Source organism: Saccostrea cucullata, unplaced genomic scaffold (genome assembly GCF_032062105.1).
Source record: "Saccostrea cucullata isolate Sc308-1 unplaced genomic scaffold, CSIRO_AGI_Scuc_v1 ctg219, whole genome shotgun sequence".
NCBI classification, from domain to species: domain Eukaryota; kingdom Metazoa; phylum Mollusca; class Bivalvia; order Ostreida; family Ostreidae; genus Saccostrea; species Saccostrea cuccullata.
Genome location: NW_026936054.1, coordinates 363,384 through 502,500, shown reverse-complemented (window position 1 = coordinate 502,500; position 139,117 = coordinate 363,384). Strand labels below are relative to the sequence as shown.

The window sequence follows — 139,117 nt, the reverse complement described above, 5'->3', positions numbered from 1 at the left end:
GTTGGCCCCAATGCCGACAGCTTCTACAGCCCAGATTCTGGGGAACAATGAATCTATAGAGGCCTACACCAGCAACATTTACTCCAGGAGGGTTCTGTCAGGGGAATTCCAGGTAATTAGAGGCCAGAAATAGTAACATCAGTACAAGAAGGGTACTCTTAGGGGATTCCAGATCAATTGGAGGCCAAAAATACCGTATAAGTGGAAATTTTAGCGAGACGCAAATTTAGCAATTTCTCCTGAAAAACTGGTGTTTCATTTTTAGCGAGATGTGATTTTAGAGATTTAAAAATTCACATTAAAGAAGCTATTACAAATTAAACGCTATTAATTTTTAGCGATATCAAATTTTAGCGATCACGGCACCCTCGCTAATAATGCCAGAATTAAACCCTCGCTAAAAATTCTGCTTATATGGTAGTAACATCAGTACAACAGGGTACTCTTACGGGAATTCAGGGGTAAAGCAATTAGAGGCCTAAATAAGTAACATTTACACAAAGGTGCTGTATGGGGAATTCCAGGTAAATCAAATTTAATTGAAACTTGCACAATCTGGTTGGGGAATCCTCTGTAAAATTAAGAAGAAGCTTAAAATAGGGACATTATTCAAAGGGAATATCCGGTAACTTGTCTTTGAATAGAAAAAAAAATAATATAGACAGTAACACAAATAATTTAAAAAAAGAAAAGAATTTTAAGATGAATAGATTAATAGTTTATTATATAATTAATGTATGTTGGTTTTAAGGTTGTGAACCAGCATCTGATGAAGGATTTAACGGAGCGAGGTTTGTGGGACGATGACATGAAGAACAAAATCATTGCCTACTCTGGGTCTATACAGGTAGGAGTCTTAATTCTGTGTCGGCTGAAAGGTTGAAAAATTTGTCATAGAAATATAAAATACGTGGTTACTGTCTTGAAATATAAGCGATATTTGGGCAAGGGTAAGAAAACGTGATAGAGGGCGAGGCTTGCCGAGCACTCTTACGTTTTCAACCCGAGCCCAAATATCGCTTATATTTCAAGACAGTTGTCATGTATTTTGTTTATCCTGCAACAAAATTTTACATTTGGGCATCCAAAACAAGCTAATTCCAACAGATTCAGGCACATCTCTGCAGTTGAAACTATGACGCCATGGTGTAAACATTGCAGTATACATAATGTCACAATGCTTTTGAAACGTCGGAATACATGCACGAGGCTTTATTAGGACAGTGACCGGATAAAGCTTTGGTTTATTAGGTTACCTTTATTAGGTCAATGCAAGGGGTAGTTGCAGGATAAAGGAAATTTCTTAGTTTTAAATCTTTTCTTGGTAATTTGTTTACATGGGGTAAAGTCTCCAATATATAAAGGAAAGATCAAACAAGATGTTAAAAAAAGCTCTAGCAAGAGAAAAAGGGGTTTTAATGAATCCTGGATCTGTCAACCTCTGTGTATTAAAGCTTTGATGTCTAGCTGTTGTTTGGTGAGTTTAGAAATCAAAATATTATCTATTGTAGAATATCGAGGTGATTCCAGAGGAAATCCGAAAATTGTACAAGACAGTGTGGGAGATTTCCCAGAAGACTGTGCTCAAGATGGCAGCAGACAGGGGAGCCTTTATAGATCAGAGTCAGTCCCTCAATATCCACATCGCGGAGCCAAACTACGGCAAACTGACTAGCATGCACTTCTACGCCTGGAAATTAGTAAGTTGTCATCTTAGTTAACAAGGCAAACTGACTAGCATGCACTTCTACGCCTGGAAATTAGTAAGTAGTCATCTTAGTTAACAAGGCAAACTGACTAGCATGCACTTCTACGCCTGGAAATTAGAAAGTAGTCATCTTAGTTAACAAGACAAACTGACTAGCATGCACTTCTACGCCTGGAAATTAGTAAGTTGTCATCTTAGTTGACATGGACTATAAAAAATTTATCCTTCAAATATTCTCTATCTTGATAAATTCTATCTGCAGAACTGTAGCTTTATGGTTTATATATTAGTCTTTGACCTTAAAGCTATATAAATGGAAAAACTGTGCAAACACAAGATTTTAAGCGCACTTTTGAGGAGAATTTCTCCATTTCAAACATTGGTCAACCAACTATCTTTCCCTGCCTAATTCTAGACACATTCTTTAACCAATCTATATTTTTTATCCCCCTCCTAACCCTTTTTAGTCGTCTCTACAGCTAGCTTGAAGAAAATTTTCAGCAATCCAACAGCCAATTCTAATCAGCCGAATTTATCATTGCAGAGACGACTGTAAAGGTTTGGGTGGTGGATAAAAATAGAGATTGGTTACAGAATATGTCTAGAAATAGGGATCGAAAAATAGTTGGTTTACCAATGCTGAAAGTGTAGAAATTTTCCTCAATTGTGCGCCAAAAATTTTGTTTTGTTAATTGCATCTTTTTTGCATTACACGATCTGTAATGTTATGGTCAAAGACTAATACCGTATAACGGGTATTTTTTACGTACTACTAATTTTTACGAGTTTAAAAAATCCGTAAAACTTAAACGCGTAAAATTTCAAATGATTTATAAAACGGCTTATGTAAATTTTCAGCATTGTATGTGTAAAAGTAATGCTAATTGCCATTAAGCTCACTCCCTGGAGGCCTTCTAATTATACCGTGTTTTCAATCATTGACACTTTCTTCTGTTTCATTTGCTTTGAATAAAACTTCGACTTCTTAATAAACTGTACATGTAAACTTTCACTTGAATTATGCTAGTTTGATTTGTCTCTCTTTGTTTTCGGTAAATACCAGACGAGCAGTGGTGTGCCTAGCTATGTGTTTTATAAAACTTAAATAAATGAAGGGTACATTGTTTATGTATATAAAGGTAAATGATAAAAATTTTAGTTGAAAGGCAATATTGTTATAATTTAATAAATATCTCTCTCTCTCTCTCTCTACACCTGGAAACATTATTGGTATGTCAACACATTGACAAGGCAAACTGACCAGCATGCACTTCTACGCCTGGAAATTAGTAAGTAGTCATTTTAGTGGCCAAGGACTACAAAAAAAATTCTCATCCTTTAACGAAGACTACAACAATGTTCATCCTTCAAATATTTTTATCTTGAAATATTCCTTCTAATTTCTGTGATTTTGTTCTTTTGCAAAGAAAAACAAGACATGCAACTTTTTACAATGATTTAAACTTTCAGGATGTTTGAATAGTTTTGCAATAGCTTAATGTTTTATGACTTGTATAAATAAAATTCAGGCATTGTATCACTTATGTAACAACCAAGGAAAGAAACATGCATGATGGGAAATTGTTAATTTTAGGGATTGAAGACAGGAATGTACTACTTAAGAACGAGACCTGCAGCTTCTGCCATACAGTTCACTGTAGACAAAACGAAGCTAAAACAGCCGACAGGAAAATCAGCCGCAGAGGATAAAGTAGAGGAAACAACGAAAAACATGGAGGCCATGGTGTGCTCTCTGAAGAACAAAGACGACTGTCTGATGTGTGGCTCTTAGGAGTCCACTGTCTGTAAACATTTATATAGGATGTGAAGAACTGTACTGCCAAAAACCATCTGTACTTAACTATACTGCTAACAATCTCTACTATTGGCATATATATAGAATATGAAGTACTGCCAAACACAATTTGTACTTACTATACTGCCAAAAGCATTCTGTACTATTGACGTCTTATATAGAATCATGGAAAGATACATACTGCCAAGCACAATTTGTAGTATCAACACTCATGAGCTAATTTTTATGAAGAAATTATGAAATATATGAACAATATATTTAGAGCTGTAAATGAACATGTATGTACATGTAATGTTAATTGATTTTGTCAACTGTTTTTGACATCTGATATTGCTATTTATTTATTAAAACCACATGAATTGTAAGTTGAATTTGTGGTCATTTATGGGGGAAATCTTGAACATGTGTTTATTTTCTCTTTTTTGAAGAAAAAATATTTCCTGCGGATTGAAAGAAATTTGAGTTAGGCTAGTTTTAGCTAGGCATTCAAATAATTCTTTAAAAGGTAGCCTGATTTTGCATCTTGAAAACGATGTGTTATTATAGCTTACCTGAGCCATAGGCTCAAATTAGCTTTGCTGATCAAAATGTCTATTGTTGCCAATGTTGTCATCATTAACTTTTTCACATTTTTATCTTCTCCAGAACCACTAAGCCAAATTTGATCAATTTTACCACAAAGTTTTCTTTGATGAAGGGGAATCAAGTTTTTTCACATGAAGGGCCACACTCCCTTGTAAGGGAGAAAATGAAGATTTTTTTGAAGGTAAATGTCATCTCAAAAAAATGATGCAACATTATCAGGGGCATGGATACAGTTTAAGCTAAAATTTCAAAATTAATTTTTCCATTCTTTCAAATATTTAACTAAGGTCTTTCTGATGGTCATCAAAAATTTGAATGCCAGTTGCCCATGATACAAGACAGATTTAGAGCTTCAAACTGTTACGTAAACAAGGCTAGTGTCGTGTTTTGGTTTACAGAGGTTAATGTACTAATATATGTTCATTCAAAATAGATAATTTCAAATAAAAGTTAATTTTAATAAGCTAATTCAGAGAATTTTTGTCCCCCAGTTAAAAAATAAACCGTTCGGGGGGATTCATTTGTAGAATTATTAAATGTATACATGTATACTAAATATATTATGGATATTCTATATGTAAACAAAATTTTTCATTTCACATGCTGACTACTATCATTTAGTAAAAAAAAAGTATTTCGGAAAAAAAGAAAGAGGATCGTCTGGGAATTGAACCCGGGACCTCTCACATTTGCAGCGAGAGACATACCACTAGACCACAGGACCACTCTATATCTACAAAAATTCTATGCAAAGATGAAGTCTCATACATGTATATATTCACGTTCGATATTGTCAAAATTTTACACAATGCATGGTGTCAAATTTAACCATTATTAAACAGTTCTAATAAAATAAGAATATAAAGTCCGCCGAGAACCTGTTTTATACGTAATAACTCTCCTCATGCCCCTGTGCTAAAAATAGCGACATGTAATACAATAAATACTAATAAAACAAACGGGATGAGACACTTTGAAAGGGGTGAGAGAGGTCCTAGGGAGTTTTGGTGTAAAATTACATTGCAAAAGCTTTTTAATATCACTTAACTGTTACACACAGACAGAATGTATAAATTTACGACCTTGAACTTTGACCTTTTGACCTCAAAATCAATAGGGATCTTCTTTAGTCCAGAGGGAGTTGCTATGCAAAATGTCATTGCAAAAGCTACAACAGTAGCTATCGTGTGGAAACGAAAGCGTTAATATTTATCTTTTCAATACGGGGGACAAATACAAATTCACAAAAGTTACTATTGATTTGCTGAACTTAATTTTGTTATAAATATGATATTTTCTATACGTAAACAAAAACAAGGCACGAGCCTTGTTTACATTTATGAAGAACTTAAAAGTTATGTATCTTGTTTGGTAATCAAAAAATGATGTTCAAATTTTTGCTAATCAATAGATGATGCCTTAAGTAGGAATTGTAAACATTAAAATTGGTGTTAAAAAATCAGTTGAAACTGTGTCCAGGCCCCTTACTGTGGATAAATTTACATAACTTTGTGGATTCATTGATACTTTTATGAGCATTCTTGATCACTTAACTGCTAATTTTATAAATCTAGTTATATAATACTTAATGTTAAAGCTACAACAGTATTTTATTTCTTTTAATACATGGGGCTAGCCAAATTCACAAAAATGAGCTAAACATAGTTTCATACATAAAAAAACTAGGTTTATGTAAACTATAGTTACATGTTACAATGTTAATCTATATTTTACATCTGTATTAAAACTATAGTTATATAATAACAATGTCAATCTATATTTTACATCTGTAAACTATAGTTATATAACAATGTCAGTCTATATTTTACATCTGTAAACTATAGTTATATAACAATGTTTATATATATACTCACCGTCAATGGAAACGCAACACCCTAATTTTTTGATGAAAATTATAAACAGGTTATAACTATGTATCAAAAAAGTTAGGACATCTTTATTTGCCAAATAGTAATTTAACGGTTGAATGAATTTATTTCCATACCAAGTTGCTTTTTAGCCCTCTTAACAGAATTCAAAATTTTCCATTTTTAATAAAATTTTAACAATATTTTGGGTTTCCAAGGTTTTGATTATATAAATATTGTACAAAAGGCCGTTCCCTCTTTCTTTACCGGATGTGCTGCCTATATTTCCTCAAAATAACTGATAGCAAGAAGGGGGGATGTTTTATGAGTTATGTGTTACCTTCAAAAGTTTAATGATAACATTAAAAATGAATATATTTAGGTAAAAAAGTAATTTACAAAAAAAATAATGCTACATTTAAACATTTAATGTTATTTTTAGACCTTAGAAAGAAATAAATACCCGTTAAATCTTAAAACATCCCCCTTTACATTTAATGAAAACGTATAGTCCGCCATATATAGCCCGATTTCTACCATGCATTAAGTTTATTAATGTCTTAATCTAAGCGAAATTAATATTCTTGGGCATTTTTAAATACACGATTTTCAGATATTGCGGTCTAATTTTCTCTTACCTGGCGTAGTGTAGCAACTTTTTGACTTCCGGTCAAGAAACTGCCATTTATGCTATTGAAACACATGAACCTGATGGGTCGTTATATAGTGTATATTTGCATCTGCAGCTCTTTTTTTCTTTATTTTGAGAATTTATAGCATTAGCAATGAAAGTCAGTCATCTTGAGGAAATATAGGCATCACATCCGGTAAAGAAAGAGGGATTTTTCCCCGGCCTTTTAGTACAATACTTATGACTAACAGTTTCAAAACATTGGAACCCAAAATATTGTTAAAATTTTATTAAAAATGGAAAATTTTGAATTCTGTTAAGAGGGCTAAAAAGCAACTTCCGGTAATGGAAAGAAATTCATTCAACCGTTAAATTACTGATTTGGCAAAGTAAAAGATGTCCTAACTTTTTTGGTACATAGTTATAACCTGTATATAATTTTCATCCTAAAATTAGGGTGTTGCGTTTTCATTGACGGTGAGTATATTTCACATCTGTAAACTATAGTTAACGTGATTATCTATGTTGCAGAACCGTAAACTAAACAATCATTTGCGATTGCATACCTGATAAATACAGTTTCACGTTTTGTAAGAAGGATATGGAGATAACGAACAGTATTCAATATGAAAGTCCATAAAACAATACAAAATAGGAGCAGAGCAAACACGGACCTCCGAAACATCAGAGGTGGGATCAGGTGCCATGGGGGAATGAACATCCCCTGTCGAACAGTCACACCTAGGGTGTGCTCCTTGTCATTATCGGGAAATAACGGAAAAATCCGTCGTCAATTCAGTGTATAAATTATGGACTTACAATTAGTATGAAAAACGTCAGTCAGCATTTGACTCATTGATAAATTGTATTTGCTGACAAGGTCATTGTATAGACCATAGAACTTACGATATGATGGCTTTAAACGACAATGCTGACATTCTTGTTTCATCGACTTGTTTTTCAATAATTTACCTCGTTTTAGAAATTGTTCATACGTAGAGCATGTTCTTGCATATCGAATCAACTGAGATATATATACTCCGTATGCAGGTGATGAAGGTATATTGCTGCTTAAGTAAGGGAAGTTGACGATAGAAAAGTTAAAGTCATCACGTCTATCATATAGCTTGGTTGTTAGATTACCATTAACGTCTTTTTCAAGTAAAATATCCAAGTATGAAAAAGATGTGTCAGACTCTGTGGTATCTTTTTCCTCAAGCTCTCCAGGATATACCGTATCGACGTAGGAATGGAAATTACCATTGTTAATTGACAATGCGTCGTCGATATATATAAATGTCGAGTTAAAGGCCACAGCAAGTGTTTTCATCTTTTCACGCAGAAGTTCTGCTTCATATGAATATAAAATAGGTCTTCTAATAACGGAGCGCAATTGGTACCCATAGGAATTCGAATAGATTGTTGGAATAACTGGTCTCCAAAAATCATATAGATGTTGTCAATCAGAAACGCAAACTATGGTTTACAACTCTTAACTATAGTTAACGATCTGATAAATATAGTTTCACGATTTGTGAAACTATGATTAACAACTCCTAACTATTGTTCATGATTGTAAATTATAGTTTACAGACGTAAATTTATGTTTATCAACAAAATCTAATATGAACATTTTATTACAGACAGATGATTTTTGTGAATTTGAAGAATCCATTAATTATTGGTGGGGTTGATCAAACTCAACTTTGTTAAGTGGAATGTTTGAAGTATTTAACACTAAAATATGTTCTTAATTGCATTCTTAGAGCTGCACGGTGAATGTAAATAGGACTTCCAGACATAGAATTAAATTAACTTTCTTAAATACAGTTAAAATAATAAGCCTTAAAAACAAAGACATTGTTGTTACAAGCCTTGTCTACTGGATCTATTACATATTGTAAGTATTTTTTCTACTTCTTTTAGCATCTCCGATTAATTATTTGTAGATTTTTTTGTCAGATAAAATTTCGCTTTTCTACTATTATATACGCTTCAATATAAAACGTATAGTAGAGGAGCGAAATTGTAAGCCAATGAGGAAAAATATAGTCTTTTTCGAAAAAGTTTATTTTAAGTACCGATATAATAGATCTGCAACATAAGGATTTAACTCCTTACTCCGCGACTTAAGAGTAGACTCTCTAACCACTGCGCCGAGCAGGCGACGTCTGCATTTGTAAACATCGTCTAAATTACAGCTATCACCTGTCGTATTCCTCATTTCCACGACGTCTTGTGATTTCTACAGTCGGATACAGTCCTATAATTAAAACATAGTCATGGCACTATCCTCTATACAATCGTATTCTCTTAGCGTATCTAATTCAGGATCAATAAGAAATTTATAAATGCCTCAAATGCAGTTCACGCAAATTCAGTCAATTTTCACATTACATAAAAAATGTCAATGACAATGAATCTGACGTTTACTTCATTCCAATTTTCCTTTGCCTGCCATTTAAGATATTTTACTCTCAAAATACTGATAAGGAGCAAATACTAAAGTACTAATTTATACTTAGTTCGCACATTAAAAGAGAAAAAAATCATTTCTATGAAACATAACAATTTCGTTTTGAAGTTTGAAATTCCCTTGGTTGTGAAACTTAAATTACTGAAAATGAGGAATACAAATTTGGGTTATTTTTTTTATAATTCAAATTCAATTTAGTTATCTATTATTTGTTTTATTAAACCCAGAATAATTGCCAAAAATAACCATAAATTCCTGAATTATCAGATTCCAAATAAATGCAGAAATTGATCAGGCTACAGATATTTCTGGCTCAAAAAGTTTTGTCCTACCTTGCACTACTTTCCTTCCGCGTTTGACATCTTACAGTACTTCTCTGATCCTGGGCATGGCACCAAATTGACTTCAAATATGTAAGCCAATAAGGAAAAAAATAGTCTTTTTCAAAGAGTTTATTTTAAGTACTGCAAGTGAAAGAAAGTACATGTGCTGATCGTCTAGTCTCCTGAAGAGCGCCGTGGATTTTATTTTATAGTTTACAATACATAATACTCATTTACATATAATATAAACAAGTTTTAAAAATAAATTTGGTCTAAATGCTGGAATTTTATTAAATAGATTGTAATTTAAACATAAACTTTAGTAAGTTGCCGTTCAATGTCCTTTTATTAAGGAAAGGTTTGTATATCGTTAACATAATTTTTTGCAATGTTCAGCTATTGTTCCTGCATTGCCGTCCCGAAATAGATAAACAACCTGGTAGCTTACACTATTCTTAATCCGATTAACAGATATATTTATTCTGACGGAAAAGTCTTACACTTCCGTATCATGCTTGAATAAGGGATCAATGCACTCTATCATAAGTACATTGTAAATACTTTATTAAGGTCTTCCGTCTTCAGCGGACGACCTTTTTGTTATTCTTAGTTTTCTTTTTCAATTTTCTTCTTAGATATTCTTTTTTTGTGCACGCGATTTCTCGAAAACGGCTTGATGGATTTCAATTAAATTTTCAGGACTTATGTAACATTACTTGAACCTTATGCATTTTTTCTGTTTTGATGACGTCACTTCCGGTCCGGAAATATTCTCGATTTTATGATTTTTGAAGGGTCATGTAGTCTCCAGACTTTCTAAAAATTGGCTCTAGATAGAAACATAAGACTTATGGTATGAAAGGCCCATGATAAGTCTATAGATATCGGACTTGCCGCACGTCGGCGCTCGCTATGGTCCGAAAAAAGGCGTATTGAAAATTATAAATTGTCAAACGCTTTTTCTACAATATCTCTTTACCTGTAAATAATTTGCTAAGACATGTAGGATAACAATTGTGCAAAATTACAACGTCTTTCATCCGATATACAGTAATAAAATAGGGTCTGGCCCCTAACATAAGAGATTTAGAGGGGGTCAAGTGTGTTTTTAATACTTCTATAACTGTTAAAAATTTATTCTACATTAATGAAGCAGCAAAGTTGTTCACAATATCAAGTAGCAGCTAGTGGGATCATTAAGTGTCGTCTAATAACGTCACTTCTGGCCAAACCGGAAGTGGTAACAAAATGCATATTTTTGCCGTTTTTGGCACGTTTTGGAAGATTTTGTCATCGGAAGCTTAACTTTAAATTTTGTCTATCAACGTCACTCCCGGTCAAACCGGAAGTAGCCAGAAAAAATTTACTTTTGCAAAAATCGACATGGATTTGGAAGATTTAAGTAATTGGAGACGCCATTGCTCATTCTTTTAAAAAATAAGATACTTCCGGTCAAGCAGGACGGAAGACCTACTCCTTGCTTTGCAACGAGCTTTGCTCTAGTTTTGTTTATTTTTCTGATAAAGATAATTGTCTCACACCCAATAGGTTTACTGTCTACTTTTAACTATATTGCCCTTAAATTGTTCCATCTTTCAACACAAATCAAAATTCTGATGTTTTAATGTAAATTCAAGTTGTTTGCCATAAAAGTTAGAGCCAAGATAAACAATGCCATTCTAAAACAATATAAATTTTTAGTGCCTTTTAAATGTATTCATTTCATTAAAACGCATTTCGTAGTGCGTCAGAATAGGAATAGAACAGGATATTCCACGTGACATATCAAAAGATCCAAGTGTTCTTTGTTATATTTGTGTTTTACTTATTAGAAGAATTTGTAGATCAATATTATAATTCTTATAATTGTAGCAGTCTGCATCTGACGTAATGGAAATTGTCTGAGTGAGTTTTTGAAAGCGTAAAAAGCAGACTTGGAGTTCCCTGCCATGTAGTGACAAATTCCTACGATCTGCCATGTAATGTCTCCATATATATGACTTTCGACCAAGTTAATTTGAATCCTATTCCAAAGGTCATTCAAAGCTGTTTGTACTCTCGTTGAATCAACATGAATGTAGCACAAAACTTCTAGCATGTGTAGCAACACAAAAGGTGGGATGTTTAATTCAAGCCATCTTTTATTTTCAGACTGTTCTATCAGTAATTCATTAATATAACAGATATCGTTGTAAAGCGTGATTCGCCATGCTATGCCATCTCTCATCTTTTTAGACCAAGATTTTCCTCCTACAATCTGGGTATACTTCTCACTGTCTTGTTTATATGTTATATAAATTACATGTGGTTGTAATAACTTGACTTTTGTCATCTCTATAATAGATAAAGCCTCTGTGTACCTGCATGTCCTGTAATAATACATTGCTAAATACAACGCATCAGAAATACAACCAAATTTGGCCACTAATTTTAGCATCTTACAGGAAATCTTGTCAGTAATGTACCTCTGCTTGTTGACATCTCTGTCAGTGTACTTGTGTAAAATAAAAGCATTGGTTAAAAGAAGACTGCACATATGCTTCTGCACTGTAGCAACATGGTATTGCGACAACGGTAACTTAATGAACCTTTCCATGGCGCGTAAGTTTGGATCTATTAGAAAGTGAGCGTTGTAATTAATCTCTTTAAATAGTGATTGATCAAATATATCCTCAGAGATCAAAATGTTTTCATCTATACTGACGGTCAGCCGAGGATTATAAAGTACATTTAACACATGCGTCCTGATTGAAAAACAGTGCAAAAGACATGACACACCGCCTTTCTCATACAGTGTATACAGTCTAAGAAATAATATCGTTTGTGAATCTCCATGGACTTTAGACAGAAACATGTTGTTTTCTGGAATGAAAAAGTTCGGACACACTCCTTCATACACCCATTTGAGAATAAGTTTAAAGCAAACCCAGAAACACTGCAGGAGATTTTGGGGGCTCCAGTGAGATATTGTGTTTTGTTGAATCGCCCAGAAAACGGCTGTCTTCATTTGATAGGAACACAAAACTTTATCTTCACTGTTTACACCATTATTAATTACCTCCTTAATGAACAGTTTCAGTAAACCATAAATTAAAAACTGACAATGGTTCATTGAATATATAAGCTGCTGTTCTGCCAGAGAAAACGATATCCTCCATTCTTTATCTCCATGATTTCCAAAACTGTGTCCTATTGCAACAAAGTGGCATCCTTTTTTGACAATGTCGCGAACCACATGAGGTTTGGGCCATGTCCGACATCTGTTCACCCATGAAGAGGCTGAAGGAGGCCAGGATCTGCTCCGATAGGTGTGGGCCTCATCAACTTCATGAACTCCATTTATCAATCCAGTTTTGCATGGACCATGAATGGCAGTATTTCCGAACATATATGGAGGCATGATCTGTTTATATTTTGAGCTAGATATATAAAGTTTATTTTTCATCATTACACATGAAGACAGAATACGTTCATCTATACTTTGATTTCCCGGAAGCCATAACAAAGTGAATCCTGGGGGGCTATCAGAATTGTCTGAAATAATCACTGTTTGATTTTTTTTCCTTGTAATACTTAAACAGAGATACATCCCAAATTACTTGGTGATCAGCTGGCCAAAGCATATAGTCTCTGTCAGATCCTAATAGTCTGAATCCTTCTCTGTAGCTTCCACTTAACATAATGACAACGTTCGTTTTATTTACATCATTCCTTATCCTCTCATACATATCTGCAACATCTCTCCTCATGGTCACTAGTTCCTGTGTTCCCACTATTTTACAGAGTCCGACAAATACAGACTCTGACAAACGTTGCAAAAAATTCTCACTAAAGCAAAAATAGATTTATAAAATTTTATACCTAAGATTGAAATCATTTTCTTTTTGAAAAATATATTTTTTGTCAAACATATGTATATGCTAAAGTGCAAAGAATTGATTGAATAATTATTAGAAAAAATCGATGATGCATTCCGAATTCTTACATTGTATTGCTTTCTGAGTACGAAGAAGAGAAGAAAGCCATGTGCGTTTGCTATTTTGATGTGATCCTCTGAGCACGGAAATTTAATTTTCACCAAATGAAGCTCATGTTTCAACTCGTAGCACTTAAATATACATATGGATTTGGTATATAAATACTTATAAAACATTTTGGCTAATTTTAATCAAGCAATTTTCCTTTTTCAGATTTTGTTCGTGTCTAAAAAATTTTAACGGTTTTTTGGTTTTATAGCGGAAATTATTCTTATAGGAATTTACTTTATGAATTTTGTTAACAAATGAGGGAGAAAAATGCAATAGAGAAAAGAAGGATTCTAAAATGGTCTCAATGGATCACAATTCAGTTACTTTATCAACTGAGTTATCTGGTCATCGGGATCAATCATGTCAGACCGCCACTTTCCTCCCTATCTAAAGGTCTTCACTTACGAAGACACCAACTCAAATTCCCTGGCAGGTTCTACATCTGTCCCTTCCATGACATGGACATGAGACCAAATTATGTTAGAGGAAAGACAAAAATATATGGTTTGATGAGGATTCAAACCTGGGACCCCTGCATCACTTGTCAGGTGCTCAAACCACTGAACTACCCAGGCCAATATCTATGGTCTAAACCATCATAGTTTAAGTTGTCATCAATATGAATATAGATTACACATGTATTATCAGAATCTTGCAGTCCGCTGAAAGATTTCCAACAAATGTCACGATATTTACAAAATTATAGTTTGAACCAATATATTCAAGAAGTGGTGTGAATCAGATGTGGATACTCAAAAATTTCAAAAAACTTTTGGACAGTTTGAAATCACAAGATTTTACCAAAATCAACAGCTTAAAAACTCACGACTTTTCAACTTTATACACAACCATTCCCCACGATAAATTAAAGTTCAGGCTTTTTAATATCACCGACAGCTGCTTTTTCAATAAAAAATGGAACTCGTTAATTTACGTACCTTGTCATTGGTCATTTGAAAAATTATTTTGTTAAAACACATTCTGATTGCACACACAAGTACTCTGAAGTTGACATCAAAGAGATGCTTGAGTTTCTGATTGACAATATCTATGTGGTTTTTGCAGACCAGGTATTCCAACAATCTATTGGAATTTCCATGGGTACCAATTGCGCTCCGTTATTAGCAGACCTATTTTTATATTTGTATGAAGCAGAATTTGTGCAAAATCTTATGTGTGAAAAGATGAAAACACTTGCTGTAGATTAACAATGGTAATTTACATTTCTACGTCAATACGATATATCCTGGTGAGCTTGAGATAAAAGGTACCACAGAGTCTGACACATCTGTTTCATACTAGGATATTTTACTTGAAAAAGACGTTAATGGTAATCTAACGACCAAGCTCTATGTTAAACGTGATGACTGTAACTTTTCTATCGTCAACTTCCCTTACTTATGCAGCAATGTACAATGTACCTTCATCACCTGCATACGGAGTATATATATCTCAGTTGATTCGATACGCAGGAGGGTGCTCTACGTATGAACAATTTCTAAGATTAGGTAAATTATTGACAAACAAGATGATGAAACAAGAATATCAGCAGTCTCGTTTAAAACATAATTTCATAGTTTTATGGTCGATACAATGACCTTGTCGACAAATACAATATGTCATTGATTCAAATGCTCACAGACGTTTTTCATACTAATTATTAGTCCTTATTTATACATTAAATTGATGACGGATTTTTTCGTTATTTCCCGATCATGACAAGGAGCACACGGCGAGTGTGACCGGTTGGCAGGGGATGCTCACTCCTCTATAGCACCTGATCCCACTTCTGATGTTTCGGAGGTCCGTGTTTGATCTGCTTCTATTCTGTATTGTTCTATGGACTTTGACATTCAATGCTGTTTGTTATCTCCATATTCTTCACCCTCTCCCCTTCCTGGGACTAACCCAATGAGTCCGTATATCTAAACTGGCACCTAAGAAAAAATTGCATTGACGACTTAAATTCATTGATTAGGAGTCTGCTGGTGCCTAAATTTTAGAGGACACTTAAAGGCCTGCCAATGCACCACAAATGTTGATTTCGATATACGTGACGTATCAATTAAATTTAGTTTAATACATACCGTGTGGGATACCTGATAATTACTCTTGATTAAGACAATCAAAGCCAGGTTGTGTTACAATAGAATTAGTCAAGGTCATTTGGTTTACAATGAATAAGCTGATCATCACTTAGAGATATACTGCTTCTATTCAGTGGATAATCTTTATGGGGACCCGAGCGTGTTGTTGATCGGTACATCTCTGATCGGTTGACAATCCGCTCCAATGACACCTGATACATAACAGGTAAGAGAATAATTTTTAATCATAGTATACAATATTTAATTTTTATTTTATTAAAGCAGTGAATTTGGATTTTTGTTTACATTTACTTAAAGAAAGATGACCTGCAAATTTGATGTCGGAATATTTTGTTGCAAAATTGTAAATAACTATTTCAAGGACAGAAAAAAATAACATTAATAATAAATTTCTGTTGTTCATATTTGCGATGGAAGAACTATCTATAAGGTTCGATTGAATAAATATTACATCATTGTCGTCCAGCTGTACAATAATGATTTCTTATATAAAACTTCATATTGGATTGTATATTAAAGTCTTTTTTCTGTCTTATTTTAGTTTAATTGATAATAAAGAAGTTACCTACAAATTTATCATATTAAGTTATTGAAACATTTTAACAACTTTATAAACTTTCCATGTAGGAAGAGGGCAAAATAAGTTTTGAGAACTTGTGCCCAATCCCATTGTATATATATATTACAATAAAATATGTTCAATTCAATTCAACAACAAAATTTAAAAAAATGCAGCTCCTATTGCTTTAATTAAGATTTGAAATATACTATGCATATTTTAATTTTTGTCCAGTATTGGAAACATTAATATCGTGCCCCTTCGGCATCGAATTATTTTTTTTAATCTAATGATCAAATAATTTTTTCATTTAAAAATATTTATAATCATTGGATGAATGTAACTACTCTTGAAACGTCATTTTCATTTTTTATATATAGTGCCACGTGTTCGAGCCGTAATTTTAATAATTTTGTTTTGCTTCAAAAATTTGTTGTTACAATTATTCTGAAAGTATATTCATATGATTAATGAGAATAAAACTTAACATTCTGTATTATTGAAAAAATGGATTCTTTTTTTTCCTCAAGAAGATCTAACTTTCAGACAAAAATACAAATATCAAAAGTTAAAAAAACCCATAACCTTTTCTATCATTGATATAATAAAACAAAACTATATAAAAATACCTAGCACAAAAACTGCATATAATCTAGATATTTTCTGTTTGATCTCTGTTAATAAGAAGAATTTGTGGGAAATGTATTTAAATTATCTTTATTATTCCATTACGGTATAGGTGTCCTTCCGATTAATTATAAGATATTTTGACTGGAGTCAATGATATATATAAAATGGTATCTTATAACTGCGTCCAATATGGGTTTATCATTTCAAACAAGGTACATTATTGCAAAACAAGTTGATGAAAGAATAATATCAGCGGTTATATCTAAATCCATCATTTCTCTAGTTCTATAGTCAACCCAAATGACCTTTTCAGCAACAACAATTTACCATTAAGTCTAAATGCTGATTGACATTTTTCATGAAACATGTAGAGGTAACGAACAGTATTCAAAATCAAAAATCCATAAAACAATACAAAATATGATCAAAGCAAACGTAGACCTTAAAACCATCAGTGGGGGAGTGAGCATTCCCTCCTGACAGATCACACCCGCCGTGCGCTCCTTGTCATGATCGGGAAATAACGAAAAAATCCGTCGTCAATTTAATATATAAATAATGGACTAACAATTAGTATGAAAAATTTTCAATAGGCATTTGACTCAATGATAAATTGTATTTGCTGACAAGGTCATTGTATCGACCATAGAACTTACGAAATGATGACTTTAAACGAGACTGCTGATATTCTTGTTTCATCAACTTGTTTGTCAATAATTTACCTCGTTTTAGAAATTGTTTATACGTGGAGCATGTTCTTGCGTATCAAATCAACTGAGATATATAAACTCCGTATGCAGGTGAAGAAGGGTATATTGCTGCATAAGTAAGGGAATTTGACGACAGAAAAGTTGAAGTCACCACGTTTATCATAAAGCTTGGTTGTTAGATTTCCATTAACATTTTTTTTCAAGTTAAAAAAGTTAAATATCTAAATTTGAAACAGATGTAATATTAATTGTTTAGCCATTATATAAACACTTAATTGTCGACGGGTGTTCCGTTCTTTGTAATTCATCACAACGAGTAGACGGCGATGTGACTGGTCTACAGGGGATGCATACCCCTCCATACCACCTGATCCAAACTCTCAGTGATGTTTTGGAGGTCTGTGTTTGCTCTGTTTTATTTTGTATTGTTTAGTAGACTTGAGCTTGAAATTTTTTTTGTTATCTCCATATATTTCATTCAATAGTGGTCTTATTGAGGTGAGGGTGTTCAAATGCATTTTAAGCAACGATCGACATTTTTCCAATGATGGTTACAAAGTGATTACTAGTATATGGTAATGTTGGATTTGAAATGCTTTATCAGCTACTGTTAAAATAATTATTTGAGAATGGTTGTTGTTTCAATGGTGGTCGGTATTTTAATAGTGACTGCTAAATAGTGGAATTTGATCTGCATTCTCATTCATCATTTAAATAATTAGATAAATAGTGGTTGATATTTCAATATTGGTTTCAGGAACGGGAAATTTTTGAATTTTCACAATTTGAATTTTCTTTCAAGGTACAAAAGCATCTTCTACTAATAGAAATGAACTACATGTCATTCTATTACTTACAGGTTTCTGTACTTTTACATGACATTAATTGTCAACTTTATATTTCATTTAATATGTACTTTATACAACAAGAAATGCATTGTAACATTTTTTTCAAAATGCTCTCTCAAATGAAACGAACTTTGCTCATACAGTACCAAAGTTAGATACATATTGATTTATTATTAAAAATTTTGATAAAACCTATCAAAATATTTCCAAATTAGATTAGGAAGCATTATATAATTTTAAATAAAATCTTGGCAGCGATTTATTTATAAGCTGGTGGTAGAATTGGTGTTATGAATATTGGTTTCAGGGGGTAGTTTGAGACAAAGAGAAACGATGTATATCTTACGATAATCAATGCACGAGCTTGTGCGCTTTTTAACACAGTTCATGCCTCATTGGGTCTGTAACAAATAAGTGTGAATTGTTAGTTTATTATCTGCCTTTAGGTAACTTATTTTATTAATTTTATAGTTATTTGATGGCTACTACGGGTCCTAAATCGCCAAAGAAAGGTAAAGGATTTCATATTTTAACTAATCTATTTTTACGGTACCTTAAAAAGGCATCAAAGGTTAAATATTTTAAAGTGATTTAAATCATTTCCATAAAATACATTTTGAGGAAGATTGCATATCACGTCAAGAGATGAAATAATTGTTCGTCAAGTTCGATGAGATTCATGAAAAATAAAATTTTTAAGAAAGTAAAATTTTTCATGTGTGTTTGTCTGTTTACGTTTTTAAATGTATGTTGTCTATAATTCTTTAGCCTCCAAAGTGCGCCGACAGGTGTCAGAGCCTGTCGTCCCTGTTAAAGAAGTCCCGGGACCCCCTGTCGTGGTCCCCCCGACTTCCTCGACGCCAGACTTACGTCATGAGTGAGTTTATCCCTGCAGTCTGAAATTTTATACTTTATTTCATTATAATTTTTTTCCAATTGCATAATCATTTTTACGAATAAGATTTGGAACTTTCCATGCCTTTCCTATTGGTAATTTGAAGATGTTTCTAATATACAAGTTTTAACTATGTAAAGAAATTATAGGTAGGTAGCAATATGATTAACATACAGAACTATACATAGCGCAAAGCACAAAGCTATGCCTATGTAGAGATCTGTATTTTAATCAGATTGGGTAGGAAGGTATGTTTTTCGACAAATATGCCTGAGGGAACTTATTCTGCCTCGCGAGTGAGTTAGTGATGTGGTGAAGTCTCCCTCTGGCATTTAAAGCTGCAGCGAGTCTGGAATGCCCTTGGCCGGGTGACCGTCCAATCCATATAAATATAATATAATGCTCACGCTGTTTCCTTCTGTTTTCAGTATCTTTAAGAACCTGGCAACAGACACTGCTCGTCGTATTGTGAAGGACCTCGATCTGGACTACAAATTGAGACACTATTCTAAATTTGGCGCGAAAGGCAAAAAAGACAATGTTGATGCTGACTTTGTAAAGTCATGAAAGAGCGTTCAAGTATAGGTGTAAAATTGCTGGTATAAATGTTTTGGACAATTGTTCTGGAGTTTCCAGATTACGGAATGGTGCTACTTAGTAGTGTTCGACTGTAAAAGACAAGACTACAGTAGACCTTAACTAACAAATGGTGTCCTACTGTCTTCAACTTGTATTTAACTTGTCAGTCCTGCATTGCATTTTATCATGGACGTAGCCATTCTTAAAGGTGATTGTATTAGTGCTTTTAGTGCATTTCATGCTATACAATTTTATAAGCTTTATATGGAAAGAACTATATGCGGTATATTGCATATATTTGCCCCCCACAAAAGTCAAATTTTGAAAACTTCCTGAAATGTGCTGAATTCAATAAATTATATGAGAAATATAAATTAACAGAACATATTATTGTTTCAAGATAGTTTATTCACAATTTTTGTTTTTATGACGTCACAAACTAGTCCGATTTTATATCCTTTTTCAGAAAGAGGACAAAATGGACAAAATTTCAACAATTTTAGCTTTAAAATTTATAGAGCGCAAGTTTGTTTAGGAACAATGTTTACATATTTCATTGATATTATCATTCTACACATTATATCAAAATATTGAGCCTGAACACACATGCGCTCGGTGACTTTTACTCAAAATATCGACAAAATATGTACATTTTTCTGTAGAATTCATAAAAAACTGAAATTTACGTCATGTTTGTGACGTCATTTTGTACATATGACGTCATTACTTATGAAAATATTCAATGCTTTGAATTCAGCATACACCTCCCTATTTAAGAACATAATTAAATATTTCTCCATCAAAGTTTGGTTTGGGGGGCAAATATCGGTTATTACCGAATAAAGTTCTTTATTCATTTTAAGAATTGTTCAAAGCAACTTTTTGTGTTTTTGGGGGGTATTCTTTCTCTCATGATTGAACACGGAAAAAATGTGTTTACTTTACTCATAACCTTTGATCAATTAAAGCTATAATTTTTTTTTATTTCAAATTTATAGTTCCTGTGTTTAGACCTTTTATGGGGTACCAACACATTTTACCTTTGGTTTTGAGTTTGGGCAATTTTACCAAAAGTTTCACAAACATAAAACCTTGGCCATAACATTTTAGTGGATAAAGCATGCTCTACGTACGGTCAATTGTTGAAAGGAGGCAAACTATTAACCAACAAATTTATGAAACAAAGATACCAACGACAATCTACTTTAAAATTATCCTTTTGCAAATTCTATCGTTGATACAATTATATTGTCAGCACAGCAAATGCAATCTATTATTCAGTCAAAAGCTGACTGACTTTTTGATATGTGGATTACTTAGTAGTAGTTATTTGGCCCTTATTTACACACTGAGATATCTACGGATGTTCCCGTTTTCCCGAATTATGACAAGGAGCACACGGCGAGGGTGATCGGTCGACAGGGGATGTTTCCTTCATCACGGCACCTGATCCAGTTTCTCATATTCTGGAATTCCTTGTTGCTCTGCATCAGATTTGTTTTATTCAAATGGACTTTTGAGCTTGAATACTGTTCTTTATATCCATATTTCATGTCGCTAGTGTTTTTTAAATTTTATTCAAACAAGTATTCTTTATGCCAAGACCTTTACCAATATTTTTTTTTTTTTGCTTTCTAATGTTTTCCCTCTTTTGAATCTAATTTAATTGTTTATCTGTGACCCGAGAGAGTTTTGCAGTTTGGAAACTTTAACCCTGGCCATGAGCTTGGGGCAGTTGAGTTTCACGAACACATTGTGCATGTAACTGTTTTCTTTCGTTATTATTTTTTATCTGTGAATGTAATTTACTGCTCTCTTGATTATGTTTTAAGATTTTTAGAATAAATAGGCGAGCTTATCTTACGACATTTCTTTTTACTTTAATCGAGGTTTGTAAAATCCCTATAACATTAACGGATAGGTTATCCATCAGTAGCCTGCCTCAGTTTAAAATCTGATCCAACTCCGTGCATACTCTTAAAGCTGAACACGATTCATAATAGGAATTTTCCCGCTTTATCTGAGAGCCCTTATATAAGCCGCTCGCTTAGTCACTGTCCAGTGTAATCATTTTCCACCTGTGTAGACAGAAGGATGTTTGATACATAACTCTCGGTAGTGACAAAAAATAGCCATACTTCTTCCTCGGCAAGAGAGAAAGATACCAAAGTTTCAAAGTAATAAAAATGGATTTAACAAAGTAACATGTTGGTGACCAATCACAAGATAAGAAAATTTTCGACTTCCGTTTCATTTATTTCGTAAAAACTCATGTGATGAAAATGTTTCAACCTAACAAAAATGAAATTAACAAAAACTCATCATTTAAATTTCTACTTTGTTATGCACAAAAAGGAAGCATAAAAGGTTTTCAAGTTTTTTCATGGAATTTATTTACCAGAATAATCAGTTACAGAGACAAGTTTTTCTGTGAATTCTTCAATTCACAGATTTGTGCCAATATGGCAATATTTTGAAAACATGTATTTAGAAATTAGTATGACTTAATCCAAATCAATTAATAAACATCTTATAGGAAATTCTGTGATAAATCATGTAACAAATTTTAAACACAAATACTTCTACAAATTTTCTTTACCCTCAAAAGTCGCATTGAACCTAACCACTACATTGCACATTATTTGCAAAGCCCAAATTTAGAAATATATTTAGAAATCCTTTGTATTCTATATTTTCATGTGTTTAAGAAGGAAAAAAATCCACTCTTCTGGATATTTTTCTCAAAGATTTCGGTTGGCAAGAAATATAGCTATACAAGGAAACAGCTATATTGTAAGATGTGGTGTCAACTGTGTCAAGGGCAGTAACTCTTACTAATGACCAAAAGAATTCATAAAATGTTTTAAAGATAACAAAATCATTACTTCAAAGAATGATACTGATTGATGGAAAGATTTGATTGTACTTGTGTTTATAGGTATATACACAATGTATTACTTGCAATACCCCCCCCAAAAAAAAAAACTAGAACTGTCCAATAGGCTTTGACAGTGAATTTCATATACCATTTCGCTGGGTTTTTCAGAGAAGGTGCCAATTCAAAAATACTTTATGGATCTAGAGATGTTCACAATTTACTTAAAAAAATTTGCAGTGAAATAAAATTGCTCATCATGTTTCTTTATGAATGAAACGGAGGTGCAACCAAATGAAACATCAATACTAATACATTGTAATTCCATTGTAACATTTTTTTTTATTTTTATCATTTAATTTTTCTTCATTACTGCGTTAAAAAAATATATTGCAATTATGTGTTATGTCACTCTGCAAACTGATTGTTGAAAAAAGAAACCATTATAAAAAATCAAATTAATCTTGATATATCAATTTGAAATGCATTTTGAAAATAAAGAACTGGTCATCCAGTAATGAAGTGTTTTGACAGACAATAAATTACAATTAAGAGAATAAGAGAAGAGAGATCTTTAATTCTTGTGCCTTATTCCCTGAAGATTTGATAACACACACACACTTGATAAGAGATATGCCTAAACAACTTCCAACACCAAACTCATTAATTTATCTTTAACTGGATGCATGTCCAGTCATTATTCCCAAGAGACAAATGAAATTACATTATCTTCTGTGCAATGTAAAAACTGTTTTTAACACTTGATGTTTCTTTTTTTTTCTTGCTCATTATAACTAAGTTTTTATGAGTAGTTTTAAGCTGTAGTTCATGTTTTTGTACAGATATTCTAGATTCTATGTCTCAAACCTTATACATGAGCCCAAAATGAACAAGTCAATTAAAATTTTAAAAAACCTGTAAAATGCAGAAAAATGAACAAAAAGAGTTGAAAATTCCAGGTGCACAACTTCATATGATGAATAATAATTGTACAAATTTTCAGATTAATCCTTGCAATAGTTTCTAGAAACGGTTAAACAAAACCCCAAAATAAAAATGAAAAAACACCTGTAAAATTCAAAATAATAATCCAATCAAGATGAAAAATATCAGGTGCACAACTTCATATGGTGAATAATATGTGTACAAATTTTCAGACAAATCCTTCCAATAGTTTCTGTGTAATGGTCACTATATAAGTCTCGTCCCCACCCAACGGACAGACGGACATGGTGATAAAATTCACAATTTTGGTAGAGGCACTCCTAAACTTCGTTTGCGGGGGGTATAAAAAACACACAACTAAAATCAAAAGTTATGCAAGCTTTGCTACAGTGAATTTCATATACAAATGCATTTCATTAAACTGGGATTTGTGTTTAGGTTAATAACTATAAAATCGTTGACACATCAAGTTTTTAAGAAATGCTTTGTTACCAAAACACATAATGGAATGTACCGGGTATTATATTTACAAATGATTCTGGCATCGTACATAAATTGTCTCCGTTAGGAGACCAAGCAGATAAAATGTGGCACATTTAAGAGAAAAATTAAACATACATAGGACATGACACTGGCACAGCCTAATAGTCCTTATACTATACTGCAAACAATAGTCACAATATAAAACAGTCACAGGGCATTGTTTGATGTGAACAAATCACATGTATGATTGATACCACACATAGCTACCTCTCAATAAAAAAGTTTCATACAGTACTGCATCATTCACACACAAACAGATGTTCTATATTACATAAATACAGACATTTATAAACAGAAAAATCTGATGAACCGAGGTCTAACATACACACAATAAATATCAACAGCATAATACAAAGTTCAAATACTTTCTTCAAGTGAACTGACCATGAGAAAAATCTCACTATTCAAATGTCTTTTAAAATACATCTCTTACATATATGAGTATCTAAAATATGTACGAATCTTACCAATAAAATTTTAACATGATTCTGTTAGATCTGTAGGAAGTCAAATAATTTTAAATCTAAAATTTTGAATTATTTTAAAATTTAAAATTTAATTGAAATAAAATTTAGACATCATCTGAAATTAAAAAAAAAACAAACAAACCAAATAACCCAGAAAATCTGAACAAATTATAACCTAACTATTGCATTGTGTTTACATTTGAAAATCCCAGCTAAACTTTTGACATTTGGGATATTACATGGTGTTATAAATTGAGATACAATTTGCCACTAGCCAGAGTATACTGAGGAGATAGAACACATGCACTGCAGTGGCAGAGGGTATACATCAGCAGATATAATCTGGAAATCCCCCACTGCTGACTGGTCAGTAGTTTTTATACTCAGTAATATCAGCACTGCTGACTGGCCAGTAGTTTTTATAAGTTAGTAATATCTGTGTTGATTGTTTCCACTGCTGTTGGTGAGTATGAAGTGTCAGATGGTTTATATAGAAGACTAGGCTCTCATCATAAGTCATGTACCGGCACAAAGAACGCGGACAATGCGAACACGAGAAAGACTACTCCTCCTATTAATGTTACTGAAAAATAAAAAAGATTTATAAGAATAATCATGCAAATAATTAAAATTCACATCATAATGACATTGCATATACAATATTTCAAATACTTTTCTGAATTAAATGTAAAATTTAACTGCTAATAATATTTATTCAAAAGGATTTCATATTCTATATTTAGGATAAGAATGCATAAATCTTCAACAATTAAACATGCAATAAACATTTAATTAATTTTGTTAATAATGTTGAATTTATGAATGATTTGACAACTACACTCACCTGTTCTAACAGAAATTTTTTGAGCTACGATCCTCCCTCCTAACACCGCTATACCGGTACAGATAGCGTGACCCAGAGTACCCCCGATAATGACCCCCATAACATCCTGTTAAAAAATACACATGTATTTAAAACACTGAACATTCATTAGTCTACTTTCATTTTCAAATTCAGCAGTTCAATTGTTTATCAATGCACTTACAGATCAGTACAAACAAGTGTGTCAGCTTATATTTAAATCCAGCTTATTGTCACGAAAACAAACATAGACTAGAAAGAGACTATACATACATTAATAACAAGACATTTAAAAGACTCTTAAAGACCTTTTTATACTTCCTTAAACTGCACAAACAGTGACAACTGATCTTTTCTAATGTTAAATTATTCTTAAGACTTTCAAAAGTGGATGGGCGGACATTGTGCATATAACATTTAAAAAAATTAATCAATATATATCATAATAAAGATTATTAGAAATGCGTTTTAAATATTAAAATGAAAGATAATTAAATGTTTAAAATGTTTATTTTCATTGGTATATAATGTGAAATATCATGAATGGAAGTGGATTTTAGGACTTTGGGGTTTTTTCTATTATTCAAAGGGTTTTTTTATCATTTAAAAGTAAATAAAGAAAAGAAAAAAATCATGCAAACTGCATTTTAAGTGCAGCTTGCCTTGTAAACATTGAAATGCTAAAAATGAAAACTTTTCAAATGGAAAACCTTATAGACTATTCTCAATAACTTTAAGAAGATAATGGGAGCAACTTAAGTTACATGTAAATCTAAAGCGAATAGCATGGTGCAGCACTGTACCCCTTTTTCTCGGCGCCATGCCCTTTTTTCCAGCGCCATTCCCTTTTTTTCTAACCAAAAATTAATAAATTTGCCCTATTATAGAGTAAATTAAACAAAAATTAAGGAATATTAGAATTTCTCATCTAAATTTAAAAGGTGACAAAATCCAAACTTTTCTCACCTCTCTAGCTGCTAAAACAATGGTTGTAATTTGAGATCTATCCCCCCATTCTGCTAAAAACGTCAGCGTAAATGCTTGTAGGAATATGGTTCCCAGAATTCCCTGGAACCAGCGGCGCCCTGGTGTACGTATTATTCCTGTTTCTATGTCCTCCACAGGAGTATTCTGCTTCTCTAACTGTAACACAAAAAACGATAAAGACACAGGTCAGATTGACAGGTAAATAATATAAGATTAAGAAACCTTATACATTCAACAATGAAAAGAGTCCAAAAACATTGATGATAAGTCTTTTTTGTGATATGAGAGCAAACGTGATTTAGAAAAGTTTTTGGCATTTGAAAAAATATTATTGATGAAGGAAGACACTTCATAACTAAATAAAAAAAAAATGATTATATTTGGGGAAAAACATCCGAATCTGCCATGATTTTATTAGGGTTTATATTATTAATGTTTTTAAAAAGCTGTCATGAGTTCATTAGGTCTGTTGTTATTAATGTTTCTGTGGTAGTGTATCTCTGACCTCTTCCTCTCTCTTCTTCAGGTCAGCTTGTACTTCTTCATACTCTTCTTGTCCTTCATCAGGGGACATCTCATAACCTGAAAAAGAAAACGTCTTCTAAATGTCACTACAACATACATGTACCACAATCTTCAACATTAATATATGACACACCAGAATTAGGTCAAGGCCTAATAAGGCTAATATTCATGTTGCAAAGAAATTTTAAAGAAGGCCACATTCTTCTTAACATTTATAGACTTCAATATTGTGAATGTACCATTTAAAAGGGCAAACCTTTTACAAAAAGATTGAGACAGAATTCCTGAATGTCAAACTTCTGCATGATTAATGAAGGATAACAAAGTTTTAATTTCTTACAAGGTTAACATTTATCTTCACCTGCATAATGAATTGATTGATGTAGAGCTACACACATCATTGGGTGACCCACAAATAGTACACGATAATGGACACTTATAACATGTATAATCTATCTCTACAATATTGCAGTGGATATATCTTTATTATAGTTCTTACCCTCTTTTATCATCTTTATTCCAAACACCGCAAACAGGATTGTTGAAGCGTAGTAAGTCACTTTCTTTGGTATGATGGTGGTAGCATATCCAAGAAGTGCTGGAAAAAGGAAATAAATCATGCATAAAAAGTCCACACAATTCTCCATTGTTTATGTAGGTAACTTAAAGACTATGCATGATCTAAAAGTAGGAATTTTACTCTGAAATCTTATTTTTAAGGACCTTCTTTACACTACAGAAAAATGTTTTTATGACTAAAAAAATTATAAAAAATAAACATATTACATGATATACTGATAAAGGTATTAATTAACAATGAGTTTTCTATTTGAAGTATTTCATTTTCAGGATATTTGGCATTTAATCTCAGGATATTATTTCAAGAAAATGAAATACTGATGAACAGAAAACACTGTTGTTTATTCAAACTGGGAACATAATGTGTTCAACTGCTTGTCTTGGATTATTCAAATATTACCAATGCTTGCAATAATTACAATTTGAGTAATAGTATCATAAATTTTACTTTATTAGATATAAGGGCAGATTACTTTAACTTGTAAAAAGTCCAATAAAATTATATCTCTTTAGTGTGCTGTTATGAAGGGTTCTACATGTTCTAAGATTTTCAAACATAGTACTTACTGGTAAACAAAACAATATTGACAATTAAAACTAGTCTTACCAGACAGAACTGTCATTAACCCTAGAGCACCCAGAGCTCCGGAGAACACCGTCAGACGTGAATGTCTCATTGCCATGATGGCGGCGATGAAAAACGTCTTGTCGCCGAGCTCCGACACGATGATGACGGACAGGGAGGCGATAAACGCATGGAGGAATCCTAGGTTCCCCTTCCTCTTCCTCAGCATGTGGATAATAGATCCCTCATCTGAACTCTCCTCATTCTGTCGTAGGGAAAGTACAAATATAGTACTAACAATTTAATACAATAGAATTAACACATATACACACAGTAGAATGATTAAAATCCACACTTGAAAATAAAGAGGGGAAAAAAGACATGACATATTTTAACAATTTATGAGATCATTCACAAAATTTAATACATTCGTCTGACAATCAATCTAAAAAAACAAAACTTGGCCTATTACAGGATCAGATCAATAGTAAAGTGACTTGAACAAATCAAATATGTTTCTACATGTTCTAGGCGAACCGACCTTGATGTCAAAATATACGTCTTATTTACATGTAAAGCTAAGTAAAATATGACAGTTGTCAACTACCTACATAAAATGTGTGCTCTGGCACCGTCACATTTCTTACCACTTCGCAAGTGAAAAGTACAAATGTACACAAGCTATGAAAGTATATCAATGTAATACCGTTACCTTTTTAGCATCGTGCTCTTTAGAACTCTCCGACACATCGCTGATCGGTTCTGAGATACTCTCTATCACCAAACAGCTTGAGACTATGAATACGACAGTCAAAATAAACGTAACTTTTCCATTCATTTTAGATAACCCAGAATTTATTTTTTACAATTGGTGAATAAACCAAATAGAGGAATTTCCGAAAAAATCGATATGCGGCGAATAAAAAGTAAAAGGAGTTGTCATTCATGCATTACAATCACATCCTTGGCATGACACTGGCCTGTACGTGAAAGTTTGACGTCACAGTGCGACACCTGTTCACTTCCGGGTCATTTATTTTTCGACTTTTGATCCCGATCATAAATATTACGACAGGTGAAAAGAAAAACTCCGCTGCTCCGTGAGAAAAGGCTACTCTTTTCGACGCTGACTATTGATTACAATATTCATAAACACATAAGCGTTATATATCTCCTTATAAACATACTTGGACATTGAAGTCAAAAGAGCAATGACATAATTTAGGAAAGTGAAGACAGACAGAAGCTTCTAAGCAGGAGAGACAACTCGATCATGTCTACTTCAGAGTGGCCCGAAGTGGTGGGACTAGTAAGTATATCATAATCTAGTAGAAAATAACGTATTTTTTAATTGAAATTGAAAATGTTTAAGTTAACTGTTTATTTTTAAAATTAACATAAATGATGGATATTAACTTCAAATTACTTAAAACCCTTGCTACATTTATCAGTAATTTTTGACGTAAAACATTATACAGTGGCGGATCCAGAAATTTTGAAGGGGGTTGAGGTCAGGGTAGGGGTCCACAGCCACAGCAAAAAATAAAAAAAAACAAAAAAAAAAAAAAAAAACAACATTGATTTGTTAAATATTGTACATAACGGGGGAGGGACCCTCTTCATCCGCCAGTTTATATGATCTTCACATAACTTTAAAGAAGTTGGTCAAAAAATGAAATTAATTATTGTATGTTTGGAATTGCCTTCCGCCTCATTTTTTATTACTCCACCTGACAAAATATTTTTTTTACATTTATCAGGGAGTCCGGACATATATACTAATACATAAAAAGGAATAAATGATATTAATCAGAAAACACCCCTATATTTACTGGGAATAAACATAGTTTGAAAAACTTGAAGTGTTGTGCTTGATGTTTTGGGTAAATAAACATGGCGGTGAAGGAGTTGCGTATCCCATTATAATATAGGTCCCTGCATTTATTATTTTTTGTCCTGTATTCACATGGGTCACCCAAAGGCTAAATTTTTAACTGTGGTTGAATGCTAGGTTGTTGGGAGACACTTTTTAACAAAAAAATGTTTTCACAATTTATTGCTCATGGGATTTATCAAAAGCTTAACTTCTATTAGAAAAAAAACCCTAAGGTCTTTTTTTTGGAATTTGTAATCACATGATTATTGCGTGGACCCTGAGGTCCACGCAGTAAATATATAAGCGAGGTTAAACCGGATGCCCTGGGCAAACGTCAGGATACCTTTTTTTTGGAATTCGTAATCACATGATTATAAAGAATATAAAATTTTGCTTTTAAATTTGCATATATTTTATATTTATTGGCGCATCTTAATATACAAACTAGGGATGTCCACAACCGGGTCTCGATCGGTTACTCGGATGTATATTTTTTAAGATTTCAAAGCTTATTTATTAATGCATTAAACAATCTGTTTTAAAACGTAAAATACTCATTGTACTTGTACATACAGTAATTAGGGTTTCCTACTCCTCTAAATGACCGTTATCGCCCGTGGCAGTGTTTATACAGTAATTACCGTGACCAAGCACCTGTTACCTGGCTTTTCTCACCTTCGGCTGTCTTCTACCCTTATTTAATGATTTGCTTTATTTGTTTCCACTGAACATCGTTTAAGGTCTGTTATGATTAAATAAACTAAATATTACAGTAACATGTTGTACAAATGGTTGAAACATGTAACGTATAAGATCCGAGTATCCAAATATTACAGTAAGTTAAACATGTAACGTATAAGATCCGAGTATCCAAATATTAAAGTAAGTTAAACATGTAACGTATAAGATCCGAGTATCCAAATATTACAGTAAGTTAAACATTTTTAAAAACTTGTATTACATTAGATAATTCACATTCAACGACAAGTTCCTTTTAAAATCGGCATTAGTTTTATGCATCAAATGACAAGGCTTGCAAAAAAAACACAGCAATTCAAATACAGAGGTGTGTGTGTGTGTGTGTGTGTGTGGGGGGGGGGGGTTAAAAAAATATTTTTTTTTCTACACACACAAAAGATTTTTTTAATCGGAATTGAAATTTCATAATTTTGCTATGAATCAGTCAAAGGCAGGTCATTGTGGAAATTTACATATAAATCTATTTTCTCTAGAATTTCCATGGTCGCATATCCTTTTTTTAAAGGACAGCAACTTGTAAAGAATATAAAATATGATATCTTTTTTCTTCACTCCACAGTCTTGGAAAGAAGCCGAAAACCGTATAAGATCCGAAAATATTACAGTTTTTTAAAAATCTATAGCTATAGCCTTTGGAAGTTTTTTTAATCTGAATCCTTTTGACTTTTTTAAAAACGCCGACTCCCTGTATCAAAGTACCTTTTCCCTTCTCCAAAAATATATTAACTTTTTTTTAACTTCACAGATTCAGGTTTTAGCGGAAGGAAGTTGTGTGACGATGGACTATTGTACAGAACGGGTCAGGCTATTTACAGATGGGGACGGGAAAGTAGTTCAGGTTCCCAGGATTGGATAAAAATACCGTGGGCTCTGGCGTACTCTCACTGAAATCATTTTATAGTTAACCACCTTAGATAAGTTCATTAAAGACACAGACAATTTGTTGTGTTGAAATTTGAAAAAAAGTTCAATTATTGACTATATAAATTGAAACTGGATCAGATTTCGACTTTAACTTCAAAGTTAGTGACATCAAATGGTTGTTTGAATGAATTAGATTTTGATTAAATAAAAGTTTATAAAGCTACAGTGTGTTTAAAAGAAAACATTTAAAACTTATCCTATGCGCACCTTAACAACAAGTTTTGTACCACAGCGAACTATATACACTGTATCAGTGAGTGACGATACTTCTAAGACGTGTCATGGAAAAATAATCTATGGAAATGAAATGTGTGGGGATAACGAACAGTATTCGAGCACAAAAGTTCATTAAATATGACAAAATAGGAGCGGAGCAAACACGGACCTCCAAATTGTTAGTCCATTATTTACACACTGAATTTTCCAAGGATCCCCCCGTAATTTCTCGATCATGACATGAAGTACTTGGCGGATGTGATCGGTCGGCAAGGAATGCTCACTCCTCCATGGCATCTGATCCCATCTCTGATATTTTATGAACAACGCCAGTCAGCATTTGATAAATTTTATTTGCTGACAAGATCATTGTATCGACCATAGAACTTACGAAATGATGACTTTAAACAAGACTGCTGATATTCTTCCTTCATCATCTTTTTTGTCAGTAAATTACCTCGTTCTAGAAATTGTTCATAATTATGTAGAACACGCTCTTCTGAACCGAATCAATTTAGAGATCATATGTGCTCAGTATACAGTTGACAATTTAAAGGTATATTGCTGCATAAGTTAGGGAAGGTGGGGAATGAAAAGTTGGTGTCATCATATTTGTCACAAAGCTTTGTTGCTAAATAACCACTCACGTCTTTTTCTAGTAAAAGATCCAAATATGAAACAGCTGTGTCAGACTCTATGGTATATTTTATTTCAAGCTCACTGGGATATATCGTATTTTTTCAAGAATGGAAATAATTGTTAATTCACAATATGTCATCTATATATCTAAATATCGAGTTGAAGGCGACAGCAAGTGTTTTCTTCTCACATAAAAAAGATTCTGAAGAAAATTTGCTTGTTATGAATACAAAAATAGGTGTGCTAATAACGGGACGCAAGTGGTACCCATGAGAATTCCAAAAGATTGTTGGAAGACCTGGTCTCCGAAAACTACATAGATATTGTCAATCAAAAACTCGAGCTTCTTTTTAATATCAACTTCAGAGAACTTCTGTGTACAATTAGAATGATTTTAACAAATTAATTTTGCAAATGACGAATGACAAGGGGTAAGTAAATTAACGAGTTCCTTTTTTATTGAAAAAGCAGCTATCAATGATGTCAGAAAGCCTGGACTTTTATTTATCGCGGGGAATGGTTGTGTAGTTAGTGTGTAAAGTTGAAAATTCGCAAGTTTTTAAGCTGTTGAGTTAGGTAAAATCTTGTGATTTAGAAACTTTAAAATCATTAATTAAAAAAAAGTCTACATCACAGACCATACATTCTCTACACTTTGTGCTATAATTCCTCACGATATATAGTCTTTTTGGAACTCGAAAACTTCTCAAGTCCTGTAATTTTTCAGAAGCAAATTTACTTCGTTAAAACAAGCACAAGATTATACCCACTCTGAAGTTGACTGTAATTTTTATCGCGCGCTATAAAACCTTAATCTGACCCAAACCAGGTTATGCTCAAAGAATTAGAGACATTCCTTTAAAATTATAGCGTAGGGATAAATCTTTTTTTATAACAACATTACTTTGTCATATAACTAGGTAACATTTGTTTGGTATCAAAATAAATTTAATTGTTATAATACCCATTAACACGTTTATTTTGTATAAAAACCCACACAATTTTTAAACAAGATAAATATCAAATGATAGATACAAATCAAATTTGAATATACTAAATAGATAAAATAAAAAAAAAGAAAACTGAATGTTTTCAACTACAGGCTTTATGGTAAATTGTCAAAACACAACTAGCTGTTAGAACTATAAACAGAAAACAATAGGATCCTATAATTTGATACACAGCAAATCTATACACAGTTCTATCGCACCAATTACTGGGCTCATGAAGCGGTTGAGAATATGGCGGCTCCCAAACTTCGAATACCCAGTGACTTCCGGTAACCAGCCAGCCAATCAGAAACAAGGTTAGCGTCACGTCCATGAATCTGTAAGTTTGAGAGACGTATAAACCCTCGTGTACGTATGAGTCGTAATAGGAGTCGAGCTGTCGCCTGTACTGCATGTTTCGCCACATTGTAGCCAGGATTCTTAGAATTCCGCAGCACCCGCCCACCAGCAGGTAGATAGGTACACTGCGCTTAACAGGACAGTCATTAATGTACTTCACACCTGAAAAAAAAAAGTTCACTGAATCAGTTAAAGATTAAAATTAAGACATTTACGTAACATTTCTTTCACGTCCGAACTAGTAGTATATTTGCAAGATTGTTTTTATATTTAATCCGAGAATTCTTATCACTGAGACCAGTTTTCTTCATATTGTCTGGCGTGTATTTATAGCATTTCTGTGAATATTTCCCAAATTGCAAAAACAGCCTGCCAAAAAGTTCTGTCATTTTCTGTTTTGTGTGCCAGGTGTACACGTGTGTCTTTTTCTTTCCCTTTTTTTTGTATTTATTTTTTTTCTCTTTCTGTTATTTTCTTTTTTATGTCTCTGTGATGTACTGCTTGCGTGTCAGTAAAGGTGTGACTTATACATGTTATATAATGTATCTCTATCTGTAACATTCCTTATGCATCTGTGCTGTATTGTTTGTGTGTCTGTACATGTATGTACAAATATTTATTTGTTATTCATCTTTAACTGATATGTCTTCTTCATGAGACTGTATGCTGTACTGTTAAAAGTAATTTCTATGTTTATATAGTGCTGCATGTTTTCATTGTTTTACTGTTATGTACATGTTAACAATGTCAGTCAAAAGCTCATAAGAGCTTGTGTTAATTTTTAAGTACCATACTGACTTTAAATAAAGATTATCTTATCTTATCTTATGATAGTAGTGAATGAATGACACTGCTTTGTTTATATTTTCTTATTGGTTTTTATTTATTTTGAAGAAAAATATTTTTATATCACTTGGTGGGATTTTTTACTATCGCAAATTTGCTAAAAATTTATCTACAGCAAAAATTTCCAGATTTACGGGGGGGGGGGGGGGTTTTCATGTCAACTCTTCCACCACTCTCCCATGAGACTGTGTGCTGTATTGTTAAAAAGTAATTTCTATGTTTATATAGTGCTGCAATCAAACAATTTCATTGTTTTAGTTGTGTACATGTATATCCCACAATGTGACAATGACAAATTTCTCATCATAATATATAGAAAATTTACCAACTATAGCATTGCATTGTGTTAATTTTTAATATTTGTGGGACCATACTGAACTTTAAATAAAGCTTATCTTATGACATTTTTTCTCCCATGGGAGAAACGTATTGTTGATGGGACTAAATGATATTTGTTTTTAAATATATTTTGGATATCATAATTAGACTGAATCATATAAAAATATAAAGGAAGAAAAAAAAATACCATTTTACTAACCATGATAATTTCAAGAATTAAACTTCATTGTCTTTTACTGTTTTGTCGTTACCCAAAAGTATTACCTTTATATTTGATTTAGCTTGATTTTTATTTTACATGTGTATTTTGTTTAAAAGTTAGAGTCTTACCTAAGAAAATCATGGCAACTGGTAACGTCAACGAAACACCCACTAGGACTGTTATGAATACTGTAAAAAGAAATAAAAAAATGAATATAACATAAAAACTAAGAAAATTACAAGTACATTCCAGTGAAGATTTCATTGTGAAGATTTGTTTTGTTTCAATGTACGGATAAGGAATTCCGTGATGGAGTTTTATGATATATTTTGTCTGCCTCTGACGGCTGAATGTGAGTTCAGTGGGTGATGCTCTGATTAATACAATGTACATTTTATGTGTTCATTTCCGGTCCGTCGCGGAGAATCGGCTTTTATGAGCAATAGCATTTTCTTTTCTGCCTTCCTGATTAAACGAATACGTTTGGGAGTATACATGACTTCATTTCATAGCATCTATACAAATTAGAAAATAACGGATAAATTGTTGCAACTACAAATTTGAATCCTTAATACTGTACGTAGATCTAATTAAAATGTATATTACTGTCGATCTTCAATCACTTATTTTTACACAACACTTGTTTAATAATTGAAAATTCTTCTTATTAGTTCTCTTGATGAAATATATAGTAATATGGAGATGAAAAATATTGCGATATTGATCAGTATTCAGGCCTAAACGTCCATTTAATAATACAAATTTTGAAGCAAAGCAAACACGGACTTAAAAAACATAAGAGGTGGAATCAGGTGCCATGGAGGAGCGAGCATCCCCTGCAGACCGGTCACACCCGCCGTGTGCTCCATGTCATGATCTAGAAATAACGGAAAAACCTGTCGGCAAATCAGTGTGAAAATTTGTATGAAAAGTGTCAGCGTTTGATTTACTGATAGATTGTAGTATAACGAACAAATAGTATTCAGGCTCCAAAGCCAAAATACTAAGCAGTAGGAGACCTATACGGAAGTCTAAAACATCAGCAATGTGATCTGGTGCCTTGATGGAATAAACATCCTCTGCCGACTCGCCACACCTACCTTGTGCTTCTAGATCGGGAAATAATAAAGAAAATCTGTGAACAGTTCAGTGTCTAAATAATGGCCTAGAATTAGTAAGGAAAACATCTGTCAGCATTTCACTAAATGATAAATTGAATTTGCTGACATGGTCATTGTATCGATCATAGTACTTACAAATTGATTACCTAAGACGAATCTGTTGACATTCTTCTATCATCAACCTTTTTTTGCCAATAATTTAGCTCGTTTTAGAAATTGTTCATACGTAGAGCATCCTCTTGTGTATCGAGTTAGCTGAAAAAACCCTGTATACATGTGATAAGACTATATTGCTGTATAAGTAAGGAGATCGACGATTGAAAAGTTAGAGTCATCACGTTGGTGAAATGCTAGTTGTTTCCATTAACACCCTTTTTCTAGTAAAATATCCATATATGAAACAGATGTGCCAGAATATGTCGTATCCTTTATTTTAAACACCATGAGGTATCGTGTCGACATTTGAATGGAAATATCTATTGTTTAATGATAATCCTTTCTGTATATATACATGTATTCAAATGTCAAGTTGAAGGCCACAGCAATAAGTGTTTTCTTCTCATATTCAAGACCTTAAATAAATTCTGATTTATATGAATGCCAAATTAAGTTTGATTATATTTAGAAGACACAGTTTCCAAAAACCACAAAGATATTGTCAAGCGAAATTCGAGCATCTCTTTATTACCAACATTAGCGTACGCATGTACACGATCAAGAAATAAAAAAACCCAAAGCATTGTCTGTAGATTGTATTTTTACTCATATTTATGATGTTTCATTAGATATTAATATTAATGTATATGTATTCCGAATTGATATTGCATTATGATGATTTTTCCAGTGTTATTGATGGTATATATATCACATTTCTGAATATTTTACGGTGTGTTACAAATATTTATGACGTTTGTTTATTAAAGCCGCTTAATCCGAAACAGGCACATATCATCTTACACAATAAAAGTACGTCATTACATAAATAATATATAAAGATAGATTTAATTTATAAGATTGATTTAATAGCTTATTACAACAATCCTTACAAGGAAAACATAGATCAAAAACCTTATTGGCAAACAGAAGTTCCTGACGGGAAGTTAAGATCAGTTGTGAAGTCACCTTGGAAAAAACATATATATATCGGTTATATCTAAAGTATGAAAATAATTCAAACCCGAGTATTTTTTCCATTAGTAGAAGCCTAAGTCATGATACATCTTTAAAAAAAATTAAGAGATTAATTGAATATAATTCATAGTAATTTTTATATGATTATGCATATCTAAAGAATAAAGGAAAATCAGATATTATAGGAAGTTTACTAACGAAGGCTAAAATATTGGTGTACAGGTTGCAGGTATAAGTACTTTGTTGTGAAAAAAAAAATGCTCGGGTTTGTTCTTCATGAGATACGTAGAAGCGATAAATTTAATTTTTCGAAGGTGATTTCACGCGATATCAACATTAGGATTATTTTTTGTGTGACCTAACAAAATTATTTTTTTAACTTTTGAATTTCGGTATCATTTAAAAGAAAAAGACTTTGGGGATATAATTTGACAAAAGTTGAAACAATTTATTGACAATTTTTTTTCAAGATGAAAAACCAATATTTTTTGCGATTAGAATCGGACTAAGCGGCTTTAAGAAATCACGGTCTAGTAAGTATAGTATGCCAGGGCATCAACGATAGTGGAAAACATGGAATAATTTGCATAACGGGGGAAGCCCATTATGCATAAATTATCCCATGTTTCCCACTATCGTTGATGTCCCTGGCATACTATACTAACTAGACAGTGATTCCCTATATTTCCATTTCACTGTGAAATAAAATCGTAGACTTTAAAAATGTAGACATAGATTTAAATTACACGAGGACTCCCATGCCAATTTTGATAGTCCTCGCCCACTGACGCCAAACACAAAGGCAGGCGCACGAGATTTACATGCATATTTGACCTCCTTAGCGTCAGACACAGAGACAGATGCGCACGAGATTTGAATGCATATTAGGCCTCCTTAGCTCCTGACCTCGACCTGCCTAATTTACATTCCGGTAGAATTATCAAGAAATCAACTCCACTAACTTTCAAAGAGTTCTCACAGAGAAAAAAAAAATCAGAAATGGAAATATTTGGAAACTAAGATAGTTTCTGTCTATTTACACTGATCAGATATCAGTTTTAGATAAATGTTTTTCTTTTTCTCTATACATTTAAACATACAAAGAACAAGGTTCACTTTTGCCTTATTTGGCCCTGTGAATTACTGCAAAACTGAAACTGCATAGTTTTACTTAACAATGCATTAAATATCACTTAGATCTTTGGTGACTGCGTATTTATAAAAAAATGACGTCATTATTTTGGCTAGTCAATGCATTATGACGTCACTAAATGCGTCAATTTCCTCATATTCTGAAAAAAGTCTACAAAACAGCCAATTTTAAAGCTATTTTTTTATATTTAATACAGAGCGCAACCTCTGATCTAAATATGCAACTAGTAAATGATAGAATTGTTTCTGAGGATTAATGGACTTATTTTATTTTTTAGATCAGAGAGTGCGCTCATATAATTTTTTTTTCACTGAAAGTACTCAATTATACCTGTTTATCTACAAATTCAAGAACATTGCAATTTCATAAAGCCAGTTCTCCCAGATCTGGACTTTTAGGAGAATTTTTTTTAATAGGAAATGAAAGCACCAAATCTCTATTTTATTTTAATGCTTCAAATAGAAAATCAAGTGTTGATCAATTAATTGGTATATCTACAGGGCCATTTTATGCATAAAGTGAACCGACTTCTTTATCATTCAATTTATGAAGAAATGTCAATGGTATATTTGCCTGTACCATTATTCTTAACATCAGACAATACTTTTTTCTCTATTATTAAATGTTCCTTGAAAAGTTCAATTGCATACAAAATGTCTTTTATACATGTATATACATATTTTTTCCCCTTGAAACAGATTCATGATTTGGAATTCAAATACCTTATTTTAATAGCTTGAGAGGGTACAATTGGTCCCTGGAATATTTCCTGGCTATTTCTAGTCATTGTATGTCTTCGATTCCTTCTTATATTTACTCTTCATGATTTGTAAAAATAATTTTGCCAAAACCTTACACATAGAAAATTTAAAAAAAATCTTTTCAGCTATATGCCTGCCTGTGTATGACCATCAATAATATTATAATCAAACTTTTACTCTTGAAGTGTCATTTATGTTGAAATTATGTTGAGGCCCTCAATGACAGAAATACTTGATAAACAGCTATCATTTTAGATCCCTATAAGACCCCTATACTGTTCGTTATCTCCATATCCCTATCATTAAATATTGGATGAAATTCACCTGATGTATCCCCCAGCTAAAAATTCATCATTATCCTAGACACGGCAGATAAATTATGGCCTTTCTAATACCTATCGCTACAAACTTAAAATCAAATGTAATTAATGTATTCCTCTATTGGAAAGCAGAAGATAAAATCAATATATGGACAATTCTTGGAATTACATCTTCTTTATATTTACGGGCTTCATTTCATACATCTTAAATTAAGGCTCATTAATACGAGCATTTTGTTTTTAGAAATGAATCTCTTCTATAAGTCATAGAGCATCGAATAGTGAAAGCTGGTCGATTCCATCAGGAGAGGCGCTACGGTTCGTGCTTTGTAATCTAGACAATGTTCCTCTAAGGCAAAACAATACTCATTTACGGAACTACATCCTGCTAAGGCCACACAAAAACAGAGGGATTTCATTAAGTCTTGGTGAAGAATCTACAATCTATTGCGAGAACTATACTTAAGAATGAACGATCACTTTCTTTGTTCGCTTGCAAGGCTTCAGCGTAAAGTGATTCAATGCCGTATAGAGCGTGTATTACAAATTATTGAACATCTATAGTCATTTAAAACTATTCAAAACAACAAAGAGTGTTTGAAGTATTCTCTTGAACATGCAATGGAACTTTTATTTGTTGCTAATGAAAAGGGAGATTCATTCAAAGAAAGTACCAATCCATTTCAAACACACACAGCAATACAATTAAGTCAAAACACTGCCATTTTTATGAAAAATCCTGGTAGCAACCTTTCGATATTATCACTCCAGTAATTTTGTATTTTGCTCAAATATTTAAAAAAAAAAATATGAAAGAAGTCGGTTCACTTTGTGCATTGAATGGCCCTGTACATGTAGATGTACCAATCAAATGATCAACACTTTATTTTCTATTGGAAGCAGCATAATAAAATAGAGACTTGCTGCTTTCATATTCTATTTAAATTTTTCTCCTAAATGTCCAGGTCTTGAAGAACTGGCTTTATAAAATTGCAATGTTCTTGAATTTTTAGGTAAACAGGTAAAATTGAGTACTTTCAGTGAAGAAAAATTATATGAGCGCACTCTCTGATCTAAAATATAAAATATGTCCATTAATCCTCAGAAACAATTCTTTCATTTACTAGTTGCATTTTTTAGATCAGAGGTTGCGCTCTATATTAAATATAAAAAAAATAGCTTTAAAAATTGGCCAGTTTTGCAGACTTTTTCAGAATATGAGGAAATTGACGCATTTCGTGACGTCATAATGCATTGACTAGCCAAAAAATGACGTCATTTTTTATAGATATATAGTCACCAAAGATCAAAGTGATATTTAATGCATTGTTTAGGAAAACTATGCAGTTTTTCAGAAATTCACGGGGCCAAATAAGGCATAAGTGAACCTTGTTCTTATAAGAGAATATGAACTTTAATGTAGTTTAAAACTAGCCTATATATTTTTTATGTAGTTTAACATAAGCTTAAGTATATGAAAAGAGCTTCTAAACTTCTTGCATTTATATATATTTTTTAAATTTTTTTGTTAGTGTTTGCTATACGTTTATTGTATTATTTTATTTATTGACTTTATTATCTGTCCTTTGTATAGGTAAGTGATTTTATTCAATATCAATGTGCTTATCAAAACTAAATATATAAAGATAACGAACAGTATTCAAGCTCAAGTCCATTAAACAATATAAAATAGGAGCAGAGATAACACAGACCTACAAAACATCAGATAATTATGGGATAAGGTGCCATGTAGGAGTACTTAACCCCTGCTGACCGGTCACACCCGCCGTGTGCTCCTTGTCATGATCAGAAAACAACGGAAAATTCCGTCTTCAATTCAGTGGGTAAATACTGGATTAACAACTAGTATGAAAAACGGCAGACAGCATTTGAATCAATGATATATTGTATTTGCTGACAAGGTACCAGTAATTGTAATTGTATCGACCAACGAACTTACGAAATGAGATAGGACTGCTGATATTCTTGTTTCATTAAGCTGTTTGTCAATAATTTACCTCTTTTTTGAAATTGTTCATATGTAGAACATGCTCTTGCTTATCGAATCAACTGAGAGATATAAATTCCGAATGCAGGTGATGAAGGTATGTTGCTGCATAAGTAAGGAAAGTTGACGATTTTAAATTAAAGTCATAACGATTATCAAAGTGCTTGGTTGTTAGATTACCATTAACGTCTTTTTCAAGTAAAATATCAAAAAATGAAACAAATGTGTCAGACTCTGTGGTATCAAGCTCACTGGGATTTATCGTATAGACATAAGAATGGAAATTACCATCTATTCAAGGTGAAATTTTGTTCGTGCCTCTCCTCACAACCGAGGAAAGATAGAGTTATGAAACTGTAAGGTATATATAAAAAAGAACTATATGCGGTATATTGCATATTTTTCCCCTCATAAAAGTCAAATTTTGAAAAATTCTTGATATGTGCTGAATTTTATAAATTGTATGAGAAATATAAATTAACAGATCATATAATAGTTTCAAAGTAGTTTATTGACAATTTTTGTTTTTATGACGTCACAAACTAGTTCGATTTTTTGTCTTTTTTTAGAAAATGGACAAAATGGACAAAATTTCAACAATTTTGGCTTTAAAATTTATAGAGCGCAAGTTTGCTCAGGAACAATATTTACATATTTCATTGAAATTATCATTCTACACATAGTATGAAAATATTGAGCCTGATCAAATCTGCTCTCGGTGATTTTTACTCAAAATATCGACGTAAAATATACATTTTTCTGTACAAATCATGGAAATTTTAAATTTACGTCATTTTCGTGACGTCATTTCAAATATATGACGTCATTGTTAATGAAAATATTCAGTGTTTTGAAGTCAGCATATATTCCCCTGTTTAAGAACATAATTAAATATTTCTCCATCAAAGTTTGATTTTAAGGGGCAAATATTGGTTATTACCGAATAAAGTTCTTTGCTCTGTAAATGTGGATCCGATTTTCTGTTTGTTTTCGACATCACTCCCGTTTTCCACAGGAAGTAAAAAAAAATGCTTTTTAATTTTTTTTCAATTCATATCCACTAGAAGTTTTTTCTTTTAAACTAAAGATTTTCAAAAAATGCGTACTTTTTACCGAAACATTAAAGAAAAATTTGTACACACTCCTTGTGGAGTAATTTTGAATAATTCAAGTTCTTATTTCATTCAATTTTTACTTGTTCCTCCTTCTCTTTAAATGAAACTCTCACAGTCAAGATCGTAATTATAAATCAGACTGTGAGCCTAGTGGTTTCTTTACAACGATCTTTGCTCTAGTTGTTCTTATTTGTAACATCTTAAATCTCCTGTTATATAGCAGTTATTTATTGACTGAACAAGACAGAACTTAAAGGAAGAATGTAAGTTTTACAGAGTACACTCCTTGAAAGTTTTTAACATAAAGCAGATTTTTTTACCTGTGTGACAGATGATATTTTTGCTACGTGACAGAAATTGGCATGTGTTGTTAGAATCATGACTTGCTTCTTTTAGCTGCAGGAGAATAGAACTATAACCTGCGTCTGACCCTTGACCCCTGCTTGTCCGCCAATCAACAGATGTGTTCCAAAGGCGTCTTTCATCATCAAATGACTGTAAAGTGAAAAAAAAATTTGAAAATCAATGATTAAAAGTTCTGTTAATATGAGTAAGGCATAAACATTAAACCGTTAGAAATAAGTGGTTAAGCAAACACATTATAAGAAACACATATTCTCTCCAAAGAACTCAATTTTCTGGATGTGCCGAAAAATATTCTGCGTCATATTTTGACGACATGTACAGGAACTGTTTTACATCCAACGACATCTTTATATTAATATTTTCTAAATCTCTCTACATAGGCATTAACCCGTTACATGTATTCATTCATCTTTATATTTCTAAAATTAGCGCCATAAGTACTTAAGCTGAAGATAACGAACATTATGGCCAGCAGAAATAACGGCCATTTTGATGCGGAATTTTAAATGAGCAAATAGAAATTGCAAATATAAATGTACAATTACATTTTTTACAACGACTTGACTGGGTAATTCAGCAAAAATATTGTAATTTTTTTGATTATTTAAGGAATGAAGCTTATTTTAATCTATGTTATACGATATAACTTAACTCGGGGCAATTTACGCTTTTTAAACCGCGAAGCTTTCCCCTATAACTTAATTTCAGTGTAGACAGTTAGACAATAAGACAATTTTTCCTCCAAAAATGGCGTCAAACGGAGCATATTTTAAAAATAACGCCAAGCGGAGTAATAAGTTTTTGACATAACTAATTGTGACGTAGACAACTTATATTAAATGATGTAGATAAAATCTTTATCCAATCAATTGACGTGTTTCATATATAATTTAATTATTATCAGATGGTTAAATAAATGCTGTTAATCTGAAAACATTTATAATACCTATATTTGTATGAAAAAAATTTTTTCTTGAACAAAAGGAGAAATATGGAGAAAACGAACAGTCATTCACGTTAGTATATCAATCTAAACAATACAAAATAGGAGCTAAGCTAACACGGACCTCAAAAACATCAGAGTTGGGATCAGGTGCCATGGAGGGAAAGGCATTGCCTGCCGACCGGTCACATCCAACAAGTGCTTCTTGTCATGATCGAGAGAAATGTTTATATCGGATTCCGTAGAGAATTCAGTGTCTAAATAATAGTCTAACAATGACTGTTAAAACATTAAGCACGATTTGACTGAATGTTTGAATGTATTTGCTGACACGGTCATTGTATCAAACTTAAAAATGATGATTGTAAGAATGAGACTATTGATATTCTTGTTTCATAAACTTGTTTTTCAATAGCTTGCTTCGTTAGAAATCGTTCTTAAGTTGAGCATTCTCTTGCATATTAAATCATTTGAGAGACATAAAGCTAAACTTTCAAAAATGGCCAATTGCCTGGAGGTAATCTTTTGGAGAATTCTTAATATTTAAAAAGTGAGGACGGCAGGTGATTAAATCAAGAATCCTTAAATTTTATTCCTTCAAAATGATAGATTTAAGGTCCTTTTTTTAAAACTTAACTTACTTCCCGGTAATGACGTGTCCAGCAGAGTTTTAGCGTGAAGGAGAATATGCACACGTTGGAGATTTTGTTTCAGATGGTCGTCATCAATTTCCCGCAGAGTTTCTTGTACTTTTTAAAGTTTGCAACGGTTGATGTATATATGTAATACAAGGTTAGGTTTTGTCGTATGAAGAAACCCAGGAATGGACTCTTACACATGACTTTCATATTTACAGAGACTGGATTTTTGATAGTTGTAAAATTGATTTCTATGGGAAAAACATTTTTAGAGTTTAATGAGCAAATCTTGCATTAATCCTAGTGTGGAAGTCCCTTAATTGTGGCTGGAAAATGAACAATTTCAATGGAGTAGAGTAATTTACGATATTTTTTATATCAAAGCATCCTCGTGCAAATATATTGAATTTTTGATGACAAAATCCTCACACTTTGGAAATAATTGTCGTTAGAATTTTCAGAAATGGTAGTTGTTAGCAGTAAAATGTGACAGAAGAGAGATATAATTATACATCATAATGCAAGATTCATGGGCAGTGGAAACCTCTGTTTCCACTACACCCTTTTGTTATCATTGAGATTCCGTTAATGAGGCCGTCTTTCTAGATTTTTTTGCATTAATATCTTGTTTGTCACGCTGTCCTGTCCAACTTCCGCTGAGAGGTTCGGCAGGACTCTTCTTATTTCCATTTATTATAATCTGTTCCTGACAGAATTTTTCAGAGTCTTTTCCCAGTAAAATTAACAAATAATTACAAAACACCTAAAATATGCGTGTGAATTTTTTCCTTTGAATTTAAACAAAATATTTTTTTCTTTTAGTATAATATCAATTGTATTTATACTTTACATACAATACCAATAAAAAAATTCTACGATGATGTCTAAAATTAATACAACATCCAAATATGAACTGGTCTGCAACAGTCTCCGAGGTATTTTTTTTTTCAATTCGAGTTCAATGGAATTCCATTTGTCAGCATTAAGATATGAAAAAAAAATTTAAAAGAAATTTAAAAAGCGACAAATAAGAAAGTTGATTAAATCTCCTTCATGAAAATACAAAATAAGAAGGATTAATAAAGGGGTATATATTTTTTTCATTAGAATTATAAAAGATTGTTGAATGACCTAGACCGTAGCTGTAGCTTTCGGTTCAGTTTAGAAATGTACGTAAAGTAAACTTTGTGCATCTAATAAATTCAGTAAAAAAAATCGAACAAACAAAATTGTGTTAGTAATAATGGTATATTTCTGGAAGTTGATGAATGGAAATTTGAGGCCATCATGCTTATCATAAAGTTTTGTTGTAATATTTGCAATAACGTCTCTTTACAATAAGATATCTAAATACGAAACGGATGTGCCAGACTTTTGGTTTTTTTTTTTTTACATAGAATTTTACGTAAAATATTGTATCAATATAGGAATTAATATAAATAATGTTAATCTAAGACACGTTTTCGATTTACCTATTTGTTTTTTGATGACCATGGCAGGAGATACTGTGAAAAAATTAATTTTCGTGGGGGTTTAATTTTCGTGGTTTTCGTGGTATGAGGAGACCACGGATTTATGTCCTCCATGAAATGTATTTTTTCACAGATGTTACTACTCAATGATTCTTCTTCCACGAAATTAAATCTCCAAAAACCCATATTTTTTCTCAAACCACGAAAATTTGTCCCCTCGAAAATATGTGATTTTACAGTATTCTTTTTATTTAGATTATCTTCTGTTCATTAAATTAAAAAAAAAAACATGTCTTGCGAAAAAAGGGGCGCATTCAATATACATGAGATAGAATTAAAAGATTATTTGATCACTTGATCTTCAAAAATAACATATATAGTGCTAATGAGAGTACTTGTTTTTATTTTTTCTGAAGGTTAAGAAAGTAATGTTTTAGTGCTTTACAAATTTTGAAATTTCTATTTTTCTTTCAGTTGACTGCAGTTTTTAAGAAACTACACTTTATTCTATGTAAATACTTCGCTTACTACTGCAACAAAACACCCTAATCACCAGTATATGGGGTTTATATCTCTCAGTTGATTCGATATGCAAGAGCATGCTGTAAGTACGAACAATTTCTAAATCGAGTTTAGTGATTGACGAAAAAGTTGCTGAAATAAGAATATCAATAACAACAGAAGTGGGATCAGATGCCATGGATGAGTGAGCATCCCCTGTCGACCGGTCACACCGGCCGTGTGCTCCTTGTCACGATCAGAAGATGGGAAAATCCATCAGCAATTCAGTGTGTTAATAATGGTCTAACATTAAGTTTGAAAACCGTCAGTAAGCATTTGACTTAATGATAGTTTGTATTAGCAGAAAAGGACAATGTATCGATCAAAGAACATACGAAATGATGACTTGAAAGGAGACTGCTGATATTCTTGTTTCCATTTACTTGTTCCCTCGTTTTAGAAATGAGAGCATGTTCTTGAGATCTCATTGTTTATTTGTGTATATGTGCCTTTCTTCGGGAATTGGAAGAAAAACCATCTTGCCTAGTTTGAGTTATATATTCTTAATAATTGTTAATGTTTTTGCTTAAATTCTTTGAAGCTGATTCTGTTTTCTGGAGTGATTTGTGTAAAAAAAGCATAAATTTACAAATTTATTTAGTTATCTTCAGTCTGTTTAAAATATATAATGAGACCGCGAGTGTTGGTAAAGGGGTGGGGATGGGGGATTCGAACTGAAGCCTAGTAGTAATATAATCTGAATTAACGTAAAGATGAATATGCTAGAATTGTATCATTACTTTTGTTAAAGATTTTTTAAACCCTCTGTAATACTGATTAATGGGAATGACTAAGATCTCTCTCAGATATTTCTCATGTCAAAACCCTGCAGCGTCACTGAAGTCTTAGACAAATAAAGCAAGATAAAGATTAACAGATTTGAGACATGAGTCTGTATCATTCATCACGGGTTCTTGTTGATATTTGGAAAAATTCTACTAGGTGTTTACTTCAATAACAGAATGTAGTCAACAGTGAGTCCTGACAATAGAAAAGAGTTTCTCAAAATACTGTTAACCAACTTTTATTCGCAACGACTTTATTTAACGATTTACAGCGGGTAAACTAATTCGCGACGAAAATTTTTCGCGATCAAGTCTTTTTAATTCTGTTCTAAATAGACGCATAGCCTCTAAGGACCGGTTCGCGACGAGAAATATTCGTCTACAAATATTGCCATTTGCAGTTTGCACCCAAATCTATATACACAGGTTTAGAATACCCCCCCCCCATAAGAAGTTGACAGAGTTTTTTACCGTCTGTCTACCCTTGTGCAATTTACACTATCAGTAATATACTGTAGCACAATACACTGTATGTATGAATTCGAGGTTTCTTACCCTAACCCTGAAGTTTCTTATTTACAGTTGTTAAAATCTGAGTTAGGACTGTAAAGATAGGAATTTAGTTGAACATTTACAGGAAATGTGTTTACAGAGTATTGTTTAAACGGATTTAAAGAAGCTGAACAATCCAGATAGATCAAGTTAACTCGGCGGACTTGAATGAAAAAATTATTAATGCAGATACTAGTATATTGAATTAGCGTATTTTTCAGATTGTCCGATCAGGACAAACAGCTCACGGCAGTTGTGATCCGTAGACAGGGGATGCTTATCTCTCAATAGCACCTGGTTATTTCTCTGGTTGGTTTTAGGTCTGCGTTTGCCCTGCTTCCATTCCGTTTTTTTTTTTTTTTTTTTTTTTTTTTTAGAAAAATAGACATCAGTCGCCCGAGACTTCATTTAATTTCAATTATTATCATTATGAAAAATCATGACAGTACTTGTTGTTATGGTTCCTCTGATAAATTAATCTGGAATTCATTTTAACAGCATGTTTTAATAGCCCTGTTATGCATGTAGCCATTAAGATTTCCGCATAGTAAAAAAAACTTTTGACTTATTGTTTATTGTTGCATTAAATTGAATTTTGTAATATCGACTTTATAGCCGATTTTCATTCCAAATTTATTGCCAAATCATGCAGTGATGCAGTTTTGGTGTTAAATGCAAAATGTTGTGACACTGACAGCCCACACGATAGAAATTTCCCTCTATGCTCTCAGATTATTGTATAATAGTATATTAAAGTTAATAAGGTCATTGCACCAGCGTTAATCAGACAATACATGCTTTCTTTGTAAGAGCAGTAACGTTCGGCTGTTTAGAAAATGTACATAACTCGCGTTATTATGTGACTTTTTAATCTACGATAGTTTAAATTATTAATATCTTAATAAAGAAATAATTTTCCACCTCTGATGTTTTGGAGGTCCGTGTTTGCTCGGCTCCTATTTTGTATTGTTTTATGGACTGGTGATCTTGAATACTGTTCATTATCTCCATAATTAAATAATTGTTGATGGCAATACTTATTTAAAATATATGTTAGTATGTTAATTATAATATTATCAATATCATACTCATAATATCTATGACATACGTTGGTCTCTAGCGGGGTTTGAACCAAGACACTAGCGATCATGTAGAGAGCACTCCACCGTCTGAGTTACATTAAAAGAATTCTAATTCCTTATCTTAAAGAGAAATAAATTGTAGATGATGGTTACAGTTATTAAAAAAAAATGGTATTGATTTAAAAATCATTATATTTATAATTCGTTCATGTTTTTCGTATTCAAAGAAATTTATATTACTAAACTTTATCATATTCCAAGATATAAACAATATTTTTAATACCCTACTAAATAATTCCATTATTTCTATGTACCTGAGTGCAAAGTGTGACTAGTTTTGCTCTGAAATATCTGATCAATAAAAATTATTATTTCTACTGAATGTCAAATGATTGAATATATGAATAATCATTCCACGGGGACACGACATTTCAGAAAACAATCTGATTTCAATCATATTTTAAGGCAGCTATTTTCCCAGAGATAATGACAAAAAAGTGGACATAAAAGGTATGAGATTGATATTTCTTTAAGTGATTTGCAGCTAGCTGATGATGTCATTTTCTGTCTAAAAATATAGAATCTCAAATATGATATGCCATCGTTTTAAATTTTGAAAATTCATTAAGAAATACTCATTTAAATTTACCGGAATATTTTCGTAAACATTTATGTATTTATCATAAGATAAAAGTACTCACTTGTGACATTGATTAAAAATCAATGTTACATGCGAGTACTTTTATCTTGGTGTCATGCTGAACTTACTAGACTTTGCTGTTGAATACTTTTCTATTGTGTTTATTCAATCGATAATTTACTTTCAAATTATCTTGATAATATAGCTCTTTATTGATGATAAAAATTATAACTGATAAGAATGAAAATCAGGGCAAGTAATAAAAATTTTTCGAATATAATGATGCTTTAGTTGAAAAACAGATGATTAGTGAAAATGACTTAATGGTCTATAAATGTCGTTTTAAGGACATTGTTTATCAAACATGAAAAAGACTGTCATTAAGAGAGGGGTTACAGGAATATAATCACCCACGACTTCTATTTAGTGTGTATTTCCTGCCCACTCAAATGTTGTGACCTTAAGTCAACCATAAATTTCAGTTACGGCGATATGTTTGTTCTTCTTTCGATTTATGTTGTCGCCCGGGTGGCAAAATGGTTAGAGCGTCTGCTCTAGCGACTTGGAGTAAATAGTTGATTCTTATGTTCGTATTTGAATCAAGCTTTGGGATGTGGAGACATGTCATCAGGCTTCAGGGCCATAAAACTGAGACAAGGTCACTTTTAATCTCGGTCTCATTTTATCAAAAGGAAGTAATAATGGAAAATTGAGACTTAGATCAAAAGTGATCTCATCTCAGTTTTTCGGCCCGAACCCTGACGAGGATCGTAAATTGTGGTTTCGTACCACAGTAGTTGTGTTGGCGCGAAAGAAGATCCCCCACTGCTAAGTGTACTAAGAAAATGAAAGAAAAAAAGTCTCAATTTGTCATTAATCATTAACAAAGTAACAAATTAAGTGAAATATTATTTTTAAAATGATAAGCAATAATAAATCGTTCAAACCGATAATTAAGGTAATTTTTCACATTCTGTAATCAAACCGAAACTATCAACGGCTCAAGAATTCTCGTAAGCAATTGACTTTATTAATTTTTTTTACACAGAACTAGATTGTTTGAAAGGAGTTTGGAGAAGGTTTTCTCTCTCTTTTAGATGAATCAAATTTATAACAGATTCCTTGTTGGTGTAGTGATATACTTTAAGTTTTCTATTGAATAATTAGTATTTGAAAAAATGAAAAAAAGTTCACCTCTATACCGTTTAAGAGTATGAATGTTTTAAGCATAAATAGTAAATACGTAATATATGAAATAAAGGAAGATTACGAAATCTACTCAAACTCAAAAGTCCATTAAACAATACAAACTGGTTTGGGACAAAACAGACCTCTAAATCAGGTGCCATGGAGAAATTAGCCTTGTGCTCCTTGTCATGATCGGTAAATGAAGGGAAAATCCGTCGTCAATTCAGTCTACGTATAAATAATGGACTAACAATAAGTATGAAATACGTCAGTCATGATCAGCATAAAATAGAAAAGAAATGAGTTTTCTGTTTGCTTTTTTGGGTGGTTTTTTGTTCAAGAATAAATTCCAATTATACTTTGTTACATATCTTAAAAATAGATAATCTATTATTATGTCAAATTCTGACATACGTCTTTTTTTTTTTTCAAACAAGTTGTTAGTCAATTTCTTTTACACAATGAGTTGTCGATGGATGTCAATGGTTTTTTGTTATTTCCCGATCATGACATAGCACAAAGCGAGTGTAAACGGTCGGCAGGGGATGCTCATTCCTCCATGACACCTGATTTTACCTTTTGATGCTCTAGAGGTCTGTGTTTTCTCTCCTTCCATTTTGTATTGTTTAATGGACTTTTGGTTTGAGTAGATTTCGTTATCTACGTATATTTCATATACTATTTAAGATTGGTCGTAAGTGCAATTACAGATTAAAAATACAACTGTAAAATTCAAAAGAAAGCTAGAATATAGCTGAATATAATCTTTCTGTAGAAATCACTCAATCCTAGGTGAACTCGTAAGGAACCTGCCACTATACACCATACCTCATATAAATAACCGCATGTAAGATCATTTTTGTCCTCTATTTTTGTTGCCCGCTTGGTCCTTTTAGACCTCTGAGGCGAATTTATTTTGTTAAAAAAACTGTACCTGAACCAATTCCATGCGGGGAAATTAATCTATAGTGCCGTATAAATGTTCGGCATAAGCATCACGAGGCGAAAATATACCTTAAGAAATAGTTTAGCATTGCCAAATCCATTTCATGCGATGAGTAGTCCTAATAAAAAGTTTTTATTATATTGTTTTGTGCCTAGGGTTATGTATCTATTGATATATTCAAATATATTCATTGTAGATGAAGAAAACTTGAATGATTTCAACGAGGAAAGTAATCTAAAGCAAGATACAAAAGCACCGGTTTGTAATAGTGCATACAGGCAAAAAGGAATTTTTCTTCGATTCGGACTCTTGTCCTTTTCAACGGCTTCTGTAAAGTCTTTTTATTCAAAATATCTGCCCTGATCTTTATTACTATTCGTTATCTACTTACGTCTCTTTTGTTATGTGCCTTTTATTATGATTCTATATAATATTCGCGTTTTCTGATTAATTAATGAGGCAAAATAGTCTAACAAGTTCAAAGTACCACATTTTACGCATTTTCATACTTTTTCTAGCTAGCTTGCACGGTAAATGTATCTCTTTAGAACCCAAAATAGTGTACACTTTAATTTGAAGATGCTAAGATCTATTTGGACATTGCATTATTTTTTCAAAAAAGAAAATTAATTGTTACTGAACTACATGTAAGAAAAAAAATTGAATAAGATTAAGAAAACAAAATTTTCGGTAAAAGTACTCACCACGACAGTACTGGCGACACTCCTGGCAGGGGATGCCTGGGGGTGCTCCTTCTGTATCCCTGTTATGACCGGCTGGGTCTTCACAGAAGGAGCAGACGACTCTCTTTTTATGGAGGGAGGCTTCTTCCGGATAGATCTCTTGATCGAGTTCCGGTTCTTCCGGACCATCGTTCCTTGTCTTGACAAAAGCGACATTTCTTTTTCAATTTCACTTTGTATCAGTGTTTCTCAGTATTTAAATAAACATTTCAAATAAAGCATTCAAAGTTTATCATGCTGCCATAGCGATAAACTTAAAAATAACATTATTCCCTTTTTAATCTGAAAATTGAACGCAAAGTCGAAATAGGCGATTGTATTGGCAAATTGATATTCTTAATGAACGAACGCGGTAGAATCTTCCTCTCTCTATGGCTGTAAGAAACATGACAATTTGAAAAGCAACGTTCATATTGGTGACAGGAAAGCTCGACAATTCCCAGAAATCAATATATCCAGGTGGGGATCAGCTGAGGATACAAACTGACCATTTGGCTTTCTCTTTAGCTATCGAGGACAATATTTGTCTCATCATGTCTAGAGCTGGTATTATGCAGAAGTTTATTCTAGGCGTTCTCTAAGGAACTGATGTTGTAGTCAAAGAATGTTATAAATTAATTTAATTATGTAAAGAAGCAAGGTCGGCTTATGGCCACATTACGGAGATTTGTAAAGTAAATCTGGTAAAAAGACCTTATAGCTAGTTGCAGCGATAATTACATAAAAGCTCTAAGGGAAAATTCTTTGAGTAAGAAAAAAAATTAAATATGTGATGAAAAACCCAGAGTTTGACCCGGAAATAGATATCAACACCAGTCTTTGTAGAGATTACTAAATTAACAGAACAAAAAAATAATTCCAATTCAATGGTTCATTATAAGACATATACGTAAGACCTCAATATTATACAAGAAGATTATTTTCGTAGTTTTCATTGGCTGAAGGGACGTCACGTGATATTTCTCCTTTTGCGATATCGACGTGAAAACGCTTCCGCAGAAAATGATATCACACGACACACCGTTCGGTTGCACTGAAGTTACGTAGAACGTGACGTCATAATATAAGAAGCGTGTATTTAACCATTGTGACGTAAGGACAGCCAAGTCCGTTTAGTTAGGAGTGTGTCAGTGCATTCACTTTGATTGATTATATAATATAACTATTATGGACTTTAGTGAACGGTCAATATGCGGTTATCAGGACTCATGGCAATTGAAATTGACCTCAGACACAGAAAATGATAGTGACCTCGCAGGCTTGGTCGCTATCACTTTCTCTGTCTTCGGTCAATATCAATTGCCATGAGTCCACATATCGACCTACACCGAAGTCCATAATTGTATATTATCTGTAATTGTTGTGAATAAACTCATATTTTAAATTGATTTTAAGATTAAATATAACATTACATGTTCAAGCTCACAAATAATAAAGACAAAAATCATATTACGTACATGTTCCTCCTCAGTGTATTTTAGATTGCATGGCATAAATCACACGTCAACTTACTACTACATCAAATGATTCCAACAAATACAAATATATGGAGATAGGCCTATCCAACAGTATTCAACCTCTCAAAAGTCCATAAAACGATACAAATTGGAGCAAACACGGACCTCCAAACCAACAGAGGTGGGATCAGATGCCATGGAGGAGTGAGAATCTCCTGGTGATCGGTCACAGCCCCCGTGTTTCCTTATCATTATCGGAAAATCCGTCGGAAATTTCGTGTGTAAGTAATGATCGAACAATTATTATGAAAAAACGTCAGTCAGCATTTGACTTAAAGAGAGATTTTTTTCGGACAATGTAATTGTATCGACCATAAAACTGAAATAATAACAAAACTGCTGATATTTTTGTTTCATTTACTTGTTTGTCAGTAACTTAAAATGTTTTAAAAATTGTCGAATCAACTGAGAAATATAAACCCCGTTTGCAGGTAATAAAGCTTTATTGCAGCATAACTAAGGGAGGCTGACGATTGAAAAGTTAAAGTCATCCCGTTTATCATAAAGCTTTTCGTTAGACTACCATCAATGCCTTTTTTCTAGTTCAGTATCCAAATAATAAACAGATGTATCAGACTCTGTGGTACCGTTTATTTCAAGCTCACCGGGATATATCGTATCGGCATAAGAATAAAAATAATCATTGTTAGTTGACAATACGTCGTCGTCATCTTTGAATTTCGAGTTTAAGGCTACAACAAGTGTTTTATCCTTTTCACATATAAGATTATGGACAATTCTGCTTCATATGAATATAGAAATAGGTTTGCTAATAAATAGCACAATTGGTACCCATGGGAATTCCAATTGATTGTTGAAAGACCTGGTCTCAAAAAACAATATACTAGTAGATATTGTCAAAAGAAACTCAAGCATCTTTTTGATGGCAACTTCGGAGTACTTGTGTGCTTAATTAGAATGTGTTTTAACAAAATAACTTTGCAAATGACCAGTGACAAGGTAAGTGAATTTACGAGTTCCATTTTATTGAAAAAGCAGCCGTCAATAATATCAAAAAGCATGGACTTTAATTTATAGAAAGGAATTTATGTGTATAAGGTTAAAAAAAAGTTAAAAAGATTTAAGCTGTTGATTTAGGTAAAATCTTGTGATTTAAAATTGTCCAAATGTTCCTTGGAATTTTTAAATATCCACATCTGATTTACGCCATATTCTCGAATATATTGTTGCATAGTATTCTGAAGTTTGTCCTTTATTACTGTTAATATGTTAGTGAGGAGTAAAGAAAGAGGCTTGGTTGAACATTTTTGAGTGGAAAGCTAAGGAAAATTGTGTTAATCACTAAAATGTGTGTACAGACACAGTAACATTATGTCAAAGCATCTGCTCCTGCATAAGGTGACGTGATTTGCAAATGACGCCATAAAAGCCTTACTGACGCATGGCCTCAGAAGTAGAATTTTAAGGGGAGACAGGACACATGTCACATGACTAAAAAGACATATTACGTCATAATCGGTGATGATATATATGGTAAACGTTGTTAAAAGCAACAGTTCTTGTGTAATTTTATTCTAAATTCTAAAATTGTTTTTTAAACATTTAATTTTAGAAATTATTATTATTAAAATTTTCAAAGATCTTGCCATCATTTAGATAATATTTACATTCAGTGTAATTTTCTTTATGAAATCCATTAGAAATCCACGACGTTCAAATCTCTATAACACACGCGAAACCTTGTCACCGCGCGTTAGAATACACAGAAGGGACTATATGCATTTTCAATACTTTATAAACACCAACATGTACATTGTTTGACACAATTTAATAAAGAAAAATTAACTCTATTGAATTAACGTAAAAATACAACAAATGTGCATTTAAAATTAATTTCTCACTTTTTTCCTCGCAATGTTCGTTTGCGTTATTTAACTTTACGACGTCACAAACGGCTCTTACGTCTATAAAGCACACCAGTTTTGAAGGGCGCTTAATTCACATTAAAGTTTTCCGAAATAAACAATTATGAAGAGGAAAAATTAAAGAATGTAAATATAAATATGGAATTCATATTTTGGGATGTCTTCGGTCCTATAACACACCTGGCCGTGCCGACAAATTATCATACCGCGCTACCGCGCGGTATTCAATTTGGCGGCACGGCCAGGTGTGTTGTAGGACCGAAGACATCCCAAAATATGAATTCAATACTTGATTGTGAAATTGCCCAATCCACACATTTGTTTCTCTTTACCCTGCAGTCTGACGTCAGTGACGTCATACACGTAGTGTTTGAATTCTCAGTGAAGCGAGATCAAGTACACACACCCGTCATGATCAGTTTTATTTCATAATAAACAGGTCACAGTCAATGTATCGTGATAAATTTCTGAAGCAGATTTTTTTAAATTAATATTTTTTCGTGTTTAGTAGCAGATATTCTCTCTATTTAGATAATTTTGAATTTTTATGTTTTCGTGTGACGTCACAATTGATTTCCCGCACTCGGAAAATACGAACGTGATGCGTTTTTATCATGCTTACGTCTAATTCAACGAAGTCCTGTGCGATATTGAGGTAAGCTTCACCCTGTGATATTTATGCAGTAAATAATTACGATGATTAAAACAATTGCTTTTAGATAATTTAAACACTATGAATATTCTGAAATATTTGATTATATAGTGTTATCTATCATATTTATCGTTTGTGCGTAAAAATTCGCATTATGGACTCCGTTATGGGCCCGTAAACATGAAGTATCTAAACTCCATACAAACTCTAAACAGGGCGGTAATTTTGGGGCGATATCTTTTAAATAAGTCAAGAAATCCCATGACAGGACCGTTTTAAAATGTTAAGTACATATTAAATTAGTAATATAAAAAATACGAAAAAAATTCACTGACAGGAATTTTTTCAGCGAAAGGTCCTGTTACTCCTTAATTCGCATTAGTTTACTTCGCATTAGCTGTTGTGTGAACGCAATTTAAGTCGCATTAGTTTGATTCGCATTTATTAACTTCGCATTAATTTACTGCGAATTAAACTCTCCGTGTAAACGGGGCATATAAACCGAGGTCCCGCGTTGCAGTAGGTTTTCGTTCAAAAATGATTGCAGCCCTCCACATGCAAGTGTTGGTGTCTCTATATGTATGAAAAATTCTGGAGATCAACGTTAAACAGCTAGAAATAAGTTTTTTTTAATTTGTTTTGACTGCTTTTATTTTTAAAATTAACATATTGCTGACTTTTTAAAGAAATAAATTGTAAATGATAGTACATATACCTTTTATTTATTTAAAGGAAACTGTCTTTGATCAAGCTTTGATCAAGCTTTATGATAAACGTGATGACTTTAACGTTTCTATCGTCAACTCCCTTTACTTATGCAGCTTTATACCTTCATCACCTGTATACGGAGTTTATATATCTCAGTTGATTCGATACGCAAGAGCATGCTTTACGTTTGAAAAATTTCTAAAACGAGGTAAATTATTGACAATTTGATGAAAAAAGAATATCTTCATTTGGTAAGTTCTATGGTCGATACAATGACCTTGCCAGCAAATACAATTTATCATTGAGTCAGATGCTGACTGAAATTTTTCATACTAATTGTTAGTCCATTATTTATACACTGAATTGACGACGGATTTTTCCGTTACTTCCCGATCATGCATTACAAGGAGTACATGGCGGGTGCGACCGGTCGGCAGGAGATACTCACTCCACCATGGTACCTGATCCCTCCTCTAATGTTTTGGAGGTCCGTGTTTGCTCTACTCCTATTTTATATTGTTTTAAGGACTTTGATATTGAATACTGTTCGTTATCTCCAAATACTTCATGAAAAGAATAAAGTATTTGAAGTATTTCACTTCTGCGTAAAGCCGAATTGATAATTTGATAAATTTTTTACACGAAAAAAAAAAATGTATTTGTGCAATCTAAACAAAGGATTTCTCATTCAGGTAGGGTTTATATATTTTGCACAAAGACAGTTCCAATTTAATGGAAAATGTAAAGATAATTAAAGCAGATCGTTAACAACACAAAAGTAAAGACAACTGAAAATGCTGAAAAGTGAAGAAGAGATATTACCAGAATGAATAATTTATCTGAGTAATCATCAGGTTAATCAAAGAAAGATTTATTTGCATCAGGTGACATATAAAAGTAGTTTACATTGAAAATGTAATACATTGACACCATAAAGCTGAAACTGTGCATCTATAATGTAGATTATAACCTTGTTTTAGGATTCCAGAATAGAGCATTTACATTAACAATTTATAACAGAGCCTGTGTATTGATAACATAGAACAAAACCCGTTTGATAAAGAGGAGACACTTTTACATCTTTTCTACCAAAATGTGCAAATCGAATAAACAGAATACAGTAAAATATTTCTTTCAATATGGTCTTGATAAACCAATAATCCTCGCATCTTATTTTTAATGTGGTTTTCCCGTATCTTGTGATCAATTTATGATAAGTGTTATGTCAGTGTGGATTTTGAATTTTAAGTAACATGATGAATTCTGATAGGTGGAAGTACGTCCTATAACATGTTTCTTAATTTACAATAATCACTCTGACATTTCAACATCCAACCGTTTTTTGCATCGATTTAACAAAGCTCTAGTTCTATTTCCTCAGTACTACACTCTATATATTTTGTTATTTTTCAAAGACAAGAATTCATTTTAGTGAGATTGGCCTTCGGGAATAATTATCCATAGTGTAACATGTATATTGTTTGAAGATAGATTTGGAAGAATGAAACACATGGAGATAAGTAAGCTCAAAAGTCCATTAAACAATACAAATTGGAGGAGAACAAACACGGGTCTCAAAATATCAGACGGATCAGGTGCAATGCAGGAAAAACCATCCCATGCCGACCGGATACACCCAACCTGTGCTTTTTTGCTTGTCATGATTGTGATATAACAGAAAATATATCGACAGCTCAATGGCCTAAGAATTAGTATGAAAAACATCAGTCAGCATTTGACGTGATGGTAGATTCCATTTGTTGACAAGGAAATCGTATCGACCATAGAACTTACGATATGATGACTTAAATGAGACTGCTGATATTCTTGTTGCAGCAACTTGTTTGTCAATAATTTATATCGCGTTAGAAATTGTTCATACATAGAGCATGTTTTTGCATACCGAATCAAGTAAGAGATGATCGTTATTTTCAAGTTTTTCTATTTTGATCTATTGTAGTATAATAATATGATTAGTTCATTGATCATGCCACAGGAATATTATATAATATACCATTTTCGATACTAATGATTATATCTAAAAAAAACTAAACCAAAAAACTCCGGTTAAAAAATTACAAAGCTTTTATCGCAAAATGTAAATATTATCACTGGTGGTTTTTCATTGATAAAATAAAATAAATAAAAAGACATTAGTACTTTTTTAAATGTATATAGTGTCAGTTGAATCTTCTTCCTTAAATAGCGTTATAATTTTAAAATCAATGAAAAAAATCGAGAAATCGAAGCTTGCAGAGTGCAAAGTCTTTCTTATATAAAAATATTTTATTCCATAAACTGATCTCTCACTTTGTTCCACGACAATTCTTTTTAAAAATATAGCTAAAAAAATGTTAATTTAGTGTCCAAAAAGACCTTATTCCAAAGGACACTTTAAAAAAAGAAAAAAAACTCATTAAGGAATTATGTTATGCCGCCATCCTAAGCGATAATTTGTTAAAAGCCCTTTTTGTAGAATAAGCCATTTTCAGATTCTTAGGTAGACAGCACCATTATGGAGAAAAAATACAGAGCATAAACAGAGAACGTCTATCAGATGCCGTGTGTTTATAATACGACAAAGTTTGATAAACAGAAAGTGACACTGCAAAATTCCAACCATTACCATAGTAAAAAACCCTTTTAGCATCTCAGTTAAAGCTTATTTTGTTGGATTAACTCATCTGATATAACACCCACTGGAAGTTGAAATTTCATGACTAATTTTGAGATTCATAAACTCCATATGCTGGTGATAAAGGTATATTGATGCATAAGTAAGGGAAGTTGACGATAGAAAAGTTAAAGTCACCACCTTTATTAAAGAGCTTGGTTGTTAGATTACCATGCCTTTTTTAAGAAGGATATGGAGATAACGAAAATATCCAAATATAAAACAGATGTGCCAGACTCTGTGGTATATTTTCTATCAAGCTCAACAGGATAAATCGTTTCGACAAAAGAATGGAATTTACAATTGTTGATTGACAATACGTCATCGATATATCTAAATGTCAAGTTAAAGGCCACAGCAAGTGTTTTCTCTTTTTTACTCATAAGATTCTTCACAAGCTAAGTCCAGTTATTCTGTTTGCAAGAAGTATTTTATGTAAATGAAGTCTTTAGATATCTTAAATTTCATTCTACAAAAGAACTCAATCATGACTTTTAAGGAAAAAATATATTCTATCATCGCACTATCCCGAAATTTAGTTTGTGCCCGTTCATTTTAGTCTTAGGAGTCATGCATCAAGTCTATAGCTCGAAAATCGGTCGTTAGGGGATGACTGACTCCTCCTCCAAGGCACCAATTCTCTTCTATCATATTTTTAAAAATGCCACTGCCATACAAATAGAGAACAGAAAATGAGCAAGTAACTCAAAAAAGTTTTTGTATAGAATCAGATACCATGAGGGGTCCCATGTCGACCGGTCACTCCTGTCGTGTTCTTTTTGTCATGAACAAATCCAAAATTCCAAACACAAAATATGATTCTGTCCACATTTTATGATTTTAATTTTTGTAAGTTAAAGCCTCTATCTAATATTATTATTCTATGTCCTCAGTAAGTCACCTTTTACAAAAGTATGCTTTTCAAAAATGAGTGAAAAAAACTTTAAAATCAAAAACTTATTATAGTAAGTATGAATGAAGTACATCATAAAACAAAAACAAAAACAAAAAACAAAAAACCAGAAAAAAAAAAACAAAAAAAAAAACAAAACAAAACAAAACAAAACAAAAAAAAAAAAAAAAAAAAAAAAAAAAAAAAAAAACAAAAAAAAAAAAAAAAAAAAAAAAACAGAAAACGAGAAAATGTTGGGTAATATAATTATGCTAAAGGAATATGTATTATTTATTTATAAAAAGCTAATAAAGACCTACAGTTAGTACTAACCCGAAGTCCAAATCCAACTGTTGGATGGTGAGGCCGGTCCTTTAAAAAAGACCCTCTAAACCGAGGTCTCGTGTTGCAGTAGATGCTGGCACAAAAAATATCCTTCATTGCTCAATGGTCCTGAGTGCCGAGTATAGCACAAATTTGCAGCACTCCACTGCAAGTGATAGCATCTTCATATGAGTGAAAAATTCTCGAGAGGGAAGTTAAACACCGAACAAAAAAGATTCCTGATCAGTGCATAGATCTTATATACAATTAGTGCGACCGGAAAAGGGATTCTTTTTCCTTCTTGTCACTTGATCCCGCCACTGGTATGTCCAGTAGTCCGTATTTTATGACTATTAAAGTTAAGAATTAATATAAAATGATCAAAAAAGATCAATCTTTGAACTACTTTAAATCGTCACCTTTTCCATAATAATTATAATAATAATTATAACATTAAAATTTTCTTTAAGACTATGTCAAGTTTGCAACAGTTGGATTACCGGGTATTTGGATTATAGGAAACAATCTTAAAATCTAGAAGAAAAAAACCTATGGTCTATGACATGAATCATGACACATTTGTAATAGTTTTTTTTCAGATTTTCTACACGGATTTTTTGAGATTGAGGAAAATAAAGACGATTTTTTAAAGAACTTCCCTGTTAATGGAGTATCTTAGTACCATTGCTTTAGATTGATTTTGTGATGAATGGCAAAGAATGATAACTCTAACTTTTAGATTTTTTTCCTGTATCAAATTAATATACGAATATATTACGATGTACAATTTTCATTGTATATTCTGCGGTCGTTACATTTAGATTGAATCAGGAAGGATGAAATTTAGTTTCTTGCATTACTTCTAAATTTTAGATTTGGTGAAGAATGACTGTTGACAGGATAAAGTGTAAAGTAAAATCAAAACATACCTAAAAGTATTAAAAACGTTAAAAAATACCTTTAAGGTATCCGATCCATGAAAGGTAATAATTTTCTAACCTTAAATATCAATCCTTTATTAAATACTCTGAAACTAATTCAAAGTAGTTTAGAGTAGAAAAGGATTTACCAGGAGAATTTTTCAAAAATATAAATAATAACCGAAGCAGTAATTAATTAATCAAGAAACAAATGTTTAAAATAGAAATTTAAGTACTAAGAATTTCAAGAAATGCTATGATTATTAAGAATAGAAAAGGAAAACGATTAAAGAATAATTTTTCACTAGAGATTTTTAAAAAATGAATTTTATTGATCAAAAGCAAAGGGGGTTAACTCTTCAAGGACGGGTCAAGGTAAAAATTTAGGACACGTTCCATTCTTACATATTGAGACTAAAACATAAAGATTATGTCTACATATTCTTAGTATTCAGCCAATAAATACCTGTTATGTATTCAAATCCACTGAATCTGAGGCTATTTTGGATCGGATACCTTAATCCACTAAGTTATTATCCCTTACAAAGTAAAGAAATGTACTTATTCAAGATTATTTTAAAAATAAATACAATTTAAAAAATAGCGAAAACTTAGTATTTCAATCAGAAAAAAAGATTCTTATGGATTATTTACCATTGATATATATATTTTCATTATTACATTGACATGCATTTACGGTGCTTACATGTAAAAATTGGGAATTTCGAAAACTATTCATTCCAAAAATTGTAGGAAAAAAATCCAAAAAAATTTGTAATCATTTCTGATATTGCTTTTCATATACCTTTGGTCCTTTTAAGTGAAACGTGAAATATTTGTTCATTACAGTTAGGGAAAAATTCTTCTACTTCAGTTAGACACATTCTACACTTATACCAAGATAAAGTTGATTTATCTCCATATTTATCTCTACATATTTCATTTTTTTCTTAGAGTCTTTTTCTTCTTTTTTAAAATCATGACAGAGAATAACAAAATATTGAAAAAAGGGAAGAATTGTTGGAACGAACACTGATCCATCTCAAACAAAACAAAACAAAGAAATATTCATGATTAATTTAATATTGTGGTTTGCTTTCTTCATATGGTACAGAATGACACAATGAAGACAGATGGCTGATCACTCCATGAAGGGAGGCCTGCTATCATAAGCTAGAGTTCAGGAATCATCATCCATCGCCCTCTCCCCAACACAACCTCTATCATTAGCTAGAGTTGAGGAATCATCGTCCATCGCCCTCTTTTCAACACAACCTCTATCATCAGCAATAATTGAGGAATCTTCGTCCATCATACTCCTCCCAACACAACCTGTTACATCAGCTAGAGATCAGGAGTCATTATCCATGGGCCTCTTCCCAACACAACCTCTATCATCAGCTAGAGTTGGGGAATCATCATCCATCGCTCTCTTCCCAACACAACATCTATCATCAGCCATAGCTGAGGAATCTTCCACGTCCATCAATCTCTTCCCAACACAAACTTTATCATCAGCTAGTTTTCAGGAATCGTCGTCCATCGCTCTCTTCACAGCACAGTCTCTATCATCAGCTAGAGAGAAATCATTATCCATCGATCTCTTCTCAACACAATCTTTATCATCAGCTATAGTTGAGGAATCAAAACCCACCGCTCTCTTCCTAACCCAACCTCTATCAAAATGCACAAAATCCTCAGATAAGTCATTTTAGTGTCAAATAGATATTTCTTAGAAAGTTATCGTCAAAACATGACCAAGTTACGCTCCTTCCATTTTGTCCTTAATTATTTTACACATATGAAAAGAAAACTGTGAAATATTTCTGAATATGTATATGAACGCGTATTATGATTTTTTAAATAAGTGCATACTGATTCTGGTATGTATACTAGTGTGCAATTATGGGTTTGAAGAGAAAAATTCCTTATTTGCTTTTAACGAAGTACCTGCTCTTCTTTGACTTCAGTGATATCTACTTGTTTCGTGGTGAACACATTTATATAGGAAATTAATTAGAAAGTTGTAAAAGGGAATACTTTCAGAAGTTTGTTGGAGTAAACTCTGTCTATTTAAATAAAACCTTTGTGATTCATATATTATTTTATATTTTCTGGATAGGATTTAATTCAATAAATGGATACTTTACAATTATTTTGATCTTTTATTGAGAAATACAAAGACGGTTTTAAAAATTGTGTTTCGTTAAATGTTTATGAAAAAGATTCCATTTTTTGTAAATTTAATCTACATGTAGGTAAGGATTTAAAGAAAAAAGCAAAATGTCAATCATATGCTTTCAAAATTTTACAGTAGAAAAACCTTTTCTTTTTGTAGTAGTCAATCTATTGTGAGGTCAGATTTTTTAATTTGCAGTTGATCAAAAATACAAACAACGTACACAGAAAACTATTAAATATAACTTTTTTGTCAACACAGACAATGGAATGCTAATCACGGAACATTGAAAAAATATACTTACAAGCATTTGATGCCATGAACAAACACCCATGCAGCACGAAAATCAGTTGTTGAAGTTTTACCAATGTGATTGAACCATATCTGACCAATTTATTTTTCTTTAACACCAAAATGTTTAAGAAAAAGTGCTTGTAAATTTGATTGATTGATTGATTGATTGTTTATTATCTAACTTCCCTCTCGAGAATTTTTCACTCGAATAGAGATGCCATTGTAACTTTTGAAAACAAGTTGATGATACACGAATATCAGCAGAGTTCTACAATTTGCCGATGGAGTGTTGCAAATATAAACCTATATCCTTTCAGCTGTGAAGAAACTTTTAATTTTTTGTCTTGTGTTGCCTCAATTAATACAGTCTCAACTTAAAGACGGGCTTCCACCTCCCGCACTTGAACTCATATTCGTGTCTTAAGACCCTCTCCAAACTCTGCAACCAGGCAGCAAAGGCTTTTACCAGCGTGAACCGCTTTAACCATTGTGTAAAACACGGACGTAAGTCAATGAATATGATCATTTGCTTCAACCTTTCTTCAACGATATTTATCAGGAACTTTATTTTAAAATGTATATTTTTTCTACAAGAATTAAAAAAAAAAAGAAATATTTCTTTACAAGAATTATGATATAGAAAAAAACAAATGACAAATAAGTGGAGGTAACAAACAGTGATCTATGTCAAACGGTGAAAAAGCAACAATAATTTAGTAACTTTTTAATATGCTGGTTTGCTTTACTCAAATTTTACAGGATGACACAAATAAGGGAGATTACTCCGTGAGGGGATGCTTCCTATCATCAGCTAGATTTGGGGAATCATCACCCACCGCTCTTTTCCCTTCACAACCTCCGGCACAATCTTGTTGACATTGGCATGCATCCTGATTGTGAACTTCTAAACAGAGTGTACAGTGAAACTGCTCATTAAACCCTACAAAAAATTAATTTTCAAATAATTCTCTTCTATCATTTATTTTTTAAACGTTTCACGTCGGGATATGCAGAAGCAAAATTTAATTTTTATTCCTATTTTTTTTAAGGTAGAATGCCACACCAACTTTTTATTTTATAGATCTTTGAGTCATCCTTTTTAAACAAGGGTTTCACCATTGAAAGGTCGTTATTAGCTCTGAATTATTTAATATAATTTTTTTTGGTATTTTTTCAATGAAAATGAAAATAGTTAATTATATCCAACTAAGATGTTTTCGAGTTAAAAGTTTGCTGTAAATAGATGTATCATATTAATATCTAATAAAATATGTAAAGAAAGACTGGTTAGACTTTTAAATTTTTTTTTATAAAAATTTTTTTATGAAAATAAAACACATTGTTTGTGAAATTTTTTAAACCTTTGGTTAAAAACACCATAGAACTAGTCACAACTGAGGAGAACATGTTTGTCAATCATACTTTAAAAAGAAATTGAAATGAAATTGAGAAATTTTAGAGAAATTATTTTTTTTTAATTTTTGGTCCTACCCCGATCAAAATTAAACTGATCCCGATCAAAATTAACACAAAATGAATAAACTACTAATTTACTGCCTCTTCATGTATTTACAATGAAGAAATCTATTTTATTGTCAAGTTCAATAATGTTTTAACCCATATTACGAGTGTTGTCCCGTAAAATCGTGGACAAGTTGTGTAGTGTAAAAAATAAACATCACTGCGTCCTGAAATTTTCACTATTATTTAGTACATTTTTTAGTTATATACATCGCAAATTTCAGATAAATATATGCATAAATAAACAAATTATGTGATTTTATGCCATGTATTGTATCACCTAACGGCGCATGGATTATAACGTCAAAGTGTCTAAAACAGCGTCACGTTTTATCTTTGCTGAAAATGAAGTTGGATGAGTCCGACTTAAATTTAGGAATTTCATTGATACACATTCTTTAGTCTCCATAAACAGTCGAAGTACCAATTGGCACTCTCATGCAATCTTCTGAAGATGTATCAGTAAGTTACGGACAATATACAATATTCTCACCATCATTCAACTAATAGAAAATTTCACATAGGCGGTCTACTGTGACAGCGTCTTTTGTTATTACATTTAGGTGTTTGTCCGTATGTTTCGTACTCTCCAGGGACTCAATAAAAAAAAAAACTTCGCTAAGAAAACTTCTATTTCATTTGCGTACTTAGATATGGTGATATTTTTATAATCTTTTTTCTTCTATGGTCATTTCAAGTCTCTAAATGTGTCCTTACAACATCGAATTAAAACGGAACTGCTCTCCGGTGCGCCGTAACGTCATAAAACGTCGCCATTTTTCGTGTGTTTTGTTTACCACTTTCCCATTTCGAATGCTCGAGAAACTGCCAAAAATTAACCAAATGCCTTAAAATTTTTACAAAGACTACAAAATTGATTGTGGAATTGAATTAGGTTAATTTTAATCCAAATCTTATGTATTTAAAACTTCTATTTTGAATTAAAACTTGTGTATTCTTTAATAAAACATTGGTTTTTTGTCCATGCGCCGTAGGACAATACCCCGTGCACATTCAAGCATAATAAAATCATTATTTTTGCCTAAATTTTATCAAAAAAATTATCATGCACTTAAATATGATAAATAAACATTTACTGAAATTTTCAGCTTAGTGCGCCCATTACTTTTCGAGAAAAACGCTTTGTCCACGATTTTACGGGACAACCCTTGTACACCTAATCAGACCAGTGTTCTTGGGGAAATGTTATTTATTTCCAATACTTGTACAATTATGGTTGGGATCGGTTTAATTTTGATCGGGATTGGCCAAAATTAAAAAAAAATAATTTCTCTAAAATTTCGCTATTTTATTTCAATAAATATGATTAACGAACATGTTTTCCCCAGTTGTGACTGGTTTTAAGAAGATTTTAACCACAAATTTAAGAAATATTCACAAATTATTTTTTTTTATTTTCATTTATTTGAAATTTTTAAATATCTATACGGCTTTTCTTCACATATTTTATTAAATATTAATGTGATGCATTCATTTACAGCAAAATTTTTACAAGAAAGCGTCTTATTTTGATGTAAATTTTTTTTTCATTTTCTTTGAAAAAAAATACAAAAAATTCATATATTCATATAAATTCATATTTCATATAAAATGAGAGCTAATGTCGGCCTTTCAATGCGGAAACCATTTGTTTAAAAAGGTTGACTTAGAGATCTATCAAATAAAAATTCGGTGTGGTATTCCTCCTTAAACATTAAAAGAATATTTCTGATTACTGGTACATGTATATCATGATTGTTATATTTAAGTTTTTAATTTTTGTTAAGAGAAACAATTATTGAATGCCTCTCACACTTTAGAAAAAAATAAACGAAAGAAAATATTAACTTACAAGCATTCGTGGTCAGGAACATGCACACATGCAGGACGAAAACCAGTTGAAATATCATCTTCGGTGAGGAAGTTTTACACAATTTACTTTAACTATATCTGACCAAATTTATACTTCTTATACACCAACACATTTAAGAAAAAGTACTTGTAACTTTCAGAAAAAAAAATCGCTGATTTACTTAAATGTGCCTATATTTCAAATAAACACTTTAATCCTGGATGTTATCACCAGATTATATAATCTTTAGGAATTATGGGATGACTTCATTTGTTGATGTTTTGAAGTTACTCTGTACTTTTAGTTCCCCTCTTTAGCAGATAAAATGATTCAATTCATAATGTATTATATTTGAAACTAGTAGTTATGATGCAGTTCCTCATGTAAAAAAAGCAATTCGTCTCCATAATCTTTGACCAAAGGATGTACTCAAATAAAGCTCAAAACTTCTATAGAACACAAGTATTTAAATTTTAGTTTAAAAATCTTTACAGAGTATTAAAAATATTTCTATGTTTTTTTTTTCATTTTCAAGAAACTGAAGCTTTCAATGGTTCTTAAAAGGTCTATTTTATCCTTATTCTTCATGTATTACTTGGTGCTGTAAGAAATGGAAATAAGTTGTATCTTTCAATAGTAATATCTTTTAAATTAAAAAGGAGTTTCCATAAGTATTCGAATAAATGGTCTTTCAATGAATCTTTCAATTCATATTTAATGTGTTTTTCTGACTGAAGGCGACAGGCACTAACTAATAACTGAACTGAAATGACGATGACAAAACTGGTCATCTGGTCATTGTTTGTCATGCAATTTAGTTATAAAGGGATGTTTGTCGTCTTTAGTCAGTAAAACACCCAAACATTAATTTAGGAATAACTCGATATAATTCTTGGTCAAATAATTCGAAAGCGGATTATGAAATACTAGTAGTGTAAACTAACCCAAACCAGGTTACACTTGAATAATTTGTTCAGGAATTAAGAGTCATTATTTATAATTTGATTTGTAATTCATTAAACAATTGTTGGTATAATATTGCGTTGCTTATTATTAGTTCAAATTTGCCGCTCAATAATACAATCGTACTAACGGAAGTGATGGAAAGCGAGGGGAGGTATTAACTGATACATAGATCTAGCAGCCCTGATGTTTGTTTACATGAGGTGAAATCGAGTTTCTGTTTGAAGTTATAGGTACATTTATTAAGTCTGGAATGTTCATTGAATCCCTAGTACTGGATTGAGAGGATTGCATGGATACAGATAATTCAGCAGGTTGTCAGAGGGAGGGGAGGGGGTGTCCCAATGCCAAAGCAGGTTATGCAGAAATAAGTGTGTTCCTTTTTTGGATAATAGCCAATCAGATGCTAGAATACAACTAAAATCAAATTATGAAAAGATGACGAAATGCTCCTATATATTTATGCAAGCATTTGTCATCCATTTAAGGCATAAATTGAATAGCAATCCAAGTTATTCTGTATAACCTGGGTTGGGGAAGTTTACGCTTTTTAAACCGCAAAGCTATTTAATTCATTCCCCATAATTTAATTTTCAATCGTTAAGTATAGAAAACAAGACAATTTCTCCCTTAAAACGCCTTCAAATTGTTCATATTTTGAATGTAACGTCAAGCGGATTGATACGTTTTTGACAATAGGTCATTGTCATTGTGTGACGTAGGCAAACCATATTATACAATTTAGATTAATTTTTAAATCAATCATTTGACACGTTACAGCCAAAATTATTTAGGAATATAATGAATGAATGAGATCAGCTATCTGCATTTATTACATGAAAAAAAAAACCATTATCGCTTCTTAAAGACAATTACTAAAACAAAGGATAAACTGCAAATGGGGTTATAAAGAAACATAGCTGTATCTCAGCATTATTTCAGAAGTGAAGATATTTTAATACACTTTAAAACCTTGTAAAAATGATATTGAAAAGATTCTCTAGAAAATCTAGCTTTAGTTGGGTACACTCTCAACTACGTCTTTGTCACTGATTGATCAAATAAACTGAGAATTCCTTCTTCGATACCCTTTCTCTGAGCAAATAAACCCTTCGTCGTAAAATAAAACCTTCCAAAATGATTTCAGACTCGTTCAAGATTTTTTTCACTTGATAAGGTACTAAATACATTATTTTTTTTCAAATCTAATTCATGATGAATTATGTCATTTCATCTGCTAAAAAGATTTACGTAAAAGTAGAGATTTCTATCAACGCTTATGTCAATGTAATAATTCTATAACGATTATATAATTTGTGATTACATCCAGGATTTAAGTGTTTATTTGAAAGAAAAGAAAATACAATAATCAGCGATTTTTATCGCAATCGCAAAGTTCCAAGTACTTTTTCTTAATCGTGTTGATGTAAAAGAAGAATAAATTTATTAATTTATCAATTAATGATACCCCCGCCTCCCATATATTTACAATGGTAAAGTCCCTAGTTTTGCGGTGGGTGACCCGAATTTAGTGTTGGATGAAAAAGTAAAAATAGGAGGTGCACAATGACAAAATTTAATAAAAGAATCTGCGAAGTATCATTAAATTTTATTCAATAGTAAAGGATGAGTTGTGGATAAAATATTGGGCACACTTCAATATTACTAGTATAGAAAAAATGGCAGTGTCAATGTTTTGCTCAGGAAAACCTGTAATATGTTTCGGAAAAAGTAAAATACGAGGTGCACAAATGCACTATGTAAGAATGATAGATATGGAGATAACGAAAAGTATTCAGTATCAAAGTCCATAAAACAATACAAAATAGGAGCAGGGCAAACACGGACCTCCAAAAAATCAGAGGCCATGGAAGAGTGAGCATCCCCTGCCGGCCAGTGCTCCTTGTCATGATCGCGAAATAACGGAAACATCCGTCTTCAAATCAATGAATAAATAATGGAATAACTATTAGTATGAAAAAAAAAGTCAGTCAGCATTTGACTCAGTGATAAATTGTATTTCCTGACAAGGTCATTGTATCGACCAAAGAACTTTCGGAATGATGACCGCTGATATTCTTGTTTTATCAACTTGTTTGTCAATAATTAACCTCGTTGTATACATTGTTCATACGTAGAGCTTGCTCTTATGTATCTATGAGGGCTGTTCAATAAATAATGTCCTGACCTGTATGACATACAATACAGATATCATATGACATTAAACTTGACTTTCTCTCATTATTGAATCTTTACTGAATTTATAACAGTTTATGTGACCACTTTTCATCACATAGTTTCATCGTGAGAAGCTTGGAAACAAGGGCTATTCGAGACACTGTAATGGATGAAAATGAAAATGAAATGAATGTAATGAATTTTAAAGAATCAGTAAACTAGAGTGAAAATAAAGGCTACATTAAAGCTGCTTTAAAACTTGCTAAAAATCCCAAAGAAATATTCACTGAAATATGTGTCATTTACAGCATCCAATGCCTGATTTATAGACAAATGAGCAGGTGGATTTCAATGATAAAAAATTATATAATGGGCATCAAAAATGGGTACCCTCCTTCCCAACAAAAATTATAACGACTTATACAGTTTGCCAAATTTCAACAAATAATTTTTGATGATGTATGATTGACTTCGAGACACATAGCAAATTTGATAGACATCAGATCGGGAGTAATTTACACTGTTTTTAAGAAAGTTTGACAGTAAAAAAACCTTGGAACTCAAAGGTCACCCTATATTTTGAAAAATGAGTGAAAACGACAGTGTGTACGAAAGTCTAAACAATTATTTCAAAATATCAGTAATTGTAGTTATCCACGTTTGTTTTGTATTCAAACAGATATTGGAACATTAATCTATTGCTTAAAATCATCAAAACAAAATTTACCATAAGATATACTTGATAAAAACGGCGAAGGTCTGACAAAAGCAAAGGTATGCAAGAGAACAAAGACAGATTTATATGCAATTTTCTTATATATTAGTGGTATTGTTGTTCAAATTCGTATTTGGGGAGATAGTTTAATATCTGGAGGAGTCTAGAAAGCAATTTTTTGCAAAAAGATCAAAAGGTTTATAAGAGGAAGGACCCAGAATCAGGAATCCACTACATTGAATTTCTTCATGACAGCGTCCAGATCCGCATGCCTTGAAGAGTAAAGGGGTTTTCGGGATAAACAGAAAGTTAATGTTTTTTCACATTATCAATATTTGCCAGATCTTTGACCTTTTGACTTGTTTCTATTTGCAAACTTGACAAATACACCTTTCAGAAGGACAAAAAAAAAAAAAAAAAAAAAAAACAAAAACAAAAAAAAAACAAGTCCGGGAAATCATTGGATCTGCCATTTTCCAGTATACTAAGGGTCATACCCAAAAATGAGTTCTAAAAACAATCAGAAATTCGATAAAAAATGTTACGGACATGTGTTTGAATTAAAGGAGATTAATAAGTAAAATCATGAAGACTAAATCATTGAAAAGTGTCGTTTGCTTCTTTCTGAGCATCGAGGACATTATTTATTGAACACCCCTCGTAATCAACTGAGATATGTAAACTTCGTATGCATGTGATGAAGGTACGTATATTGCTGCATAAAAGATTTATTTTAATTTTTTTAAGGCCGATGCCAATGACTATGTTTACGTCTCTGTATATGGTTCCATCACAATAACATTACTACATTGTGGAATGGAGAGATTAAACTTTATCATTATTATCATTGCAGTAATAGGGAATGGACATGTCTTGTATGAAAACAAGTCAACCAAAATACACAAGTGATATGTTATATTTGCTTAAAAAGTCGTTATAATAACTATAGGACTTACGGAATCCTGTCTTTAAACGATTTTATGGAAATTCCTTTAACAAATATTTGTGAGTAGCTTATTAGGATTAAAAATTGGTCGTACTCATGCTCAGATCATGCTCTTGAATATCGAATAAGTTTGGAGAAATAACAATTAATGCAGATGATATTGGAATATTACTACATAAATAAAGAAGGTTAATGATGGAAAAGCTGAAGTCATCTCGTTTGTCATGCAGTTTAAATGTTAGATCTTTTAAAAATACTGTTCGTTATCTCCATATGTTTCATTACATGCTGTTTGTCATCCATAGTCAGTAAAACATCCAAATATGAATTCAATTGTTCGAAAAGTTATGCAAATGCTTTCCCTTGTCATTTATTAAAAGAATATTACAAATGAATGATAATCTTATCTGCATTTCTCACAACATTAAATAATTGACTATGTCTTCTTCAAGTACATCTATATAGCTATCGTCAATGCCAATTTGAGAAAGCTCTAAACACTAAGAAAAGAGTGCTTTTTGAACTTAAAGAAAAGTATATCATATAAAGTGTGTATATTGGAACTATTTAACTCATTTTCAACATAGAATACCTTTCTTAATTCTGTAGGGAAAATGTTAAAAGATAATGGAGTATTTTTGAACAGAAACACTGTTGTTTACCTACATTGGGGAAATTAATGAAAATAATGAATTTAATGACTTATTTTTGGTCTTATATATTGCTGAGCATATTTTAGTCTATTACAAATTGTGTAACTCAGTGTTATAACCTTTTTTCTATCTCACTTCTAAGGGCAGATCACTCAAACAGCATAAAAATACCCTAACTGCAATTCTTTATTGTGACGTGTTTAGAGCTTCCTTAAAGACGAAACTATAAAATACTTCTTAAAGAAGCTTTACAATATCCTTACTGATTCAAAAATGGACATATTTTTTTTTAAAATATGATAAAAAAAACTCTTTGTACATATTGTGCTTTATTTGAGTACATCTTTTACTCTTCCGGCTGGTATACCGAGTAAAAAGAGATTTTGTTGTTTACAATTGTACATCCCTTTTTTTGGAACAAATACATTCTCTCTTCGTTAGAAAACCTTAAATGATTGGAGACTTTCTCAAGATTATGGAGTTGCATGGTATTTTTTTCTAGAAGAGTGCATTATACCTTTTTGTTCCAACTTTATATCATGATGAATCGAATAATTCAATCTAATAATATTTGTTTACATGTGATAATAATAAAATTATCATTCCTGAGAGGTAAGTAAAAGTCCAGATTAACATCATAGCAACTGTAAATGACATTGTCTTATAAACCTTAACAATTACATAATTTGTGATATGATAGACGATTTCAGAATTTATATGAAAGAACGTTGAAAAATTAAATAATAAGCGGATTTTTTCTCATAGTTATAATACCTTTTTTAACTTGTTGGTGTTAAAGAAGTATGAAAAGTAAGATGAAACATATGGAGATAACAAATAGTATTCAACATCAAGAGTCTATATAAAACAATACAAACTAGTGCTAATTGTAACGGGAACCGTTACAGATGTTCCCCAAACGCTCCCAACTCCCTTTTGGTGCCATATTCCCTGTAACAGCTTCATTAAATAGGACAAAATATATGCATTTGAGACTTTAACAACGCCAAGTTCATTCAAATTTTAGCATTGCAAGCGTGCGCATGTGAATACATGTGCGTAATGACCATATCATCTTGTCTACACAATCTATATATATTTTATATACTAAATATTAAAGTATTTAATCCAAAAGTATTAAAAAATACGCTCATTCAAGTGTATTTTTGATTTGTCTCATTTCATGTGTACGCACGTGCATACATGAGCATGGTGACCATATCTTCTTGTTGAAGTCCCTTACATCTATCTATGTTCTAAATCCCAACCCGTTTGGTTGAAAACCAAGGGAAATATAGCTGTTTAAAGTTTCAGCCAATCAGATTACAGCGAACGTACACGCACGTGTATGCATGTGCATTGTGACCATACCTTCTTGTAGAAGTTCATTATATCTATCTATGTTCCAAATTCCATCCTGTTTAGTTGAAAACCAAAGGAGTTATAGCTATTTAAAATTTAAGCCAATCAGATTGCAGCACACGTGCATGCACGTGTTTTCATGATAATTGCTATATATCATATTGTAGGATATCTTAATGCATGGCTATGTTCAAAATTTCATAGGATTTCGTCGAAAAACAAGAAAGATATAGAGACTTTAGTTTCAGCCAATCAGAGCGAAGCGCACGTGCATGCGCGTGAGATCTTGCTTTTTTGATCATGTCAACTTGTTTACGCTACTAATATATACTTACATTATAAATTTCAAAAGATTTCATCAAAAAATAGAAAAGTTACGGCTATATCCATTATATTGGTCATTTCACGTGTTGCACGTGCGCGCTCTTGCAAGCACGTGCTCGCAAAATGGCATGTTGACAATGTCATCTTATCAACATTCATAATATGTCTATATATTCTAAATATCAAAGCATTACATCAAAAAATGTAAAAGTTTCGGCAATTTCAAGTATATTGGTCATTTCACGTGTTGCACGTGCGCGCTCTTGCAAGCACGTGCGCGCAAAATGACCTTCGTTCCGCATATCTACATAACATGTCTACTTATCCTAAAAAGGTTTCCCCTTAATCGGATGTGTACTTTACAAGATCATTCGCGGACAAAATTTTCCCAAGAAGAAAAATAATAATAACTAGATGCGTTCTTGTTGCTAAAGCAACAAGCGGTCTTCCGACCGACTTTTCGTTAGAGTTCTATGATGCGACATCCCATGAAATAGATTTCAGAATGTATTTTATTGTTTACATTTATTCACAGCAGTCTCTCCGCATGCATCATGATATTTACAGGTATTCCTCAAAATATCTCAAAAATAGCTTTTAAAAATCGGCAAAATATTCCATACGTTTTATAAAAGAGATAAAAGCCATTTGGAACTGAAAAAAGAAATAAACAAAGAAAAAAAATTGAAACGCCCACAGCGGGATTCGAACCCCCGACACTGGGTCAAAGTTTGGTTTGGTCATATCTTTTCAATATATGCACGCATCGAGATACTTAATATATATTTAGAATTCTCATAACACACACTATAAACCCTGTAAATACTAAAGAAAAGTATTGAAACACAAAAAAGTTGAGAAATGTGACTTTTTGAATTCACTTCCGTTTACGACCGGAAGTGCCGACGACGAAAAATAAAGGTCGTTGCCCATAATGGAGTTCAATGATCTATCACCTCAGCGAGTTTCACTTTCATATCTTTAGCCGTTCTCGAGAAAACTGCTGGACAAAATGCCTTTTAAAAAATACAAAAATCCCCAAAAATCGCGAACGGAAGTGAATTTCGAAAAAATGAAAAACACGTCTGGAGATATTCTTATGATGCATCTCCCCTAAGAAAATCTTTGAAATCTGTCCACGCATAGCTGAGATATCGGCTGTACTATGAAAATAGAATAATAATAATAATAATAATAATAATAAAAAACAGCAGGAAAACAATAAGGTCTTCCGAAGGAAGTCGGAAGACCTTAACTAGAGCAAAGCTCGTTGCAAAGCAACGAGTAGGTCTTCCGTCCTGTTTTGACCGGAAGTGACGTCAACAAAAAAGAAAGCAATGAGCTAAGTTGTCTCCAGTGACTTTATAATTTCAATTTTGAGTCAAAACCTTCAAAATAAGCTTTTTTGGCTACTTCTGGTTTGACCAAAAGTGATGTGAATTGACAAAAAATTAAGTTTAATGCCTTCAGTGATATACAGTCAAGGGACATAATTATTCGCCACTTCCGCCTAAATCGCGTCACGTTTTCTCGCATGTTCGGTAAAGTAGGGCTGAGCGCTATTTTTAGACAAAAGATTTTCCCAATCTATTTTTATCTTTGTGTTGTAACACTAAAATTGATGACGTATACACAATATTTTAGTCGTCTGCTGTCAGTATATTAAATGTAAACACCGGTGTTTAGAAATGGGTCGAAAGGGTAAAGAACTCAGTGTAGAAGTCAGGGAACTTATCATAAACTCGTTCAAAGTTAACAAAAATGTGTCAAATTTATCAAGGACTTTAGGAATACCCAGATCTACGGTGAGAAGTGTTATAAAGAAATTTAATCAACATCTTGATGTAAAAAATCGTCCAGGAAGAGGCCGGAAGTCTTTATTCACAGAAAGAGACACTAACAAACTTTCTCGGGTTATAAAGGAGAACAGACGACAAACTTAAAAAGATATTACTGGCATAATTAATGACAATAGGGATCGTAAATTTTGTACAAAGACTGTGGAGAGAAAAATCAGACAGTTGGATTATGTAAGGAGAGTTTCAAAGAAGAAGGTACAAGTTCGTGAAGTAAACAAGAAAGAACGTATTAAGTGGTGTAAGGATAGAAAAAATTGGACAGTTCAGCAAGAATGGTGTAAATGGATATTTAGCAATGACAGTCAAATCGTTGTTGGGGACAACAAGAAGGTGTATGTGTGGAGAAAAGCGGACGAGAAATATAACCCGCAGCTCGTGTGCCCTGCTCCGCGGCGAAGGCTTAGTGTCATGATCTGGGGATGTGTATGTTATCAAAGTGTGGGCACATTAACTGATGTACAAGGTAATATAAATGCTCAAAAATACTTAGAAATTATTGAAGACAATATTTGGCCAGTTATTGCGAGGCATTTCCCAAACAGCGATTACGTTTTCATGGACGACAATGCTCCTGTTCATCGGGCAAAAATTGTTAAAGATTACATGGTAAATAACAATGTTAATACATCAAAATGGCCAGCACAATCACCAGATTTGAACATTATTGAGAATATTTGGTTACGTATGAAAAGAGCATTAGAATCTCGTATTCATGTCATACACTCGCAACAAGATCTGATGGCTGAAATTCGGACCGTGTGGGAAAACATTCCGATAAACTATATTCAAGACCTTTATAGCTCCATTCCAGGACGAGTAAGGGAAGTTATCAAAATGAAAGGAAATCTGACCAAATACTGAGGTAAGATTTTAATTCTATCGACCATAAACATTAAAGAAACTTCGTAAAGCGGACGTGCGTTTTTGGCGGCCATTTTGAAAGTGGCGAATAATTATGTCCCTTGACTGTATGTTACCCAAAACCTTGTCAAGAATGACAAAAATATGCACTTTCTGATGATTTTCGGTTTGACCGGAAAACGTCACCAGACGCATTTTGACGAATTCAATAGATTAAGCTTGACATTTTGAACAACTTTGCTTCTTTGACGTATTACAAATTCAAATTTTTTTTTCAGATATTAAGGAAAAAATTTTGGTCCCTCTAAGTCCTTAATTATAGGGGCAAGCCCTTTATAGTTGAAATCCTTTGAAAGATCGTGATATTCTTCACAACTTTTGTTCTTAATGTCTTTACAAAATATTAACATGTAAAAAGATATTGCAGAAAAGGTGTGAACATTTTCTAAATCCCTGATGGGATTTTTTACAAGCCATAGCGAGCGCCGACATGCTGCACTTCCGGAGAAAGAGAGAGGTATGTGTCACATCAGCACATGAAGCTGTATCATCACTGAAAATATTATGTTTCTGTCTAAAAGCAATTTTGAGAAAAATGCTGGTCAATGTGACCCTATGAAAATCACTAAATCACAGAAATCTACACTAAAGAATGCTCTGTGCCAAGTTTAACTTAACTTTGTCCAGTCGTTCTGAGAAGGAAATGAAATTCTGAAGAATTTAAGATAAAGATGATAATGGGTGGATTTTCAAAATTTTACTACAGCTTTAGCTCATATGAGCTAAACTGTAAACAGATTTTGTGCTTTGTTGACTTTGAAATGTGACTGGACATCTCTTTGATCTTGTGTTTGAAATAACATGTCCTTTGTTCTGAATCATGCACATTTGTTAATGCTTTAGTTGTTTATGCCAAGATAGCAATGTTCCTTCAATTATACTGTAAAAATACACATATTAGATCTTATATATTGCCACTGAAGACAGACCTCTATCATCTTTACCATTAGAATTGGTATGTCTTCCCTTGGAAGCGGAAGACCTCAATACAGATGTAAACATGCAAGATCTGACAAATATTTAAAAGAACATTTATTCCAAATTAAACATATTAGATTTTGCAACAAAATCTATTTATCTTGAAAAACTGAAAGCAATTGATATAATCATATTTTTGGATTTATGTCTGTTTCTCAAATCAAAATTTAAATATGATATATTTAAAATCATCTTCTTAAACTGAGACTTGATTCAGTTGATTGTTTCAATTTCATTCTGCTGTTTATTCTTTGTCATCTCCCAAAAGAGGCTCTTCTGGCACATCATGATCATGCTTGGCATCAAATTTCAGTACTCAGATGAAAGTCACACCTATCAAAAGAAATTGATTTTTTTTTTTAAGTACAACTTATCAGATAAGATAAACCATCAAACTTAGTTATAAGATATTGTTATGCCTTTAAAAAATTGTTACTATACAAATCTATACAGAAAACCAGAAACCATCAAACTTAGTTATAAGATATTGTTATACCTTTAAAAAATTGTTACTATACAAATCTATACAGAAAACCAGAAGTCTCTGTCGAGACTGTAGCTCTACTGGTATGCACTTATCAAAAACCATTGCACTATTTTATGTATCTTTGTGTAGTCTACTTGTGTGCCAACTTATTTTGAAATCAAACTAGAACTGTAGAAGGAGTAGCGTTTTTAAGGAATTTCACAGAAAATTCTATTTTTAGTAACCATGGTAACACCGTTCATTGAAATCAGAAACCGATGCACTATTCTATGTATCTTAGGGTAGTCTACTTGTGTGCCAAGTTATACTGAAATCAGACCAAAACTGTAGAAGGAGTAGCGTTTTTAAAGAATTTCACAGAAAATTCTATTTTTAGTAACCATGGCAACATCGTTCATCGAAATTAAAAACCGATGCACTATTCTATGTATCTTAGTGTAGTCTACTAGTGTGCCAAGTTATATTGAAATCAGACCAAAACTGTAGAAAAAGTAGCGTTTTTAAGGAATTTCACAGAAAATTCTATTTTTAGTAACCATGGCAACATCGTTCATCGAAATTAAAAACTGATGCACAATTCTATGTATCTTAGTGTAGTCTACTTGTGTGCCAAGTTATATTGAAATCAAACTAGAACTGTAGAAGAAGTAGCGTTTTTAAGGAATTTCACAGAAAATTCTATTTATAGTAACCATGGCAACACCGTTCATCGAAATTAAAAACCGATGCACTATTCTATGTATCTTAATGTAGCCTACTTGTGTGCCAAGTTATATTGAAATCAGACCAAAACTGTAGAAGAAGTAGCGTTTTAAAGGAATTTCACAGAAAATTCTATTTTTAGTAACCATGGCAACACCGTTCATCGAAATCAAAAACCGATTCACTATTCTATGTATCTTAGTGTAGTCTACTAGTGTGCCAAGTTATATTGAAATCAGACCAAAACTGTGGAAGGAGTAGCGTTTTAAAAGAAATTTCACAGAAAATTCTATTTTTAGTAACCATGGCAACACTGTTCATCGAAATCAAAAACCGATGCACTATTCTATGTCTTTTAGTGTTGTCTACTTGTGTGCCAAAGTATATTGAAATCAGACCAAAACTGTGGAAGGAGTAGCGTTTTAAAGGAATTTCACAGAAAATTCTATTTTTAGTAACCATGGCAACACCGTTCATTGAAATTAAAAACCCATGCACTATTCTATGTATCTTAGTGTAGTCTACTTGTGTGTCAAGTTATATTGAAATCAGACTAAAATTAGGAGGAGTAGCGTTTTGAAAAATTGTTTACAGACAGACGGACAGCTAGACAGACGGACGCATTACTATCGCATAAGCTCTTCTGGTCTCTGACCAGTAGAGCTAAAAAGTCTAAAATTTTTAATGTTTTGCTGAGCGGGCATAAAAAAATCGATGTTGGACCGCTCGGAGAGATGTTGGACCGCTTACGTCACAGAATGGGCGGAGCTTAATCCCATTTTCATTCTTTGGTTTTAAACAATGACAGATCTAATGTTATATTACGGAATATAGTACAAAATACATGTATGTCAAAAAATATAATAAAATGAAAGGTATTACAAACATTTTTTGACAGAGTTCTCGGGCAAAATGCGTTTTGTCGGACCCTCGAACCAAACCGTCTGCCTTCGGCCTTATGGCCTCGGGCAGACAGTTTGGTTCTTTGGTCCGACAAAACGCATGTTGCCCTCGAACTCAGTCAATAAATGTATACTGTCACGTTTCTGCATGTGTATTATTTGTTAAACTACTCTATAATCATTTATAAATTTAGGTTTACAGGCAGTCATTTGAGGATGTAATAAATAACATATTAGTTTTTCATGATTTCAAATAAAGGGTATGTACATAACTTGTTCATGTCAAAATTTATTAGGAATGGTAATGGTTAACAGTTGTTTACCGACTAATCAGTCAGAAAGATGGTATCTGGTTATGATTTTTTATGTGTCAGGATAAGGCCATTCATAAAGGTGTTACAGCACATTAGGAACAATGCACTAATGAACTGACAAAACAGCATCGCATAAGAAACAATAAGCTAGCGCAAAGTAACAATGCTGCTCTAGCTCATTTAAAACACCATGCTACGAAGTTTATGACAGCATGCTAATTGTTTAAGACACTTACATGCTAGCGTGAAGTAAAAATGTGCTGTCACGCTAATATGAGAATGGGCTAGTGTGCTTATGACAACACAGTGACAATGTACTTAGTGCGTGTGTAACAAAGTTTCAGCAGGCTGTTTACACTACGCCGTCAAGCTTACACATATAAATAGATTGTGTAAAGTTGTATTAGGCCATTCCAAGTTTTTTCTCTGTTTAGCGTCCACCCATCTTTCAAAAACCTACCAATCTATTCGCAAAAAAAAAACAACAACACAGAAGCCAAAACATAAAACACAGGATTAAAATGATTTTCAATGATTTGATCTAACTAAACTACTTTAATAGAAGAAATGTCTATTCTTAAGCAAAAACAAGGGAATAAATGCTTACAATGCACCAAATATAACTTACTGTACAGAATTATTTGGAGAAATTGACAAATTCAACAATTTTGCCAAAATTAATCAATTTCAGGACTCCTGATGTTGTGACTGCTTTTTCTAACATGGGGTGTCAAAAACCAAGGCTCACACGGACGCTAAACATAGAAAAAACTTGGAATGGCCTTAGCATGGCAGCATGTTGAGCATCAGCACAACTGCATGTTGTTCTAAGTTGCCTTAGCCTAACAGTGTTGAGAACACTGTGTTTGCACATTGTTCCTAACACACACTTTAACAAGTTGCCTTATCAGGACACCATTTAGTTTTCCATATATATTTTAAAAAGACTGGGAATAAAATTCAATTTTCGATAAGCTTCTTTTCATTATAAGTGTTTGCCTAAGCGTTTTTTACTATATAACCCAAATACATCATTGTCTGTTATGGTAGCCTAGTGGTAGGGCAATCGCTATGTATAATCATGAAGCTGGGCTTGATTTTAATTCACTGCATCAAACCTAAGACAAAAACATGTACGCAGTTATGTTCCCTAACCATGCACCCAACATTTGTAGTGAATTAGACCCTAAAAACCTCACAGTAGATGTTAGGATAATGACCCTGAGTTCCAAGTAAAGGTCCATATTGAAGCTATTCACCAGTATATATTAAATGAGTGAATGAGTGAGATTCTCATGATAACATTATCAATCAAAGTATCAATAAGAAGCTGATACTTACTGCTAAATGCTAGAGACAGGTTACTCCAAAGAGACTGTATAAACCGAGATTCTGTGTCACAGTAGGTGTGGGTGTTGACACGAAAAGGATCCCTTACTTCTCAAAGGCAATAAGTGCTGAGTACAAGTCTATATTTGCAGCTTACTATCCCAAGTGGTGGCATCATAAAATGACTGAAAAATTTTCAATAGACTAATTAACACACAAACCATTTCTGCAGCCTTATCACAAAAAAAAGCAAACTCTACTATTACATTTTTTTTTTTCAAATTTCTTTTGCAATTTAACTAAGAAACATACATATGACATAATAAAATATTGATTTAATTAACTGAGCAATATTATATTGTGTGCAATTTTTTTGTCAATAAATTATACTAATTTTTTTTCTGCAGTAACTTTGGACCCACAGTGCTTTGCTTCTTTGAGCTACATTCAAGCTTTAAAGTGGTATTGTAGGCCAAACTTACACTACGACGTCATGTGACTTTAGAGTCTAGTGCCCTGTTCAGACGGAGAGTTTAATTCGCAGTAAATTATTGCGAAGTAAACTAAATTAAATGCAAATCAAACTAATGCGAATCAAACTGTGTTCACATGACAGCTAATTATAGTGCAAAGTAACCAAATCGAATAAAAATTTTACTTTGACAGTCATGCAGGCTTCAGTTAGGCTTTTATGACATCATTTACAAATCATGTCACCTTAGGCATAAACAGATGTACTTGACATAATGTCACAGTGTCTGTTTTCACATTTTAGTGATTAACACTATATTTTCCTTAGTTTTTCACTCAAAAATAGCACAAGTACTTAAAGCTGACCACCAACATGTAGCATTTGACTTAATTTTGCCATTTCACATGCCTCAAATTTAATTGGAATTAGCTTACCTTAGTCATGTTAGTGTGTACACAAGGAGCTAATGCAAAGTAATTTAATGCGCAGTAAATTAATTCGAATTAAAATAATTTGAATTGAACTCAGTCCATGCGAACATGCATCGATGCACCAAATGTCTAGTGCGGTTTGACAAGCCTGATCTAAATTAAAAGTGAATAAGTATCTGCCCTTACCATGCTTATCATACCCTAACATCACACCCGTCAACATATTATTAGTTGAAAAACATTTTGTTTTGAACATGTTGAAAGCAAGTCTTGTTGAAATTACATGCTCACGCATATTTAAATAAAATTTAAAGCTGTGGGGATTTTAAAAGGCTAACTGAGAGCGTCTGAACTGTAAAACAGTTAATATATCGCTGTGTCTGTGTATTTCTAAAGATATCGACAGCTGATAAATGCTCTAAGCTGCCATAGTAATATAATGTAAATTTTAGGTAAACAAAAATCTTACCTTCGAATTCATTCCCATGGTCCACGCCTATCATAAATTAAAATGTAACCGTCAGCTCTTTAATCATTCGATACAATTATCACCGGGGAATCCGATACAGAGTCAAGAGTGTTCATCCTTGTTTATTACTGTGACAGTCGGAATTTCCTCGTAAACAATTCACACAAGAATATATAAATCGGATAATTTTGCTTAGAATAATGCTCCAGAGGATTGATAAAGTACTTTGAGCTGCAGATAAAATGTCCGTGCATGTTTACATACGGCTTGTATGGTGAGAAAATCCTCAACTTCACTTTGTAAACATGATCAACATCTTGAACATGTGTCCGATTTGCCGATTTCGATGGGACACACTGAAACCCGGATGTACTAAAGACCTGAAATTACCCGATGTTTTTATTTTAAATTAAATGATAATATTGAGTACTTAAAATGTCTTATTTTAAAGACCTTTGACTATGATGCATTATGTTATACAAGAATTCATTTGTTTGGAATATTACTGACAATTTTTAATCAGGTCAAATCAGGATTTTAGCATATCAAGTCTTTAGTACCTTCCCGTTTCCCACAATGCCGCGCGTTGTTTACACCTATACAAATGCAGAAAAAAAACCCATTTTGATTTCACCTTTTGTTATGTACTATACATCACATTTTAAATTACTTGCATAAAAAGAAAACAGAGAAACACCGAATCAGCACTATATCTTACTGATGCATCAACTAAAACCAGTGACCTATGTTAGTATATAGGTCCCTGCTAAAACTGTGCGTTAGTGGCACAGTAAAGGCTTGGCTGGCTACAGTAGCTAGACAACTTGTCCATGTAAGGTTTCCCACATATTTGTTTTATAAAAAACAAATATAGCTTGGAGTTTGTTTATCTTTATACCAAATGACAGGGTTTTTCATCAATTCGAAATGATTTCAGATAAAATTTTTCATAGTATAACTGTTACCATTAAAAAATTAATATTTTTAGCTCTCAGAAAAAAAAACGTTTATGATCTATTTACCCCTGGCCTAATTATAGGGGCCAGCCCCTTTTCCTTAATCTTATATGAAAGCTCTCATAATTACGCACAACTTTTGTTGTATATTTCTTGCCAAACTATTCTCGGTGCAAAAGTAATTACGCGTTTTGACCGGAAGTGACGTCATTTGACGACTTTTGACAATTCCGGCATTATTTCCGGCTGACATCACAGTCAGCAAGTCAGAAAAAAATTGAAAAACTCAAATTCAATCGTTTTATTTGATTTATTTTGACTCAAAGGAAAAACTTTGAATTTTCGACTACATCCGGTTTTTACCGGAAGTACTTCTGATGGATGCTTTTTGTTGAGGATTGTGAATAAAAATATATGTTCTATTTACCTTTAATCAATCCCGTTAAATTTTTCAAAAAATCTTAAAATTAAACATCCCTTCCTGTGTCGACCGGAAGTGACGGATGCAAAATTAAAAGACGTCATGCATAACTGAATAAGATGTTTTATAATCCCTGAAAATATCATGATTCAATCTTGAGTGGTTTACAAGAAGATGCTTGGACAAAATGACAACTTAAAAAAAGAAAATCGGACAAAAAATGCGACCGGAAGTGATTTTCAAAAAAATGAAAAAAAGGTCTGGAGATATTACAACAATGCATCATTCCTGAAAAAATCTTTGAAATCGGTTCAGTAGTTTCGGAGAAATCACGTGTACTATGAAAAGGGAAAAATAATAATAATAGGAAACATAAGAAAAACAGTAAGGTCTTCCGAAGGAAGTCGGAAGACCTTAATAAGAAACAGAGTAAAAACAATATGTTCCCCAACTTCGTTTGGGGAACATAAATAGGAGCAGAGCAATCACGGACCTCCGAAACATCAGAGGTGAAATCAGGTGCCATGAAGGGCGACTTCGATTCGTACCCGAGTACGTACTCGAGTTACTTGAGTTTCAATCGAACGACCATAGTTACTACTCAAATTACGTCATATGAGCTTATGAACTCTACCCAAGCTAACCCAGCCATACAGTAGGATTACTAGAGTTTCGATATGGCGGCGTCAAAAGAAATACCCGAACTGTAGGAATTATTTTTTTCAAAATATGATGTTTAGCATCGCTAATCCTTAAAAGCAAACTTCGAAACGCACTTTCTACATGAAAGCTTTACAATGTATATGAATATATGTTTATTTGATTAGATTTTTCAGGCTTACTGCCCGATAACAGCAGACATAAATTCAAATTCGAACCAAAAAAATCAGAGCTGGAAAAAAAATTTCAACTGCAGCAAAAGCTATAGAAAAAAAAAATAACACAACAGATGATGTCAAAATGGACCTATTTGACTGCCTTTTAAATCTCACAGAGGAAAAAAAAAGTAATTAGAAAATAGTATAAATAAAAACGAACAAGTGCTTGTTGTTTATAAATTAACAGATTTACTTTTTTCTTTACGAAATATAAAAAAAAATCAAAAGTTTACATTGTAGCTGCAAAAAGTTAAAATTCTCATTCATTTTTTTTTCCAAAGTACATTTTTTAAATGGGTACATGGAGTATGCATTATTTGCAGTTCATTAATGAAATGTTAAAAAAATAATAAGATGAAAATAAATCTACTTCAAATGAAACAAAATATTCAAGTTATGTTTCTTTTCAAATACAGTGTACTTAAAAGTTTTTAAGCATGTGCATTAAATAATTATTAAAATATTCAAAATCTAAACTTTACTCTCAGTTTATGGTCTTAGAGCCTGAATTCCTAAGAATAAAAAAATGCGCAAAATTGTCACTTTATTGATAAAATTATCGCACAGAGCAAACATGAACGCCATTATTTTCGCTACCCTTCAAACTCACATGAGTTCGCTTGAAAACCACATGTTTGTGTAAACATCCGGTCATGTGATGTCAACCAAGAGTTAATACTCGGGTACGAATCGAAGTCGCCCGAAGAGGTCAACATCCCCTGCTGACCGGTCACAACCGCCTTGTGATCCTTTTCATGATCGGGAAATAACAGGAAAATCTGTCGTCAATTCAGTGTACAAATAATGGATGAAAACTTCAGATATGTATCACAGAATGAAGTACATTATACCATTTATGCATTTTGATTTAATTCCTATAAAACACTTCATCTCATAAAATGTATTTATGTAGCATAAATATAATATTAACACGTGCAGAGAAGTACGTAAAAGTACATCGTTACAGCAACAAATCTGTAAATGACTTCATCACTTAATCTCTAACGATTACAAATAATTTGTGATAAAATCGAAAGTTTCAGCGTTTATCAGTAGGCCTACTGTAAAACAAAAATATATTGGAAAGGTTTTAACTCAAAAAAACTTTACGAAAAGTTAAAAATAAAAAATACTTTATTCATCCATTGCCCAAGATAATTTTAAACGAGACATCGTAAAAAGCTGCATTTTTTTCTTTAATGAAAATGGACCTGCAAATTTCCTTTTTTTCATTGGTCAGAACTACAGACTGCTTATTCATTTAAAGTAGATAATATTGACAAATGGGTATTTTTACTTTTTTTTTAATTTATTCAAGGTTAAGACTGAGTTCAGTTTTAATTTAGAACTCTAGATATTTTCAGACTTTAATTAGAGTAAGTTGTTTTAACTTTATTTATATGTTTAATATTTATAGATGAACATATTTATTTTAAATCAAGTTTATTACTGAAAGTTATTTCAAAACTTTCAATGACATCTTAAAGAAAAACACTTTTAATTAAAATCAATATAAAATCATCACTATCGCATGTCATTCCTACATAAAAGAAAATTCATAAATCGGCACTTAGTTGGTCATTTTCACATTGAGTTACCTGTCCTTAAAACACAGCACCGTATAAGTCAATTAAAAAAAAAAAAAAACTTCTTAAAGATTTAATTAAACGTATGCATTCATTCATTCATCTTTAATTTCCTCTATAATAGATTTTAGGTAGAACAAATTAGAGCATTAGATTATGTACATATCATATTGCATTGATACAAACAAAGGAAGGTAAAGTGTCAAAAATAATGTCAACTATGTGGCTCACCATTGTCCATGCAACAAAGGTGTTCCCCGGTATACTCCTAACACTTTCTGTACTTTGATTTTTTTTTTAGTTGCATGGAAAGAGAGGTAACTCTTATACATGTTACATAGTTACAGCGACGCTATCCAGTTATTTAGAATGGCTAACGATGAGCAACAGCTACATTTGGCAGTAAGAAACAGAGACAAAGAGAAAATAGAGAGACTTATCACCAGCGGCGTGGATATAAACTGTATGTTCTACGGGTGGACACCGCTACAACTCGCTATACAAAAAGGTAAACACGGTTCAAATTATCTCTGTTTCATGTTCATGCCCACAGGAGCTTGTTTCATACATATATAGGGTAGAAAACTAGCATACTGTTTTAAACAAGCGTCTGTGTTCATGACTCTGACTTACCTTCAGTTTTGTATTGATATGAAGCAGAATTTGTCCAAAATCGTTTGCGTGAAAAGAATAAAACACTTGCTGTGGTCTTCAACTCCACATTTAACGTTACGTTAACGTTAGATATCGACGACGTATTGGCAATTAAAAATGGTAATTTCCCTTCTTATTTCGATAGGAGCTTGAGATAAAAGATACCACAGACTCTGGCACCACAGACACCTGACCTTACTTATTTTTTTTTTGGTAATAAAAAATATACCCCATACCTAACTTTATCATTACATGCAGGTACGGGGTATATTTTTTATTAGTCCACAAGAAAAATGAGGTGCCTGTTTCTAACACACCTGTTTCATATTTGGATATTTTTAACGTCTTGAAAAAGACCTTGTATGGTAATCTAACAATGAAGCTCTATGATACACATGATGACTAACTTTAAAATTTCCATCGTCAACACCTTACTAATGCAGCCTTCATCACCTGCATACGGAGTTTATATATCTTAGTTGATTCGATACGCAAGAGCATGCTAAGAGCATCGGAAGCAAATTGAAGGGGGGGGGGGCTAATTGAAAGTGGGGGGCTAAACCAACAAAAAAAGGCAAGACCCAATTTTTAATGCCTATAATTTTGTCTATCTTTGCAAAAAAGTGGGGGGGGGGCTAAATCCCCCTAGCCCCCCCCCCCCTCCCCGGTTCTGACGCCTATGAGTAGAATGTCAGAATATCAGCAGTCTCGTTTAAAATCATCGTTTCGTAAGTTCTATGGTCGATACAATGACCTTGACAGCAAGTACAATTTATCATCGAGTCAAATGCTGACTGACGCTTTTCATAATTATTGTAATTCCATTATTTATACACTGAATTGACGACGGATTATCCGTTATTTCCCGATCATGACAAGTAGCACACGGCGGGTGTGACCGGTCGACAGGGGATGCTCACTCCTCCATGGCACCTGATCCCACCTCTGATGTTTTGGAGGTCCCTGTTTGCTCTGCTCCTATTCTGTATTGTTTTATGGACTTTTGATCTTGTATACTGTTCGTTACCTCCATATGCTTTATCACGCCCATGACTTTTATCATAATTGCTTGTTTGTAAAGTTTTTTTCACTCTATAGAAGTTATAATCTCACACTTAGTTTTGACATAGCTTGGTTCTCTGTTACACAGGGTATGAAGACGAAGCTTTACTTCTGATAGACAGAGGATGTGATGTTCACCTCCACGACAAAAACAGCGCCTCGCCATTTGAGGACTGTCTACGCAAGAATCTCATTAAAGTAACTTAATAATGACTAGCATTATTAATTTCTGACTTACTGTCATTGAGCAAAATAAAATTTAAAAAATTCTTATTAGATATTTTAAACATGAACCCACTAAGACCAATTAGAAACATATAGTAAAATTATTGACATTTTTTCTTTTGCAATCTTATTTTAAACGAGTTTTCCCTCGAAGTTTTGAATGTTAAAAAAATATTTACAATTAATCTCTGAAACTGAATTTTTTTTTTAGAATGTGAGGAAAATGATTTGAAAATTATACCCATGCACCAAAATTTTCAATATATCAAATAAAGAGGCAAGGTGAAAGTTGAAAATGGAAAATGTTACTCCAAACATTTTTTTTCATTACTGACTTTAACAATACGTTTCACAGGTTCTTACAAAAATTTTAAACAAAGGGGAAGATGCGAACACTGTCCTGTCCAATGGAGAGCCGCCTCTCTGTGAAGCTGTAAAAAACGACAACAAAAACGTAGTTTCTACATTAATCAAAGGTAGGATTAACTGAAATATATATTGATAAACAAAACAGAAAAACAGTTTATTTCTTTGAGCTTAAATCTCATCATTAATTGCAAGTGGCACACTGTCGAATTTTGAAATTGAAAAACGCAAGAGCTTTCATCTCATTGTAAACGATAGGATATTATTTTAACTTGTCTTAAGAATTGTGCATAAATCTGCTGATTAATCGAATGAATTCAATTTTTAAAATATTGTTTTTGTAAGGGTGACTCCCAAAAACCATTAACTATGGTGCCTCACAAACAATGACGATTTCCCAGTAGATCTACACTGACTTACAGTCTGCAGCTGTTATCATATATACTAGTATATATATACAATAAAGACACAATGCCAGGATTTTTAAAATTTTGACAAAAAGGGCAATTAATCAAGCCTAGCTCCCAAATGAAAAAGAAATCTAACAAAATACTTGCAAAATATCTTCAAAACACTAACAAATCATTCTTTTATATTTTCTTAGTATGTTTTGAAAGTGTTGCATTTAATGAAACATCAATGCAAGACTTTACAGGATGGAGTGGCATGGTATTTTGTTAATGTTTCATTACATTGTTGGTGTTTTATTAATGTTTCTTTACACTCTGCAGAATGAAATTGCATTTTGAAAGTGTTTCATTATACTTGTCTGCATCAAAGTAATATTTTGTTAGCATTTCATTTGATTAACAGACATGGTTTAGGGTTGAATTATCTAGGTGCAGTAAAATCTTCCAAGAACAACTTATCTATTTTCATCCTGTGTTACTAGTTTTGCGCCAATTTTCAAACCACCGGCACTTAAGGTCAGAGAGAAACATAGAGATTGATGAAGGGACATGTAAAGTATATACATGTATATTGATCCCTGATTGGAAAAAGCATAATTAGGATGTATCTGGATATAACAGAGGTATTTATTTATTGCATGAGATAAAGTTCTTTTATGATGGCCGGACTACAGTAACCTTCAATCTGTGAATGTGGATGTGTACATATATGACCTGTTTTTGGGGGGTTTTGTTCATGTTAAGATTGACCTTTAATCATATACTACCCAGCTTATATCAGTTTTAAGCACTGGATTAAATGATGAATTATAATTATACTTTAAAATTCTGTGAAAATGTATGTGATTGGGGAAGTGGTCAATATGGCTTAAGAATTATATCTCTCAAGTTTTTAAATGTTGGCCCGGAATTGTGTGCTATTTTCTATTGAAGAATAATGTCAATCCTGGAATTCAAAATACTGTGAAACAAGGTGTTTATAATTATAATTTTAAAAATTCAAATTTAGTGGTTTATTGATGATTTGTTGCTTATGATTTGTTAGTAGTTTGTTAGAGTGTTTTGTAAGTATTTTGTTAAAGCGTTTTGTAAGTAGCTTGTTAGAGTGTTTCCTAAGTATTTTGTTAAAGTGTTTTGTTAGTGGTTTGTTAGAGTGTTTCGTATGTAGTTTGTTAAAGTGTTTTGTTAGTAGTTTGTAAAAGTGTTTTGTTAGTAGTTTGTTATAGTGTTTTGTTAGCTCATTTGCATGTGATTTGCTATACTATCGGAATACTTTCAAAACATATGTTTTGTAAGTAGTTTGTTATAGTATTTTGTTTCCCTCTTTTTTTCATTTGGGAGGCCATGGCTTTGCGGATTATAAATCGCAAACTGATCCAAACTACATGTATAGGTTATACTCGAAAAAGGCTAAGAAATAAAAAATTCATTCCTTAAATATTTTCATTAATTTTAATGCTTAAAAATTTATAGTTTAGCGAATAATATTTTAAATACAAAATAATATTTTGTCTTTACCATACAACAGTGGGTAAATGTAATGTAAACATACAAGGATGCAATGGAGAAAGTCCTTTGTTTACTGCCGCCAAGTGTGGATACAGCGACATCTGTCATCTTCTACTTGACGCAGGCGCAGACTCGGACTTCGTGCTCCCGTCCAATCAACACACTCCTCTTATTACAGCAGCCAGCAATGACAACGATGACATCATCAAAGTACTGCTAAAGGTTAGTTTTGGATGCCTGATTTTGATCTTTAAAAATCAAAATAAAAGCTGGTTCATGATACTTAATCAGAAATATTAAGGTGCTGTTATAAATTTGAAGGAGCCATGGCCCCGTAATACAAAAGATTAAATTTTAACAACGAGGGCCAAAAATGAAATTTTGCAAAACTTTCGAATAATGATTTTTATTTTGTTAATAACGAATCAGTAACTTCAGCTTGGCTGTTATTTAATTTAATAAGATTGCGAGGGTCGCTAGATTGCGCCATAGAAACCACTCAAATCTGCTGTCTCTTTGTTAATTTGAATAAGGATAAACAAGGACTAAAGGTGGGAATTAAAGTATTGCAATGAAGGGGAGACAGGACACATGCCACATGACTATAAAAAGACATATTACGTCATAATCGGTGATGATATATACATGTTAAACGTTGTTAAAATCAACAGTCCTTGTGTAATTTTATTCTAAATTCTAAAATTGTTTTATAAACATTTAATTTTAGAAATTATTATTAATAAAATTTTTAAAGGTCTTGCCATCATTTAGATATTGTGAAGTTGTCCAATACCCACATTTGTTTCTCTTTACCCTGCAGTCTGACGTCAGTGACGTCATAGACGTAGTGTTTGAATTCTCAGTGCAGCGAGATCAAGTACACACACCCATCATGATCAATTTTATTTCATAATAAACAGGTCACAGTCAATGTATCGTAATAAATTTCTGAAGCAGATTTTTTTTAAATTAATATTTTTTCGTGTTTAGTAGCAGAGATTCTCTCTATTTAGATAATTTTGAATGTTTATGTTTTCGTGTGACGTCACAATTGATTTCCCGCACTCGGAAAATACGAACGTGAAGCGTTTTTATCATGCTTACGTCTAATTCAACGATTCCTGTGCGATATTGAGGTAAGCATCACCCTGTGATATTTATGCAGTAAATAATTACGATGAAGGACTGACATTCCATCGTAAATTTAGAAATATTTATTGACAGAATTTTTTTCCAAATGAGGTTTTTTGTCGTTGAAGCTGCCTTGAAAAATGCAGAAATTATCCCACCCAAATACTATATAAAATTAAAACAATTGCTTTCAGATAATCTAACACTATGAATATTCTGAAATTTTTGATTATATTGTGTTATCTATCATATTTATCGTCTGTGCGTAAAATTCGCATTATGGACTCCGTTATGGGCCCGTAAACATGAAGTATCTAAACTCCATACAAACTTTTAACAGGGCGGTATTTGTGGGGCGATATCTTTTAAATAAGTCAAGAAATCCCATGACAGGACCATTCTAAAATGTTAAGTACATATTAAATTAGTAATATAAAAAATACGAAAAAAGTTCACTGACAGGATTTTTTTCAGCGAAAGGTCCTATTGCTCCTTAAGCATGAGTATTCAAACACTAAATATATTGACAATGATGCATATGATGAAGTCTTCAAGAAGACCTAGTCAACACCCTCCCTCCAACCCCCCCACAAGAATTTAAATTTAAAGTTCTGAACCAAATGTACATTTTCAACAGTCTCATTTAGTTGATGACTATGAAATTTTATTCAAACAAAATGTGTCTAGTCCCAAAACATGTCTTATGCGCAGTCTGAATGGTTGCCACTCATGTTACAACTTGAGGCGCTAAAGGGAAAACGGGCTCCAAAGTGGCTAGATCAGTCGCCAATTCATACAATGGTATCATCAGAAAAATCATTTATTTCAGTTAAATTTTTTTCACAGTGAAGCATGGTTTAGTAAAACCGTGTTAGTGGAAATACAAATGTTAATGTAACTTGGTATTTTGTTTGTCTTTTTTATGTAAGTAAATACATAGAATCATGAATAAATATTAAAATATCTGTAGTCTGATTTAGATTTTTTTTAATTAATGACAAAGTGTGTGTCTATTTTTCCTAGCATGGTTGTAACGTTAATCACTGTGACGTCATGGGGAAGTCAGCACTATGGCACGCCTACAGCAACAGTAACACAGACAGCATGAAACTTCTACTGAGGGCGGGCGCTGATAAAAATCTCCCCAACTCTGACGGACAGACCATATTAGACGACGCCAAGGACGCAGACGACGATGACGTCATAGAACTGTTGTCAAAATTCAGCCAATCATGGACCTGATGTGTTACAATGCTTTAATAATCCAGCCAATTTGAAATGTGTTCATGCTTTTCTTTTTTAATTATAGTATCGTATACAATACAAGCCTATTTAATTGTTCAATATAAAGTACTTTTGTAATTTGAAAAATAAATATTTTTATGCGCTCATTCAATTGTTTGTGGAGTAAAGGCCTAGATTAAAAGTAGATTGAAAAGCTTAACTTGCTATCTATACATTAATGCAGAATGCCAAGAGACCTTTCTTCAAAGATATTTTAATGAGAAATCTCACGCATACACATGTACATGTAACAGAAACACTTGTATTTTAAGTACTGGTCCATGTAAAAATTAAACTAAGAATTTGACGATTTTCCACTGACAGAATTCATCTTACACGATGATCCCTGTATGTATGAATGAAAGTTATAATACGGTATACCTAGATCAATCAACAATAGATTTTTTTATTTATATCTGGACTCGACCTGTATCGAATTTGTAATGAAAATATTTGGATATTACGAGCAGCATTTGAGCTCAAAGTCCATTCAGCATTACAAAATAGGAGTGAGCAAACACGGACCTAGGAGTGTGCACTCCCTGCTGACCTGTCACATCCGCCGTGTGCGCAATGTTATGTTTGGGGAAAAACTCTGAAAAATCCTTTGACAACTCGTTTGTCAATAATGGCCTAAGAATCAGTATAAAAAGTCAGTCAGCATTAGATTTGCTGACAAGGTCATTCAATCAACCATAGAACTTTAAAAAATCTAATATAGACTCAAATTTGCAATTATCAGTTTTTTATTTGAGGTTACAATAATATTCAATCCATCAATCGATTTCAAAATCATGTAGTCAGCTGTTTTAATTTACGCTTGAAATCAGAATCTTGTAAAATAGCTTTAGAAGTAATGTTTGGTTAATTTTCAGCCGTACTTCATCAACTCTTGTAATCATTTTTTTCTATCAGGATATTTCTTAATTAAGACAAGGGTTATTTTCATTTAATACTAAATACTGCCCACAAACTTCATCTTTTTTTAGAGGAAATCTTATCAAAGGAAAAAGCGATTAATTTTAAGTAGGTGGCAATTTGATGATTAGATGATGAACCAAAAGTCTCAGCTTCCGCGTCTGTGTGGATCTGTGTAATTAAGTATATATCAAGCAAAAAATTGCCCCGGGAGAATCTTAAGTCTTGAAAGGATCATATCTGATGTCAATGACTTTGCTATAAGATTGTATTTCTAGAGGACACTTTAGCCTAAAGAACGCCTTCTTAACTTTTACAGTCCACCAGAATACCTGCTCAAAATGTCTATAGTACTATTCAAGGTTTCAATGATAATGAAGTAAAGAAGCATTTGAACATCTTGAAAGAAATGATTTATTTATTTTGTTAAAACACATTCTAATTGCACACACAAGTAGTCTGAAGATGACATCAAGAAGCTGCTTGAGTTTTAGATTGTGAATATCTATGTGGTTTTTGGAGACCAAGTCCTGCAACAATCTACTGAAATTCCCATGGGTACCATTTGCGTTCCGTTATTATCAGACCTATTTTTGTGATCATACGAAGCAAACTTTACGCAAACTCTTATGCGTGAAAAGAAAAAACACTTGATATGGCCTTCAACTCGACATTTAGATATATCGACGACGTATTGTCAATTAACACTATTAATTTCCATTCCTATGTGGATACGATATATCCTGGAAAGCTTGAGATAAAAGTTACCAAAGAGTCTGACACATCTGTTTCATACTTGGATATTTCACATGAAAGAGACGTTAATGGTAATCTAACAACCAAACTCTATGATAAACGTGATGAATTTAACTTTTCTATCGTCAACTTCCCTTACTTATGCAGCAATATATCTTCATCACCTGCATACGGAGTTATATATCTAAGTTGATTCGATACGCAAGAGCATGCTCTAAGTATCAACAATTTCTAAAACGAGGTAAATTATTGACAAACAAGTTGATGAAACAAGAATATCAGCAGTCTCGTTTAAAGTCATCATTTCGTAAGTTTTATGGTCGATACAATGACTTTGTCAGCAAATACAATTTCTCATTAAGTCAAATGCCGACGCTTTTCATGCTAATTTTTAGTCCATTATTTACACACTGAATTGATTTTTCCGTTATTCCCGATCATGACAATGAGCACACGGCCGGTTTGACAGGTCGGCAGGGGATGCTCACTCCTCCGTGGCACCTGATCCCTCCTCTGAAGTTTTCGGGGGTCTTTGTTTGCTCTGCTCCTATTTTATATTGCTTTATGGACTTTGATATTGACTACTGTTCGTTATCTCCGTATCTTTCATTATTTATGATAGATAATACTTTGGTCGACCATGTGATTTGCAATGACTGTTCAATCTATTGGTGTATTAAATTAATTTCAGTTTAAGGTTTGGGTAAGCGGTTTAGAAATATATATCCTCATGTAATTTGGAGTTACTTTTTAGTTACAAATATAGCAGTCTCATTTATAATTGACGAATGTGTATAGTCTTCATGAGATACGCTGCTTAACATTTTTTTCTATAAAAGAGGCGATAAAAAAGATATAAGCTTGATGAGCTTCAGTTGTAGGTATCCATTATTTAATACCCCGTCATCTGCCCTTTCATTCGGGATTCATTGTTGGTAATACAAACGACCGTTATTTGTACTTTCTGTTTGATTCATAAATTGATTTCAAAATTATCAAATACTTTCTGTTTTAAAAAGGATCATCAATTCATCCCCGTGTGGGAGTTGTGGGAATCAGATGCTCGCTGACATTCACGTCGTTTCATCTGTTAGAATGTTTTTTGATCCAGTAATGATATTCTATTGTAATTGAAGATACCACTGGGTATTCATCTATAGGACAAAGCTTTGCAATTGGATGCTCTTTAAGATAGAATAAAATAAGGTTTAATTTAAATTCAACGAATGAAATCACTTTAATGAATCTGCTTTTATGAAGATAAAATAATCATACGATGGGTACCAATTGCGCCACCATACTACTAGACCTATTTTTGTATTCATAAAGTGCAGATTTTATTATATTAAAAGAACATGCAAAGAAGAAAAATACTACTGTTTTCGGCTCGAAAATTAAATATATCGATGTTACCAGTTGTTACTGAAACTGATATGTCGACTCGATATATCCCACAAAAATTGACAGATTCCACACTCTTTGCAACTGTCATTTAATTTTACTGTTGTATAAGAAAAAACATTAATAATAAAAAGAAAAATTAAACGAACAATTTTATTATATAAATGATGACTTAATTTTTTTTTCCACAACTACGCTTACCGTCATTTCCATGTCACTTGCATATAAGATTAATACAAGAGCGTTCTCTAACTCTAAATACGAAAATTTCTTAGCGCAAACTTTTTACAAACATAAAAGAACAAGGACATATTAACTTTCCCGAACATTTTTCCTTATATTTCTTTGCATATTAGGAAAAGTTCATGTTACTATGAATCATTCTGGGATGGGTAAGAATATTTCCATTGTGACCCTATCTCTTTCATTCCGACGTGAAGCGTCGTAGTTCACATCCTCATGAATTCTCAAAAATTAAATCCATGTTTTAACTTATTAGTCTTGTTCAAAATTATCATTCATCAAGTTTCATGGTCAGTACAACGGACTTGTCAGCAATCACAATTTATCATTAAATGGGCTGAGTGGTCGTGGCCATTTTTAGACTTTTTCGATCTCCTTTAGAAGAAGAGTTCCATATAAAGATATACAAAAATGATCAAATTTTAAAACTAATATATATGAAATTTTTCTTTGTCGAATGATTGTTGACAGCTAAAGATATCATATCTAAAACTTAAGTTATATTTTGTGGTTAATTTGCTGTTAATTTGTTGACATCTCAGCCTCCTTAAATCAAATTCTTACTTTTTCATGCTAGATATAAGGCCATTACTTTAACATTGAACTATCTACCGATTTGTTTTCGTTTAATAGATTATGACAGAGCATACGACTTGTGGGATCTGCAAACTGGAGACTTTCTCCTCCTCCATACTAGTATAGCAATTCATATGTGGTCCGTGGTTGCTCTGCTCACGATCTGTAATGTTTCAATGGATTTTTTGGCTTAATAACTTCATAATTCATTTCTTCGAAATATTTGTATTCATTGGATAGTACTCAGGCTGAATATTATCACACCAGTTTTTAGGCCTTTGTTATTAAACTGAATTTATTTACTTTGACTACAGAATACTCTGTCAATGTTATTCTTATTTATACATAGGACTCACGGCGCGTGTTACCGGTCAACAGGGTACTCCTCCTAGGCACTAAATTCTATGTTTACTCCTCCTAGGCACTAGATTCTATCTTCAGCATTGCCAGGGATCCTTGTTTAATGTTTATTCAAAAGATGTATATTGTTTATAGATATCTTCGAGATTAATCACTGTTCGTTATCTACAAAATCATAAGCAGAAGAAGTAATAGAAATAAATATTAGACATGTTTATCCCTCTTTGTGCGTTGTGGCTCTATGTTCATTCATCATGTTCATAGAAGTAATTTTTCTGTGACGCACGTATGTGCAGTATATACTGAAGTATCCAAATTATTTTGTTAACAATAACAAAGAAGAAAATGCTAAATTAAGTAAGTTGAAGTTTCCTTTTTGTAAGAAAATATTAATTAATCTTTCTATGTATATTATTTGTTTTGTGTTATCATAGCACAGGACATTCGGAGACTCAACATAAGATTCCCTTGTTGTAAATCTTTGCAAAATTTCCAACATATTCTCCCTCTTTTATCTTTGTGGTCGTGAGAAAGTCTTTTAAAAAAAGGGGCCCAGACCCCTTGAAATAAAAATATTAATCAATTCTTCTTGCCTTTCACCGCAAATGATGTTGTATGTCCTTGCCCTAGTTCTATAGTTTCTCTGTAAGATTCATCAAAGTGCATAAGACTTAACTCAGCTCGCAATTCAAACTGAAGTGCAAGGTCTTTGGGGATTATAAACTAAAGTATTAATCCTTAACAGAGTTCTTGCCTGTGTTAATGTACTTTTTTGTTGATATTCTTCGGAAATTTTGATAAACTGTATACTAGTAATCCCAGATTTAAAGTTTGTGTGTAAGCATATCTTAAACTCGGTTTCATACATAAGTGTTAGCAGGACAACATAGGATGTTGCAGTTCAACATTATTAGCAATAAATCAACAGATTAAATAATTGTTAACAGCTCATAAAACACCTCATTATCTATGAGGCGTTTACGCTGATATCATGAAGAAGGATTGTATACTCTGTCTGCGAAAGATTAAGAATCTCAGTTGTAAGTTTCTTTATAAAGATATCCCGCTGCTCAATAAACTTATTATCTGAAGAGATTTTGATCAGTTGTTTTGAATTGATTTTAACCATGAAATACAGGGAAACAACGAACAGTATTCAAGCTCTCAAAACTCCAATAAACAATACAAAACAGGAGCAGAGCAAACACGGTCCTCCAAAACATCAGAGGTGGGATCAGGTGCCATTGAGGAGTCAGCATCCCCTGCGGACCGGTCACACCCGCCGTATGCACCTTATCCTGATCGGAAAATAACATAAAAATCCGTCGTCAATTTAGTGTGTAAATGATAGACTAACAATAATTATGAAAAAAGTCAGTAAGCATATGACTCCATGGTAGATTGTACTGGCTGACATGATCATGGTATCGCCCATAGAACTAAATGATGACTTGAATCGAGACTGCTGATATTCTTGTTTCATCAATTTGTCCGTCAATAATTATCCTATTTTTAGAAATACTACATACGTAGTGTACGCTTTTGTTCGTTATTTCCCTATATTTCAATTATAACATCATGTTATTTTAGTTTGTGGGATTTTTTTTCTCAAGGAAAAAGGTCTAGTAGGAAAAGAATATACATGTTTTGCTACTCCATTTTTTGTTGTTAAATTATAAGCAAATTAATGGATAATATTTTCACTTATAAGAAATTATTCTTTTGATTAAGAGAGAAAGAGAAAGTTTGTTTTCACGTCAAATACTTAGTATGACAAAATAACTTCTTTATTGTGAATAACAACAATTAAGAGAAAAGATAAAAAAAAAATTCAAGCCTAAATATTTTAATGATTTCTCCTTAATCAGTCGTTATAAACACATCCAATGACATATGGGGTGAATTGTGTGGAACAGATTAAGGCTTGAAAGTCCATTCAAATAATAAAAACATTGTAGTAGAGCAAACCTCCTCAAGATCAGATGTGGGAATCAGGTGCAATGGAGAAGTGAGCATCTCCTGCCCACCGTCATACCCGTCTTGTGATTCTTGTCATGATCGGGAAATAAAGGGAAAACCCTTGGATAGTTCGGTGTGTAAATAATAGACTAACAATTAGACGTATTGAAACACCTCAGTCAACATTTGACTAAATGTGAATTTGCTAACAAGGTCACTGTATCACAGAGCTTGAGATACTTAGTATGCTTATGAACATCTTTGATCGTCGGAATCTTCCTAGCTGGCCTAACAACCATTCGGGTACTTTTATGGTTTGGTTGTTTTGATTTTAAAAGTGATTATACAATGTTTCATAATAAGAAAATTGTTTAAGATTTTCTCAGAGTTTGCAACTTCTCTATTGCTTGAAAAAAATCTGTTTTCATATCTTTTTTTTTTCTTTTAAGACATCCAATCCATTTTTAAAGAAATTATATCATTTTTTATTTATAAATATCAGTTAAAACATGCAGAGTAGATTGCGCAAGCTGGAGTAACAATATGATGGTCATTTATAGCAATGACCTTAATGGGACAAATGACTTCAAAACCTTTAGACTGATAATTAACGACTTCCTTTCTTTCTTTCTGTCTGCTGTCGCGCCAAAAAATCAGTTAAACGTAGTTTATCGTGATCTATTATTTGGATTGATTTGCAGTTAAAGATTTTAAATGATGTGCAATAACTTAATTGATCTTATCATACCTATCCCTTTTCAATAAAAAATCAAAATTTCTTCATAATTTTCTTTGTAAAAAGGCAGCGGAAATTTTAATCTGGCCATGTTTTTATTTAAGGCTGTAAAAAAATTGTTTAATGAGTCAGATATAACAGAGGGATGTTATATTAATTGAGTAATGGACCCATGTAATTGGAAGTCAGTGACACTTCAAGGTAATTACTAGAATAATATTTTTCCCTTATGCTTATGGTTCAAATATATTTTATAAATGGTTCCGAAATTATAATCTTACCAATTTCCTCAGAAAGCTAGAATAATATATTAAATTAAATTTGAAGACAAGGGAAAAAATCAAGTTCAAAATGTCATTTTAAACAATAAAAATAGAAGAAAATGCAAAGCCACCAGAAAAAAAAAACAGACATAGGGAATATTGAAAAGTTGTACTTATATCTTTATTTAACTCTGATACAATTTAGTAAGATATACTCAGTGTGAACAATGTATATCTATCACCGTGAAGCAGGATCGACACAAACTGGCGACAATGGGAGGTGCTTTTATATGCTTACACTGTATAATGTCCGATTCCTTTTTCTTCATAAATGTTTATTGCGTTTAGATTTCGTGTGATTTATACGAACTTTACACATTTTGATTTTGCAAGTTAAATAATGCAATTATCTTTGCGAGGGGAAAAGAACAAATTGAATTTAAACCCTTAATATTCTATAAAAAATACAGATTTTTTATTTTTTTAAAAACAAAAATTATGTATGCTTTTCTTATGTGTTATATTGTTTGTTAGTTTTTTTTTTTCATTTCAAAGCGCCTTGATTAGGTTTGATTTGTGTTAAGGATTAATCGTCTTGATTTCAAACAGATATCTTATGGATTACAGTTAAAATCAAATAATATTTATAACCCTGCCAAAATATATAAGCATAAGGTCAGAAATAAAATCATATGTAAGGAGATTTCAATCAAGACTGTTTGAAATCAAAAATCTTTAACGAGGAATAAAAAAAGTATGTCATGAATGTAATTCATTAATTATTAAAAGGAATTTAACTTTCAAAAACATGTATGTTTTTTTTGCATTTGCATCAATTTCTCCTTTTAAAGAAGACATATATTAAATTTTGTATTCAAATTCTGGTCAAACATTTTTTGTCATGTTTGAGATTGAAAGACTTGGAGATAACAAACAGTACTAAAAACTCCAAAGTCCTTATAAACAATACAAATACGGAGTAGAGCAAACAAGGACCTATAAAATATCAGAAGTTAGTCAATGTTATTACATATGAAACATATATTTGGAAAAAAACGAACAGTATTCAAAATAAAATGTCCATAAAACAATACAAAATAGGAGCAGAGCAAACACGGACCTCCAAAACATCATAAGTGGAACCAGGTGCCATGGAGGAGTGACCCTTCACACCTGCCATGTGCTCCTTGTCGTGATCGGGAAATAATGGACTAAAGATTGGTATGAAAAACGTCAGTCAGCATTTAACTCAATCATAAATTGTATTGGATGACAAGGTAATTGTACTGACCATAGAACTAACAGAATGATGATTTTAAACTGCCTCTTGTTTCGTTAACGTGTTTGTCAATACCTCGTTTTAAAAATAGTTCCAACATAGAGCATGCTCATGAGTATCGAATCAACTGAGAGATACAAACTCCGTATGCAGGTGATGATTAAGGTATATTTGTTGCATAAGTAAGGGAAGTTGACGATTGTAAAGTTAAATTCATCACGTTTCAAACCCTGTCATTAACGTTTTTTTTTTCAAGTAAAATATCCAAATATGAAACAGATGTGTCACACTCTGTGGTATCTTTTATCTCAAGCTTACTGGGATATATTGTATCGACATAAGAATGGAAATTGCCATTGTTAATTGACAATACGTCGTCAATATATCTAAATGTCGAGTTGAAGGCCACATAAATGTTTAATTTCTTTTTTCACGTATAAGAGTTTGGACAAATTCTGCTTCATATGAATACAAAAACATATGTCTGCTATTAATATAACGGGGCGCAATTGTTACCATGGGAATTTCAATAGACTGGTAGAAGACCCGGTCTTCAAAAACCACATTCAATAAGAAAATGGAAGCAATAGTCGATGTATATTTATAGGAAATACAATATACAATATACTTCCTATACTCCTATTGATTTTGAATAATCATACATGAAATATATGGAGATATCAAACAGTATTCAAGCTCAAACTCCCAACTAATTTAATTTAATTTGGAGAAGAGCAATCCAGGACCTCTAAAACATCAGGAGTTGGAACCGTTGGATCAAGTGCGATTGAGGAGTAAACTTACTCTGCCGAACTATAAAGCCCGCCGTGTACTCCTTGTAAATTGATCGGACAATACGTTTGGCACATGGCTGGTATTTCCGATCATTTACAGATGCTTTCCTCATCTATAGGCACCTGATTCCACCTCTGGAAGTTTTCGGAGTCTGTGACTTATATCCTGTTCTCAATCTGTATTGTTTGTAGTTTTGTTTTAGATCGAATTCAGAGTATTCACCTCTCTACGTCGTGAACGTTTGTTTTGCATAGAACAAGATCTAGACTACCTAGTTCTGTTGGAATACTGTGGTGTTGAATCTTGTTGGTCTTGATTACGTCTTCTGACTTTAATATGCAAAACATAGAAAGTGTGAAAATTGATATCCTTGAGTTTAAAAATTGCATAAAAAAGAATACAGAAATAATATTTTTTAAAGTACATTGATGCGACAAAAGATCAAGGAAAAAATGGAATTTTATGCAAGGAAATTAAAGAGATTGCAACTATTTGGACTGAAAAATGACGCTTTTGACATTAAAGGCTGTAAAGATGATTAATTTTCTATCGAAGAGAACGAATCATGTGCATTTAAAAAATTAAAACCTTCTTTAGTATCTACTGTAATAAAAAATTGTGATTTTACATCACTGACTTATGTTATATTTGCAAAGAACGAAGTGAGGATAATGAAAAGTCATCTTATTAATAATGAAACTAGATAGTAGCAAATTATTGGAAATGTATGCATATACATAAAGTAGAATGCCAAGGTTCGATATATGATCAGACATCTTACAGTTGTTTCAAGATTAATTTTCAAAAATAAAAATTTCATCCTATATTTTCAATGGGAACTTATAATTCTTTTTATGGATACCTGATATGGTAGTGCTCTGAGTCTCTCTTTTAAAACTTCAATAAAAATTAAGTACATACTATTATACTATGCAACATAAAGATATCAGGACAAGATTTAGAGACAAGGAGAGAGAGAAAGGTGGGAGGGAGGGTGTACTTCTTTAACCTCAATAATGCAGATACATGTTTGAACTGTGAATTTTAATCAGTTCATTTTCCCCATTGAAGCAGTTCAATCCCGGGGGATTACTTGAAATTGGGTGAAGGTTGCTTACTGACTTAAACTCGCCATTCAGTCATTTCAGTGCTAAAAGTTTGCAGTTTCTACAGACAAGACACTTATTCTGCGCGTTTGAAGATTAATCTGTAAAGTAAAGCTTTCAACAATTATATAATATACAGGGCGTTGTCCTCGTCTGCGAGAGGTATGATGATGATTAAAATTTCCCGCATCTGAAGAGATAAAAATGTACATTGTTCTTACAAAGAGTCTTAAGATTGTATTACTCTAGAAATGAAGGGAAATTAGTTCGAGTGCACACAGACTGTTTTCTATAGCTTTAAGATTGGTCTATGATTCTTTAATTTAAACTTCATCGATGAGAGTCTTCCTATTTGTTTTATTTTCGCAAGTGACTCTGAAAGAAAAAATATTTGTATATATACTTTTTGATCAATTTAGATTTATATTTTCAATAAATATATACACCAATATAATACATGTAATTTTAATAATACAGTGCGTTCATTATTGCTTATGTTTTACCGAATGACCCAAAAATTAAACATGGGAATCTGTTTACCACTATTGTTTTCTTTCTAGCCAATCATCTGGTTTATGATTATATAGTATTTATACCTTAATTGTCAATTTGTGTTTTTATTTCTAAACTTCACACAGTGTATATATTTCTATATATTTCTATCCACTGAAGAAAATATAACAGCAGTAATAGACACTTCAGCGGCATACAAAACTTCGGTTTAAGAGGAAATTGCTGTCTGTTTCCTACAAGGAGACATTTATGTCGCATTATACACTTTACACCTGCATATGGGGTTTCTGTCTCCTTGGTCGATTCGAATACTATGGGAAGGTTCAATATAAAGTGTCTTTGAGAAACACAGTCTCCTGACAAACAAGTTAATAATAAAAAGAAATGTGTATGAAGTTTTATTTAAAGTTAACATTTAACATTTGGCAATTTATAATTTCAGTTTACTGCAGACACGATCGTCTTTTTGTCAAATGCTGACTGACATCATGACAAGGTACTTACAAAGGATGGAGCCGATCGACAGAGAATATTTACTCCTCAGTGGCAGGCACCTGATTCCATCTTTCAAGTTGATGAAACAAGAATATCAACAGTCTCGTTTAAGATCATCAGTTCGTAAGTTTTATAGTCGATACAGTGACCTTGTCAGCAAATCATTTTATCATTGAGTCAAATGCTGACTGACAATTTTCATACTTATTGTTAGACGAAGGATTTTTCCGTTATTTCCCGATTATAACAAGGAGCACACGGCGGGTGTGACTAGTCGATAGGGGATGCTCACTCCTCCATGGCACCTGATCCCACCTCTGATGTTTTGGAGATCCGTGTTTGCTCTGTTCCTATTTTGTATTGTTTCAGTCTCATTGACTTTACATTTATTAAGTTTAAAAAAGCCAAAAAGATTTAATAAATTTGTATCTAAAACGTCTATTTCCAAGTGGATGCATTGCATAACTAAAACATTAAAAAACTGCGTAGATTTATCTGTACCTAACAAAAGTAGAATATTTTAAAAAGTAAAATTTTGTCCATACTTATTCGCAGAATGAAAGGAGTTTCTACATGTCATTTTTTTTTTAAATGTATGAACTTAATCCTTGATTGTTTTCTACATCCTTGTCACTAATTAGACATTGATTGTGTCACTAAAAATTTAAACATTAAATATTATATTTTCATATAATGTTTATTATCCGTTGTGTAATTATTGTTCTAGGGGGGTCTCGCCTGCGCTAAGCTAATTCCGGCAGATAATTGCTTGGTGTGAATAACAATCTAAGAAATTAAATATCGGTTACATAAAACGAAACATGTTGCTAAGTGCAGTTTAGCAAAAATGATTAAAAAATATATCTCAATATTACTCATTCAAATGTTTTAATAATATACAATCAATTTTTTTAAAAAATCCAATCAAATATATCCTGTGAATATTTATTTAAAATATCCAATCAAATATATCGTGTGAAATTTATAGTTAAACGCAGAACTATTCTATCTAAACGGCTGTCCGTGATACACGAGCTTTGATTCTTTAGGTACATCATCATATGATCTTAAAAATAAGATATTTCAATTATATTTGGAGTGATCCCTTCCTTTGCGGATCAACTTCCGGTATATTGCAGGAGACTTCGATATTTGCGCAAAAACATTGCATTATTTTATTTAATTATAGATGTTTATGGTTGAAATGAAAATCCATTGATATTTTAAATGATACTTTTTTCATATAGAATAAAAATATAAAAAAAAGTATTATTGCTAAGAAAATATGGTAATCCATCATAAATGAATGATTGAAAGTTTAAGATGAGTTATCAACGTATTAACAGAGAGGCTACGCTTTTGAATCTTGTTTCCTAAAAATCCAAACATGCAATCAGAAGCCTACTTGCACTCGACGAGTTCCTCAAACCCTCTTATTATATTAAGGCAGCTAATCCAACGGAGAGAGTCTTTATTCAATTGGCCTCTACTAAGCCAGGGATTGTTTTGTGTGTCGTGTTTAGATTATGTTGCTGCAAACAATATTTTCAACGAGATTACAGAATCAAGACTTGAGTTATTCATAGAAATCCCCTATATCTAACCTACTGTATGGAAATGTCATGAAGAAAACAATGATAGGATATTGTATACTCAATTTAACGATGTATTTGAATACTTAATATCCGTTCAAGCTTAGACATATCAGTCTGATCATTTTCTCGACCCATTAATTAACGCTGGCACCCGAATGCGGAAGTTCAGTCATTGCAATTCCACATGTACTTTGACTTGCATCCAACCTGGGGTCAACGAGGAAAGAAAGAGGTACTGTCACGCTATATCAGTTTTCATTCAGTGTAGCATCACATTATTTCCACCGATTTGCTTTGGACTATAATTGTACCGGATGACCAGAAAACGTTTAGATGGAAATCATAACTTTTTTATAATCACGTTTTCATGTCATTAGAAAAATGCAATATTTACCATATATTTTAAAATCAAAATATTCATTTGATACACAATGGAACAAAATTCTGGAAATGAATTTAAAATAAAGGTCTAAAATGTACTGATGATAAATTCAAAAAATATTTTTTTTAGAGAAAATTGTCCATAGGGAATTAAAGATTTCACAATTCTTATGTTATGTACGCATGAATCACAACGATGGGACTGTATATACAGTTGAAAGACTGAAAGTAATGACAGTACTCCAGGATTGCATTTATTAGTTCCTCACTCAGACATCAATTGCCATCAGTTTTTAATAGAACCTCAAATCAGAGGCACTTGTTATTTCCGACACAAGTGCCTGTACTGTATGTGGATATAGAATATAAAGATCAGCAGTTCCATTTCTCTTCATCTGTTACAAGTTTGTTTGTCCATCACATTGTTTACTTTTACCGACAACAAATCTATTTTTGAATATATTTTCTGTGTTGATTGATAACTTCAATATGATTACACTGAATTCCCAATGAATTAGGGATTTCCTTTGATTAATCGACTGCAATAATTCAGATTCATAAAATTTTTGGTGAAATATTTATCAAACACTCCTCTGCAAGAAACTAAAACTCTTTGAAATGAGTTCACGATATTTTGGTAGTTTTGTATGTAAAAACGTTAAAAAAACCTTATTCATTAAGACTTAATCCTAACCCTTACCTAAATCAAATGTTTACTGACGTTTTCTATACTAATTGTTTGGCAATTGTTTATATTACACACTGAACTGAAGACGGATATTTCCGTAATTTCCTGATCATGGAAAGTTATCCTTACAAAACTTCGGGAAAAAAAACAGATTGGAATTCTACACACAATTTTAACTAGATGTATTCCTCTGTATTCTTAATCGAGACGTTAATGCTTTTTTTTTTGCATTACCCGTCTGTTAAGAAAAGGTTTCAGTTTTATTATTTTCATCACACTGAATTTAGTCACATAAAAATTCCTAACAAACTCAAGAATTTCAATACACATCTACAATAATGCCTGTAATAGTTTGGTAGCGCAAGGCCAATAGACTAGAACGTCATAGATTCTTTCGTATTGTACCATTGACATTTGATTTTCAGCAATTTTTGAAGACTTGGGCCATTTTCAATGCAGTCAATTTAATGCAGGCAGAAGTGCTTTGCTGTTTTGTGAAAGTCGTGAGTGGCATTAGTCGATTGCTGAAAGTGGTGACAATTTAATTATTAGGCATAAATACTTTCTCTCAGTGCCCTGAGAAGTAGTTATATATCCTACAGAGTCAAAGGGTCTTTGAAGGACAAGGTCTAGTCTGTAAAGGTCGACTACTCACAGGACTATGAACATCTTTTGTATCATTTTTCCTATTTTACTTTGCCTACAAAAGAAATATACAAATAATATATCAGGATTTCTTGTTATCCTTGCAGTGAAATTGACTTAAGTGTTTTGCAAAACAAATTTATATTTTATAATGTCCAATATAAACATATGTCCTTGAAGGAATTGGTAAACGTTGCATAATATCGTCCGTAATATCCTTTCGATGGCAGTTATCTACAAAATCATTTGAAGAATTAAGTAAAAGGAAAATTAGAATATATAAATCATTTCATTAATGACGGTTTTTATGTATCTCTCATGGGCATATATAGGATAAGGTGGTAGAGTGTAAATACTCCTGCAAAAAATATTTCAAATTTTTGAAACCCCCAAAACATATCACGATTGAGTATTTAACTTCCCGTATTTTTTTATGGTTTTATTTTCATAATTGTTGCGTTCCTTCAGTGGAGTTAAACTGCATTGAACTACAATTTTTGTTATTTTACATTTTCATTTTAAAGGGCACAATACGAACTTGAAGGTAAAAAGGGATGCTTTCATATCCTAGGCAACTGATCCCACTTCTAGAATTTTAAAGTTCCGTTTGCATATTTGAATAACATATACATTTTATGAAATTGTTCACTGTTCCTCTTCTATGTCCTCTATGTCCTTTTCGTCCTTTTCATTTCAGCCACGTAAAAAATCTACTGATAGACATACTCACGAAGTCAATGGAAACCCCCGAATGCCTATTATATTTTGATAGCGCACGATTAATTGTCGGGAATTTCACAAGTTATATTGGTGCGAGTTTGTCTAGCAATTTTTATGGTCTTAGGCCATTATCAGAGAACAAGGATTTACAGCAGTCAAAAGTGTCATATTGTACTGAAGACGTTATGAGTGGCATTAGCTAATTGCTGACAAGAGGTGGCAATTTTATAATTCAGCATAAGTATTAGTCCTAATTGCACTCAGTAATGAACCTGACCTGGGGGTACATGGAATAGCCTGAAGGATCGATATTGCACTGGGCTCAAGTCTAGGCCAAATATCTTACGTCTCCAGTCCCTAAAAGATATATATAAATAATCTTTAAGAATCAGAATTTTTTTTCTTGAAAGAGAAATGGATTTTACAACAACCTGTTGGAAAGGGTGAAGAATCGAACAGTGATCGATCTCAAATAAGCTATGAAGAATTTAAATTATAAAGACGGCAAAAAGCAGGGTCCTGAAATATCAGGGGTGGAATCAGGTGCTAAGATGGAGTAAGCATCCCTAACTGTTCACATGTCCCATCCGCCGTAAGACCTATGTTTTAATAATAAACATGTACATTTGTATGAAATTATATCTGTAACAAACCAGTTTCAATCTTTTCTTCTCTAGCTCACTTTATTTGAACATGTTTTTCTACTTAAATAAATAGCAATGTTTTTTCTATAACTTCAGTGTATATAAAATAGTGCACATTTGTCCTCTTACGCCATCTATCATATTCATTAACATGAATTTTGGGTAACATAATTAAGTTAGGCCTTAATATCCACTGACTATCTCATACATTTACCCATTCTATTAAATTTTGTAATCCTAAATTAAAGGAAAATATTTTATTTTATTTCCAAATATGTATTCTCAAATAAAATTCATTTAACATAAATTAAAACTTTTTTCTGATAAAATGGAATTCACAAAAAAATTGAATGACATTAAACAAGTTAACTTAGTTGAAAAATTGTTTGTAATGATTCGTTAATGTATCACTGGTATACTTTGAGATGTATGTCAAATCAAAACTCTGACCTTTTTTAACAAAGAAAGAAAAAAAACCAGTAGTAATAATTACAAATTCATTAATAATAAATAATTCGGTTTATTCATTAGGCGTTCAATACAAAAATGAATTTCACCTAGGTGTAGCAAAATAAAAGGATTGTACTAAACTTTGTTGGTCTCTGACAAATCAGGTTTTTCCTGGCGTCTGTATCTGAGCTAATTTATTCCAGTATAGATTGTTCTCCTTCCACTCTCTTGTCTAAATTCTACCTCACGTTGCCTGGGATAGGTTTCGCTTTTTTCTGCACTTCATATTTCTTGCCAACCTCTGTTAAGAACAACAATCTAAAATTGGTCCTTTGGTATCTAGGTCATGGATATGCACTTTATAGAAAGATATTTATCTACATTGATATGTTGTTTTTTCTTAATTGTAAGGCAAACCTATATAAACTGCCCAGTGAAAAGGACTAAGGAGATCCAATGAGACTAGAAAAAATGTTCATTGTTTTGAAAACTTTACTTACTTACTTAGGCCTGTCGTTCCGTGAGGAACATAGGCCATCAACGACAGTCCTCCAACGAACACGATTTTGGGCTGCTCTTGCTGCATCGTGCCAGGTCATATTCTGTGTCCTTAGCTCCGAATCCGAGTCACGCCTCCAGGTGTTTCTAGGTTGTCCTCGTTTTCTTTTGCCCTGTGGGTTCCAAGTCAGGGCCTGGCGTGTGATGCTGGATGGTGACTTCCTTAATGTGTGTCCAATCCAGCGCCACTTCCTCTGTCTTATTTGTACCTCCATTGGTTGACCTTCTCATCCATAGTTCTTCATTTGAGATTCAGGCCATCTGTTGAAGATGCGCCTGAGACAGGTGTTGTAAAATGTCTGGATCTTCTGCAGGGTAGCTTTAGTCATCCTCCACGTCTCTGCACCATACAGCAGGACGGACTTTACATTGGAGTTGAGGATCCGCAGTTTGGTGGTAGTACGTATGCTCTTTGAGGCCCAGATGTTCTTTAAAATGGTGAATGCAGTCCTAGCCTTGCCAATTCTTGACTTGATGTCGCAGTCTGTGCCACCGTGTCTGTCCACCACACTCCCCAGGTAGATGAAGGATTCAACTTCTTTGATGGCCTCCCCACCAACTGTGACTGGTGTTTGGACAGTGGTGTTTATCTTCATCATTTCTGTCTTCCTCAAGTTAATTTTGAATGTTGTTGCAAGGTGGGTTGTTTTATCCTGCATCTGGTTTTGGTTGTGTGATTGAAAATCAAGGTTGTTTTTTCTTGAATTGTAAGGCAAACCTATGCCTTGGTATGTGTTTCTAAAGACTAGCTTCTCTGGTACTCCATAGTGCCTCAGTATCTTCCACAATGTCTCTTGGTCTACGCTGTCAAATTTTTCGTAATGAAGTTGACATATAGGGGGGACTTCCACTCCAGTGATTGTTCTATAATGAATGGCTATCTGTCAGCACATGATCTGTTGGCTCTAAAACCAGCCTGTTGGTCATTTGTTTCTCTCGAGAAGTTGAGGACCTTGCCAAGATAGGAGCATGATCCCCCTGTAGTTACTGCAATCTCTCAAGTCTCCCTTCTTTGGCAGCTTAATAAGGATGCCTTCTTTCCATTCTTCTGGGATGTTCTCTTCTTCCCAGATCTTGTTGATTGTTATGTTAATGGCTATATTTGATCGCTTCTGCTGGTATCTGTTGTTTTGAAAAGCTTTGAATAAAATAGTCTTATTTTATGAATTATATTGTAGGTATTCTGTCGATGTAAGCAATATAAATTCAAATTGATATATTTCATATTCTATAAGAAAAAGAAGAATACTAGAAGGTTTAAAATTATATTCTCATGAACACCTGCTACCAAATCACTGTGAAATTAGGACTGCGACTTTAAAAATATCGTTCACTTGAGGAGATCAAAGTTCTAGATGAAGAATGGATTTTCAGAAATCTTTTGAACATGAATGTTCCTTTATACAAAATACACCTTACAGAATAGGAAAACAACAAAGACAAAAGCAAATATGCGTAAAAAATAATTTCTCTTACTAGTTTCGTAGCACTAAAGAAAAAATCTCGATATAAAGTTCTATGAGAGCATTACTTATAGGGACATATCTAAAGAAATCAAACAAATGGAGACATTGTTCAATATTTAAATTTAAAAAATTCAATCAGAATTTCGATCAGATAAGAACACACACACAACGTTTTCATGAACTACTAAGAATAAAACATAAATTCTATATTTTTAACTTAAAAATAAACTGCAAATACTTGACATCAAAAACTTTTATGCAAACTGTTTTAGTTTAAAAATGATGGTTTAATGGCATAACTTGTGCAACTCGTCAGATAAAAAAGACGTAAACTTGATTACAAAAATCCATGTGTTCATGAACTATACCACGCTTCACGTCAGAATATTTATTATGAAGTGCGACATGTAAAGAGCTTAAAGAAATATGCCACCGTCAAACGTCAAAGTTCAAATTCAAATTATTTTAAAAAATTAAATTAATTTCTAAAGTATTTTTGAAAAATTCTTGGTTTTGCTTGGGATATGTGCACGAGCATTAATATACTTTCAGTGAAAAAAAATTGATAATAACAAAACTTTAGTTCATGACATGTATGAAGCTGGTGTAAAATTTTTCTGAAATATGTATCTCTCCAACATTATGAGTAAAATATATTCTACTGAATAATTCTGTTACCAGATACCTAACTCTAACAAGCCTTTCCTTTACAACGCGTGTCTGCTTAAGATTCAGTCCATACATAATTTTAAATATTCGTTTATCTATCAAGATTTATCTTGAACTTTAATTCAAGTTTTAAAAAAAATCAATTTTTATTGGTTTTGTTTTACTTTAAAAAAACCATCCCAACGCTTGTGATGGACTAAGACGTATGCAGCATTTTTTTTTTTTTTAGATATGAATGGGAAATGAAACTGAAATCACTATATCAAACGTAATCTCGAAAAGGGAATGGGGTTCATTAAGTACACGTCAGGATTTCGAGTTTAGAATAATATTTCCGAGACGGCAAACTGCAAAAGCACTATTTGTCACAAAAATCACGTCCGTGCACTTGATGGCACTTGGCAGTTGAATAGTTCGTAATGCAAAATCTGCTTTCAACTTCATGTGCTTTATGAATACATCATAATTCTACAAATGCTCATGATAAAAATATAACACACTGATTATATTTCCTAATGGATGCTCAAAATATTGCGAATAAGGAGAGGTGTACCGTCATAATTATATTAGTTGAATTACTTTCCTTTGGAAAAAAAATAACTAGCATTTGCAGCTATTTGTTGTTAGTTCGGATGTTAGTGTAGCACATTACTCGATAATCTTTAAATAATCTGTCTCCAAACTACATAATTCATCTGCTATTCAAACATCTAAACTTGATAGTAAAAATTATAACGATGTGTCAATTGTTTTTTACTGTACACTTTTACAATGAAAAATAATTTACGTAAAAGTATTAAATACAAATTTTTGTTTTATAAATTTTAGGGTTATATTTAAAATTTATAATTTCATGTAAGTATTTGTATATAGTATTGAATTGACACGAATAATATTAAGTCTTTGTGTATCATGACTGTAAATTTTTTCATTAAGAATAAACACAATGCTGTTCATATCGAGAACAAACACTTTATACTGCGTGTTCTTGAATTTTGATTTTTGAATGAACATAAGCTACCCGGTTTGTCGACAATGCGACCATTTGGAGTCCATTAGAATTCCAATGAATTGACAGAGGAAATGGTCTCAAAAACCACATAGATATTGTCAATCAGAAGCTCAAGAATCTTTTTTTATGTCAATTTCAGAGTACTTGTGTGCAAAATCAGAATCTTTTAAAAATAATTTTACCAATGAAAAGGTACGTAAAAACGAGTTCCATTGTTATTATGAAAACAGCAGCTGCTTTCAATATAATGATATAAAAAATTCCTGGACATTAATTGATCGTGGGGAATGGTTGTGTATAAAGTTGAAAATTCGTAAGTTCTTAAGCTGTTGATTTTGGTAAAATTTAAAAAAATAAATATATCACTTCATTGAATTTCCTTATCATCCACTGACATTAGGTATTCCATGAATTCGCCTATGATGAAGAATCTTTGTTGTAAGAGCAGCTACTTTGACGTCAAACTTAGAAAATATGGTTAAAAAACGATATTTTCACTTTTGAAGACTCGATTTTGAACAAAGAAGAATTTCTTTTTAATTTTAAATAAATAATTTTAGAGCGTGGAACATATTGTTCAAGGGGAAGTCATGTCTGCTATGCTTGGATATAATCTTTACTTATGTCCTACTACTAGCGGTAAAAAAGATTCATCTTGTCAGAAAGCAAGTCACATCATTGTCTTTGTAAGACTGAATTCAAAATGAATTTAAAATACTATATACATGTATATATTGGATTACGAAACTTCGTAAAGATCCTTATAAACAAAGATACATGGCGGGTTCCAGTAAATGTTCAACCAAGCCTCTTTCTTTTTTCCTTACTAAGATATTAACAGTAGTGAAGGAGAAACTTCAAGAGTACTGTGCAATAATATTTTCAAATAGTGGTGTAAATTAGATGTGCATACTTAAAAGTTCCAAGGAACTTTTGGTCAATTTGAAATAAAAAAAAAATTCACCAACATCAACACCGTTTCAATATCAACTTTATACACAACCATTCCTCACGATAAGTTAAATTCCAGGCTTTTTTATACTACAGTATATCAGTAACAGCTGCTTTTTCAATAAAAATGGAACTCGTAAATTTACTTACCTGGTCGTTGGTCATTTACAGACTATTTTGTTTTGAAACATTCTGATTGTAAACACAAGTACTCTGAAGTTGACATCAAAAAGATTATTGAATTTCTGATTGACAATATCTATGTGGTTTATGGAGACATGGTCTTCCAATAACATTGGAATTTCCATGGTTACCAATAGCGCCCCATTATCATTAAACCTATTTTGGTATTCATATGAAGTAGAATTTGTGCAAAATCGTATACGTGAAAACACTTGCTGTGGCCTTCAACTCGACATTTAGATATATCGACTACGTATTGTCAATTAACAATGGTAATTTCCATTCTTATGTCGATACGATATATATCCAGGTGAATTTGAGATAAAAGATACCACAGAGAGACACATCTGTTTCATATTTAGATATTTTACTTGAAGAAGACACTAATGGTAATCTAACAACCAAGCTTAATGATAAACGTGATGGCTTTAACTTTTTTATCGTCAACTTTCCTTCCTTATTCAGCAATATACCTTCATCACCTGCATACGGAGTATACATATCTCAGCTGATTTGATATGCAAGAGCATGCTCTACGTATGAACAATTTCTACAACGAGCTAAATTATTGGCAGTTGATGAAAAAAGAATATCAGCAGTTTCGTTAAAGGTCATCATTTCGTACGTTCTATGGTCGATGCAATGACTTTGTCAGCAAATACAATTTGTCAATGAGTCAAGTGGTGACTGGCGTTTTCAAACTAATTTCAGTCCAATATTTATACACTGAGTTGATGACAGATTTTCCCGTTATATTTCAATCATGACAAGGAGCACACGGCGGGTGTGATCGGTCGGCAGGGGATGATCACTCCTCCATGGCACCTGATCCCACCTCCGATGTTTTGGGGGTCCTTGTTTGCTCTGCTCCTATTTTGTATTGTTTTTATAGACTTTTGATCTTTAATACTGTTTATTTGACATACAATTTAGTTGAAGGTAGGCCCGTATCTTCTGTTTACAATAAAACATCCAAATTGGCTGACTTTTTGGTGTCTTATCTTCTAGTTTTAATCGACATATGAATCACAGTAACTATTGTAGGTTAAAATAAACCGTCGATGTATCGTTATTTCAAGTTGAAGGTCACAGCAAGGTTTTTATTTTTCTTTTTAAACAAGGGTCTAAAATAAAAGAGCACGACTAGTGCTCATCGAAATTTCAACAAATTGATTGAAGACCAGTTCCGACAATTACATGGACGCTGTCAATAGGAAATAACATCCTTTTAATATCAATTGTAATATGCTTGTGTGTCAAATCATTGATTGATTTTTTAACAAAATACCTGGTAATAATAAATTATTGAGCAGGATATTTATCCTTCATTTTAATATTAATGAGTAGATTGATAAATTGATTATATGTTGCTTTACGTCGAAGTGTTTCAGATTTTGACCTTGGTAATCAGGGTCATTATGAAGTGAGTAATTTTAAGTATGTAAACACCTGTCGATACACGGTCTTTTCCGAAGGACTCAAAACTGGCACTTTAAAGTGTTTCAAGCGCTAGGCCAAAGAAAAGTCGCTGCGCAGTTTTTATTGACTTTGGTCAATCGCAGTCGGTGATTGAACACTTCTGATCAAGGAGTATAGCTAGTGGAATAATAATCAATATTTTTAAGGTATACTTTCATAATCTTTCACACAAATACCTTCATATATTGGTTTCCACCCACACTATCTTCTATCAGCAATTTCAATATTTGATTAAAAAAAAATATAGAATTTTTATAAAAACCTATTGGACGAAATTTCGACGGAAATATTGAAAAATCACAGCTTTGTCTTATAATTAAAAGCTCATAAAAAGGTGTGATAGTTAATATTCTACTTCTTTAGAGTGTCTGAATGGATAATCACTGTGAATTTTTATCTTGTATATAGTATGTACTAGTATTGCATTCCATGATTAAATATATATTTGATTGATCATTTCCAAGACAATAGAGCATGTGTCGCTTTTTAAAGAACTTTCTTTAAAAAAAAATTCAGCATAGAACTGTTTGACCTTGGATTGAACTCTAGAAAAATCTGCCTTTATAAATAACAAAAAAAACCTGTAAAAAAAAAGAAAAGAAAATTGGAGAGAAAAACGAAAAATAAAACACTAAATGTTCCGGGGTTGTTCCAGACTCAATGTAACACTTGCTATTAAATCTTTATTTATTTGCCTTTTTCATCCAAACCATTAATAGAATACGCCTTTTCAATTTCAATTCTAACCTTAAATTTCAAATAAATGAAATATATAAAAATAAAGAACTCCATATCCTTCATTCAAGCCCAAAAGTCCATTAAATGTTACAAAATAGGAGCAGTACAAATACGGACCTCAAAAACGTCAGAGATAGGATCAGGTCTCACGTAGGAATGAGCATCTCCTGCCGACCGGTTATACTACGCGTGTGCTCATTGACATAAATTTACGGGAAAATCCATCAAAAATTCTGTGTGTAAGTAATGGTTTAACTATAAGGATGAAAAAGGTATTTGCCGACAAAGTCATTGTGTCGACAATATAGGAAATGATGACCTTAAACGAGACTGCTGATATTCTTGTTTCATCAGCTTGTTTGCCAATAACTTAACTCGTGTTAGAAATTCATGATACGTAGACATGTTCTTGCGTATCGAATAAACTGATACATCAACCCCCTGCAAAGGTATATACCTTTATAAAAAGGGTTTACAGAATTTATATGATACTGCTTAAGTAGGGGAAGTTGAAGATTGAAAGTAAAATTCATCACGATTATCACAAAGTTATGTTGAAATACGCTTTAATTTATTTTGACAGCTTTTTCTAGCAAAATATCCAAATATGATACAGATGTGTCAGGCTCTGTGGTATCTTTTATTTCAAGCTCATCAGGATATATGGTATCGATATAAGCATCAGGATATATGGTATCGATATAAGAATGAACATAACCATGCGTTGATTTCAAATGTTGCAAAGGTTCCTTAGAATTTGTTTCAGTCCACATTTGATTTACAACACATCTTGAGTTTATTGTTGCTCATTACTTTGAAATTTCTCCTTCGCTATTAATAATATCATGAGGAGAAAAGAAAGAGTCAGGTGTATAATGATAATAAAAAATATTTGCATACCCACTGCACTTTCCCACTATGCACATGTAGTCATCAATTGCATTCATAGCACTATAGATGCAATTGCTTCGACTATGAGTGCAATTGTTTTATCACACTCGTGTAGAACAATCTCTACAACAATTCCATACCGTGTTGAGAAGTATATATATGAAATGTTTCATAAGAGGAATAAAAATAAGTTTTTAATAATATTCTTTGAAAAAAAAGAAATTCAGAATATTTAAAATTGCTGATTTGTATCTTTAAAATTTTAATTTTGGTCAATGTATTTAATTGTAAAATAAAACTTTTTAAGAATTGTAGAGAACTGCCAAATTTTTATTTTTTGTATCATGCGTATTTGAACAAAGAACGATAACTCTTCACACTTGGGTAATAACATTCAGAAAGGAAAAAAATCTTTAACTAGGCCTAGTATATTTCAAGAATGATTTCAGCTATTAAAAATAAATAGAAAAACTAAAAAAAATTATAGAAAAGCATTCTGGAGTAATAATCATTATAAAAGCATTCTCTTTTTTCATCATAGTGTTAAATTATTGATTTTAAGCTCGTCAGAGGGTTTTAATAACGTTGATCGATGACGTCACAACTGCAACAAAGCAAAAATGTGATGACGGCGCTGCTTGTATCCAGATAACTGTGTTTGAAAGGGAAATACTTTATAAATATGTTTGTGATTTATTAGAGAAAAAAAGCATTAATCAGGTTTACTGGTTTTAAAGCAGTATGTTTTTCTTTACTGAAGACACGAAGCTGCGTCCTTATGTAAGTCAGGATTTCCTCTGATATTCTTGAAAAAAAAATCAAAGAATGCAAATATAAGTAATAAACAACGATTATTCAGTGAACATGGCATTATGAATAGCAATAGCTCTGCTGGCATATTTTCCATGATGCACTAGCGCGCATCATGGAAAATGCCAGCAGAGCAATTGCTATTTATAACGCCATGTTCACTGAATAACGTTGTAAACACAACGTTGAGTACTTGTTTATGGCCCCATGGAAAGAATGTAGAAGTTTTATTATGACATTTATTTTGAATCTGATGATGTATACAAGATGTTTTTTTTAATAAAGAAATCAAATTTACATTTGAACAAAGTTTAAATAATTTTAATACTTAATCAACAACATTAATAGCAAATTGGTAGCGTATCAGAAAAGGAATGTGAGAAAAGATATACACATGAAGTGAAAATGAGAGTCAAAAAGTAACGTAAGAATGACGTCTGTAACGTTCTTCTCGTTCGACTGTAGACAAATAGAAAAGTCGAGTAAATCTTAATATTAATAAATTTAAATAATCAAATGAAATTTTTTTTATATACATGAGGGAATTAGTTCATCATAAGTACACATTGTTATAATGTGAATAAAATATATGGATATAGTGTATGTAGCATTCGAGCTCAGAAGTCCATTAAACATTGCAAAATAGCAGTGGATAAACACGGATCTCTATAACATTATAGATGATATCATGTGCCATGGAGGAGTGAGCATCCTCTGCCGACCGGTCACACCCGCCGTGTGCTCCTTGTCATGTTCGCAAACAAAAGGAAAAATCCAAGGACAACTCAGTGTAAATATTTTCAATGTGAATCGAATTTGAATTTTCAATAAATGTATTTAGAAAATGCTGAGTATTTAAGAAATGAAAATTTTCTTCAAAACCAATAACAGCGAAACATATGACATTTTAACACTTTACACAAACCATTTCTTCTGAAAATTCAAAAACCAGGCTTGTTGAAGTCATAGATGATAACCTTTTTTTGGAATTTTTAATTTTTTTTTTCTATAAAACTTCTGACTGGTCATTCGCATGGTAACTTTGTTTCTAGTTATTTTGATTCCGCATACGAGTGTTCTAATTTTGAAGTGCAATGAAGCCTTGTTGTCTCCCAATCCAATTAAAATTAGATGTTAGATCCGCTTGGATACTCGCTACACATCCCATTGAGGGTCACGTCAGAGGTCAAATTCTATCAACGAATCAAATCGCCGCCTGCAAAATCGTCGTTTATTGTTGAAGCGAATAAGTCTAGAGCTGTTCCTAATTTGACCTCTGACGTGACCCTCCATGTGATGCTGTTAGATGTTAGTGTAGCGAGTATGCCAGTGGATCTAAAATCTAATTTTAATTAGATTGGGTTGTCGCCTTATATGTATGGTGGAATTGTCTTTGTTAAATTAAAAAAAAATACTAGACGGATTCTTCTTTCCGGGTTGACGACAGACACTATGCCTAAGGCGTGTTTGAACTGCCAACAGGGAAAGCTCCCTTCTCAATTACATCTAATTCCATCTCTATTTATTTTTGTAGCTAGCCTTGTTTGCTATGCTCACAGTTTGTATTATTTTTTTCAAGGAGTTTACGAGCTCGTTAATAAAAAAAAATCTTTGTTATCTAATCAATCACAAACCTTTCTTTTAAAGTAAATGTTGTCAAGATAAGATTGGACTGTCTGGATGTCTAATAGTTAACTCCGTAACAAGATCGTTAAATATCAATCTATTCATTACTTTTAATAATTTAAACGTGGATGATTTACACGTATTTTTAGCAATAGGTTAGCAGGCCTTTCGTCTTGCGTGATTACTTCCGGCAGAGTACATATAACTTCAATCGTAACATGATACCTAACACAACGTTTGTAATTTATCAGCTTGTATAGTAAAGAACGAAATGTCACGGGTAAAAGGAACATAACCTTTAGACAAAAGCACTGCTCCGTGTATAAAATTAATGAAGAGAAAATTTCGTGTTCAATAGCTAGTTAATTATCGTAACGTATCAAAATTGGCTGAATGACAGTTTTTGTCCATTGATCAATGTTTAATTAAATGAAGACATTCTATATTCATGCTTCTCATTTTGTGATAAAGATCTTTGTCTCCTATTTTTATTGAATAAACAGAGGTGGCAATGGTACCAGTATTATTAATGAACGATTTACGACAGCTCATAGTCTACAAAACCCAAGAGAATTCTATCGTTATAAACGTCCAATTCCTTCCAAAAATACTTGCTTTATTTTACATCGGTTAAGTACATATTCATAAATCTATCGGTAACGTATGCATATATCTTGCAAGATAGGTATCAGATTACATAATCCTCTCTATAAGCTTTAGTAGACTTTTAGTAATAAGCGTCAATACATATCTTTTGAATTATTCAAATACAAATACATTTAAATTTACATACCTTGACACTGGTCATTTGCGAAATTATTTTGTTCAAAAACATTATGATTGTACACAAAAGTACTCAAAAAGATGTCCGAGTTTCTGATTGACAATATCTATGTCGTTTGTATCGACCAGTCATTGTATTGACCATAGAACCTACGAAATGATGACTTTAAGCGAGACTGCTGATATTCTTGTTTAATCAACTTGTTTGTTAATTATATATTTCGTTTTAGAAATTGTACATAAGTATAGACCAAGCTTTTGCGTGTCAAATCAATTGAGAGATATAAACCCGTATGCAGGTGATGATGGTATATTGCTGCATAAGTAAGGGAAGTTGACGATTGTAAAGTTAGTCATCACGTTTATCACAGAGCTTGCTGTGAGATTACAATTAACGTATTTTTCAAATGAGATATCCAAAAATGAAACAAATTTGTCAGACTCTGTGGTATCTTATATCTCATGCTTATCGGGATATATCATATCGACATTAGAATAGAAATAACCCTTGTAAATTGACAATACTTCTTCGATATATCTTAATTTCGAGATGAAGGACACAGCACGTGTTTTCTTCTTTTCACGTACATGATTTTGGACAAATTCTGCTTCACTTGAAAACAAAAATAGGTCTGCTAAAAACGGGGCGTAATTGGTACCCATGAAAATTCAAATAGATTTTTGGAAGATCTGGTATCAGAGAAACACATAAATATAGATATTGTCAATCAAAAACTCAAGCATCTTTGTGGTGTCCACTTAATTCAGAGTACTTGTGTGGTCAATCAGATTGTTTTTAAACAAAATATGTTTTAATAAGTTTTAAGCTGTTGATTTTGGTAAAACCATGTGATTTTCAATAGTCCAAAAGTTCCTTGGAATTTCTGAGTATCTACATCTGATTTACACCACTTCTTCAATATATTGTTGCACAACATTCTTGAAGTTTCTGCTTCATTACTAATTATATCGTAATGAGGAGTTAAGAAAGATAGGCTTGGTTGAACATTTACTGGAGTCCGCAATGTATCTTTGTTTGTAGGGATTTCATAAAGTTTCGGAATCCAATATAGATGTGGTAATTCAAATTTTGTGTGTTTGGGATATTCAAAAATTCTAAACAGACATCTGATTTTGAAGAATTTCTTCCTAAGAAAGGGAACTATGAGTATAAGTTGGATTACCGTTTGTAAAATTAAATCCAATTTCTTCTAAAATACAATTTATATAATGAGCCTTACAAAGACAATGTCGTTAACTGCTTTGTCAAATTTGAACAGATTTGACATTTATATTTTGTTATTAACATAAAATCTTAAAACTGTATTCCACTGATAGAAATTCTATTCAGGAACAATTACATACTGGATATGTACAATGTTTCCTGATTAGTTCAAAACTGTACAGTTTGCCTTAAGTTTGTAGATTTGTGTATCAACCCCCGTTTTTATTCCCCGAGTACTGGCAGATCGTTATGAATTCCTCAGAAATATGTTTGACACGAACTTAACACGGAGTTTGTTATCAAGTCAATGATCTTTCCATAAAAACAATATCTACAAGAGGAAGTTGTTTAAAATTGCAATTTAAGGTTCTTCTTACTCAATTTTAACTTGGAGTAATATCAATACACACAAGTAATGCTTTGTAATGGTAATCATGACTATTCGTAGATTGTAAATTGAGATTTCCCAGTTATTGGTGTCTAGATATCGGGTTTGGGTCGCCTTCTGCCGAGACCTTGTGTATTGTTGCTATGGTGCACTTTGGTGTAAGTAAATTTAATGGTACATTAAAATATATGTAGCCAACACATCTGGTGACAAAATTGAAAAAGGTGATGATAAGTGGGCAATAAATCCTACAAGCAATACAATTCCAGAAGAGAGTAAAATATACACCTCTGGCAACACTATAGGTGGAATAAAGTTCAACCAAGAAAACCATTCCCACCATAGGAAAACCCTCAGTCTTTAAAGCGTTTCAAATTTCTCGTTCTCCTTTTTAATAATGAGTGAAACATTTTCACAAAGAGATTTTTAAATAAAACAATTCCGTAAGATCATTCACTACATTATAAGAAAAACGTATACTATATAAATACGATACGGAATTCATGTACAAATCAAAAAGATGCATTTAAAAATTTGCTTTAAATTACGCACAAGCGTGGCCATACTGTCATGAAATTAAAAGTGTGTTAGATAATTAGCTTCTTATATTTTAGAAAACGTGTGCCTGTTGGATGATTTAAAAAAGAAAGATGCATCATTTCAAAAAAGTTCATTAAGTCTGAAATGTCAGCATGAATACGAAAACGTGGGCCCATGATTCACGATCTCTCCAGTTTGGTAGTTGGTACGCTCTTTATCAAATGGAATATATAAAGATGATGAACAGTATTCAAGCTCAATACTCCATTAAACAGTACAAAATAAGAGCAGAGCAAACACAGACCTCCAAATCATCAGAGGTGGGATCAGGTGCCGGGGAGGAGTGAGCTTTCCCTGCCAAAAATTCACACTCGCCGTGTGCTCCTTTTTATGATCGGGTATAACGGAAAAATCCATCAACTATAATTGTTTAAATAACGGACTAACAATACGTATGAAAAACGTTAGTCAGCATTTGACTCAATGATAAATATTATTTGCTGACAAGGTCATTGTATCGACCACAGAACTAACGAAATGATGACTTTAAACGAGACTGCTCATAATCTTGTTTCATCAACTTGTTTGTCAATAATATACCTCGTTTTAAGAAATTGTTCATACATAGAGCATGCTCTTGGGTTTCAAATCAACTGTGTTTATATTCGTATGCAGGTGATAAAGGCATATTGCTGCAGAAGTTAGCGATAGAAAAGTTAGTCATAACTTTCATCATAGAACTTGGTTGTGAGATGAATCCCAATGTCATACTTATTTATCATCTACGAGCTTGTATTTGAATTTCCATGCAGCAATTACTCTAAACTTTAGCTTCCACTTTCCTTATTATTGTAACTAACAAGGAATTTCGGCAATGTATACAAACTAAACCACTTAAACACAAATTTCACCAAAAAGATTTATTTTTCAAATAAAAAAATATATCAGATCATTTCAACTAAGTACATAAATATGTAAATGTTAATAACTCCTTTTAGCACTATCTATTTTTGGCAGAGCATACTGTGTTGGTTTTACCATTTTTGCATCTACCAGTTCCAACACGTATGTTACTTGCTAAATACAATGTTAAAGAAATAGTTTGAAAATAGTTTAATTTTTTCCATTGAATATATTTTTAAAAATTCAGAGATTCTGGCGACAATCGGCAAATTAATAACGTAGTACAGTCAAATGAAACATTAACACAGATAAGCTTTGCTTCAACCTAATTATTTAAAAAAAAAATAATTACTACATGTACATGAAATCTTCACACATAATACAACAATAAAGCAGATAATATTTAAAAATACAATTTTCTACACCACAGTGTAAAATCTTGAATTTTCTCTCATTTCCATTTTGGATGATCTGCACACAGTTTGTTTGTCTTAAACAAACGGTGAAACCAATCTCTGAAATTTTTCCCGGATTTTATTATGTTGACTGATGTAGCAAATTAATAAAGAAAATCACATGTTACATGATAATTTTGACAAAACAAGCTTTTCCTTCCTCTTGACCTATTAATATAATCAATCATCAGAATGTTCCTACGTTGTACTACTGTCTCCTGTCGGCCAAGTCAGTTAAGAATTTTTTGGTTGTTTCGTAGGCTAAAAACAGTGATCCAGTTGCTGGGAAGGTACGCACCAATGTTGGACCGAGGCCCTTATACAATGCTTTGGGACCTGAAAAAATAAAACTGAAATCAATGACCTGCACGTTTTTAAGATAAAATGGCTTTAAGGCTTTTCAGGATAAGTCAGACTTTGGGTACATAGTAATAGTCATTACACTAAGTAACTTTGAAACAATTTCCGAATCACGACAAGAATGTAGTTTTATTTTAGTTGTAATTCATGTACTTGATGTGGATTTAGATATATGCATAGAAGGATCTTTCACCAGAGAAAACGTTTAAAATATTTAGAGACCGTTATGGTACATTGTTTTATTTCGGATATGATGATTCATCATTTCCAAAACTTTTGGATGGTGTTGAATACATCTTATATTCTCTGCTATTTACAAGACCATTATCATGTAGTGTTTAACAAAAGTTGTGTGCCAAGAAAATATATTGAAATCACAGCTTTACATGTCACTAACAGATAATCAAATTATAATGTTCGTAGAAGGCCACGTGATTTCACTATTAAAGGAAAGTTTTCACAAGAACAATCACTTTAAGTCATCTTTATCAATTTTCATTGTTAGGGTACTTTAGTATTTTATTTTAAACCATGGCAACACCGTTTGAACTTATAGAAATCAAAAACCTTAAGCAGCTGGGATGCACTAAATTAATGATCTATGTCTCTTTATCTTAGTGTAGTCTACTTGTGTGCCAAGTTATATTGAAATCAGACCAAAACTGTAGGAGGAGTAGCATTTTGAAACAATTTCACAGATAATTCTATTTTTAGTAACCATGGCAACACCGTTCATCGAAATCAAAAACCGATGCACTATTCTATGTATCTTAGTGTAGTCTACTTGTGTGCCAAGTTATATTGAAATCAGACCAAAACTGTAGAATAGTAGCATTTTGAAAGAATTTCACAGAAAATTCTATTTTTTGTAACCATGGCAACACCGTTCAACGAAATTAAAAACTGATACACAGAATTATGTATCTTAGCGTAGTCTACTTGTGTGCCAAGTTATATTGAAATCAGACTAAAATTGTAGGAATAGTAGTGTTTTTCAAAAATTGTTTACAGACAGAACACAGTTCATCGAAATCAAAAATCGATATACATTATGTATCGCATAAGCTACTTGTGTGCCAAGTTATATTGAAATCAGACCAAAACTGTAGGATACATGTACATGTAATCTTCACACAGTATACAGCAATAAAGCAGATTCTTTTGGAATAATGTGGAGAAAAGTTCCATTTAATCAATTTTCTACACCACAGAATGTAAAAGTCAAAAAACTCCGATACACAGAATTATGCATCTGTCACGTCAATTTCTATCATTTCCATTTTGGATGATCTGCACACAGTTTGTTTGTCTTAAACAAACGGTGAAGCAATCTCTGAAATTTTCCCGGATTTTATTATGTTGACTGCTAAAATAAAATCATTCCATCCCAAATTACATGATAGATTTTGATTGTCCTCAAAACAAGCGCCCGGAGATTTCACGACCTCTTGACCTAAATATCAATTATGCAATCCGTCATCAGAATTTTTTTTTACATTGTATAAATAATCATATACTAGCATCAGTGTCCTTGAAAATCGTAAGAAAATTCACAATTTACAGTTCAATTAATTTTTTGGTTGTTTCGTATGCTAAAAACAGTGATCCGGTTGCTGGGAAGGTACGCACCAATGTTGGACCAAGACCCTTATACAATGCTTTGGGACCTAAAAAAAAATACAAACTATTAAAATCAATGACCTGCACGTTTTCAAGATATAGTGGCTTCAAGGCTTTTCAGGATAAGTCAGACTTTGGGTACATAGTAATAGTCATTACACTAAGTAACTTTGAAATAATTTGTTTAAAGTATTCTATATATTATCTTTTGTTTTATTTTAGTTGTAATTCATGTACTTGATGTGGATTTAGATATATGCATAGATACGGATCTTTCAGTTCCATAGCCAGAAAACGTTTAAAATATTGATAGAGACACGTTAATTCTGTCGGCACATTGTATTATTTCGGATATGATGATTCATCATTTCCAAAACTTTTGGATGGTGTTGAATACAACTTATACTCCTCTGCTATTTACAACAAGGCCATTATCATGAGATAGAGATGTTTAACAAAAGTTATCTGGTGCATAGAAAATGATGGAGCCGTTGTAGAACACTTATACAGCTTTACATGTCACTAACAGATAATCAAATTATAATGTTCTTTTTGTTCGTTTGTTTCCTCGGGACTAGACACGTGGCACGTGATTTCACGTCTAGAATTTCCAGGGGGGGGGGGGGCTCTTAACAGATTTGTATTGTTTCAAGTTTTCACAAAAACAATCACTTTAAGTCATCTTTATCAATTTTCATTGTTAGGGTATTTTATTTAAAAAAATTCAGTTATGCTTACTTTCACACATTTCAAATTCCCGTAAAACATTTTTTTTTATCTATTTGAATCTATAAATAATCATATACTAGCATCAGTGTCCTTGAAAATGAATGTAAGAAAATTCACATATTTACAGTTCAATTAAGCTTTTTTTAATGATCATCGTTGACTAAAAAACTGTTGAGATTTTAATAATTCCAATCTTAATTTTATCTATTGATTCCCTGTGTTTGATTGGACGAGAACATGTTTAAGAAAAAGTTTCGGTAAATTTTTCGGTAAATTTTTCAAGAAATCAGAACTACTTTCTTAACCAAGCTTCTAGGTCATCGTATATACAATGAAAGCAAGCTATTTCTGGTCTCTTTTAGCTACGAATACAAGAAACTTCAAATTTAAATAAAATAAAACAAAACTGGCGACAAACAGGACTGACCAGATGACAGACGCCATGAAAATATTTATGCCACTGTCGGATCACGGGTGTGAATTTTAAAAAATCGCTGATGTCATATTCTCGACGTTCATAATACGAAGCAAATTAGCTCCGTTTGTGTCGTTGTGACAGGGAAAAGAAACGAACCTCAAACTCTTGTCTTATTAGCATCAAATTCATATTTTTACTTTTTATATTCTTCATCGACCTTTGAACAAACAAGTGCAAATCGAAGGCGTCGTAGGCATGATCGGTCTGCAACTTTCGCTCTGAGCGTTGTCGTTAATATCAACATGGCCATGGTCAAGGACGAACTATTCTGAAGTAAACTCGTAATTACGATATTTGTTGACAACATTCAATAAGTTTTTGTAAGTTTATTTATTGATTGTTTTGACAATTTAAGTTGAACTCTATCGAAATTCATCTCGATTACGTTTCTTAACGGTATAAAGTATTCCTACGCCGTACAGAAAAAACGGATTGTATATAGGCCTCAAAGAGAAATAATTTAAATAATTTTAAATATTCGTTATTGGAATTATAATAATTAAATGTTCTTTTTGAAAAATTTATCGATATGTAAACTCTTGACATTTTACTCACAAACTTAACATGAAAGTACTTCGCTTTTTTATTTAGTTTGTGAGTAAAATGTCAAGAGTTTACACATCGATAATTTTTTCAAAAAGAACATTTAATCCTATAATATTGATTTGTAGTTCTACTTTTTTAAATTTCAAAACTTAATTTATTTAAATTTAAAATTAAATTTGTAACAGTATCATTTTGAAAGATTAATATTCACACAAAATATATAAAGAAATATAAATATTAATGAAATCCAACTGGACACCAAATTTCCATCAAAGCTGACTAAACAGGTCAAAGTTGTAGCATTTTATAACATTGTTTACAGATACATGATCATGAGCTGACGGTCAATTGAAATCTTTTTTATGATAAAGGTGAAAATAACGAACAGTGATGGATCTTAAAAAAATCTTTAAACAAAACAAATATTGAAGAGGGCATAAAAACACAGACCCCTGAAATTCCAGAGGTGGGATCAGGTGCCAATGAGGACTAAGCAGCCCCTTTTTTGACGAGTCATACCTCCCATGATCCCTATATATAGATACGGAACTTTCCATAGTCTATTCAGTATAAAAACAAAGGCCAAACAATTGATATGAAATATATCAGCCGAAATACGACTCAGTGATAGGATATGTTTTGATAAGGTCATTACAAAGGCCATAAACTTTACAAAATTCTCACTTTAAACGAGGCCTTACTTTAAAAATTGATCGTACACTAAAGCAGGTGATTGTTGGAAATAACTACATAAATGAGAAAACTTTAGGATGGAAAACTTCCAAATATGAATCCGATATAACAGACTTTATAGTTTTTTTTTTATTTGCAAGTTTACTGGGATATATTGAGTCAACATACGATGAAAATAACCATTGTTAATTAATAAAACATTGTCAATATATCTAAATGTTGAACTGGAGATCACAGCAACTGTTTCCCTCTTCTTATGTAGAAGTAATTGAAAAAAAAATTGCCTCATAAGAAAATTAAAAGAGTTCAGCTTACAGATGAGCACAATTAGTGCTCATAGGAATTCCAACAGTTTGAAAACTTGTTCTCCTATGACAATATAAATGTTGTCAATGAGAAACTCCAGCATCCTTTTATATCATCTTCAGGGTACTTGTGTGTACAATCAGAGTAGAATTTTGCATTTAACTGATCAGTAGATCTAAAAATTTCTGAATTACTTTTTTATTTAGGAAAAGGATGTTTGTGATAATAGAAACTCTAGATTTTAATTATTGTGAAATATATGGTGATAACAACAGAATTCAAGCTCTTAATTCCATAAAACAATTTAAAAAGGTGCAGAGCAATCACGGACCTCCAATACATCAGAGGTGGGATCAGGTGACATGGAGAAGTGAGCATCCCCTGCCGACCAGTCACATCCACTGTGTGCTCCTTGTCGTGATCGGGAAATAACAGAATTCATCGTCAATTCAGTGTGTAAATAATGGACTTACAATTAGTATGAAAAATTTCAGTCAGCATTTCTCTGGTAAATTGTTTCTCCTGACAAGGTCATTGTTTCGACTATAAAAAATACTAAATGGTGACTTTAAACGAGACAGCTGATATTCTTGTTTCATCAACTTGTCAATAATTTACCTCATTTTTGAAATTGTAGATATGTAGAGAATGCTCTTGCAAATAGAATCAACTGAGAGATATAAACTCCTTACTCAGGTGATGAAGGTATATTGCTGAATAAGTAAGGGAAGCTGACAATTGAAAAATTAAAGTCATCATGCTTTTCATAGAGCTTGGTTGTTAGATTACCATTAACATTTTTTCAAGTAAAATATCTAAATATGAAACATATATGAGGAATTATTTGCATAAGGTGAAGAAAAGCTTAGTACAGTATGTTTAAAGTTTCTTCTGGATAAAATATGTATTGTTTATAAATAAGGTTTTTTTTCAAACAGTGTTTGTTGATCTTTTACACATGAATTTTATTTGACTAGATTTTTAGGGGGATATCATTAATTTGGATCTTTTGAGCATACACTCAAGTGTTTGATATACTTTTGTAAAATTTTTACCATGACCATTTTTTGAACCGTTGGTGCTAGGGTCTTCATACATTTTAATGGTTAAGGGACAGGGGTTTAAAATGTTACGGAGACCTCAAAAAGTGAAATAATGTGAAACTTTTTGGCACGGACAAGTCAAGTGTTTATAAGGTAGAGCTTTCGAGAAGTAAGGGATTCAGCAACTAGCTGGAATGATGGCAGTTAAAGCATAAATGAAGAAGTTAAGGGTAAGAACAGAAAAAAAGTATAACGGTTATAAGCCCTTGTGACAAGGATACTATGGAAACATTCTGTTTTAGGGGGATTCTCATATTAGCAAGTCCCTGCCTCCTTTTTGAAACCTTAACTGTGCCATGAATTATTGTTATCAAATTTTGAAACCTTTTTTTGTTTTCTTTTAAGAAACCATGTCTTATTACAAAGGAATGTTCTTTCTGATCTATAATAGATACTCTAGGTATACTATCAGATTTATCAGAGAAACACTATCAGCCCTGACCTTCTGTTTTAAGGATTTTATTGAAGGTGACCAGGAATCCCGGAGCCTTTTTACCCACGGTGCTCTCTACTTGTATCCTGGACTTGACGACATCAGTCGGGAAAATGGCCGACCATAGACACATCCCTCCTACACCACCCGCTACTATAGTCCTGGCTGGTCCTAGGGAAAAAGTACAGCTAACATTACAATAGTCATGAAAGGTCATTGGAAAAAAGCACATTTAGTACATTTATCTAATGTTTCTAGAACAAACAAAATGGGATTGTTAAATAGATTAATACACTGCAGTGTACTTCAGAGTTGCATTTTTTCAACACCAAGTTGAGAAATAAGCAAGATTAATTTTTATATGGGTTAATCCTTTTCACAAGGATGAGTCCTGGGAAACTTTTGAAGCTTGATGCCTCAGTTGAAGACTGAAGAGTGTCTTCTATGTCTTACCTATCTCATCTTTGGTTTTCCCCTGCGGTGTCAACAGTTGTCTTGTTATCTCGTATCCACCAAAGAAGAAGAAATACCCAGGCATTTCTCGGGCCATGGTGGCAGTCAGACCCTTAAATATCCCCCGTATCCCCTCCACTTGCAGGATTTCCTTGGTGATCCCCCACGGGCCTCTAAAATAAGGAAAGGGAGAAAAATCCTTTAATCAAGACATTCTGAATTTGCTTCATTTACCCATAAAATTTCATTTACCTGGTAAAGTTTTCTAAAATACTAGTTAGAAAAAAAAAATCAGATGCTTGATATCATTCATTATTATGTAACAATAAATCACATTTGTGAATTTAGACAATATAGTAAAGTCTATGTAATTAGGAATTACAACAAATAGTTTTGCAAATCAAACAAGGTGGTCAACTTCACTGATATCATTAAGAACTTTCAATAATTTTTATTTTTTCTAAAAGTTCCTAAGCATGTAATTCAATTTCTTTTATATTTAAAGTTTCACAAACCATTTAGCTCGATATTACAGCTTCCTTAACTGTCCTTCAAAAGAGGGAGGAGATGCAAAATTCAAATAAAATTAATTTTATGTAGAAGAACGAAATTGGTTTATTTCTTTAACTTTAAAATTGATTGTAATACAATACGTACTTTACAAGGACGAAATCTACAATTAAAATAATGACTTACATATGTTAAATTTCATTATAAAGCCTGTTTGTATTTTCAAACAATCAAACCAGAGAGCTATCAAAAACAACTTAAAATCCCATATATTTCTCAATTATTGTCTCTGTAACTTGACTTTAAGCATAATTTGATTGTTAAACTATTGAAAACATACCACAGTGATGAGTTTTTGTCCGACTATAAACAAGTGCAATAGGCAAGATATATGCTATCACTCAAACCAATTAGAAATTAATAAAACATAAAACCTCCATTGGCCTTGTCATTTGACAGATGAAGATTCACAGCAGTGCAGATGAAACACTGCAGGCTGTTTTAAATTTTTATTTCTATTGTTCAATTAATATCAACAAACCCTTTTAGAACTTTGTCATCTATAGTTTATGAGAGCACTGCGAAAAGGAAACGGAATGGATATTCAGTTATTTTAAATTATTAATCCTATTTTCATTAATACATTGAGAAGCCAATTTTTTCTGCTAACATTACATTTGTTATATGATAAAGAACAATATTCTTTGGGTCCCTGTCCTACCTAACTCATTTATCTCCCCTGGGTAGATATGTCACGCGAGGCTTCCATTGACAGAGAGAACCTATCATGCTTATCTGATGCGGAGTTTTTCTGATTCATAATAATTCTGCAGTTGTTATCATCTCCTGAGGATTAAAGGATTTTTTTTTTCGAGTGTGGGAGGTTGACAGACATCGATATTAACACCACTTGGTCTACATTAATTTTTTATTAAATATTGACATCACACCACTAACAAAAAGGCTTTGTAAATAACAAGTTTGAATTTGGACGTTTTTTTACAAGGTTAAGTATTCATTAAATATTCATTAAATCAACCTTTGATAAAGTCATTATAAAGGTCTTGCTAAATACCATGCAGTACCCACCCACACCTATGTTTACACTGCACTGTCCCACCCAAAAATGCCACCAGCAAAAAAATATTACAACTCTGACAACCCAGCATAAAACACGAGCAAACACAAAAGGCAACATTCTGTTTAACTAATCAACACACAAAAACTTTTGAAAATGAATATTTTAACACATCTAACATTTTGCCATTATCACTTTTTATATTTTCCAAATATCATTTTCATTAGTGTTTCTCAGATTTTTTCAATTTCAGCATTTCTAGAGTCTCTAAGGGAAATTTTTTCTCTGTTGTTTTGTATTGTCTGTATAGCTGTCTGTCTAGATGTCTGTCCGTCCGTTCACTCATAATCTCTATAACAATTCTTTCTATTATTGATATCCACCACATATACTTTCTTGACGATAATCAACATTTCAAATTCTTCAATAAAATGACAGTGTAACTTAAATTACTATTAATTCTGCTTTAATGTATGCATATACACTGTGTATGATTTAAAGTCTTTGGACATCATGTCGAATTTCTAATGCCAGTTTAATCCCCATCCCAATCCCCAGCAAAATCTTTTGAATTAATGTTCTTTTGCATTCCTGGAGTCATTTTTCACATTAATCATGTTAAAGAAAAGTTTCGCACATGATATTCAAATATTCTTTTTATAAGGAAGTTCCAGTTATGCCAACTGCATGTCACGTAATGGATGGCCTTATCAATAGAAAAAAAATGTAAGCTTTTTCATGTATATATGACTGCTTTTTTCTTTCATTTTTGAAACAACTTCATCAAGGCAAGAATATAAAATGGCCTTTTAGCTAAAAATGGAGATAACAAACAAAATAGATGCAAGCTAATAAACTCTAAAATCCTTAATAATGTTGTCTGATATTTATAACATAACATAATAGATTTTAAATGTCATTTATTTCTGAAATCCTGTATTTCTCTAATATCTAAATATCAGATAAACATGCCTGATTATTAGTTGGCCCTGTGGAAAGCTAAATTAAGGTGGAATCTCTAAACCACTCACATTTTCAGTCTCTCTAACCCTCCTTCCAGTTTTCCCTGAGATGCCATCTCTCTCATAGCCTGTAGCCTACATTTAACGAGTTCAGTCGGTGTGAGCGTAAACGCACAGAAAAACGCTGCCCCGCTCCCTGAGAATGCGTTCTCGACCGGATGTAGCTCAGACACATCATTGCGGCCCTGGAGAGCCATGATTATCTTCTGACAGAGTCCATAGAACAGAAACAGGACGGAGTTCTCAGCAATGTTAGCTACAAGTGCCGGGACCGTTCCCGCGTAAAGTCCGCGGTAAATTCCGTCCTGACGATATGTCTGGAGGAAGCAGTCGATGGCGTTCCGGTAAAGGTGAGGGAAGGTCTGCATCTTGACCTTTACTGTGTCCAGGGACTGGCCCACATATACCGAGGCAATGGCCCCTATAACGATAAATAAACAAACTAGTTCATATGACCCACATATACCGAGGCAATGGCCCCTATAAATAAACTTACTAGTTCATATGACTGACATATACCGAGGCAATAGTCCCTATAAATAAACTAACTAGTTCATATGACCCACATATACTGAGGCAATGGCCCCTATAATGATAAATAAACAAACTAGTTCATATGACCCACATATACTGAGGCAATAGCCCCTATAATGATAAATAAACAAACTAGTTCATATGACCCACATATACCCAGACAATGGCCTCTATAACGAAAAATAAACAAACTAGTTCATATGACCCACATATACCGAGGCAATGGCCCCTATAACGATAAATAAACAAACTAGTTCATATGACCCACATATATCGAGGCAATGGCCCCTATAATGATAAATATGCAAACTAGTTCATATGACCCACATATACTGAGGCAATAACCCCTATAAATAAACAAACTAGTTCATATGACCCACATATACCTAGCCAATAGCCCCTATAAATAAACAAACTAGTTCATATGACCCACATATACTGAGGCAATGGCCTCTATAATGATAAATATGCAAACTAGTTCATATGACCCACATATACCAAGGCAATAACCCCTATAAATAAACAAACTAGTTCATATGACCCGTATATACTGAGGTAGTAGCTAGTTTATTTGACCATATTATTTAACAAGACAATGGCCCCTATACAGATAAATACAGACTAGTTAATATGACCTACATAATTTATACCAAAGCAATGGCCTTTATAAAGATAAAAACTACTTCATATGACCTACTTATACATGTACAGAGGCAATCGTCCCTATAAAAATTTTCATTATATTGAGTTTGAAACCTATTTTTTTCATAGAAATTATTGAATCATTCTTGTGAAAACTTGGTAAATTAACTTGTTTAATTTCTATCAAATTATCTTCGCACATACACCTAGTATTCTCAAATCTTTGGCCCAAAATTACTTTATTTAGAAACCATTTGAGAAAAACTGCTTAAATTCTACTAGTATAAAAATCAAAACCGAATAGAGATAAAGATAAAATGAAATCTAACTTATCATCCTTCGTGAGTCAAAAAATTACAATCTTGTCTACAAACGTGAATCAATTTTTTTCTGGCCTTAATTAGGCCATCAATAGATTTCATAACCCGTTCTAAGGCATAGTTGTTTCCCATAATTATGTTAATCAAGAGATAATTTTAATCATCAAGTCATAAAAAAATTCCATTCAACACAGAAGATCTTCAGACAGATAAATAATAATGACCATTGACATCACGGGGAAAGCTGGGAAAGGATAAATGCAATATTTGCATTGATAAAAATGCAAACGAGACTTTATCGGGTATCTATACATGTAAAACTAGGCAGATCATCCGAAAGGTTGGGGGTTTTAGTTTTTAGTTTGGGGGTTATCAGTTTGATTGCAGATTCATGATCTCTTTAACAAAGGCTGGTATTTTTTAATTTCTGTTTATAGTCTCAAAAATTAAACCCATCCCTTTTTAAGTTAGTATCTATTCCAGAACTATGTCTACCAGTCCACTAGTATTAAACATGTTAAACCTACTGAGAGAAAGAATTTTTCCTCCATTTTGTGTTTTAGAATTTAGTTTGTAAATTCAGATCTATTTTGTTGTCTTTCCATCAGTTATAAATTATAAACAAAAAATCAAAGATTTCTGACACTAGGATGTACATGTTGGCGGATGGATCAACACAATCAGCAGCCGAGATCAACAAGTAGCTTCCCTGTATGATATTAAGACATTACCTGGTACATGTATAACTGTGAATAACATTATATTAATTCCCACTATCAATTATTTAGCAATTTGATTTTTATTTATTCCTATAGAGGAAATGAATGTATTACTACAGAACAAGGTACAGTGATGTTAGAATTTAGCCCCTTATTTGGTATAAAAATTAAAACAGAACTTAAATTTGTGTTCAAAACTTTATATACTGTTTGTTTTATAACCATCATTGATTTTGATTGAAAGTTACAGAGATGCCACAGAAGGATGGCAAAGTGGAAAATTGCTCCATTCTGATATTTCAGCAAATCTGAAAAACTTCTCACCTCTGAAACAATAAAGCACAAGCTTATCTATCTGAGATTTTCATTACTGGTACACTACATGTACTAGATGTACATGTATCTCATACTCACAAGTCATGCTTGAAATATAATATTACAATTGGTAGAAAGGCAAGCTTGTGTTCTATGTGTCTGAAACAAAATGTGCTTTGTACTTCATGAAAATTTAAAAATATATGAGAAAATTTGGAAATTTGACCAATTTTGTAGCCATTCTGTGAACTCTGTGTATCCCAACCCTCACTTAGTTTAAAATATATGTGTATTTTACTTAAATCAATAAATTGGATTCAACAGCTGACATAAATACCTGATCACACTCTCCATCTTGTCCTTCCCAATACCTTTAAATTTTCATCATGTTCCTGATGAACATGATTAACCATAGCTCTATCTTACTTATGTATATACCAAATTACCATTAGTTCCCCCTATAAAGTCTATGGCAGCATCAACAGTGTGGGATCTTTTGCTCTCCTCCAAACTTTCATCTTCCTTGTCATGCTTGTGATGTTCTTCATGTATAACAATTGGTAGAATGGGCTGGTCGGCACTCATTGAAATATTAGGCCTAAAAAAGATACACACCCTTTATAATATGTTAATATATGAACAATGGCATGTTGTTGTCCTATCTGAAATTTTTTTTCATCCAAATTATGAACTTACCATATACCCATGAAGGCCTTTACTTGGCATTGCGGTCCCACCAAGCAGAGAGGTTTTTTTTTTTTTTTTTTGGGGGGGGGGGGGGGGTAAACCTTAACCACCCAACCATGGCCTTGATTTTTATGGTCTCATCACTTGAAAGTACCAACTGCTTGGAGTACTTACTTTTCTCATTTCTGTCAATGCTAGGATTGAGTTTAACCCTTGACCTTCCCATCAAAGAGCAAGTACAGAGCTACCACGTTTGATGGTTACTTTTTGCTTTTAAAAGAAACTGATATATTTACTACACCTTACCAAGTTGGCAATGCTGAGATTAAATTTAGAGTAGCATCCATCTGGTAGCACCCCTTTTCAGTGACATAATCAACAGGACAAAATACAGACTACATGTATGATTGTTATACTTATTTATATTCTCGACAACATTGAGAAACATAGGCTGTAAAAGTCCAGTAGAAGGCACAGTTCACCTCCCCTTCATGGACTTGATCAACCTGTGATATTTCTGTGAATAGTCAGTAACAATCAGAGCATTTTCAGAGTAGGGTCATATTTAAACCCAGGCAGAATATGCAGAATAATGACACACAAGCTGATGATGATTGATACAAACACGTACAACAAAACAACCTTGTTGAAAGTCAGCACTCAGCATATCATCAGT

At 32.5% G+C, this 139,117-nt stretch overlaps 5 protein-coding genes and 2 long non-coding RNA genes across 7 annotated transcripts in view; 3 read left to right on the top strand and 4 right to left on the bottom strand.

Moving 5' to 3' along the window:
- Window positions 1–3,889, top strand: part of LOC134244686 (ribonucleoside-diphosphate reductase large subunit-like) — a 10,595-nt gene extending 6,706 nt beyond the window's left edge. The window contains exons 8-11 of the mRNA XM_062726944.1: window positions 1–112; window positions 752–847; window positions 1,512–1,700; window positions 3,303–3,889. The exon at window positions 1–112 is cut by the window's left edge and continues 24 nt beyond it. Coding sequence (XP_062582928.1) covers window positions 1–112; window positions 752–847; window positions 1,512–1,700; window positions 3,303–3,500 — 595 coding nt within the window. The 3' untranslated portion in view covers window positions 3,501–3,889. The remainder of the gene's footprint in view (window positions 113–751; window positions 848–1,511; window positions 1,701–3,302) is intronic.
- A 20,836-nt stretch (window positions 3,890–24,725) lies between these two features.
- Window positions 24,726–29,318, bottom strand: LOC134244684 (putative divalent cation/proton antiporter TMEM165). The gene is made up of 7 exons (XM_062726943.1): window positions 28,825–29,318; window positions 28,155–28,377; window positions 27,468–27,566; window positions 26,949–27,025; window positions 26,423–26,599; window positions 25,439–25,544; window positions 24,726–25,177 (listed from the first exon to the last, which is right to left on the bottom strand). Exons 1-7 carry the CDS (start codon window positions 28,948–28,950, stop codon window positions 25,104–25,106), a joined length of 882 nt encoding a protein of 293 aa, XP_062582927.1. The 5' UTR covers window positions 28,951–29,318; the 3' UTR covers window positions 24,726–25,103.
- A 1,567-nt stretch (window positions 29,319–30,885) lies between these two features.
- On the top strand, window positions 30,886–31,836 carry LOC134244685 (uncharacterized). Its single transcript, XR_009987271.1, has 2 exons — window positions 30,886–30,917; window positions 31,493–31,836. It is a non-coding gene; the product is annotated as an uncharacterized LOC134244685 (long non-coding RNA).
- Window positions 31,837–33,441: 1,605 nt separating this feature from the next.
- Window positions 33,442–53,243, bottom strand: LOC134244672 (transmembrane protein 272-like). The gene is made up of 4 exons (XM_062726923.1): window positions 52,749–53,243; window positions 43,192–43,366; window positions 35,391–35,450; window positions 33,442–34,037 (listed from the first exon to the last, which is right to left on the bottom strand). Exons 1-4 carry the CDS (start codon window positions 52,941–52,943, stop codon window positions 33,619–33,621), a joined length of 849 nt encoding a protein of 282 aa, XP_062582907.1. The 5' UTR covers window positions 52,944–53,243; the 3' UTR covers window positions 33,442–33,618.
- Window positions 53,244–79,142: 25,899 nt separating this feature from the next.
- On the bottom strand, window positions 79,143–84,844 carry LOC134244671 (uncharacterized). Its single transcript, XR_009987269.1, has 3 exons — window positions 84,212–84,844; window positions 82,852–83,024; window positions 79,143–79,438 (listed from the first exon to the last, which is right to left on the bottom strand). It is a non-coding gene; the product is annotated as an uncharacterized LOC134244671 (long non-coding RNA).
- Window positions 84,845–88,379: 3,535 nt separating this feature from the next.
- Window positions 88,380–94,811, top strand: LOC134244670 (ankyrin repeat, PH and SEC7 domain containing protein secG-like). Its single transcript, XM_062726922.1, has 5 exons — window positions 88,380–88,560; window positions 89,857–89,966; window positions 90,349–90,469; window positions 92,298–92,500; window positions 94,433–94,811. The coding sequence occupies exons 1-5, from the start codon at window positions 88,383–88,385 to the stop codon at window positions 94,649–94,651; spliced, it is 831 nt and encodes a 276-aa protein (XP_062582906.1). The 5' UTR covers window positions 88,380–88,382; the 3' UTR covers window positions 94,652–94,811.
- A 31,257-nt stretch (window positions 94,812–126,068) lies between these two features.
- Window positions 126,069–139,117, bottom strand: part of LOC134244683 (mitochondrial ornithine transporter 1-like) — a 13,903-nt gene continuing 854 nt past the window's right edge. The window contains exons 2-6 of the mRNA XM_062726941.1: window positions 138,201–138,352; window positions 135,234–135,645; window positions 132,615–132,787; window positions 132,171–132,332; window positions 126,069–126,229 (exon numbers count right to left, since the gene is read on the bottom strand). Coding sequence (XP_062582925.1) covers window positions 126,102–126,229; window positions 132,171–132,332; window positions 132,615–132,787; window positions 135,234–135,645; window positions 138,201–138,339 — 1,014 coding nt within the window. The 5' untranslated portion in view covers window positions 138,340–138,352 and the 3' untranslated portion in view covers window positions 126,069–126,101. The remainder of the gene's footprint in view (window positions 126,230–132,170; window positions 132,333–132,614; window positions 132,788–135,233; window positions 135,646–138,200; window positions 138,353–139,117) is intronic.

What these genes read in the sequence shown, in the direction of transcription:
- LOC134244672 (XM_062726923.1), bottom strand. Translation starts at nt 52,943, where the DNA reads ATGTCGCTTTTGTCAAGACAAGGAACGATGGTCCGGAAGAACCGGAAC. An exon ending in GTGTCGCCAGTACTGTCGTG is followed by an intron (nt 43,367 to 52,748) that starts GTGAGTACTTTT and finishes TTCACTTTACAG; the next exon opens with TCATTTGATGATGAAAGACG. An exon ending in AGTTGCCATGATTTTCTTAG is followed by an intron (nt 34,038 to 35,390) that starts GTAAGACTCTAA and finishes TTTTTTTTTCAG; the next exon opens with GTGTGAAGTACATTAATGAC.
- LOC134244670 (XM_062726922.1), top strand. Translation starts at nt 88,383, where the DNA reads ATGTTACATAGTTACAGCGACGCTATCCAGTTATTTAGAATGGCTAAC. An exon ending in ACAACTCGCTATACAAAAAG is followed by an intron (nt 88,561 to 89,856) that starts GTAAACACGGTT and finishes TCTGTTACACAG; the next exon opens with GGTATGAAGACGAAGCTTTA. An exon ending in TACGCAAGAATCTCATTAAA is followed by an intron (nt 89,967 to 90,348) that starts GTAACTTAATAA and finishes TACGTTTCACAG; the next exon opens with GTTCTTACAAAAATTTTAAA.
- LOC134244684 (XM_062726943.1), bottom strand. Translation starts at nt 28,950, where the DNA reads ATGAATGGAAAAGTTACGTTTATTTTGACTGTCGTATTCATAGTCTCA. An exon ending in AAGAGCACGATGCTAAAAAG is followed by an intron (nt 28,378 to 28,824) that starts GTAACGGTATTA and finishes TCCCTACGACAG; the next exon opens with AATGAGGAGAGTTCAGATGA. An exon ending in GTTAATGACAGTTCTGTCTG is followed by an intron (nt 27,567 to 28,154) that starts GTAAGACTAGTT and finishes TCCTTTTTCCAG; the next exon opens with CACTTCTTGGATATGCTACC.